At 39.8% G+C, this 121,896-nt stretch overlaps 2 protein-coding genes and 1 long non-coding RNA gene across 4 annotated transcripts; 1 reads left to right on the plus strand and 2 right to left on the minus strand.

The window, feature by feature from the left end:
• Nucleotides 1–35,168: 35,168 nt before the first annotated feature.
• On the minus strand, nt 35,169–57,313 carry COQ2 (coenzyme Q2, polyprenyltransferase). Of its 2 annotated transcripts, XR_009052616.1 has the most exons (9): nt 57,014–57,280; nt 52,191–52,357; nt 46,655–46,776; nt 45,244–45,329; nt 43,450–43,583; nt 38,500–38,583; nt 37,720–37,908; nt 36,931–37,103; nt 35,725–35,859 (listed from the first exon to the last, which is right to left on the minus strand). XR_009052616.1 is itself a non-coding variant. In XM_057726894.1 (7 exons), the coding sequence occupies exons 1-7, from the start codon at nt 57,267–57,269 to the stop codon at nt 35,704–35,706; spliced, it is 1,110 nt and encodes a 369-aa protein (XP_057582877.1). In that variant the 5' UTR covers nt 57,270–57,313; the 3' UTR covers nt 35,169–35,703. The 2 variants fall into 2 exon arrangements, 1 of the variants encoding a protein (XP_057582877.1); XM_057726894.1 differs by lacking the exons at nt 36,931–37,103; nt 38,500–38,583 and having other exon boundaries at nt 35,169–35,859; nt 57,014–57,313.
• Nucleotides 57,314–57,357: 44 nt separating this feature from the next.
• LOC130848397 (uncharacterized) lies at nt 57,358–103,843 on the plus strand. The gene is made up of 4 exons (XR_009052617.1): nt 57,358–57,463; nt 71,270–71,506; nt 72,246–72,416; nt 103,548–103,843. It is a non-coding gene; the product is annotated as an uncharacterized LOC130848397 (long non-coding RNA).
• HPSE (heparanase) lies at nt 71,499–104,730 on the minus strand. The gene is made up of 12 exons (XM_057726896.1): nt 104,381–104,730; nt 92,151–92,296; nt 90,238–90,363; nt 86,434–86,607; nt 84,560–84,728; nt 84,194–84,241; nt 83,591–83,684; nt 82,933–83,039; nt 81,743–81,857; nt 78,425–78,543; nt 77,175–77,321; nt 71,499–72,401 (listed from the first exon to the last, which is right to left on the minus strand). The coding sequence occupies exons 1-12, from the start codon at nt 104,608–104,610 to the stop codon at nt 72,242–72,244; spliced, it is 1,635 nt and encodes a 544-aa protein (XP_057582879.1). The 5' UTR covers nt 104,611–104,730; the 3' UTR covers nt 71,499–72,241.
• Nucleotides 104,731–121,896: the final 17,166 nt, after the last annotated feature.

The raw sequence follows: 121,896 nt of genomic DNA on the forward strand, positions 1-121,896 counted from the left end.
CCTGAATAAGAACATTAGAAAGTTGGACAATGGGACTTCCCTGGTTAAGAATCTGCCTGCCAATGCAGGGGACATGGGTTCGAGCCCTGGTCTGGGATGATCCCACATGCCACGGAGCAACTAAGCCCGAGTGCCACAACTGCTGAGCCTATGCTCTAAAGCCTGTGAGCCACAACTAGTGAGTCCATATGCCACAACTACTGAAGCCTGTGCACCTAGAGCTTCTCTCCACAGCAAGAGAAGCCACAGCAATGAGAAGCCCCCACACCACAATGAAGAGTAGTCCCTGTTCGTGGCCACTAGAGAAAGCCCACGCACAGCAACAAAGACCCAACGCAGCCAAAAAAAAAATTAAAAATAAATAAATAAATAAAATAATAAATAAATCTTAAAAACAAAAAAACAAAAAAACCCAAACCACCCAAAAAACAAAAGAGGTAACATTTCATACCCATGAGGGTGGCTTATCATTAAAAAAAAAAAAGTTGGACAAACCTTGACAAGTGTAATAACCACATTGTCTAGTTTTGTATTTGATGCTTTGACATCTGAGGTCTTGCTGACCCTGGAGCGGCTGCCCCTCTCAGGGCTACCCAGTTCCTAGAGATGGTATGTGACATGCCTTTCATACGTGAACCAATCTGTCCCGAGTTCATACCCTCTGTCCAGCTCTCATACTCTGGGCCACTGTCCACCTGCTCTAATCACCCCAGGGCCAGGTACCAGCCTATGCCTCACAGCCCACTGAATTTACTCACACTAACCAATCCTAAGCCTGTTCATCCTGCCTCACCTCTTCCTTCCCATGGAAACCACAAAAGGTTCCTGTCCATGTTTTCCCCTCGCTTGCTCTGCCTCCTGATGGACTTCAGTGCTTCCCTTTTGACCCTAGCTCCCACCCCATGGTGTGACATTCCCCTTATATTGGGATCTGTGAGTATAACTGTTATGGACCGAATGTTTATGTCCCCCCAAATTCATATGTTGACATCCTAACCCCCAGTGTGTCTGTATTTGAAGATGAAGCCTCTAAGGAAGTAAGTAAGGTTAAATGAAGTCATAAGGGACTTCCCTGGTGGTCCAGTGGTTAAGATTCCATGCTTCCACTGCAGGTTTGATCCCTGGTCAGGGAACTAAGATCCCATATGCCATGCAGCACTGCCAAAAAATTAAAAAAAAAAAAAAGAAAAAGGGGGTCATAAGAGTGGGGCCCTGATCTGATAGGATTAGTATCCTTATAAGAGGAGGCACTGGAGAACTCTTTCTCTCTCTCTCTTTCTCTCTCCCACCCCCCACCCCCCACCCCACCCCACGTGCACATATCATGGAAAGGCCATGTGAGCCCACAGTGAGAAGGTGATTGTTCTATACCCCAAGGGGAGAACTCTCATCGGGGACTAACCCTGCTGTCACCTTGATCATGGACTTTCAGCCCTACAGAACTGTGAGAAATATATTTTCTGTTGCTTAAGCTGCCCAGTCTGTGGTGTTTTGTTACAGCAGCTGAGCAGCTGGATACAATAATCAACTATCTTGTCAATGGCAATCTTCTCCTGATCCATTGGCCTTTCAATACCTGAATAATAATAAAACACACATTTTGAAACAAGGCAATATGCATGTCATAATAGACATTCAGTCCATTTTGATATTTTGTTTTGATAATTACAAGGATTAAAAAGACTCACAAAAATACATTGTTGCAAATGAAATGATAGCTTCCAGGTCTCATTTTGCAAAGCAAAACACAGGAGCCTTCTTGCAAGAAACACCAGAATTACCCGACTTTTTAAAGTACAACTCTATTTGGTTTTTTGTTTTTTGGGGTTTTTTTGTGGGGCGCACCATGTGGCATGTGGGATCCTCCCTGACTAGGGATCCAATCTGTGCCTCCTGCACTGGAAGCACGGAGTCTTAACCACTGGACAGCCAGGGAAGCCCCAAAGTACAACTCTACTTGAAATAAGTATTTTGTCCAAGATCAATAGAGCAACACCTTCAATATAACTTAAAAGAAAAGGATCATAAATTCATGGTCAACTCTGATGCCATTATGATAAAAATAAGTTTTGAAAGAGTTCTAAATGTTTCCAGATGTTCTCAGCTTTCTCTTTTCAAAGAAATGGACAGAAAATTTTGATATGAAGATGCTGAAAAGCAATGGCTATCTATGGACAATCAATGTAGAATATGGAACGTCTAGGCTCATAGTTGCTCAAGAGCAGCTATACACAAGAAGGCTGTAACCACAGGTGATCTAGTCGGAAGCCAAAAGCCTTAGTAATTTTGAAGTAGTGATGAGTGAAGTAATATTTCAAGATATTTCAAACAACTGAATTGGCTATGAAAATGTCTGTGATTTCTCCTGGTGGAAATGCCATGGGTTCTTTTAAAACTAGTCAGGTTTGTTGCCTACGTTCATTTTCTTTCTTTCTTTCTTTTTTTTCTTTTTTTGCCACACTGCACAGCTTGCAGGATCTTAGTTCCCAGACCAGGGATTGAAACTGGGCCCTCAGCAGTGAAAGCTTGGCGTCCTAACCACTGGACCACCAGGGAGTTCCCATGCCTACATTCATAATTGAAAGAAATGCTAAATTTTATTTTAAGGTTAGTGAAAACAATATGTGTTTTTTCCTCATCCAAATTCCTGGATCCCAGTTTAGAACCTTGCCCTGAGCTGTGCCCTCAGCCGCTACCCATACTCCCTTTCCCATGGGTAGGAACTAAGGTGACAGTGAACCGCCATCTTAGTTCTCAGAGTTGGAAGTACCTAACCATTGTAGCTTCAAAGGTAATAGACCACAGTATATTTCCAACAAAGAATTACAATGAAGGGGAATGTAGCTATGACCCCAAATTGGTGATTCTTCTAACAGTTCCAGAGAACACAGGAGATTGATCACACCAGAGTTAACCTGAGCTGTGGCCAGCAGGGGAAGGATGCTTGGTGTGTTATAGGGCATGAACAACCAGAAACCTAGTAAGACTAGCAGGGACCTTGAACATGGAAGAGATGATTTCTCCCTTCTTCCCCTTCTATGTAATAAAAATTAGAAACTATACCAAATCATAAAATAAGTACTAGGTGGTCAAACATAGTTTTGATTTTTCCTACAGTGACAAACTTGATGCTTTGGGGGAAATATCTAATTATCTTACCCAAACTATTTTTTGGATGCCTCTGCTTTAGTAGTAGTCAATATGCATCCTTTGTCTATTGGGTAACTCAGCACCGATTAGGACACTGCAAGGGAGGGGAATCCATCTTCATCTGGAACCCAATCATGCTCCCCGCCCAAAGGAGCAGACGGTCCCAGGGATAGCACTTGGCTGTAGTGTGTCCTCTCCCTGGAGCTGTGGTCTGCTGCGTTGCCAGGACAGGGAGGGCTGATCCAGGAAGAGCACACGTTACGATGAGGTACCATTCCTGGCATCACAAGGACAACAGGACCTGCATTTTCCAGACATTATTGAAGAGCACCAGCTTTGCAGACGTCAACAGATAAATGGTACTTAAGTGAAACATTGAATAATCACATTGAAAAAAGACCAAGAAAATCCCCAAATAGTTATAAGAACTATGAACCAAGGAAGCCCTCCCCAGTGCATGTGACATGAACCTAGAACAGCTTGACCAACTCCCCCCTCAAAACTGGGGGGTGGTGGTCAGCAGAATGGGAATAGCTTACATGAGAACATGACTGATTCCTTCAGACACTCTAGAACAGTAGAAGAAAGGTTCCCACGAGCACTTCATGGACGAAATACAGATATGTGCTCTAAAGTCAGCACTGCCCAGACTTTTGCATTGGTGTACCATTAAGGGCAGAGGAGTAGAAAGGCACCTCTGGAGTTTAAAGGAAAAAAGTCAAAGCAGCCTATTTTGAACTTCCTGAGTTCAAGCTTTCTTTGAAGTCGCATGCTTGATTTAAAAAATACGTGTGGATTTTCCATTTTACTCCACGAATACATCCATAGTTGCTTCAGTATAAAAACGTTTTCGTATTGCAGACCACCATGTGAAGTCATGCCTATAAGATCTGACCTTTCCTGTGTAGTCCACCTACCTTAGCCTTCTACTGTATGTCCCTGGGAAAATAGTTACCCTAATCTTTATTTACAAAATAAAGAAAATAAGTAAATACATTAATGTTTTTGGGATCATGATTTTCAGTGAAGGGAAAACAAATATAAACATGAAATAAAATCAGTTATGAAAAAATTCTTGAAATTTGAATTGAAAATATCACTACATACTGGTAAGTAAAAAATATATTCCCTAGCTCTGACCACTGAAAGAGTCTAGAAACAATGACACACCAGCAACAAAATGTTTAGCTAGCACCCAGATCGTGGTTTCCAAGAAACACTCCTCGGTAAAAAGAAGCAGCATTTCTTTGAGGAATGGCTGATTCCATGTCTGCGATAAGGAAAGACCAAAGTGAACCTGGAACATTTTGTGCACCAGAAAGTAAGAAAGTGTTAAAAACAGAATATGAAAACTTCAAAAGGACACAAAAGTCAGCTTAAAGGGGCTTCTGTTGGCCAAATTTTGGACAATTTAAGCATTAGAAAAAAATAGTGAATAAATGAATTATAACACACTGAACAAGTAACAACCCATGAATCTGCAGAGCCACTTTAAAAAAAAAAAAAGAGGAAAAAAAAAAGAAAAAAAAAAAAGAAAAAGGACAGTAAGAAGAAAAGTAAAAAGAGAAAAAGAAGAGGGTGGTAAGAATGCCAGTTAATAATGTAGAAGAATTATAGAATTGAAAAACTGTTTCATACTCCACCATAGTAAGAGATTTAGGTCTTGGCCATCAATGAATTAGATGCAGGTTTCCTAGGGAATATTCCCATGGTGCCAAAGAATCACCCCACAGATTGCTTACTGATTGCAAAGGGGGAAATTACTGTTGCCACAGAAAGACCTGACCCTCACCACCTTAACCGGGTGACCAAACTTAGCATCATTAATAATGGGGCATTTTGACCTTAAGCTCCCTGCTGAGTACCAAGCACAAGGCTTCACTGATGGAGTATTTCCTCCCAAATGTTTAACCTGGATCAAATTAAATTACGCCTTAAGACCTAACCTCTAGTTTGAAGTTTATAGGAAATGCAGGGATAGAGAAACAAGTTGAGTGACCATGAGGAAATAATCAGAGAACCCCAGAATTTGAGACAGTTTATAAGATCACTGACATGAATTCTTTAGGAAATCAATATGGGGGAGGAGCTAGGAAGACATAGTAACCAAATGCAAGTGCAAGAAAGGATGCTGGTTTGAAAAAAAAGCAGTAATGAAAGACAGTCTTGGGACCCGTGAAGTTCAAGTATGAACAGTATATTAGATTAGATTGTGCAGTTATTAATAATTTTCTTGGGCATGATAATAGTATTGTGTTTATGTAGGAGACAGTCCTCATTTCTTCACTCATTTTCAAAATCTCAGCCAAACACACACATGCAGAGACAGAAAGAGGGAGAGGAAAAAAAGCAAATATGGCAAAAACGTGGAGGATGTATGGTTTTTATCATATTGTTTCAAATTTTCTGGGTGTTTGAAAACTAACACAATAAAATGTTTGAAGGAAATAATTTTAATATCTGAAAGAGTTTTGTGATCACACCAGAAAAGAAGAATATGGAAAGACTGCAAGATTCTGACCTAGTTCACAGTCTTTGGAGCTAAATAGGAGGGACTATAGTTGACCCTTCAGCAACACAGGTTTGAACTGTGAAGGTCCACCTACACATCGATAATTTTCAATAGTAAATACTACAGCACTACACGATCCGAGATTGGTTGAATTGCAGATGCGGAGGAACCGCGGATAGGGAGAGCCAACTACAAATTATATTCAGATTTCCAACTTCGTGGCACCTCTAACCCCCGTGTTGTTCAAGGGTCAACTGTCTGTTAATCTTAAGAGCTAAAGAAATACAAACTCTGACCAAGCAGTCTGGGTGGGGTGCAGGCTTCCAGAGGGAGGTAAAGATAGAGCTAGTCAGGGATGTGGAGCATGCGCACTTAAGGGCTACAGGATCACCTCATTCCAGTCGTCATCCTGGCAAGGCACTGTTTTGAAAAGACACCCCCACCCCAAATTGCTTGGGTTGGCACAATTGTTTCTGGTGGATGTTATGGGCTGAATTGTACCTCCCACCACGAATTTCATATGTTTAAGCCCCAACCCCCAGCACCGCAGAATGTGTGTTTGGAGAAAGGTCCTTTAAAGAGGTAAGTAAGTTGAAATGAGACCATTAGGGTGGACTCTAATCCAATATGACTGGTGTCCTTATAAGAGGAAATTTGGACAAACAAGAAACACCAGTGATGCACACTAACAGAGGAAAGAGCACGTGAAGACACAGAGAGAAGGTGGCAGTCTCCCAGCCTAGGAGGGAGGCCTTAGAAGACACCAATGATGCAGACACCTTGATCTTGGTCTTCTAGCCTCTAGAACTGTGAGAAAATCAATTTTTGTTGTTTAAGCCACCTAGTCTGTGGTATTTTGTTATAGCAGCCTGAGCAAACTAATACAATACAAATCATCTTTCAACGCTGGGCAGATTTAGATTTAAAAATAGAGATGTGTAACAGGATGACACCTATGGTATTAATATTTTTGTGTTAATGTAGAACTTAGTGTTTTAAGTACTTTAATTTACTTTAATGTAGAACTTAGTGTTTTAAGTAGTTGTAATGTTTAAGATAATTTGTCCTCTTGGAACAAGAGATCAATCTTATGATTTCATTTTAAAATGTCAAAAGGGAGTAATTGATTTAACACTGTTGATTTTAAGTCAAGTTCTTACTAAATCTCTTAAATTAAAAATCACAATTTTTATAAGTTTGATTTATTAGGTTTGTATGCATCATGTAGATTCCCAGGGAAGTTTTGATATTAAATCAAATAATTATATATTTATGAAGAAGAAATAAATTTAAAAATGTAATTTAAAAGATTTTAGGGAGCTTATTTAATAACATTTGTAAATGGCACCAAATAATATTTAAGGCCTTGCAAAGTGGTTTTTAAAACTTGCTATATTTGTAAAAGAACAAGAATTGTAAGTTGTATTAAAATCTTAAGGTAAACTAAGTTTTCAGATGGCAACTTTAATAAATTAAATATTAATTTTAAAAACAAAAGTAACCTCTGAATAATCTTTTTTATGCACAAACCAACCTCAAGGGCATCTGAAGACTCACACTGACAATTTATTTCTCAACTCTGTGACTCCTGGATATTGTGCACAGCATGCCCTCTGAAATCAGAAGGACCCTTGTAATGGGGTTGAATTGCACTCAGAGGTCAAAAAAATGCAGCTTTCTTCTTTTCTGTAACTATTGTCTCTTGTTCTGAAAATTCCATTTCCTCTGAGGGAGAGATGGGGTGGTGGAATGAGGGTCGATCACCAAAAACATCAACTTTCCAATTAAAGGTAATCACAGACAACTTTTGGGTTAATCCAATCTCTTTTGTGTAAGTTCTCAGTCTTTCAGGTGTTTTCCTCTTTCCCTCTTCCCCTACCCAAGACAGCAGCTGGGAGGGGGAAAGTATATGTATCCACATAGCATTGAGTGGAGCGTTGACTGGTCCACAGTGGTTTCAGTTTTCCTCAGTGGGCCCTTACTGGGCTCTGGTTGCAGTGTCTTATCCCACTTAGCCTGGGACATTAGCGTATGCTCTCACTGAATCCTCTTGGCCTCCAATGGCATTTTTGCATTGACTCTACAGGTCCATTAGGCCTTTAGTACTTTTCCTGGCCCATCCAAGGCACAAGGAGGCACCCAAGACAATGATACCTTCCACTGCCTCAGGGAGCCTTTCCAGGCTCTGTCTCTGAACTGCTCTTTCTGTACTGCTTGTCTCCTACTCAGATCTTTTCCTTAGGATTAAGTTCTGGTCTCCTTGGACTAGGTCCTTTCTGTCAGACTGAAAGCTGCCTTATGTGGTGGGGAACTTCAGTCTTCCTTTGCTCGCATCCTGTAGTTCTGGGCCAGCCCTTCTTATTCCCAGCTGGCTTGGACCCTGAGACCCTGGATGGGATCTGCAGCTGGGTCCCCATTTCCCAAGGAGTTGAAGTAAAAGACATCAAATCTGGGAATGTCCTGGATTGCTTAAGAATTCACAAAACAGCATTTGAAGAAGATGTGATGAGAATTGTCAGGAATATAAAAGTTATAGGGTACTAATTCTTTTAAAGTAAAAATTCAAAATTTCTTCCTAATGAAAAATTTCCTAATAAACGTTTAAATTTGAAATAATTTGGAAGAAAATTTAATTATAGATCAGAGCTACTATTAGCTAAATGATACTTTTATGAAAATTAGAGAGAGGCCCTTTCTTCTGAGGAGGGGTACAGCCCTAAACAGGACTCACAGCTTGGCAAAGGAAGCAGAGCACAGACTAAATTCAGTCTGCCCTCAGCCCTCAGCTGGTCGCCCTTGGGAAATAAACATCCTGCCCAATAGTACACAGAGGCCTGAGAGAGATGCTGTTTCAGTGCAGAGTTTTATTAACTGCCTGACTTTGGGCAAACACCTCAGTCCTTAAAACCTCAGCTATCTCATGCAACAAGTGAACGGGTCATTACTCACATATAAGGTCTGTTTTATCTAAAAACACCATGCTCCAGGGGCCAACAATTTTTAAACTGGGAGTTTTCTCAAAAAGTAGAGGAAGTAAGTACCACATGCTGGCCTTAAGAAGGAACTGGTCAGAGAAGTGGAAGTGAAATGAACTTATAAGAAGAGAATGATTAAGTTACTCTAGAGTTCATGATAGTCAGGGAAAGTTGGACGTGATCAAATATATATCCTAGACTTTGGTAAGATAGAGCTAAAGTTTTTTGATAAACGGTAGGACTCCCTGGATAGAGACCCCCAAAGGGAAGATGTTTGGGAGAAGTACTTTGAAATGAAATTCTAAATCTTGCAAACATGGATGATCTTGGATAGGAAGAAAAGGGAGAATTATCCAAAGAGACAAACTTGACAGCCTACTAAATTCTCTAGTAAACTCAGATATCAAACGACATGCACAAAAGATGGAAGAGTATTACCTTTCAAGCGTGGCCTTGAATTGAAAGGCACTTTTCAGGAACTTCAATCTGCGGAATGCTATTATACTTGTGAAAATTTTCAAAGGCAATAAAAAGGACTTAAAAATCAAATTTATTGAGGTATTATTTACATACAATAAAACACCTCTGTTTAATTGGACAGTTTGATGATCTTTGACAAATGTATACACCTGTCAAGATATAGAACGTTTTCAACAACCTCAGAAGCTCCCTTGTGTGCCATTCAGTCAGTCATCCTCCTAATCAACCTGCCCTACGTGTCCACTGATCTGATTTCTAGCGCTATAGATTGGTTTTGCTGATTCTAGAACTTCATATACATAGAATCAAAGTCTGCATGCATCCTTGTGTTTTCTTAGAATAGCGTAAAAAGAACTAAAAGCAAAGAAAGAGTAGAGTTTGTCCCTTGGAGTCAAGGATCCTGAGTTAATCAGTAATGAGTGAATGCGGAATTCCTCTATGCTGGGCTAGAATGCTCTGAGATGAAGGTAGACTTTGGGACCATGTGTGTAAAGCCCACAGACCTTAAAATTGGTGAAGCCTCATAAAACTTCATCAGTCTATGACCTCTACCCCATAAACTTCACAATAAGGGGGTAAAGGAGGTAGTAAGAGATTATTTAAAAAAAAAACAGTGTCTAGCTACTAAAACTGTCATTTGAGGTTTGGTTTGGGAGCTTTGACTATAGACATGTAAGGAAGATGGCTGCTTCAAATCCACCAGATTTCAAGAAGACCTGACTTGTTCTGTTTTCATTAATTAACTATTTGACCAAATCAATTGCAATGTGAAGTGGATACATTTTGCTGTGAGTGGGTCCTAAGACATTGGAAAAAAACCTCATATCATGTCCCCTGCTCTGAGTGCAAGGACACTTAGAGTTGAGAAATGCAAGGTGTAATCTGCACTTGAGATGATGGCTGAGGTAGCAGATGTCCTTGGACCTCCCTTAATGGATTTCAAAGATTGTCGATGTGAGATTCAGCAAAAAACAACCATTATTGCCCTGTGTGGCTGAGCAGGGGCCCCTTTGCGACACGTGGCTCTGATCTCTGGACCACAAGCCTCATAAAGGATTTGTCATTGAAAAAGTCAAAGAAATCTTCAAGGAAGAGGTCCAGGAAATTTCAAATATTCTATCCAAGGCATTAGAATGTCACAGCAGAGGACTTTCTTTGGAGTAGAAAAATAAACAGGCACCAAGCAGGCATTCACAGAGGTGTCACTGCTGTTTTCTTAACTTTCTCAAACCTGTTTTGAGATCAGGAGACATGGATTCCTATCTCACTGTATCCTCTGATTTGAAGAGTGAAGTTAATTAAGGTATCAGTGAGGACATGGTGAACCATCTTGAGTGATCTGAATATCCTACCATCATAGGGACCCAGACCTACCTCGGGACTAATTATTGAGAGAAGATTGTGAGAGAATAATGACTGAGAAATAAGAATCTCTAAGGTGTCCTTGGGTAGAAAGAATTTCTCCTCCAATAAGTACTTATATATGTGTAAGTGTGTTTAGCATAGATAATACTATTTTTCTGTCATCCCAATTCTTTAGTATTAAAGTTTTTCTTAGAAACAAGGTTGGCAGGGGGGACTTCCCTGGTGCTCCAGTAGTTAAGATTCCATGCTCCCAATGCAGGGGGCCTGGGTTCAATCCCTGGTCAGGGAACTAGATCCCACATGCTGCAACTAAAGATCCCACGTGCCTCAACTCTGACCTGGCTCAGCCAAATAAATAAATACATATTAAAAAAAAATAAAGTGGAGATTTTACCAGATTATGATTTGAGGACTATTTTATGAGACTACAAAAGATTGTCCCCTAGTTTGTCTGTTAATTTTGCCATTAAGACCTCTATGTCCTATGTCCTTTCTTTGCTCTCCAATAAACGTGGAATTTTTGTACTGTTAGTTATCTTCCAAGCAAAGAAAAAAAGCTTCCTCTTAACCTCCTCAGGAAAAAAAAAAAACAAACAGAAGAAAATCTAGACTATTAGGTACAATGACAGGTAAAATACAAAATAAAAACATAGCTGTTGTCCCCAGGGAGCTTATAATGAGAAACGTAATGCATACTGAAACAGTTTACCAGGCTAAAGACCATATTAATTGGCAAAAACAGAATATTACTTACTTTCTTGCAAAATTATAAGTAGTGAAAATATTAACCAACCCCTAAATTCTATTTTACTACTCCTAAGAAAGCACTGCCAATCTTACATTAATTTATTCTAATACCAATGTTGAGTATTGGATAAGCTGATTTGGTAATGATCAGAAGAGACTGACATTAAGCATTTAAATGAGCACCTACACTATTGGAAATGAGGTGAATATAAAGATCCAATAAGATGAAGAGACTATTTTTTAAATGTACATGCACCTGACACAGACAGATTAATATATGTAACCTAAATATCTGTCATCTTTATCCTCCCTCTACTCCCATCTTGGAGAGGGGTGATCACCTAACATTAAGCTATTCACATACAATCTTTCTTGGGAATGTAATACTAATGGAGGTAATTCTTTTTCTTTAAGTTTTAGAAGAACAAAATCTGAAGAAGTATAATAAGATAAATCTAATGCAAACTACTAAATCTTAGAAAATGTAGGCTTTTGTCTTAGGTAGCTTGAGAGTCGAAACAGTCATTTTTAGAGCCTATTCTTGAAGTGTGTACTAAAATGCTTACACTCATAGGTAGAACTGTTTCAAAAGCGATACATCCACAGAAACTTTATTATTGACTTACTTTAAACGTTATGAGCACTTTTCTAGAATTTCATATTTGTTTTCATTTTCTTGAGTATTAAAGGCATTCCACAACTATTAAACAGTCAACTAGTTTAAGTTTAATGAATACCTGCTTAAAGTTAAATATTCACTAAAATAAAAACAATTATGATGTTTGGTGTCCACATAGCATCCCTCCAGGGACTATCTTCAGAATGAGACACCCAGCAGACAAACTCTACGAGGTAATTTAAAACCAGCTCTCAGAACCTGGGTTCAGAGGCAGGTACCAAGTGGGGGTCTCCTGTTGCAAATAACAATGGCAGTCTCAGAAAGAAATGAATTTTGGACTCGTTTCCTTAGCTGTTACTCAGGATGTGGAAGCCGGATAAGTGGCAGCAATGGGCATAGTTTGTGAAGAGCTGGTAAACCGGGACAACAGCAGGAGACAGCTTTACAGTTTCCAAAGCCTCTTAACATTCTGTTTCAACGTCACCATTATCATGAAGGTGAATGATCTGTCTCCAGGTCAAATTATTACACAAGCCAGTCTGCAGTGGAATACTCTGGAGAAGATTTGAATTCAGGAAGACGTTCTCTAGAGAAGTGTGGCAAGTTTGTTTAGAAGAAATACTTTGAAAAGCTAATGAGGGTGAAGGGTAAGATCCAAGGCCAGACTCAAGCAACAGAAGATGGCTGTCAAATTATTACCCATCAATGAGGAGAAGAAGGTACGTTGCTCCTAAAAAGGAGGAAAAGGGGGGAGGAGGAAGAGTAGGATAAGAAAAAGAGAGGTTAGCAAGATGGCATAATGCAGGTCAGTCCAGCCCCGAATATTTGAGGATTTGGGCAGGGATGTGGCTTGTCACGACGGGTCCAGGAAAGCCAGTTGTGCAACTCTGGCAGTGATGTCATGGATTGCTAGGTTGAAACAGCCCGTGGTAGGAGTGTTTATACCAGAGGAATTGGTGAGTGCTACAAATCAGGGTCACCAACCCCACCCTTCCTCCGAGAGCCTATTTCACAGAACACCTCTGCGTCCAGGCACACCTTCAGGGATATTGTGGGTTTAGTTGCAGGCTGCCACCGTAAAGCAAATATGGCAATAAAGTGAGTTACACAAATTGTTTGGTTTCCCAGTGCATATGAAAGACATGTTTACACTATACTATAGTCTGTTAAGTATGCAATAATATTATGTCTAAAGATATGTACATACCTCAGTTTAAAAATACTTTATTGCTAAACAAGGCTAACCATCACCTGACAACCCACATGCCTTCAGTTGGTTAAAAAAAAATGCAGTATCCGCGAAGTGCTGTAAAGTGAAGCACAGTAAAAGGAGGTATGCCTGTAAATAGAAGCTAACATAACATATGTCTAATATTTAAAAGGTATAAATCAGGGTAACAAACCATTAAATAAAATACGTTTGACCCTCCTACGTTGACAAGTATACATTTCGAGTTACCTAAAATGTTAGGTTCAAATTTAGCTTTCTCAGACTCCTCGGGGTTCTACAAACAGAATATAGAGGCAGCTGGCTCCCTGGCTGCCCCTCCCCCACCCATAACCAGTTCCTCTTCTGTTTCTACCCATTCCCCCTTGGGTAAGACCTGCAAAGGCTTTGTGCATACATGTGGCCAACCTAAACTGCATATCTAGACAGATCTACACCCTCTCCATAAAACATGTGTCTCTTTGGCACCCTTGGGGACTATGGGTGTGTCCTCCAGCTGGGCAGTCTGCCCTTGACTGAATCAGGAAACAGGTTGCACAGCTCCTGAAGGGCTGGTTCAGAGCTGTTTGAGTACAGGATTCTGGGTTGTCAGGCACTCTAAACATCGTATAGGAGGGAGTGGTGCTGGATCTAAGTGAGCATGTCTTCCGGGCCCAACAGATTCCTTGTCCTGTAGGGAGCATGTAGTCAGAGGAGGTCAGAGTAAGGCTCTCTAAAGCATCGAGCCCAGCACAGGTGATCTTCCTGTAGGTCTAAGGATGCTATTATGCTGGCATTGCACAATGAGCCTCTCTATGGATCTTCCAAATTCTAAGTAAATTCTAGAAAAATTATGAAATGTCTGGGTTACTAGATTTTTTCCCCTGAAAACCGAAGAGGAAGTGAGTGCTGAGTCCTTAGTGGATGCAGAATGAAACAGAGGCCATACATTTGGACACGATGAGCATGAGGGGCTAGAGTGGCCAGCTGACATCTGGCTTCTGGATATTGATTTCTGAGTAAAAGATTATTTCCTCTACCTGTTCCTCCGTTCCTACACTCTCAGGGACCCTAGTCCACCAACTATCTTCTCCTCCACATTTTGCTACCTAATTCTCTGATGGGCCCTTCCCATCAGTACTTACATACGCTCAAATTTCTCTCATGTGAACTCAGCACAAAATAAAAACTTCCTTAGACTGGTCCTCTATCAACTCTTGTCTTATTTCTTTCCTCATACTCAGAACCAAAATTCTTAAAAAGTTGCCTCTACTTCTTTTTTTTTTTCTTTAACTCTCACCTTAAATCCACGGCAGTCTGGCTCTTGCTCTCACCACACCATCCAAATTCATCCCTTACTTTGCCTATCCTCTCTCTGGCACCTGGAACTCTTAACTGCTCTCTCATTCCTGATAGGTCCCCTCTTTGGCTTTCAGGAAATCAATGTTCTGCTTAATTTATAATACCCCACTACCTCACCATTTCCTCTGCAGGCTCCGCTTCTTCCCCTGTTCATTAAATGCCTGCTCTCTTTAAGGCTCTGTCCTAGTCCTTCTGATTTTCTCACTTCATACCCTCTCCTAAGATCATCTCCATATGTAGATGATTTCCAAACCTTTACCCCCAAACCAGATCTCTCTCTTCTGATTTCTAGGCCTGAATATTTCTCTCTGGATCCACCTGGAAATCTTACAGTCACCTCAAACTCAACATATCCCAAACTAAACTCATCCTCTTTCTCCTTCACTTAGAAAATGCCATTCTATCCCCCAGCTGCCCAAGCCAGACGCCTGAGTTATTCTTGATATCTCCCTCTCTCTCACTGAGCTCAGACTGGGCATGTTGCAAATTGACTTATAACTGGCTGTTAACAACTGTTAGATTCTTACTGGGAGATGTTGAAGGCCTCCAGTGGTTAAAGGTAGATGAAGATTTATGTTGTTAAACTCAAAAGTCACCAAAAGTTGGCATGTTACTCTAGTATCAAGCCTCAGACTAAATTCTGCTCTGCCTATCATTATTAGCAAGCAGATACCCTGTTCCTATAAGCTCAGCTCAATCCATTAGGTACTAGTTGCAGTATTAGTTGAGGCAGGGCAAAGCTGATACAGCAGAGATCCAACAGTAGTACAGTAGTTTAGTAGTTTAAAGTACAGTAGTACAGCAGTTTAAAGCAAGAGTCCAAAGGGAACATTTCAAGTCAGTTGGTGGCCTCTATTCCATGCAGTTACCCAGGGATTCAAGTTCTTTCTAACGTGAAGTTCCACCATCTCCAGGGCCTTGTTGCCTGCATGGCTGAGGTCCTAGCTACCCACATGGCAAGAAGGGCAAGAGAACATGGAGGAGGCATTCTCATGGTCTTAAGGTTTAGGCCCCCAAATCTAGGTTCACATTCTCTTACATTCCATCAGACAAAACATAGCCATGTGACCATACCTATTCATTAGGTGGGCTGTAAGTATGGTATCGCCATGCACCTAGGAAGAAAGGCTGAATGGATTTTTTTCGTAGATGACCCGTTGTCACCACCATGGCATATCACCACATATCTTGCACGGAAGGGTTAATCAAGGCAGCTGCAATAATATTCTAGAGGCAAGCTCAGCCCGCTCACTGGTCAGAACAGGTAGCAGAATCTGGTCTAGACCAGAGCCAAAGCCAAAGAGACGACTTGGAAAAATACAGTCTACTTGGCTCGTAAATTCATATGTTCCCGTACATATGAGGGCAGAGGTGCTTCTACAGTATTGATAGTTAACATATACAACCTAAACACTGCTCATTTTTCTAATTAAAATTATTTCTATTGTTTCTTAAGCTTATTAACAATTAGCATATTGCGACAGAAGTAGTTGAACCACTTGTAATAAGTCCTCTGGAATGTGGAGACATGATAAAAGCATTTCAAATACGTTCTGTAGAGTAAATTCCTGATGAGGGGATTTCACATGCTTAATTGCTATCTCTAGGACTTTGTTGGTGGCACAGTGATTAAGAATCTGCCTGCCAGTGCAGGGGACACGGGTTCGATCCCTGAGCCGGGAAGATCCCACGTGCCGCGCAGCAACTAAGCCTGTGCGCCACAACTACTAAGCCCGTGTGCTGCAACTACTGAAGCCTGAGCGTCTAGAGCCTGTGCTCCACAAAAAGAGAAGCCATCGTAATGAGAAGCCCATACACCACAACAGAGTAGCCCCTGCTTGCCACAACTAGAGAAAGACTGCATGTAGCAACAAAGACCCAACACAGCCAAAAATAAATAAATAAATAAATCTTTTAAAAAATATATACTACCTCTAGATTAAAACTAACAAACACATGTATATCACATTGTTCATGTTCTTGATACATACTGAAAACATTACACACACACACACGCACATATATTCACACTATAGAAGACTAGGTATCAGAATAAAGGTGATAATTATCAGGTAGGATTCATTCTGTCCAGTTATTAAACATACAAATATTCCCAGAGAGATTCTGTAATTCAGGATCTTATGAAGAAGAGGAAGGGATTTAAGAATGACTGAATCCATTCTGTACTTTACACAATTCTAAAGGTGCTGATGTCAATTTCTGCTTCCTCCCCTGTAAGAAACTGACCATAACAGCTCACCTGTGTGGTCCGGGGAATATTTTCAGGGTGGCCTGGATCCCCTTTTTGGGGTTCCACACTGCTCTCATCTCACACCATTTGGGGATGTCCCCTTCCTATTTCTAGGTCTTTATTATAAATTAAAGTGGTTCTTATTTGCTTCAGTCCTGGCTCAAAATACAGGACCATGATAACAGTCCTTCTCAATTGCTTTGCATGTGACTGTGTTATTGCCTGTGAAAGGGCAATATGACGGACGATGAAAGCAAGGACTCTGGACTGAGCACGGGTGGCTGAATCCCAGCACCACCAGTTACCACCTGTGTGACCTTGTACTCATCACTCAACCTCTCTCCTCCTCTTTTTCCTGTCTATAAAATGAGTTAATTGGTGCAGAGTGCTTAGAACAATACCTGGAGCACAGTAGCACCAGCTAGGTGTTGGTTACTCTCATTAGTTTCTCACAACAGAGCTGTAGATTGGGAGACTTTGAATCTTTTCCACTTTATTATTATTTTTTATTTTAAGAAGTAAACCAGGGCTTCCCTGGTGGCACAGTGGTTAAGAGTCTGCCTGCCAATGCAGGGGACATGGGTTTGAGCCCTGGTCTAGGAAGATCCCACATGCCGCGGAGCAACTAAGCCCATGCACCACAACTATTGGGCCTGCGCTTTAGAGCCCATGCGCCACAACTACTGAGCCCACGTGTCGCAACTACTGAAGGCTGCGCACCTAGAGCCTGTGCTCTGCAACAAGAGAAGCCGCCGCAATGCGATGCCTGCGCGTTGCAATGAAGAGTAGCTCCTGTCCTCTGTAACTACAGAAAGCCCGTGCGCAGCAATGAAGACCCAATGCAGCCAATAAATAAAATAAATAAATAAAATTCAAACATTTCTGTATTGTCTGAATTTCATTTTTAAAAAAAGAAGTAAACCGGTAACAAATACTTTTATACTTTAACATGTAAGATGCACTCTCTCTCCGTTAGGTAATTGCAGGTACAGGGTCAGACAGCTGCTGGGGTTGTTTTGAAATTTAAGATGCTTAAGACTGTGACTCTGGGATAGAAAAAAATTACTTTTCTCATATCCTTTATCAGTTGTTTGCCTTTTAGACATTTAACTGATTATCAGCCTTTCTATATGAAGGCACAAAGGGGAAAAAAAGAGAACTGAAATAATTTTTTTTAAGAAAAAAAGGTCTGTAGGCAGCTGTTGAAAGAAAGACTAAAAGAGTTTCCACATCACGCATGCATTGAATTTACTTACATACTATTTGTTAATCTCAATAGCTGTAGACTTTCACTGGTGTTAAGATATTCTGGGATTTCCCTGGTGGTCCAATGTGTAAGACTTCCCTCTCCCAGTGCAAGGGGCCTGAGTTTGATCCCTGGTCAGGGAACTAGACCCCGAATGCATGCTGCAACTAAGAGTTTGCGTGCCAAAACTGAGTCTGCATGCCGCAACGAAGATCCTGAGTGCCGCAGCTAAGACCCGGTGTAGCCTAAATAAATAAATATATATGTATATATGTATATATATGGTATTAGTGAGACAGAACCCAATTGATAAAAATATTTTTTAAATAAAAGATATTCTGAAAATCCTGAGGAAATTGTTTTGAAGTCATTTGCCCATGACAAATTGTGTAATTTTGGGCTGTGAGGCTGCTTCACATTTATTATTCATCCATTGAGTTTATAGTAAATATTTTACCATCTTCTGATTGGAATCAATACTAATGGTTAAAAGATATAGAAAGTTTAGAGGATACTTTATCAAAAAATTACACACAAACTAACACACTTGATTCTATCATGAAATGGAGCCAAAATTAGATAAGATCTGAACAGTTCATCTTTCTGTCTTCCTGTATTCCTAGGCAATACAGCTGCCAGAGCGGTGGCTGGATTACTGGAATATGGGGGTTCTGGTTTGCCTGGAACTTTCCTAGTTGTAGCATGGGAAGTCCCAAGTCACAGGAAACACCTCAGTTTGGGCAAACCAGGACATTTGGTCACCTTAGCTGGGGGGTGAGGAGGTCTTATATGTCCGCCTAGAAAGGTCTGAGTTTATTAGTATAGCAGCACCATGAACAAACAGGCACCAGGTACTGTCCTCCATCTATGAGTTCCTAGGAGCCTCTTTTCCCAAAGAAGAAAAGCGGAGAGGCAGCCATAATCCTCCTCCCACAACGGCAGGTTTGCTGCTTAGGGTCTAGAGGGCCACGTGCGCTTCGCAGCACCCACAGCACCCGTGAGCTTCAGCTGGACTTTCATGTTGTTCAGACCAAGGTTGAAGGTTTTATTATCTTGTATGGAGATAGAAGATAATAATGGTTAGGAGTGGCGGCTGGAACTCAGATCCCTGTTCTGTCTCTTCCTAGGTGTAGTGGTCCAGAATTCCTTTCCCTGTGAGGCTCTGGTTAGCATGGGTCATAAGCGACACTCTTCATTCAAAGACTTCTGAGTCTATAAATTCACTGAGGTTGAGAAATCCAAAGTGAAAGGCAGTGACTTGCCACTAGAACAATTCGAAACACGTTTTGGCCACCAGTCCTAGAGTTTTCCCTGTAATAGAAATCGAACCATATGGTAGGCTGCCCATCCATTTTGATCAGTTGGCCACTGCCAAAGATCTTTGTGAGCCAAAGCATTCTGATTTCTGATAGGTCACTGCCGTCCTTTATGGTAGATGTGCCCATGCACCTTGTCTTTGATGCTCAAATGCTGCCACTATTCTGGGATCCCATCATCCCCACTGAAATCAGTGGGGCCCTCTTGATGGTGACATGCTCTACAGTCATGCCTAGCCTATAAAAGAGAGCAATGACAGGGCTTTCCAAGGATGTAGGTGCCTTGGTGAAGGGACTTGTCTTCAGGACCTTTTCCTGGAACATAGATGGGAGGTGGATGTGCAGATTGCACATAATAAATCGGGTCCAAGATTCCTGTCCCTCCAAGCCTTTGCCTTCCCTCCTCCCCAGTATGCCAGTAAGTGCAGTCACATCAGTACATTTGTCCCGCCCTAGTGTTATATTCCACTCTTCTTGTTTTAACATCTTTAGAAGAAACTCCCACATGAGTTCCTCAGGTTTCTGATGAGATATATTAGAAGAGTGTGGCAGTTCTATTTCCTCCTGGGTCATAATGTGTATCTGTCCTGTGGGAACATGCTGAGGTGTCACCTTAGTTATGCATCTAGTCACAAAGCTGGGCTGGGTCTTGAGGAGCATGAAAGACCCCTTTCAAGACATTTGCCTCAGATGAGGTTTTCACAGGTATTTAAGTAAAGGAAGGCTAGTTTGCTTGGACATATTTTGCAAGCTTCCGCTGTAGGAAAGAGAGGCTCAGAAACTGCAAATTCTACCATTGTTTTAATTCGGCAATCCAAACAATTAGATTTTGTTTAATTTCCAGTAGTACCAGCCCCCTGGGTAAAAGGAAAAGATTCTTTTAAGGGCTGTCACATAAGCTTTCTAGTTCTCCAACTGTGACTCGAGCTGCGAGTTAAAAGATCTGAGTTCGTCATCTCCTTTCTGTAAGTCCTCAAGTGCATTCGGAAGAACTGATTTCACACCACATTCCTTTTTGTCATCACTGACCGCTGTAACGGTGCGGCAACCGCTTGAGACGCTAAGACATTTGCTTCAGTTTGTACTTCGTTACAATCAGCCACAGGTGACAGTTTGACTGTGATATCTCAGCATGCCAGAAATTACTAGCCTCCCATATCCCATTGGCAAGGAGCTCAACACTGTGTTCAAATGCAAGGGCCTCGCCCAGCTCCCCGCTCCCATCTTTACAGGTCTACCTCTTAGGGCTGCTCCCAGTCCTGATTCTGTGAAAGACTGTAGCAGTGAGAGTCTAAGCATAATATGAACAGGGAAAGTTTACTTTAAAGACTTATTCACTGTAACAGGGTAATAACTATGAGAGGTAAAGGGAACTCTAAAGAATACTCTAAGTCTGATAAAAGTACCCAAGGAAGAAACAAACTTGGAATGTGTCCCTGTCCTCAAGCTGGGACTCCACCCTGTGGGAGAATGAGTGGTTGCTGCCCACTGGGTGACGGCCAGGCTGCTGGGTGGCCTTCCGCCCGCGGGTCTACAGACACCAGACAAGCAGGGAACACCCTTCTGCGGGGAGGAGGGCTGAACCTGGCCAGGAAGCCACGGTCAGGACTGGCAAGAGGAAACATCCTCTGGGGTACATATGGGCAAGGATGGCAAACGCTCCGGAGAGCAGGAGGACAGAGGCTGGCGCGTGGGCCTGTGCAGGGGGTTAGGGCACAAGAGCCCACTTTCCAGCTGGGGGTCATGAGGCCTGATGTCAGGAGGGCTGCAGCAAGGTGGTCGCCTAGCTGTGTTGGGACTGAGAGCTTACATTTGTGGGCACGGCTGGTATGTCAGTTTAGTAGGGCTGCCATAACAAAGTACCACACACTGGGGGGCTTAAGCAACAGAAATTTATTTCCTCATAGTTATGGAGGCTAGAAGCCCAAGAAAAAATTATCAGCATTGATTTCCTCTGAGACCTATCTTTCTCGCTTGTAGCTGGTCTTCACACGGTTTTCCCTCTGCGTGATCTCTGCTTATACAGACACCCGTGATGTCAGATTAGGGCACCTCCTAATGACCTCATTTAACCTTAACTACCTTTTTCAAGACCTCATCTCCAAATACAGTCACATTCTAAGGTACTGGGGATTTAGGACTTCAACATATGAATTTTGGGGGAACACCATTCAACTCACAGTAGCTGGGGAGAAGTATTACTGAAATCCTGACCACGGGATGCGGACAGCCTCATGAAGAAGCAAGAAGCAAAAAGAAAGACACCCGAATCAGGAAAGGGAGCCCCCTCCTCGGGCAACGTCCCTCCAACACCCTCTGCTGACAAAGCTCAATAATTTCATGCTCACTGCCAAGGAGAAACGCTTACAGGGTCCAGCCCCAATACTGTAGAGCAGATAAGGCAGGTTGCATTTAGACCTGAGAGGCAATAACTTGATAACTAGCACACTGGTTCTTCATTTCTGTGAGATTTCTGATGTTCTCTCGATAAACTATCTGCTGAGATGGACCAGTGTGCAACTAAGAACTGACACACTTCTTTTGCTTCTCACTTTTTGACAGTAGTTGTGCATGATTGTATCTTCCAGCTATCATTTTGGGATAAGTAGACCAAATTTTCCCCAGTATATTATAATTTTGATAAGTATAAATTAAAATGATCCGAATTCATAATGTGGCATGATGATGGACTATGGAAACAAGACCAGAAACCTGGCAGTCCTGTTGCTCCTTGTACCTGCTTGATTCATCTCTGTTTCAAGCTGATATTCACGCTGTTCCCTCTTCCTGGAACAGTCTTGCCGCAGCTATTACATAGTCCCTCCATCATATTGTTTAAGCCTCTGTTCAGCTGCCACTCAGAATTTCTTCCCTGGCAGTCTATCAGAAATAGTCTCCTTTCTGGGAACTTCCTTGGCGGTCTAGTGGTTAAGACTCCGTGCTTCCAGTGCAGGGGGTGCAGGATCGATCCCTGGTCAGGGAACTGAGGTGCCACAGAAGGTGTGACCAAAAAGAAAAAAAAATAGTCTCTTTTCCCCATAACTCTCTTTCCCTTTACCATGCTTTATTTTTCTTTACAACTTACCACTACGTCAAATTACATTATTTTAAATAGCATATGTATTTATTTATCTATGTGTTTATTCACTTATTTGTTATTAAAATGCAAGCTCTAGGAAGGTAGAGACATCTTATTCATTGAGGCATCCTCAGAACGTAGAACAGTGCATAGCATTTAGTAGGTATTTGATAAATATTGATTAAATGAACGACTCCAGGTGTTGGGAAAAGGGTGGTTCTGGAATGTAAATCCATATGCAGACAGATAAAAATTTAACTTTTAGCTTAATTAGCATGACAACAATGTGATTGCATTTTGATTGCTTTCAGCTCAACTTGATGAAGACTTCCATTCACTTTGTGTGTGTGTGTGTGTGTGTGTGTGTGGTATAATTAACACACAGTAAACTTCACCTTTGTGTATGTGTACTTTTCTATGAGTTTTGACAACTGTGTAAAATTACTGCAATCAAGATATAGAATAGTTCCAGCAACGCTTCAAACTTCCTCATGCCTTTTTAGTCAACCTCTCCCTTGACCTCCAGTTTTTAGCAACCATTGATCTGTTTTATATCCCCATAGTTTTATCTTTACCAGCATATCATGGAATCCTACAGTACACTGCTTTTGGAGTCTGGGTTCTTTCACTTGGTATAATGCATTTGAGACCCACGCATGTGTCTGCCTGGATCAGTTATTTGCTCCTTTTCATTGCTGAGTAGTGTCCAACCATTGTTTATGTGCCACAGATTGTTTACCCTTTACCAGTTGAAGGACATTTGAGTTTTTTCCAGTTTGGGGTGATTCTAAATTGAGCTACTGTAAACATTCACGCACAGGTTTTTGTGTGAACTTGTTTCCTTTTCTCTTGGCTAATATCTAGGCATGGGATTGCTGGGTCAAGTGGTAAAGTCAGAGTTAACTGTAAGAAACTGCCATACCGTTTTCCAAAGTGGTAACACCATTTGCATTTCTGCGGGCAGCTTCACCACCATGTGTAATAATGCAGCGTGGCTCTGGAAATAAATAAGAAATCTGACCTTCTTGTTCCTTGAATCTGCTTGGTTTGTCCCTATTTCCAGGATTTGCACTTGCTGTTTCTTCCGCCTGGAGCACATCCACACCTGTTACTGGAACTTCGTTCATGTTTGGCTTTGCAGGAGGGCCTACCTGCACACACAATAAACACCAGCCAGAAACAAAATGAAGACACTCAGAAACTTGAATGCAGGGATGGGGAAAAATTATGAAACAGCATACCTTTTTCCTACGTTCTTCTGCATATCATGAGATCACAACAATTTTCAATTAGTGATTAATTAATTTGTGCTAAAAACTTTCTTTTCCAGAATTCCCTGGCGGTTCAATGGTTAGGACTCCCCGCTTTCACTGCGAGGGCCCTGGTAGGGGGACTAAGATCCCACAAGCTGTGCAGCCAAAAAAACCAAAAAAAAACAAAAAAAAAATTTCTTGTTTCCAAGTGAATTTATTTAAAATATTCATTGGGTATTTATTATGTTATGTCAGAGACTAACTCATTCTTGATGCTAACGTGTTAAAGTTGCCCTTATCTCTCTTCAAGGAAGTAATGTAAAGTGAAAGCAGTTAGCATTTATGGGGCATTCCCGAAACAAGAACTGAACTTGGATCCCAGTAACTGCCACTGATCTAGTGCAAGTATTTCTATTGCCTAAGCATAAAGGAAGTAAGAATCATGATAATTTATTTTTGGTACAATGCTCAGTACTGCCCCAAGCAAAATTAAACAATAACTAATTTTAATTTTGTATTTTATTTTATTTAAAAATTTTTACATACAATTTTAAAGGTTACCTTCCATTTACAGTTATATAACCAATATTTTATAATAACCAACAACTTTAATTTTTAAAAGAAGATTCTTAGAGTTTTAAACTGGTAAGTAAACAGATAGAAATCTAATTAGTATTTGCATAATTACTTTTCATTTCTTTACGTTGAACTTATACTTTATTAGTGGGTAAGATATTTCCTTTAAAATTCATCCATAACTTTACCAAGTTCTCTATTTTCTGTTCCACATTCTCTCCCCCTCTGATAAATAGAAACCATTCAAGCAACTCAGGCTTAGGAACTGAATGTTAAAATTATTCTCCAAAAATAGAACCTTAAAATTAGTTATCTCTTAAGTGAATGTTCCTCCTAGATGGCTTCTAGAAAGAGAGAGAGTTTGGAGAGGAAAAAGAAAGCTGAAAATGCCTGCAAACAATCACAATATTTAATAAGTATGTTCTGTGCTATAAAAAGCTTTACATACATGATTCATTCAACAAATATTTATTAAGTGCTTACTCTGTGTTAGGCACTCTTCCAGGCATTGGAGATAAGGACTGCTCAAAACAAGAAGCATCCTTGACCTCATGGAACTTTAATTCTAGATGATGAGCACAGACAATAAAAGAAATAAGTAAATCAAATTATATCATGTTTTACTATGGAGAAAAATAAAGCAGAAAAAGAGAACAGGAAGTTTGTTTATTGTGAGCGTGCAGTTTCAGACAGGGAAGACAAAGATTTAGGTTTCACCAACTGAGATGGTTATGTTTGGGCAAAGGCTGAAGGAAGCGAGGGAGCAGCCTTGATAGAACCTGGGGGAAGCATTCCAGCACCTCAGGGAGGCCTGTAGCGCTGGAGCAATGTAGCAAGGTGGAGAGCGTTAGAAGAGTCAGGAGGTAGCGGGCAGCCACATCACACAGGACCCGAGGGCCTTGCTTAGGACATCGGCTTTATCATCCTGAGATAACTCAGGAGGCCCTGGGAGGTTCTGAGGAGAGGTGTGACAGGTGCCCGCCTGTGTTTTACTAGGATCACCCAGGCTCTTGCGGTGAGAACAGAATGAGAGGGGGCAAGGGAAAAGAAAGGAGACCTGTTAGGAAGGACTACTCCGGGGGGGGGGGGGGGGGAATGGTGACTTGGGCCAGGGTGGTAGCAGTGGGATTCTGCACGTATTTTGAAGGTAGACCCGAGAGGCGCTTCTAATGCCTGGGATACGGAACGTGAGAGAAAGAGAGGAATCAAGGACAATCCCAGGGTTTTGGCCAGAGCAACAGGAAGAGTGGATGCCATTACTGAGATGGTACAGAGCATGGGAGGAGAAGGTTTGAGGGGGAAGTTTGAGAACTCAGTTTTGAACATGCTAAGTTGGAGGTGCCTATTTGGCTTTCAAGGAGAAATGTCAAGCAGGCAGTTCAGTCGTCAATTCTGCCCAGTTCAAGTTCAAGGGGAAGGTTGAGGCTGCAGGTACACATTTAGGGGTAGTCAATACACAGATGACATTTAAAGTCACAAGACTGGATGAGAACATTTTCGTATGCAGTCCTTACACCACCACCATGAGGTAACTATTATTTTAATTCCCATTTGAGACATAAACTGAAGCTGGAAAGGTTTACTTGGCTCTTAGTCAGACTTCACTGTAACCACATGGACTTCAGTGTTCATCATCTCAATGCTCATCTGGCAATAACTTGTTCTGATTATAGGCAAGTTATTTCTCTAGGCCTTAGTTTCCTTTTATGTAGAATTAGAACATAAACGGTTTCCAAGCTGGATTGTGTGAGAATCCCAAGGCTCCCCAGAAGTCCAGAAGGGGCTCCATTGAACAAGAAAGGGAGGCTCAGAAGGGAGGATTCAGGCACCTACACACGTCAAAGGGCTAAGTCTCTGTTTTAATCTAGTTTATATATTAGGGCTTTATGTAAGGTTTTCTTTGAAGAATGTCTTTCTGTTGCCTACTTAACAAAAGCTAGAGAGATTCACTGGACTAGGTGGTCTCTATAGCCCCTGCCTATTCCAGGAGTTCCATTTATTCATCCAACAGGCAGTTAGGGAGTGCTCACACTGTCCTAGGCACTGTGCACTGCTCTCGTGATTCTAGCTCAAACATCGAGAAGGGAAGGAAAACTAGGAAGTTTTTCCCATTTTCTGATTAAAATGTCAGTAGATGAGGAGGCATAATTGAATATCTATGTATCTATTGGCCTGTTTATCTGTCCGTCCATCCATCTTCCATCCATCCACCCACCCACCCATCCATCCACCCACCCATCCATCCATCCATCCATCCATCTGTCCAACCATCCATTATTCATCATTCATTTATCATCATCTCTCTCAACTTATTCATGAGAGACCATCCAGACAGATAGAAAGATAATCCTGTTGGCAGCATGAACTTTAAAGTGCTGACATATTGGTTTGTTTCAATGTTCTTCTTTTTCCATAGCTGCTTACCTTTCAAAGCAAGGGAATAGGGGGAGAAAAGAACTAACATTCTTTGAGTTTTCATCGTGTGCCAGGAAGTTTATCAGTTTTGCCTCACACCAACCAAATGAAGTTAAATGTTATTCCCTATATTTAGCAGATCAGGAAACTAAAGCTCTGAGTTTATGTAATTTTTATAGGTCAAACATTTTGAATGTGGATACTCCCATATAGTGTTCTATACATCAGAAATATAATGCTAGCCACTGATGTAATCAATTTTTTTAGTAGCCACATGAAAAAAATAAAAATAGGTAAAATTAATTGTAATTATATATTGCATTTGACTAAATATACAAAAATATGATTTCAGCTTGAAATCAATAAATTACTAATGAGATATTTTGCATTTCTTCATACTAGGTCTTTGGAATCTGGTATGTATTTTACCCTTACAGGAGATCTCAATTCAGACAAGCCACATTTCAAGTGCCTAATCATCTTATGTGGCCGGAGGCTACAATATTGGACAGCACAGCTCTGTATAGCAGATTGTGAGCTTTTTGACCATAGGAACTATCAACGTAATCCATCTGTGTGTCTGCAGCAACTAGCCTGTGCCTGGGATATAGGAGATGCTCAATAAATGTCTGATGACTGACTGAATAGTACACAATAATGAGAACAACTACAAACATGTTAAAATTGTTACCTTCTCCATAGAAAAGTCTGCCTAAAGCATGAAATAAAAAATCCCATAACTGTTAACATAATAATGATCTTGTAAAATAAGAACACAGCCTAAGTATGTCAAATATCACATTTTGGGGATATGATCAACAAGGCAGCATGCATTTCTTTTTTTTTTTTAATTTAAGTATAGTTGATTTACAATGTTGTGCTAATCTCAGCAAAGTGACTCAGTTATACACATATATACATTCTTTTTTCATATTCTTTTCCATTCTGGTTTATCCCAGGATAGTGAATATAGTTCCCTGTGCTCTACAGTAGGACCTTGTTGTTTATCCATTCTAAATCTAATCGTTTGCATTTACCAACCCCAAACTCGCAACTGTTTCTCTCCTCACCCCCACCCCCACCCCACCCCCAGTCCCATGGCAACCACAAGTCTGTTCATTTCTGCCATATTTTAGATTTCACATATAAGTGATATCATGTGGGATTTGTCTTACTCTTTCTGACTTACTTCACTTAGTATGATAATCTCTAGTTACATCCATATTGCTGCAAATGGAATTATTTCATTCTTTTTTATGGCTGAGTAATATTCCATTGTATACATATACCATATCTTCTTTATCCATTCATCTGTCAATGGGCATTTAGGTTATTCCCATGTTTTGGCTATTGTGAACAGTGCTGCTATGAACATAGAGATACATGTATCTTTTTGAATTGTAGTTTTGTCCAGGTATATTCCCAGGAGTGGGATTGCTGGATCATATGGTAATTCTTAGTTTTCTGAGGAACCTCCATACTGTTCTCCATAGTGGCTATACCAAGTTACATTTCCACCAACAGTGTAGGAGGGTTCCCTTTTCTCCACACCCTCTCCAGCATTTGTTATTTGTAGACTTTTTAATGATGGCCATTCTGACCAGTGTGAGGTGGTACCTCATTGTAGTTTTGATTTGCATTTAACAGTTAGTGGTGTTGGGCATCTTTTCATGTGCCTACTGGCCATCTGTATGACTTCTTTGCCTATTAAGATCTTCTGCCTATTTTTCAGTTGGGTTGTTTATTTTTTTATTGTTGAGTCATATGAGCTGTTTGTATATTTGGAGATTAAGCCCTTGTCTGTCACATTTTTGCAAATATTTTCTCCCATTATGTAGGTTGTCTTCCCTTTCTTCTTTCTTTCCTTCTTTCTTCCTTCCTTTCTTTCTTTTTCTTTCTTTCTCTTTTTCTTCCTTCCTTCCTTCCTTCCTTCCTTCCTTCCTTCCTTCCTTCCTTCCTTTTTCTTTCTTTCTTTCCTTTATGGCTTCCTTTGCTGTGCAAAATGTAAGTTTGATTAGGTCCCATTTGTTTGTTTTTGTTTTTATTTCTATTGCCTTGGGAGACTGACCTATGAAAACACTGCCAAAATTTATGTCAGAGAATGTTTTGCCTATGCTTTCCTCTAGGAGTTTTATGGTGTTGTGCCTTATGTTTAAGTCTTTAAGAACAAGGTGGCATGTATTAACAACAGCAATAACCAAATGGGCAAGACATGCAGGCAATTCACAAAGAAGAAATATAAGTGTCTTATAAACATTTTGAAAAATATTCAACTACATTAGTAATCACAGAAATATAAGTGGAACAACATTATTCTTGTCTATGAAATTTGCAAGGGTGAAAAAAACTGTCTCAGTATTGGTTACAATCTTAGGAAAGAGGCCCTCAATGCACTGTGGGTAAAAATGTAGACCTTTCTGGAGGTAACTTGAGAAGATGTATCCAAAACCTTAACATTGTGCATACTACCACGTCCAGCCCTCTACCCTCACCTTATAATCCCTGGAGATGTGCACACAGAGACATTCTGCCTTGAGGAATTTATCCAGTGGAAATAATCAGAGATGTGCCCAAAGATAGGAATCTACTCACAGCACTGATGTTTGTGAGGGAGGGAAAAAAGTAAAAAATGTATGAATTCAATAAGATTAATAGTAAACTATGATTTTAAAAAACCTATGCAACCAATAAACACTCCTATTTTGAAGGAAGATTTAATGATATGGGAAAACATTAAGCAAAAGTAGATTCTGAAGAAGTACAGTGTGGCTCCAATTTTATTAAAAATATGCATATATGCCTATTAAAAGTCTAGAAGATTATCACTCTGCTCATAGTGCCTATCTTTAAATAATGTTAAAAATGAAATAAAATTTTATTTTCCTCTTTGTGCTTTTTTTTGTATTTCTACACTTCCTACAACGTACATATGCTACTTTTACATTAGAAAAAGAATGCAGGGACTTCCCTGGCAATCCAGTGGCTAAGACTCCATGCTTCCAATGCAGGTGGCGCGGGTTTGATCCCTGGTCAGGGAACTAAGATCCCACATGCCACGCCGTGTGGCCAAAAAGAAAAAGAAAAAAATATAATGTTGTATGGCAATTGTACCTCAAAAAAAAAATCTTAAAAAAAAAAAAAAGAAAAAGAATGAAGTAAAAATTATTTTAAAATGACAGAAGAAAGCTAAGGGTAACTTTTAATTTCCTGCCCCTTATCAATCATTCTTGAGGACAAGCAAGGTGGCATTACTTTTCCCAGTCTTCTGTTTCTAATAGTGACCCCAGGGTGGCAGTTCACTGCCCGTTACAAGGCCTTTGGACATCATTGGTTAAGAAACTGTGTTGGCTCCACAGTGACATGGGGATATGCCTGCTTTACAGTGTAGCCAAAGGGTTGTCTCCACTTTGGTGCTCTGTTGGGGTTTACTTTCTTTCTCAGAACTGTAATTCTTTTTCAGATTATTCCTTAAAAGAAGACATGGATACAGATGGCCAACAAACACATGAAAAGATGCTCAACATCACTCATCATCAGAGAAATGCAAGTCAAAGCCACAATGAGGTATCACCTCACACCAATCAGAATGGCCATCATCACAAAGTCTGGAAACCACAAATGTTGGAGAGGGTGTGGAGAAAAGGGAACTCTCCTGCACTGTTGGTGGGACTGTAAGTTGGTACAGCCACTATGGAAAACAATTTGGAGGTTCCTTCAAAAACTACAAATAGAACTACCATATGATCCAGTCATCCCACTCCTGGGCATATACCCAAAGAAAACCATAATCCCAAAAGAAACTTGTACCATAATGTTTATTGCAGCACTATTTACAATAGCCAGGACATGGAAGCAACCGAAATGCCCATCAACAAATGAATGGATACAGAAGATGTGGCATATATACACAATGGAATATTCCTCAGCTCTAAAAAGGGATGAGATGGAGCTATATGTAATGAGGTGGATAGAACTACAATCTGTCATACAGAGTGAAGTAAGTCAGAAAGAGAAGGACAAATATTGTATGCTAACTCACATATACGGAATCTAAAACTGGTACTGATGAACTCAGTGACAAGAACAAGGATGCAGATACAGAGAATGGACTGGAGAACTCGAGGTATGGGAGGGGGCGGGGGGTGAAGGGGAAACTGAGACAAAGCGAGAGAGCAGCACAGACATATATATACTACCAACTGTAAAACAGTCAGTGGGAAGTTGTTGTATAACAAAGGGAGCCCAACTCGAGGATGGAAGATGCCTTAGAGGACTGGGGCGGGGAGGGTGGGGGGGACTCGAGGGGGGGAGTCAAGGAAGGGAGGGAATACGGGGATATGTGTATAAAAACAGATGATTGAACCTGGTGTACCCCCCCAAAAAAAAATAAAAAATAAAAAAATAATAAAAAAAATAAAAAAAAGAAGACATGGAAGCCTGAGGCTGCAGATACACGCAGGCCTTCCTTTAGTACTTAATCCTATGCTTTACTTTGGGAAGAACTTATTAAGATAATAATAACATTCCTTCTTTTGTTTTAGTAGGGGTGAAATATGTTGGACTGGACAAAAAGTTCATTCAGGTTTTTCCATAACCCAATAGGCTATCTTGAGGTCTATCTTTTAAATGCAAATATTAAAGAGCAAAAATAACATGGGAAGAACTAAAGGTTACATTCATATATTAGTTTAAAACATGAAGTTTAGGACCAGTGCCTGTCTAGTGTTATTATAAAGCAATATTATAATAAACTATTACCCATGACATTTTTATTTCTTCAATCTTCATTATATATATACACACACATATATATGTTTACATATATTTTAATCATGTGTACATGAAAATCTGTATTTTTATTATGGTGCCTCACATTAGTGAATTTAAAAAATTTTTTTAAGCTCTATATTGGAATATAATTGCTTTACACTGTTGTGTCAGTTTTTTCTGTACAGCAAAGTGAATCAGCTGTATTTATACATATATCCCTCTATCCCCTCCCACCTGCGACTCCCTCCCACCCTCCCTATCCCAAATGTTGACCACCATTCATTTCTAATGGTGGCATCTAACCCCGGGTCTGGCAAGTACTCAAATGTTAGCCCACTGATGTGTGATAAATTACAAATATTTATTGAATACCTACAGCATGCTGTATTGGGGCTGTTTTAGTGAGTAAGACAAAGTCCCAGTTATTATGGAATCTGCTTTCTAGTAGATGGAGACAGATGATTTTTAAATCCACGAGAAGGGTACTATTATCAGCCCCACTTGAGAAACTGAACCACAGGGAGATCAGGTAACTGGCAGGTGTTAAAAGAGAGCTTCAAACCCAGGTAAGCTGTCACCTGGACTTGCATTCTTAGCCACAGCTCTATAGGTGCCAGCCAAGAGCTCTGGCAGTTCAGAGGACAGATCAATAGAGTTCAAATAGTTGCTGTAACTGTTTAGTTATTGATACTGCAACAAATTACCACAAATTTAGTGGCTTAAAACAATACAAATTTATGATTTTGCAATTCTGGAGGTCAGAAGTCCAAAAAGTCTCACTGCGCTAAAGTCAAGGTGTCAGAAGGGATGGTTCCCTCTAGGGGCTCAAAGGAGAGAATCTCTGTCCTTGTCTTTTTCAGCTTCTAAAGGCCACCTGCATTTCTTGGCTTGCAAACCCTTTCTTGCCTCACTCTAACCTCTTACTTCTGTCATCACATCTCCTACTACTGACTTACTGTCTTGCCTCCCTCTTGTAAAGATCCTTGTGATAATGCTGCACCCACTCAGATAAGCCAGGATAATCCCCCCATCTCAAGATCCTCTCAATTACATCTGCACAGCCCATTTACTGAATAAGGAAATACGTTTGCAGGCTCTGCCATCAGGACACGGACATCTTTGGAAGCCTGTATTCGGCCTACCACTGTCATGGTCACTATATGGACTAAAACTTGTGCTTTGAGACAAAAAAGGCAGGGCTGGGGTGGAAAAGGGAGAACTTTCTAGTAAACCACATTTGTAGAGTATCTTTTCTGTGCAGTTCAGTACTACAGTACAGCTTTATATTAAGTTTGCTTGGGCTGCCATAACAATACCACACACTGAGTGGTTAAAAAACATTCATTTTCTCAGTTCTGGAGGCCAGAAGTCTGAGATCAAGGTGTTGGAATGGTTGGTTTCTTCTGAAGCCTCTCTCCTTGGCTTGCAGATGGCAGTCTTCTCCCTGTGCATTCACACAGTCATCTCTTCGTGTACAAGTGTCACATTGTGTGTCCATATTTCCTCATAAGGACACCAGTGATAATGGTTTAGGGCCCACCTTAATGACCTCATTTTAACTTAATAATCTCTTTAAATACCTTATCACCAAATATGGTTACATTCTTAGTTACTGGGGGTTAGGACTTCACTATATGAATTTTAGGGCAATACAATTCAGCCCATAATGGGCTTTAAAATATACCAACTCTGTTTAATGCTCCCAGCAGTTTAGGTTTGGAAGATGAGGTGGTGGCTGAGGGAGGTTCATCACTGGTCTGAGGTCTCCCAGCTGGCAGGTCTTACAGGGAGAATTCACACACAGGCCTATTTGCCCCAAAGGCCAGGCCGTCATATAAATAAATAAATAAATAAATAAATAAATAAATTAATTAATTCATTCATTTAAAAAAATAAATAAAATACAAGGTGATGTGCAAATTGTGTAGCCAGTCCTGAATAGATTATAAAGATTTTGGCAAATTATGGAGCCAGTCCTCAACGAATCATTGCCCTTTCTGACCCTGGAGCTTTTTCCCAACTGGAAAAGCAATTCTGCCTTAAGGTTTCCCCCAGGGTAAAATATAGGGGATGCCACACCAGGCCTCTTTGTGCTAACCAGATTCCTTTTGGCTCTGCTCCTTGGCCACTTATCCTGGCCAACATTCTTCCAGAGTTTACACCTGCAAAAAAGGCACTGAGATATCAACACTTTTCTGCTATGAGAAGTGGTATATTTTTAAGAGGCATGACCCTTTCCTAAGTTCAATTTTTTTCCTGGTTTGCACTTTGTTCATTGTTGTAGATATCCCCCATCCATTTAAACTCTTTTTTAAAAAAATTATTACTATATTTCCTAGAAAAATTGTGAAATTTTGCCAAGTAAATCTTTTCAAGTGGTGGGGTTGGATATTTGTAAGAAAACAGAAATCAACAAAGATTTAAATTTTAAAATGGTACAGACCAACCATTTTAGGTTTGCAAGGCATAAATTGAGACACAGATGTAGAGAGCAAACATATGGACACCAAGGGGGGAAAGCGGGGGTGGGGATGGGGTGGGGGGGATGAATTGGGAGATTGAGATTGCCATATATACATTACTAATATGAAAAAAATATCAAATTGTACGCTTGAAATATATGCAGTTTATTGTATGTGAATTATATCTCAGTAAAAGTTCTAAAAAAAATAAAAAAAAAAATAAAGGCATGTGCCCTCAGTCTCACTGCTCTTCCCGTCTGCACCCTGCCTTGGCCTCCTCTTCTGGGCCCTCAATGTATGCTGTGTACCTCCTCCAGGACTTGTGAGTAATAAACTTCCTTATTTCAACTCAAAAAAAATGTCTTTTATCTATCTTGGTACCATGTCAGGATTAGATAAAACAGTAACCAACCATATTTCCTAAAAATAGGGTACGTTTCTATTTCTTTTCTTCAACTCATTGCTACTATAGCAGAGTACAATTACAGCTGCTACTACTGTCTGAAGTCTAAACACTCACTCTCAGTGGTTTACTATTTGCTGAATAACAGGTAAATACACTTTCCTAGGCTTATTTACCCGTGCCTGGCATGTGTAAGTGCTCTGTGTCAGCTGCATCCTCCTCCTCTCTATCATCATCACCATTAAGCAATTTTGCGTTTACTGCTGCCCACATCCCATCTACACAAATGACTGCATCCCCTACACCCCACTGTTCATGATGGCCACTTAAATCAAGTAAAATATATTTTAGGTTGATAGTGATAAGTTGTGACGAGAAAAAACCAATAATATAGGAAGTGTAGGTAGTATCTGTATATGAAATTTCAGAAACAATGGCTATGAAAAGCCTCTTTGAGAAGGTGACATTTAGGAAAAGACCTACAGTGAAGGACGAAGACATAATTCAAGGAGAGCACTGTAGGTAAAGGAAATTTTACATGTAAAGGCCGTGGGCTGAGTCTGTCCAGCCCGTCGAGGAGCAGTGCGGAGGCCAGCGGGGCTGGCGAGGGGTGTGAGAAGAGGAGTCACAGACAAGGCCAGATCGTGGCGGGCCTAGCAGGTGACAGGACTTTCAGTTTCTACTGAGTGACCTGGGAAGATCCTGGAGGGTTCTGAGAAGAGGAATGACATGACCTTATAGAGGTTTTAAGGAAATCATTCTGGCTGCTGTGTTGGGAATATTGTGAAGGGGGCAAGGAAAGAAATCGTTACTACACTTAACTAATATACCACTATCCTATCAACTACAATCAGCTGAGATAAAAAATAAATAAGTATCAGTTAAAATTGTCCCTGGTGACCGCCTGCCCATTCTGGTCACTCTGGCTATATACAGAGACCTCTCAAATAAATGTCAGGGTTGGTAACAACAGCAGTATGTATGGGTATAACAGGTAAAAATTTTTATTTACTGATTTAAATTCTCCTAAAATATAAAAAACAGAATGGTTTCTCGAATTACAACTTTTGACAGTAAGTAAAGGTCAATGCAAAGAACAATAAGCCCCAACTTTCTGGAGCAGCTTTTATTTTCCCCTAAAAAGAGAGTCTACTTTCCTACAGAGACATTCATTTAGATAAGACACACATCAGGTTTTTTCTAAAGTGCCAAAACTCATATAATTCCTATAAGTGCAGAAGAGAATTATAACGAGAAGAATGCATTAAGTTAAATACTCCAGGTGATCGCAAATCCTGAAGAGTTCCTGGTTTCTGTGGCAGCGGAAGAATTTGACTAGTATATACTTTCACTAAAATCCAGGCAAAAATGCTCTAAAATGTCATCTACTGGTTTGTAATTCATTAACATACTGTGAGACTATTATTCAAATCTAGTTGTGTGGTAATAAGACCTGAGAGTGTTTTGTAAAAGTTTGTTTTAAAAATACCTAGATAAACTTAATTTGCTAATTTTCTATGCTATTTCTGTATTTTTCTTTGTTTCATCTGTCTCCTTTTCTTTCCACAAATTCCCAAGGACAATCCCTAAAAAAAGTATTAGTCCTATTGTACGGTTGGAGGTGAATTTATTCCAACAATCCTCGGGTCTGTGGATGTCCAGAGTGTAAATCTATAAGAAACGAATACATGCTGTGTTAGAACTCAGTACGGACTTTTTGGCATCACAAATAAACACATCAATATGAAGACGATTACAGCACTTTGTTATAGAATTTTAAGCATTAGGAAGCCTTTAATGTACCCCAGATTGTTTCCCAACATAGAAAAAAAATCTACCAGATCTCTCAATGGGTATCATCCAAGCTGTGTCCTAAACACTTGCCCTTGACGGGTGCAGGAACACTCTGAGAGGCAACACATGCTATTTTTAATTCTATTCAGAAAGTTCTTCCTTAAACTGATTGATTTAAAATCTGCTTTCTACAACTTCTACCCTCCAGGTTAGCTTTATTCTTCGGAGCAATATTTCTCAACAAAAGAACAAGTTACATTTGGGCAGGATGACAACTCTCTACTGTGCAAGGCTGTCTAGTGCATCAAGAGGTATTTAATATATCTGGCCCTCACCCACTAAATGCCTGCAGTGGCCCCTCCCCAGTTTATTTATGATACCCCAAAATACCCCCATACATGTTAAAATCTCCCTCCCATCCCCACATAGAGAAGGGCATCTAAAATCCTACATCTGCAGCTAGTGACCCAGAACAAACATGCTCTTTTTTTTCTCCATAGTTGTCCTGCAAATACATTGAGAAAGTCTCATGTCCCTGTTTCATGCTTCCCTGGACTTAAGCATTGGCAGCCTTCATTTTTAACTATTCTTCACTATGTGGCCTGCACACTTTAAATCATCATGATTTCCTTTCTCTTCAAATACTAGAAGATTATCTCCATCTTAAAGTATTGTGTCAAAGACTGAACAAAGGATCACAAATGCAATTTAGAATATAAAGTGCATTCCAAATATTTCCTATAATATTTGTGATGATCCTCATAATTCTCGCCTTCCTCTGCTAGTATCCAGGTGCTTAAATATTGCTAAACATCCATTATCCTGACCAGACAAACAACTGATTAACAACTCCCATGGAGCTGAGTAATGACCAAAAGGGGATGCTGAGAAATTCTGAACAGGGAAACGGTGAAATGTGGAGAACCCTGGAGAATCACTAATTCATACCTTTTAGCTTTCCTAGTGAGGAAAACAATGAAGGTGACAAAGCATGTGGTTTACTATATCACCAGGACGTCAGATTTTAGTTTGCTTCATACTACGTTATCCAAGTCCTGCTTGCACATGCACCGATCTATATAAAGTAGATCATCTAAATACAGCCTAACATCTTTTTGATTCTGTTCAAAGAAAATAACAGTAAAACTGATGCAAAAACACAGTCCATTTACAAGCAATCTATTTAATTAAATTCTATTTAGTTCCGTCATTTTACAAAAGGCAGTAATGTAAATTTGCCATATAAACATGTGGGGGCTGGGGTGGTGGGGTAAATATCCTGACAGTTTCCTACTGTGTAGGCAGAACTCTGATATCTTAGCATTTTGTGTCTCATCTTGCCTTGGTCTCTATGTCAGTGGGACCCAAACATGTGTATGATTAGTTTGCTAACCATCAACAGATGCCCACATTTAAAAAACAGTTGTATTGATCAATTTGTTTTCAGAGTAATTAAACTCAACCCACAACCTTAAGATATTGCTCAAATTTTTCCAGACAAACATCAGAATTATTTCCAGGAAAATTAGAAGGGGAAAAAAAAAAATCTAGGTTTAGGTTTATATTATTTCTCTAAAATAATACAGCTAGCTTTCTTATATGGCATATCGGGGCAGGGAAGGGGCGGTTCAAGGAAGTACAAGCCAAGTAGGAGTTTAAGGAAGCACCTTGCTTGGTAAACAATTTTTATAATTTACGCCAAGGAAAGAAAAGGGAACGATAAGAAAGAGATCAAACCTGGTGAGCCAGATGGGCTCCCACAGCGGCCAGAGCAGTGTAGTAGGGCGCAGTCTGACCGCTGTTCACTCCCACCAGGCTCAACGCCCCCAGCATCGCCACACTGAAGCCACTGAGCCACTGCTTGGTATCTTCACGGAACAGCAGCGCTGTGGACTTAAGCCCGATCAGAGCATCATCTCTCTTGTCCTAACATTAGAAAGTAATAAGAAATTGTCTGGATTTTACTGAGATTTAATTCACATACCATAAAGTTCAACATTTTGAACTCTGTAATTCAGTGATTTTAGTACATTCACAAGCTTGTGCAACCATCACTACCATCTAATTCCAGAAGAAAATGTCTTTTAAAGAATACACAGATATACCATTAACATAAGTTGTGAAAAATGACAGTAACTCAGAAACAGTTGATCAAAAATGAATGTTCAGGCCAAATTAAAGTTAAATGTTACTGCTAAAATTATCTTCTAGGTCTATTTCTACATACCATTGCACTTTTATAATCCTATACTGACTTTCAACTATACTTTTACTAATAAATTAGAAGTCAAACAACTCTAATTCTTTATGTAGCTCTTCTTTACTTCAGAGTTCTCAAATTTCAATAATTTCCTATACATTTTAGTTTCAATCTTGCTAAAATCACACATGTAGAAAAATGCTCACTTGCCACCTAACCATATCCATTCAGATTTCACTTCTGGCTCAATTTATTCCTTGCCTCTCCCATCAAATCCTTTCTATTTAAGCAGAGTTAGGTCTTGATAATACACTTACATCTGGCTGACTGGTTTCCTCCAGAAACTTTATTTGTAAGTATTTCCATATATTGTTGTAATCACGGTCATGTGACATCAGAAGCTGCATGCAAAGTGGGTACAGAGCGAATGTACCTCAACATAATAAAGGTTATATATGACAAACACAAAGCAAACATACTCAATGATGAAAAACTGAAAGCTGTCCTTCTAAGATCAGAAACGAGATGAGGATGCTCACTCTTGCCACTTCTATTCAACATAGTATTGGAATTTCTAGCTAGAGCAATTAGGCAAGAAGAAGAAATAAAAGACACCTAAATTGGAAAGGAAGAAGTAAAACAATCACTATTTGCAGGTGACATGGTTTTATATCTAGAAACCCCTAAAGATGCCATCAAAAAACTATTACAAATTATAAACGCATACAGTAAAGTTGTAGGGTACAAAATCAATACACAAAAATCTGTTGTGTTTCTATACACTAACAATGAGCTCAAAGAAAGAGAAATTAAGAAAATAATCTCATTTACAATACAACAACAACAACAAAATACCTAGGGACAAATTTAACCATGTAGGTGAAAGACCTGTACTCTGAAAACTATAAGACATTGTTAAAAGAAATGAAGAAGACACAAAGAAATGGAAAGCTATTCTGTAATCATGGATTTGAAGAATTAAAATTATTAAAATATCCATACTGTCTAAAGCAATCTACAGATTCAATGCAATCCCTATCAAAATACCAACAACATTTTTTCACAGAAATAGAACAAAAAATCCTAAAACTTGTATGGAACTATAAAAGACCCTGAAAAGCCAAAGCAACCTTGAGAAAAAAGAACAAAGCTGGAGGTATCAAATTATACTACAAAGCTATCATTATCAAAACAGCATGGTACTGGCAGGAAAACATACACACACAGATCACTGGAAACAGAACTGAGAGCCCAGAAATAAGCCCACCCATATATGAACAATTAATTTATGACAAAAGAGCAAAGAACATAAATGGAAAAAGGACAGTCTCTTCAACAAATGGCACTGGGAAAACTGGACAGCCACATGCAAAAGAATGAAACTAGACCATTTTCTTATGTTACACATAAAAATGAACTCAAAATGGATTAAAGACTTGAATGTAAGACTTGAAACCATAAAATTCCTATTAGGAAACATAGGCAGTACATTCCCTGATGTCAGTCTTAGCAATATCTTTCTGGATATGTCTCCTCAGGTAAGGGAAACAAAAGCAGAAATAAATAAATGGGTCTACATCAAACTAAAAAGTTTCTGTACGGCAAAGAAAACCATCAACAAAATGAAAAGACAAACTACCAAATGGGAGAAGATATTTGCAAATCATATATCTTATAAGGTGTTCATATCCAAGATATACAAAGAACTCAACAACAAAAAAACAAATAACCCAATTAAAAAACGGGAAAAAGACCTGAATAGACATTGCCCTGAATAAATTTTCTAAAGAAGACAGATGGCCAATAGGCATGTGAAAAGACGTTCAGCATCACTAATTAATAGGGAAATGCAAACCAAAACCACAATGAGATATCACCTCATGCTTGTTAGAATGGCTAGCAAAAAGACAGGAAGTAACAAGTGTTGACAAGAATGTGGAGAAAGAGGAGCACTTGTGCACTGTTGGTGGGAATACAAACATGGAAAAACAGTATAGAGATTCCTCAAAAAGTTAAAAATAGAACCATCATATAATCCAGCTATTCAACTTCTGGGTATTTATCTGAAGAAAACAAAAACACTAATTCAAAAAGATATATATGTACCCCAATGTTCACTGCAGAGCTATTTACAAGCCAAGATATGGAAGCAATCTGAGTGCCCATCCACAGATGAATGGATAAAGATGTGGTATATACACAAACAACGGAAGAGCAGAAAGAGAAATTAAGGAAACTCTCCCATTCACCATTGCAACAAAAAGAATCAAATACCTAGGAATAAACCTGCCTAAGGAGGCAAAAGATCTGTATGCAGAAAACTTTAAGACATTGATGGAAGAAATCAAAGACGACACAAACAGATGGAGAGCCATACCATGTTCCTGGATTGGAAGAATCAACATCGTGAAAATGACTGTACTACCCAAAGCAATTTACAGATTCAATGCAATCCCAATCAAATTACCAATGGCATTTTTCACAGAACTAGAGCAAGAAATCTTACGATTTGTATGGAAACGCAAAAGACCCCGAATAGCCAAAGCAACCTTGAGAAGGAAAAATGGAGTTGGTGGAATCAGGCTTCCTGACTTCAAACTATACTACAAGGCCATAGTGATCAAGACAGTATGGTACTGGCACAAAAATAGAAAGGAAGATCAATGGAATAGAACAGAGAACTCAGAAGTAAGCCCAAACACATATGGGCACCTTATCTTTGACAAAGGAGGCACGAGTATACAATGGAAAAAAGACAGCCTCTTCAAGAAGTGGTGCTGGTCTTTACAATAGCCAGGACGTGGAAGCAACCTAAATGCCCATCAACAAATGAATGGATACAGAAGATGTGGCATATATATACAATGGAATATTACTCAGCTATAAAAAGGGATGAGATGGAGCTATATGTAATGAGGTGGATAGAACTACAATCTGTCATACAGAGTGAAGTAAGTCAGAAAGAGAAAGACAAATATTGTATGCTAACTCACATATACGGAATCTAAAAATGGTACTGATGAACTCAGTGACAAGAACAGGGAAGCAGATACAGGGAATGGACTGGAGAACTCGAGGTATGGGAGGGGGCGGGGGGTGAAGGGGAAGCTGAGAAGAAGCGGGAGAGTAGTACAGACATATATATACTACCAACTGTAAAATAGTCAGTGGGAAGTTGTTGTATAACAAAGGGAGTCCAACTCGAGGATGGAAGATGCCTTAGAGGACTGGGGCAGGGAGGGTGGGGGGGAATCGAGGGGGGGGCGTCAAGGAAGGGAGGGAATATGGGGATATGTGTATAAAAACAGTTGATTGAACCTGGTGTACCCCCCAAAAATATAAAATAAAATAAAAAAAAAAAAAAAAAAAAAAAAAAGAAGTGGTGCTGGGAAAATTGGACAGCAACATGTAAAAGAATGAAATTAGAACACTTCCTAACACCATACACAAAAATCAACTCCAAATGGATTAAAGACCTACATGTAAGGCCAGACACTATCAAACTCCTAGAGGAAAATATAGGCAGAACACTCTATGACATCCATCAAAGCAAGATCCTTTTGGACCCACCTCCTAGAATCATGGAAATAAAATCAAGAATAAACAAATGGGACCTCATGAAACTTAAAAGCTTTTGCACAGCAAAAGAAACCATAAACAAGACTAAAAGGCAACCCTCAGAATGGGAAAAAATAATTGCCTATGAAATAACGGACAAAGGATTAACCTCCAAAATATACAAGCAGCCCATGAAGCTTAATGCCAAAAAAGCAAAGAACCCAATCCACAAATGGGCAGAAGACCTAAATAGACATTTCTCCAAAGAAGACATACAGATGGCCAACAAACACATGAAAAGATGCTCAACATCACTCATCATCAGAGAAATGCAAGTCAAAGCCACAATGAGGTATCACCTCACACCAATCAGAATGGCCATCATCACAAAGTCTGGAAACCACAAATGTTGGAGAGGGTGTGGAGAAAAGGGAACTCTCCTGCACTGTTGGTGGGACTGTAAGTTGGTACAGCCACTATGGAAAACAATTTGGAGGTTCCTTCAAAAACTACAAATAGAACTACCATATGATTCAGTCATCCCACTCCTGGGCATATACCCAAAGAAAACCATAATCCCAAAAGAAACTTGTACCATAATGTTTATTGCAGCACTATTTACAATAGCCAGGACATGGAAGCAACCGAAATGCCCATCAACAAATGAATGGATACAGAAGATGTGGCATATATACACAATGGAATATTCCTCAGCTCTAAAAAGGGATGAGATGGAGCTATATGTAATGAGGTGGATAGAACTACAATCTGTCATACAGAGTGAAGTAAGTCAGAAAGAGAAGGACAAATATTGTATGCTAACTCACATATACGGAATCTAAAACTGGTACTGATGAACTCAGTGACAAGAACAAGGATGCAGATACAGAGAATGGACTGGAGAACTCGAGGTATGGGAGGGGGCGGGGGTTGAAGGGGAAACTGAGACAAAGCGAGAGAGCAGCACAGACATATATATACTACCAACTGTAAAATAGTCAGTGGGAAGTTGTTGTATAACAAAGGGAGCCCAACTCGAGGATGGAAGATGCCTTAGAGGACTGGGGCGGGGAGGGTGGGGGGGACTCGAGGGGGGGTGAGTCAATGAAGGGAGGGAATACGGGGATATGTGTATAAAAGCAGATGATTGAACCTGGTGTACCCCCCCCCCCCAAAAAAAATAAATAAATAAAAATAAAAAAAAGATGTGGTATATACATACAATGGAACACTATCAGCCATAAAAAGATAAAATCTTGCCATTTGCAACAACACAGATGGATCTTGAGGGTATTATGCTAAGTAAAATAAATCAGGCAGAAAAAAACAAATACCAGTATGATTTCACTCATGTGTGGAATATTAAAATAAACAAACAACCAAAACTAAACTAAACACATAGATACAGAGAACAGATTAGTGGTAACCAGAGGGGAAGGGGGAGCGGGGAGGGAAAAATGGGGCAAGGGTGTCTATGGTATGGTGATGGATGGAAACTAAACTTTTGGTGGTGAATACACTGTGGTGTATACAGAAGTTGAAATATAACGTTGTACACAAGACACGTATAATGTTACAAACCACAGTTACCTCAATTTTTCAAAAAAGCCTAAAGAAAAAAACCTTTCCCTTTAACTTGGTTCTTATTTTAAAGTTCTTAAAAAACAATAACAGTTAAACCAAAGTTACAAAAAAGGATATTTCTTTACCTGATGAGCATAAATAGTATCGTATATTAGAGTCCACATAATTCCAGAAAAATAAAGAGGAAGGCAAACCGATGGATCACAGGAGCCCTTGACAGCAGACCATCCAAGTAATGCTCCCCAATTAAAAGTCAACCCTACGATTAGGGAAACAGAGAGAAGAAACGTCTAAATGTAGAATTCCAAAGGGAAGGAGAGAGGTGTCAGCATGCATCAATATTAAGTCCTTCTATGTATTAGGCTCTGTGTATGCTGTTTTCTCATGCGTTTCTTCCTTAAATTCTCCCGAGTCTCTGTGGTAGTTATTAGCTACATTTCACAAAAGACGGAAAACAGAACCAGAGAGGTTAATTAACAATTAAAATAACATACCTAACAGAAAGAATAATAGCTCCTTGAAAAATAGGTTTCATGAGAACAACATTTATCGTACCTAGTATGATGCCTGGCATAGCCGATAAACAGTATTAGATGCTAGGGTTTGAACTTAGACCTAAGTCAAACTCCTGTGTTCTTTCCATTATTGTTCTACTTCCCCTTTAAGTTACAGAAACAAGAGTGCAGACAGGAGCACTTTTTCTTCAAGCCCACCCTCTCTGAGAACTGTAAACAAACATCCACATTGTGACAACTCCTAAATATCTATGTGTAAGCCTAAGGACTTCCCTCAGCTGCAGACTAGATACTGAACTGCTGGCTAGACATCTCCACCTGCAAGTCCCTCAGGTACAGACATGCAAGGTCTGTGGGACCACAGAGGAGAGGCACTTCATTAGCTAAGGAGGAGCGATTCTGAGTGGAAACAGACAATATAGGAGGAGAAAAAGGGTTTCTGACAAAAGATGTTTGGGACCCACTGACTCTGAGATACCTGAGGGACTTGCTCCTTCAAGACGATGAGTGTGTTTCAGTCATTTTTATTATCCTAGTACCTGGTATGATTCCTGGCACAAAGTAAAAGTCAGGGTTTCAATAAATATTTAAAGTAAATATACTAGCTTTCTTAATACTCTACATTTTTCCAAGAATAGAATAGAAAAGTCTAGGAGTAGATATTTTTGCAACAGATTTTGACTTCCCTACCTATCTTCCTCTTTCTACCAACAAGTATTTATTGAATACCTGTGATGTGCCAAGCGCTATGTTAGATGCTGTGCCATCCAGATATAAAGAGTGCTTTATCTTTTAGGCGTTTACAATTTATTAATGGGGAGAGAGGGTAGGCTCTCAATGTCTTCCTGTTGAATTACTGCTGTTGAAATGAGTAAGTGCCACATTACAGTGCCATGGGAGCCCAGGAGAGTCTGGCTAACTTTCTTCTGGTAAGTCTAAGAAAGGCCTCCCAGAAAGGGAGCTAAGCTATCACACACTTCAACTCCTGTTCTCCTGCCTCCAAGTGCTTTCTATTCCAATCCTCAAAATTGTCAGGGCATCTAGATCAACTACCTAAAGGAAGCGGTAAAGTCAAGGCCCCTAATATTTTTCTTCTTGACATACCTAGATTTTTAAGAGCATTTCAGAAAAAAATAATGATGATGATCCTAGTAAAAGTCCAAGATTTTTTAACCAATAAAAAATGGCTAATTGCCCTCCTTTAAAACATGAAAATCTATTCTTGGTTTAGAAAATTTCATGACTGACAACATTTTATTTCTGCCACATTACACACACACACACACATACACACACACACACACACACACACACACACACACACACACACACGTATGATATTATATATAAGCGTATACAGCTTGAGGGTATTGAAGGAAATACTTATAGTTATTTCAAGCTCACCCAAGGCTAATTGAGGCCAGTATGTAATTCTCTTCATTAGCGGGTAGGTGATGACAAGGAGTAGGGATGCTGCTCCAAGAGCTATACTGAAATCAAGAAAAAACATTAAAAATATTAGTATCATCATCTCTTAAAAATCACTAAATGAGACAACAATAGTAACACTAATGAAGAAATGATTTATCTTAAATTGTATTTTTTGTTATGTCAAATTCTCTTCCTAGAGCTCGATTCCTGGACTTTAATTAGTATAAAGATGATTAGAAAATATCTTCAGTGTTATAACCAAACAAAGTAAGAACAGCTAACACACACACAGCTCACGTGTATTAGGACTGTCCCAACTGCTCTGCACATGTTAACTCGTTATGATCCTCGCCACAACCTTCTGAGGCAGGTAGTTTTATTCTACTAATTTTTCTGCAGATGGAAAAACTAACACACAAAGAGATAAAGTAATTTGCCAACTGTCATACAGCTAGTCAGTAGCAGGGCCAGGATGCAAACCTAAAGCATCTGGCCCCAGCATCCAACATGATACTCCCCATATACTACTGCCTAAATTTTGTTTTCAAACATTAAGATAGCTAGTAAACTGAGATGTCCTAACAGAGAATTAGAGTCAAGATACCCCTCCCTATGTGCATGACAAAGGGTTACGTCTCTAGACGAGGATAAGGTCACCAAGCACCTATGAAAGGCTAACAGTCATATAAGATATTCTCAGGAACCTCGCAGGTCACTTAACACTACCACTCCAGGAACAACCTTTCAAAGTGTTTTCACTCGACTGAAGCTATCAGAACAAGGTACGCAATTAAGTCATCTCTACAGAGTATGCTTATCTGCTGAACTCCTCCTCTTTTTCATCCTATTGAAGCACTATGTAAGCAGCCATCTGATGCACAAAAGTTTAATTTTGTCTCTGTTTAAGAGGTATAAGAATGAGTCCTTTTTTCTTCTGTCATTGATTAGGATAAGTCAAAGTCAAAGGGCTTTCCCACTGACTCTGGGAAAGACCCAGTTCCTTTTTTTTTTGCAAAGTGAGCATAATCACTTCTGCCCCTACCACTTCAGAGATACTAGGATAAATAAAATTATACAAATGGGTATATACACACACTCTCATGCATGTACCTAGAAAACCTAGGAAAGTGCTTTGAGTCCTTTAGGGAGCACATAGTGCAAGTACTGGAGGTGGTGCAGAAAAAATGAAATGCTGATCTCTTCATTTCTTTGAAAACATTCTTGACTTTACAATGTGTAGTGACTTACTTACATTGCTAACTTCACAGATCCTTGATTAGGTAATAAACAACTTTGTGATACAGATATTTCAATTTTATTTTATGTGTCTTCTATGTCAAAGGAAAGATTTTATACATGATTATGAAAAACATATATACTGTACCTGTAGTAATTCAGACACAGAAGAACACCCAGTGCCAAGGTCAGCTGTCCCCCGAGAAAAACAAAGGATTGAAAAGTTGAAATGTCTCCAGCAGCTATTGGGCGACTTGCTGTCCTTGTAACCTTAACAACATAAAAACAGATACCTTAGCATCGGGGAACAGCTCAATCATTTACTTAAACATTTATTCAAGAGACTGGCCCATGGTACGCACTAAGGCAGAAATATGAATAAAAGGTGAAGGCTGGAAGTACTACCAAGAATCAAAACTTCCTATTTAAAACAGCTTTGAAAAGAACTAAAAATTCCCACCATTCATTCCTCTTTCTATCTCCCATCCCCATCTCCAAACAAATAAAACAAAGCAACTTTTTAATCTAAGTATTCACCTACCCAGCTTAGCAAAGTATATGTTCAATTTCCAATGAGCAAAGAGAGACAAAAGTAATGAGAATTCTCGGGAAAGAGGAAATTGCAGAGCATGTTAGATAAGGCTCATATCATGTGAATGCTTTGTATATGGGAAGCACTATGATCAGATATCAGACATGAAGAAAGAAGACAGATTATCTGAGTTTTGAAAGTGGGAGTGCTTTTGCCAGTCTAGTAGGAATGGGCTGTAATCTTATATTAACTGCACTCAAATATAAAGGGCAAACTCACTCTAAGAATATGAACAGATAGAGCAATTATGTGAACAAATAATATATATTGTTCTTTTCCTTCCGAGAGATCATGAAATGCAATTATTCTAAATTCAGTCACACAAATAAAGAGCATAATCAAAACTTTCAGCATTGATGGAAGTTACGAACTCAGGATCTGGGATGAGAGAGCCTAGCATTTGAATCCAATTCCATCATTTATTGGCTGTGTGAATTCTGGCAAGTTACTTGACCTTCTTCAGGCTTAGGTTACTTACCTATTAAGGGAAAGACAGGAAGAGAAGGAGAAGTAATAAAAGCACCTACCTCACAGAGTGAATGCAGTGTCTGATGCAATAAATATTAACTATAACTATTATAATATTTTTGTATGATTTATATCAAGGGTTTAGCAAACTATGGCCTGTGAGCCAAATTCGGCCTTCTGTCTGTTTTTGTACGGAACCATGAGCTAAGAATGGTTTTTACTTTTTTTGGTGGTTGAAAATAAATCAAAGAAAGAGTAATGTATTGTGCCACATGAAAATATGAAATTCAAATTTCAGTAACTACAAATAAAATTTTATTGAAACAGAGACAAACCCATTTTTTTACATATTGCATGTGGCTGCTTTCATGCTACAACAGAATGCAGTAGTTGCAACAAAGACTGTATGGCCTAAAAAGCCTAAAATATTTACTATCTGGTCCTTTACAGAAAAAATTTGCTGACCCAATTTATAGCATGCTCTACTGTGCAACAGAAGTTTGTAAAAAACTGTAATGACTCATCTTGGTTAATATGAGAACTGGATATCTTATCCTTGATTTGGTCCCTGTAGTTTCAAGTGGAAATAATATTTATGTTCTTGTACTTGATTTAGGATACTTGGATTATTCCTGCCAGTATTTGAGTGTTGCTAATCTAAGAGCTATATATGCATCACATCACTGAATCCTTATAACAACTGCCTTTTAGCCACTCACAAGTTCTTGCTATTTCTAAGTTTTAGGAAACTGAGGCAGAGAGGCTCAGTAACTTTCCAAGGTCACAGATACTAAGGTAGCACAGTCAGTCCAGTCCCACCAACCACAGTACTAACCACAAGATTACACTGCCCCTTCAGTACAACGAAAACTGCCTGGCTAAACTTGAGAGCTGAAAATAAACAAGCACTCCATCAAAAGTCTAAAAATGATGTACCGTGATGATCAAAAAACACATTCTATGTCGTTTTTATGAAACTAGAACAGTTTAAAAAACCAAATCATTAACACTTGCGCATTGAGATTATTTCAATGTTTATTGGACCTAATGTTTATTGCATGACTAGCAGAATACATACATTATAAAACAAAACACATTTAAGCCATATAACCTAATAGCAATTCATTTGCCATTTAATGTATTAGCAATTTACTTAGTCATCTAACATATCAAGCAAAACCCTCAACCATAAACATACACTTAATGATATACAGTGTTTAAGAAACTGTAAGATAAGCATTACAATTTGACCAAGCTTTTTAACCCATTCCCTAAAAGAGATGCTCATAACATTTTAAAATTCATGTTAGCAAAACCATAGCTATAAAACACTCATTTTAGTATTTTGTTTTTGTCAACACAGACTCTGGGGACTTCCCTGGTGGTGCAGTAGTTAAGAATCTGCCTGCCAATGCAAGGGACACAGGTTCGATCCCTGGTCTGGGAGGATCTCACATGCCGTGAAGCAACTAAGCCCACGCACCACAACTACTGAGCCTGTGCTCTAGAGCCTGAGAGCCACAACTACTGAGCCCATGTGCCACAACTACTGAAGCTCGAGTGCCTAGAGCCCATGCTCTGAAACAAGAGAAGCCACCACAGTGAGAAGCCTGTGCACTGCAACGAAGAGTAGCCCCCGCTCACCGTAAAGTAATGAAAGCCCACGCACAGTAATGAAGACTCAACATAGTCAACAAATAAATAAATTTATAAAAAACAAAAAACAAAACAAAACAAAAAACAGACTCTGGATTCTTCTAATCAGAGAAAAACGGAAGGGGGGACATGTAAGATATCTAATCAGTTCCCTTTTATGTCGGGAGAAAAAAAATCTCTTAAGAGAAAACTAAAATGGCTCTATTTTGTTAATTAAAAAACTAGTGACATATATACACCACCAAATGTAAAACAGATAGCTTGTGGGAAGTTCCTGCATAACATAAGGAGACAAACTCAATGATGGGTGATGACTTAGAGGGCCAGGATAGGGAGGGTGGGAGGGAGTCACGGGAGGTGGGGATATGTGTATAAATACAGTGACTCATTTTGGTGTACCTTAAAAATTGGCACAGCATTGTAAAGCAATTATATTCCAATAAAGAGCTTAAATAAAAAAAAATAAAATAAAATACGAAAAAAATAAAATAAAATAAAATATTGACAGATGTGCTAAAAAAATAGAGCATGTCTTTAAAAAAAGGTAGAAAAAGTTGGTTGGTTTGATTGTTTTTTTTTAATTAATTAATTTATTTTATTGGCTATGTTGGGTCTTTTTTGCTGTGCATGGGCTTTCTTTTTAGTTGCAGTGAGTGGGGGCTACTCTTCGCTGCGGTGTGCGGGCTCCTCGTTGCTGTGGCTTCTCTTGTTGCGGAGCACGGGCTCTAGGCTCGTGGGCTTCAGTAGTGCAGCACGTGGGCTCAATAGTGGTGGCTCACGGGCTCTAAAGCACAGGCTCAGTAGTTGTGGCACACGGGCTTAGTTGCTCTGCGGCATGTGGGATCTTCCTGGAGCAGGGATCAAACCCATGTTCCCTGCATTGACAGGCAGATTCTCAACCACTGTGCCATCTAGGAAGCCCTGATTGTTATTTTTAATTAAACTTTTTCTTTTGAGATAATTGTGGATTCACATGCAATTTTTAAAAAAAATCTCTGTATTTTAAGAAATTTAGAGATCCTATGTATCCTTTATCCAGTTTCCCGCAAGAGTGATATCTTACAAAACTTTATAGTACAATATCACAACCAGGATTTTGACATTAGGCTGCTCTAAATGTGTTCAATAATTATTTTGAAGTGATGTAGGTCAGAAGCCTCATTCATATGGTTATGCAGAATGAAAAACTGACTAGGATGTGCAAACCCCCAAATCAAGAAAGTATGCATCTCCTGGCATGGACCAAGGCATCCCAATTGGGTCAGCAGGACATACAAATGTCTTTACCATGCATCACCTGCCACTGTGCCACTATCCTACCCTCCAGCCACACACAAACCCCATAGTTGTATTTGTCAAGCATAATACACTTTATCTCACAGCCATGCCTCTGTGTCTGTTGTTCCCACTGCCTAGAGGACCTTCACCCTCCAGCCCAGCCTTTTATTGCCATCCTTAGTCTGTCATAGTTCCAGAGTCACCTTACCCCACCTCACCCCATCAAGAGTTCTCTCTAACCCCCTCCACTATGCTAAGGTAAGTTAGGTGGTCTTCAGTAAGTGCCCTTGTGGACACCATCTCTTGATAGCTACTAAACTGAGGTCAGCAATGTTGTCTTTTTTAAAATTAATTAATTAATTAATTGGCTGCATTGGGTCTGTTGCTGCACATGGGCTTTCTCTAGTTGTGGTGAGCGGGGGCTACTCTTCATTGTGGTGTGCAAGCTTCTCATTGCTGTGTCTTCTCTTGTTGTGGAACACAGGCTCTAGGTGCACTGGCTTCAGTAGTTGCAGCACATGGGCTCAATAGTTGTGATGCACGGCTTAGTTGCTCTGTGGCATGTGGGATCTCCCTGGAGCAGGGATTGAACTCATGTCCCCTGCACTGGCAGGCGGATTCTTAACCACTGTGCCACCTAGGAAGTTCCAGCAATGTTGTCTTTCATCCACATAATCTTAGAACCTGTCACTGTGTCTCATACACAGTAGGTATTCAATAAATGTTTTTGAATTTAAAAGTTATTACTGTGATACTATTCTATCAACTAAAAATGTATGGGAAAAAATGTATAAACTAGGTGTGTTTGCTTAAGGAAAACTCAGACTTATACAAAAGGCAAACCAGGGAAGATTATTCATTTTATGTAAATGTTACATGATTATTTACTCTACATAATTCACCCTGGATTTCTTATAAATTGAAAGTTTACTGGATTATTTATTCAAGCATTTAATGATCTTATACTTGTTATAGCATGGCTGCTGGAATAAAAGGCAAACAAGACGGACCTTTCCCTTGAGAAAATAGCTATTGAAGAACAAAGAAATAATTATACACATGCATTAGAAAATGTATAGAAAATAATCTAGAGAAATGTAATGCATCAACCTTTAAATGCGTTTTCTATGGGGACTTGGGGGAGGGGATAAGGAAGACCTGCATTTTCTATCATTTCTACTTTTGTACTGTCTAAATTTTTCAGAATAAACATGTATTATTTTTCTAAGGTGAAAAAAAGAATAAAATTATGTTTTTTAAAGAAATAATTATAGCAAACGCTAATAGGACTGCCTTGATTCATTTAAATTAAGGTTTGATTTACACATGGATAGTCACGGCTCCAACATATATCTCAAAGGAAGGGAAGGCAGTTCTTTTAGACACCCAAAGGTTCAGGATGGAATTTTCACTTTCACTTCTAACATCCTTACTCTGGCCTTCCAAGTTCTAATTCATTTTGTAAAAATGAAATACACACCTTGCCCCTATGGCCACTCCTGTGTTGAGAAAGGAAGCACACTGCACTTTGCAATACCAGCTATTTAACCAATACTGGCACTTCTTATGCTGGATTTCAGTGAGGACACTAAATGATCCTGTTGCTTTATGTGCCATTCAAAAGTGATGCCACCATCTTACTCTGCAGAATTGACAGGAGCCTCTCTGTTCCTTTCCAGGACGAATCTACCTTTTTATCGTAGTCCTGGTCCCACATGTCATTAATAGTACAGCCTGCTCCACGCATCAGAACAGCTCCAGTTCCAAAGAGGGATAACATGTACCAATCCGGAAAACAACCTGGTTCAGCTGCCAAACCAATGCTCCAAGTACATGGCAGATACAGCAGCCAGGTTCCTAAGAAAAAGACAAAAAGGATACAAATTCAAGTTAGTTAACTGTTTTCATCTGTTTGAACCCTGCATCCAAAAGAAGTAAGGAACACAAAGTCAAAAACACATGACAAAACTGGGAAAATAAACTTGCAACTAATATAACAAAGGACTATTCTCCCTAATATGTAAGATCCCCAGAAACTGAAGAGAGACTGATAGCCCAATCGAAAAATGGACAAAAACGTAATAGGAAATATGCCCAGAAACTAGATGAAATTAAGCTAAAACCAAATAAACTACAGGGATAGGAGACTTCACACATGAACTTTAGTAGATATCCTATTTCGAAAGAAAATCTTTCAACAAATGTTTGGATATTGTGCCTGTTAGATAAATTCTGAGCTTCCCTTTCCTATTTAGCAATATAAGAGTGCCACTCTCCAAATGTGTCCCTTTGGCATGAGGATTAATTTAGGCTGATTATTTTTAAGAAACAGAAGATTCAGGAAGTTTTCCTGTTACCAGAGTAGAGCTATCATCAGATATTTGCAAAAAATATGGGCTAGGTGTGGTACAGGGAACTTGACAGGGCCTAGAGACCAGAGATGACTGTTTACCAAACATTTACTTTTCTATCTCCAGTGAATTACCTTCCTCCCCTTTGAAGTCCCAAACCACTACCCCCAATATCCTGCTGTGTCTTTAGCTAAAGATGATACTTAAGGTGAGGGTATTTTGGTGAGTTACTCAGTCTTCCTGGGTCTCTCTCATCCATATGTGCTATTAAACTTTTGTTTGATTTTCTGTCTCATGTCAACTTAATTCTTAGACTTAACTTAGAAGGTTAGAGGATAATTTCTTCCTCCTCAAAAAGTTAAATAAATAGGACATGTGGCTAAAGAAAAATCAGATCCTGTACAAAAAAGGTCAAATGACAAAGTCCTTATCATCATGTTTAAGCTGCATTAAATTTAAGCTTTATTCACTTGCAATACTTATAAAGCACATACTTTGTACCAGAGCTGTTCAAGAACTGGGAATACAATGGTGACTAAGAGAGAGCTGATTTCTGCCTTCACACAGCTTATAAAGCAAAAGGAAGAAACACAGTTAAACAAATAACACTAAAATAGATCAATTCAACAACAGATAAAGTACAGGATCCTACAAAGGCATAAAATGGTGCCACCCAAGTTAACTGGGGATGGAGTAGGAACAACTCAGAAAGGCTTTTCCAAAAGGGGCTTAAATACACACCACAGAAAAGGCAAAGCAAGGAGAGGCTAAAAATCAGAAATGACCAGTCTAGACCTGAATTCAGGTTGTCCTGGACAGACTCATATTCAGTGTGTCCCATCTAAAACAATAACATTTACTATTTGTGAAATGTCAAGCAGTGTTCTAAATGCTTTATATATACAAACCCATTTAATCCTCAAAGATGCCCTTATAAAGTAGGCACTATTATTATTCCTATTTTACAGATGAGGAAACAGATGCACAAAGAGGTTAAGTAAAACATAGTGGGTTTAACCACTTCCTTTTCCCTGGACCTATCAGTATAGCTCAGAGGGACAGAGGAGTAGCTAGCTGATCCTGCCCTGATAGAAAAAAAATGAACACTACTTCACAGGCATTTTCCTGGTACAATTAGAATTGAAGGTTCCATTTAAAAAAGAATTCTAAGGAGTAAGATGTGTAACCACCTATAGCATTTTGTGATAGTGTCAAAATTTCCTTGGTTGTAAGTCTGCATTTTAGGTACTGTATTCAGCAACAGGAATCTGTAGGGCACCCCTACAGACGGGGAGGACGCCTGAAGTGAAAGTTCGATGTCTGCTCTTAGTAAGTGACCCTAGACACTAAAGTATATTAAACTTGAAGTCTCAGTCTTCCTCATCTACCAAAGAGGGGAAAGAACACCCACCTCTTAGAGCTGTTATAAGACAACAGCATTTAATGATGGTGGTAATGAAAACAATAACAAATTGTGCTCTGTGCCAGGTGCTGTCACACAACACTTTCGATTCTCACAACAAGCCTATGAGACAGGCACAACTTCTATTATATCCCTTTAACAAACATAGAAACTGAAGCACAGAGAAAGTAATTTGCCCAAGGCCACAACAGGCAAAAAAAAAACGGCAGAGCTGGCATTCAAACCCAAGCAGTTTGGCTCCAGGCTATCACTCTGGATACCTAAATCTCTACATCCCATGAGTTCTTATTATTCTTTTGCCCTCCTGATTCTGAGAAACATTTTTTGGTCTTCCCTATGACAGTTTCATTCTGTTCTCTCCCATGAAGAAAGATACAGAGGTGGTAAGGCTACAAAAGGTTTCAGAAAGATTAAATTTATTACAGAAAAAGTAAAAACTCTATAGGAGATTATACATAAAGTGAATAAGCATTTTGAGAGGTGATGGACAGACTAAAGAGCTTATGTAAACTGAGTCTAAGATTCATTCACTAATTACACATTATCTTCAAGACAGCATACTCAGCCATAAATGCAGTAAAACCAGTTACACCACCAATTTAGTGGAAAGAGTGCCACCTGCTGACACTTCCTGAAATAATGCAGTTTGTGACATGGCTGTAGGAAGTTGTAATCCTTTCTGAAAAATAATGAAACCTACTTTTTAACAAGATCAAAATTCAACAAAACAAAACAATAAACATAAAATTACCCCATGAAAGAAGAATTTAAGTAAAGAAGTATCAAACCTGGAATTCCACTACTGTCAATTTATTGTTCTTGGCATATAGTAGGGGCTCAAAAAATGTTTGCTGAATGAATTCAAATAGTACTATTAATAGGTTGTCTGAAATCCTACAGTCATCTTATTTAGAACCAAAGCAAGCAGGCTGGTATCTTCTTACATAATACTATTAACCCAATCTTCTCCAACTCCTACTTCTCAAGTAATGGGTAACATTCTTGAGCATTTGTTATGTCAGGCACTGTTCTAGGGACTTGAAGTATATTAACGAATTCTCATGACAACTTTATAAGTCAGTATTCTTAGTATCTTTGTTTTACATTTGAGAAATGAAGGCCCAGAGAGGTAAATTAACTTACCAGAGGTCCCTCAAATCTTCACCAGAGTGAAGATTCAAACCCAAGAGGTCTGGCTCCAGAGCTTTACTCATACATAACCTCTTTAGTCTTTTATTATGTGGTCTAGCCACTAAGGGAGAAGCCAGAGATTTATGGGAATGGGACGAACAGCAGCTGCTGATCTTTGATGCCCATAAGCCTACACTAAGGCTCTATAACACAGATCCCAAGAATAGAATAATAACAGTTAGGCTTCAGATTAGAATTGGGCTTGAAATGCTATGCCTATCAATTTGCACCTGGCCCCAAAATGCAAGGGGTCATGATGGCAGGGCTGTGCCTATCATTTAATTGCCTTTTATACTTTACTTTTTTTTATACTTTAATTGCTGATTGCGATAAATTCTTAGTGCTCTTATCTCAAATTGGTAGTGCATAAACCTAGAATACCAAAAAAGCAAGGCCAAATTTGGGGTCTTGGCTGGACAAAGGTGGGAGGACTATATCTAGGCATTTGAATGTATTTCCATTCACTGCAATGGTAAATGCCATCATCCAGATTACCTTCAGTTCCGCTTCCACCCGCCCCCACTCCCATCCTTCTTCAGTCCAGCACTTATTCAGCCTTGACTCCCACTATTTTCTACGTCTATCTGGGGTTCCAGATGAGCTTCTATCCTTAGTGTTCCAATACTCCACCCTTGGGTCTTTGCACAAATATTTGCCCCACCAATCAAGAGCTCTTTCCTCATCTGCAAAATCTACCTGTTCTTTGAGGTACACTCTCTTCTTGACTTTTTCCAACAATGCAGATCCACAATAATTACTCTTTTCCCTGCTGTACCTACTATTTGTATCACTCATATTTGATACCATACGTTCCCAGCTCACCCAACACTTTGTCTTTTTTAACTAGACTGGGAGTTCTTTGAACGTACAAAGTTTCCACAGCTCTTTCTATCCCTAAGGCTAGGCGATGCTGTAAGACTTCATTCATTCAATACTACTGCTAGGCTGTTTTAGACACTAGATACAAAAGTCCCATATAAGTGCAGCTTATACTATATTGGAAAAGTATCAACAAATAAATGCATACGGCTAGTGGCGAATGCTATGAAGGAAAATGCGGGGTAAAGAAACTGAGGTGAAAGGTGAATATTTTAAATAGGAAGGTCAGCGAAAACCTCCCTTAGGAGGCGACTACGAGCTGGTAAACAGTCCATAAGTGCTGTACCTGCAGCATTCAAATGAATTAAATCTTTGTGTTATGGGTGGTGCTGGGCAAAGAGCTAAAAAATTCAGTATCATCAGGTCTGGTTCTGCCAAAGAGCCTCAGTCTCCTCAGCGTCTTTATCGTCTCAACTATGTGCTCTGGGGTTATGAGAAGAATGAAACATAATGAATGTGAAAGTGCTTTCGTACTTGTGGGATGAGAGAATTTTCTGCCGGCTCAGGTGCTCAGGATCCAGAGAGGCGCGACAGCCGGCCAGTCACTTCGGAGATCGCCCTGTTCGGGTGTCTTGAGAGTATTCGGCTCCTGGCGGCCGAGCCCCGGCTTTCGGGCTTCATTTCCGCTCTGCCCGCAGCCCCCCGACCGCCGCGTCGGTCCGCACTCACCTATGGGCTTGTCCAACCGCATGAGGCGCAGGTAGGGCTGCAGAGGGCGGGGCGCCGAGCTCACGATCGCCGCCGCCGACAGGCTCAGCGGACGCCCGCGCGGCCCCCGCCCCGCTGAGGGCCGCCGGTCTCCCGCGTGGAGCCCGCCGCGGGCCGCGGGCGCCAAGGCTAGGGAGCGGCCGCGCGAGGCCCACAGCCACGCCCGCGTCCCGGCCCGCAGGCCCCGCACGAGCCCCGCGCCTCCAGCGCCCAGCATGGCGCTCCGGAGGCGTGGCCCCGCAGGGCCCTGACGTCATCCCCGAGCGTCAGGTCACAGGCAGGCATGCGCCGTGACGTCGGCGGGATGACCGTCCGCGCCTGTCCAGTCCCGCGGCGGAGTGGCCGGAGCATTTCTAGTAAAGCGAAGTAGGGAGTATCGCGGTCACCTTGCCCTGTAAAGGAGTTCTTCAGGTAAAGGCATTGCTGTTATCAAAATACATAGCAGTTGTAACGGGAAAAAAAAAAAAAAAAGAAAAACCACAGAGAAAAACCTACTGAACCCCAGATACTGATTTGCGGTAAGGTGTTTCCTTTTTAAAGCTAAAAGGGCACCACGCGGCCAAATCCAAGACTGTACATTAAAACCGTACTCAGAGTTAAGGGACATGGATTACGCAAGTGAAAACCTTAAACTTGATAGTCACTTCAGAGGAGTTCCTATAATCCAGAGGCAGCGAATGTGTGGGATGCTATGAGTCTGCAGCTAGAGTATCTGGTGTGAGGGGTTAAGACACCTCCTGGGTAGCGCTGTGTCCCAGGCACGGTTACAGGCACTTCACATTTATTATCCCATTTAATCACTGAGTGACTGTGGGCAAGTCTCTCATTTGAATGTTAGTGTTCTAGGGAATTGGGTTAGTCTTTAAGCGCATTTCTTTAAAACCTGAACAGTGACTCTGTGATACCTTGAGTCTCCAGTGGTAGTGGCAAGGGGGTGGTCCTTAATAAATTTAAAAAACAAGCTCACAACGTGTTCAGTTATAGGCAGGGGGATCAAGGCACTGGGAAATTTTGTTCTCTGTTTGTAAAGGAAAAAACACTTCCTGTTTGCTCTCGGTACCCTGCTGCAACGCTGCTTGGCTTGTGACACCAGATGCGTGAATTTTCCACACACCAAGCAATTCTGCAACCCCTGAGTGTCCTATCATTTTACTCAGTTACGGCACTGGCTGTCTGGAGTTTGCATCAGAGCCCACAGGTTGCAGACGCAGTCCTATAAGATCGCAGACCCCCACTTCAGAAGCCCATTGAAAGTCCAGGTTGTTACCTGTGCTTCTGACCTACCCTTGTTGGGGAAGAAAAAAGTTTTCCTCTTCCTTTGTAGGTTCTTCCAGCTGGTGTCAGAATTAATTGACATGAGGCAGATTAACAGGAGAAAGTCAAACTTAATTACATATATATGGGGAATCCTAACATGAGAGCCTCCAAAGACAGTCAGGTACAATGAGGTATATATGGTCTCCTGGACTAAGGAGAAGGGGTAAGGGGCCTGGGACTTCGAAGGGAAAGAAAGAAAGAAAGATGAAGAGAGCAAATGTTTGGTAAAGAGATGTTTGGTGGGCCATGCAGAAATAATAGGACTCAGAGAGAATTGTAACAAATAGATTTTGCTAGGTTCCTCTCTGTCTGCCACACCTAGCTCACATTACACTGTAGTAATCTGTAGTGATAGCTCCCTTCCTGGAATAGATCCTCTCTTTAAAGTCTTTTAGACAGTTGGAGAGGGAAGAATGTAAAAGTTCTGCCTGAGCCATTTGTTTTTCAAAAACAACCAGCCTAAAATAATCCCCATGTCAAAGAGACATTTTGGGGTGATAGATTTTTGCTTCCCTACACTGGCTATAGATCAGAGGTTCCCAGGACCCCTTCCTTGGGTTTGATTAACTTGCCACTGTGACTCACAGAACTTAGGAAAACATTTCACTTAGCGAATTATCAGTTTTTTTATAAAAGGACATAACTCAGAAACAGCCAGATGGAGGAGATGAATAATAGGATGAGGTATGCGGGAAAGGGCACAGAGCTTCCATGCCGTTTCTATGCATGCACCACTCTCCCCTCCCTTCCACTTGTTCCCCAACCCTGAAGTTCTCTGAACTCTGTCCTCTCCGGGTTTTATGGAGGCCTCATTACATAGGCACGGTTGATGAAATCATTGGTCATTGGTGATGGAACTCAATCTCTAGCCCTTCTCCTCTCACTGGAGGTCTGTGTGGGGCTAAAAGTTCTAACCCACTAATTAGGTGGTTGGTTCCTCTGGCAACCAGCCCCTATCCTTCTGGACTTTCCAAAAGTCTCAGTATAAACTCTGGTGCGCTCAAAGGGGGCTCCTTATGAATGAGAAAAGACAGTTACCACTCAGGAAATGCCAAGGGTTTTAGGAACTTTGTGCCAGGAACTGGACACAAAGACCAAATATTTTTCTTATATGACAATATTATATGAATATATAAATATTCATAAATATATATTCCATATGTAAATGTTATATATACATATATGTGTATATAGGAGTCAGAAGGGAACTTAAAGGTATAGCAATTCTAGTCGTAATAGAAACTTTACCTGCATAAACTTCTTCCTTCCTTAAAGTATCAGACAGACTAACAGACAGATGTTTGCAATCAGGTCACTAGACTCAGCTTAGGATATTTTATGTGAAAATAAAAGACATGCTCCAAGAAGAAGACAGAGCAGTAGCGCCCTGAAGCTTACTTGTTCCAGCTGGCTTTGCAGCTTACACTTTCAGAAGTTGGAAACAGATGAGCTCACTTTTAGGGAAACATAACTGGAGAACAATGATAAACAGTAACCCAGAGACACCACCCTCCTGCAACCAAAACAAATAGACTCACATCAGTTAAGTACGTCAATTGAAGATTTGTATGCCTGCCTCTGGGGATGAGCAGAGTTCTGAAGCTCTGCCCCTTGCTGATCCAGCCATCTGGAGTGGACTTTTCCTACCTCTCCTCCCCCAGTTATAAATGTCACAATATTTTTTCTGGTTGGGATCTGCTACAGCGGAGCAGGAGTTCTCGCAACCCTAATTTAAGGGAGGAGGATAGAGAGCTTCTGAGGCTTCTCTGGCTCTAGATAAGAGTACTCTTTGGGGATATGTGTCTTCATAGGGTGTCTTGTGTGGTTGGGGGACAAGTAAGATGTTTAGGCCAAGGGTCAGCATTGCTGGAGGGGGCCCCCTGACCACACAGCCATTCTCCTCCATACGTTTGTTAAATTAATTAAATGATGAGGCCATTAGACTGATGTGATCCTATGCTGTGGCAGCCTAAATAAGCAAACCCAAATCTAAGCTTATAACTGCCTCAGGGTTAGGAGATCAAAATGCTAAGATTAACGAGTCACAAATAACCAACTAGGCTTTAAGCTAGAGCCAATCAAATAATTTCTTTTTCTTTGCTTCCACACTTTCTTCTATGTCCTTCACCTGGCTCCTGTCCGAGGTGTGTTCCTAACCACTTCCAGTTTGATTCTGCCCTGTTTGAATAGATAAATGTTCAAATAAATCCTTAAAAACGTTAATGCGCCTCTGTTTACCTTTCAACGGTTTCATTGTCTTTTCATCTGGAATCTCAAACTCAACAAAGACATCTCAGACTCAAATTCAGTAGACATTGCCTTGGCCTTTAGAACAATGGGTTTCTGTAGGCATATCAAACACTTAAATTGTCCCCAAATAGAAATTATCTATGTGATGTGATTCTTAGTTATACTTCTTAGAAGCCTCTCAGTGTGTATTTCTATAGATTTGAGCGGAAGATCCCATCTTTTCCTTAGCTTTTCATCATTTTAAGGAGATTTAAATGTGGAGTAAGAATACTGTATGCTGTCCTACCCTGATAAAAGGAACTCAGGGGAGACACAGAAAAAATGTGAACTTCCAGAGCAGTCAGACCTTGTCCTGCAGCTTGATGATGAAGTGCTAGTCTCAGACCTGGTCCTGCAGTTGTCACCGTCAATGGGAGTGCCCTGATCTGGAGCTGGGTCTCTTCTAGCTCCCTTGGTGGGCTCATTACTTTAGAGCAATCATTAGACTTGCCGTGAGAGTGTTTTTTGTGTGTTTGGTGGGGAAAAGAGCCTTGGAGCTGGATTTTGTGGGGAGACGAAGATGAAAGCTGAGTTTCTGAGTTTGTTATTTTGTTTGAACATACTCTCTACCACTGAAACTTACATGAGAACAGCATCTGTGCATCTGTCCATGACCACTGCCATGACTTTCAGAATTGTAGACATAGTCCTTCTGAAACCAATAGCTGTTGTTTTTTATGGGGGGGAGGGGGGCTCCAAAGAGACTCGTCCTTTATGTCTCAGCTCAGAAAGAATTCAGTGAGAGGCAAAGTGATAGATAAGAAGTGATTTATTAGAATAGGACTCTTGTGAGGCTTACAAGTGGACAGGCGAAAGGGTGCCGTGCCCCGAGAACCTAGTGAGCTGGAGTTTTATAATCAAAGGAAAAGTGGGGAAGGGGAAAAGACCACCTTCTTCATTTCTGAGTAGGTGTCATGCTTCCATCGTCATCTCCTTCTCCAGGTTGGGCCGGGGAGTTTTTTTGTCCCTATGTGTCCAAGCCAGGACTGTAAAAATTATTTCAAGTCTCTGTACAATGAGCACCTGTCCATAAATTATTGTTTCTTATGTGTGCAGAGAGCAGGTCCTAGGGATCATTAACTTACTGAGCTCACTGGGCAGGATGTGGGTCTCATGCCACCATTGTTTTATCGTTTTGGGGCATGTCTTGTGCTTCTTTCATATGGTTTTGTTGCTGAGCAAGCTTGCTTGGTTTTGTGGTTAAGCAAACCTACTTTCTTGAGTAATTATTAATTTACAGGGGTCTCCCATATTTTTTCTACTTACAATCCTCTAGTAGGATTAACTATTTAATCACCTACTTTGTCCCTTTACTCTGTCCCTGTCACTTCAACTATGTAGGATTTTTCTCTCTCCTTAAACAGAAATAGAGCTTTATCTCTTTTACAGAATTTAAGTAATTATCCTTTGTATTATACTAATTTGTATAGTTTTCTCATTTCAGTTGTAAACTCCTTAAAGTCAGAGACTAAATAATTTAAGAGAATATTTATTGAATTCTTCTTTTATGAAGCACTCTGCTTAGCACAGGATATATTAAGGAGAAAATCTCCTATTCTCCAGGAGTACCCACACTAGATGGGACAACAGACAGCGTTTGCTACTGTATGACAGTGCTGTGCTATATAGGTCCAGGGAGCACTCAGGAGGAGCATTCTTCTCAAACTTGGAATGGAAAGGTCAAGAAAGCTTTCCAGAAGTGATGTGTAGTGTGAGATCTGAAATTTGGGCTCAAATTAACCAAGTCAAGACAGGATAGGAGGAGAAGGGATGGAGGCAGGATGTACTCATCTAAGAACACATACAAAGTCCTGAGGTATAGGGAAATAAATTTTCCTGGATTTCTCAGTGCTCCTGTAAAAAGCCCTGGCCTCCTGAGATACAGAGATATATGTGGTATAAAGACAGAGAATGTTGGCCTTTGCTTTCCCTAGAAACACTTTGCTTTTCATATACTATGAGGATCAGATCTGTAACCATTTGTCCAATGAACTGCTCTGACCAAAAAGGACAATAAAATTTCTCTTATCTTCCTGTGGAGGACAAATGGTATTAGTCCAAGCTAGACCCCTAGGTTAAGCTCTTTGTTGTTTTCCCAACAATTCCCAGTTCTCCAATCCTCTGATACCAACTGGGTGTCCTACAATTCAATTCAATTCAGACTAACTGGCCAGAGCTAACACAGACCCTGTAAGTTAAGTATTCAGTCCCATTAGACTGTCCCTACCTCACATGCCAGCCATAAATGGGGTCTCCAGGTTAACTGCACTTTGCCTGACTGATCAAAGATTCAGGGGTTCCCATGACCCTCCCTCAGGTTTGATAATTCTCTAGAATGATTCACAGAACTCAAGAAGGAACTGCGCTTATGTTTGCAACTTATTATAAAAGATAAAATGAACCATCAGATGCAGAGGTACATAGGGCAAGGTTCAGAAGTGTCCCAAACACAGGTACTCTTGTCCCCATGGAGTCAAAGTACACCACCCTCCTGACACATCAATATGTTCAACAACCCAGAAGTGCTGTGAGTCTTGTTCAAGAGTTTATCAAGGCTTCACTGAACAGGCATGATTGATCAAATCATTGGCCATTGGTATTTGAACTCTGTCTCCAGCCTCCCTCTTCTCTCCTGAGATTAGGTGGTGGGACTGAAAGTTTTAATGGGTGCTCAGTGCCTTCCTTGAAACTATCTGAGGATCCACCTGAGTCAATTTATTAGCATAAACTCAGATATGGTAGAAAAGGACTCCTTATACATACCAAAAGACACTCCTGTCACTCAGAACTTTCCAAGGACTTCTGAGGTTCTGTGCCAGGAACCAGGGGCAAAGATTTTATATATATATATGTATATATCATATATGATATATGTATGTATGTATAAAATCTATATATATATCTCTCTCACAAGTTCCCAAGGTGTCAGAAAGACTGGAGCACTATCTCCCTAGGTGTTGACTTTTTAAAGAAAATAAGACTTGGAAGCATGGAAACATCAATACATCATAAAAGCTGGACACACATGGGGCCTCTCTGGCACTGGAACTATTTTATTTACATTCCAAAAAGTTAGTATGAGAGCCCACAATCCTTCCCATCCTGTCTCCAGTGAGCAAATGTTTTTTCCCCCTCTTTTCATGAAGTGGCGGGGGGAGGTGCCTGCCTCTTTTCCCTGTATGTAAGCGGAGAAAATCCATTTTCCCCCATTCCTCACTTGTGATACAGACTTTGAGGCTTTTGTGCATAGGGCATTTGACCTGGCTTTTATTGCGTCATTCGAGTAACAGTTGGGATGTGGGGAACCACACTATCAGTATTTGCTTTTTATGTGAATAATGATAATCTGTCTTTGATCTAAACACCCTGTATTTACATTCAGGATAAAATTAATAAAGATAAATATTAAAAATTCAACAGAGAGAAAAAGAGACCATGCCCCATTCCTGTAACTGTAGGGGGATAGTACTTGATTTCACCCAGGAAGAATGTGTTGTGAAAGAAGACAAGAGGACTGCGATTGACTTATCCATCTATCATATAAGAAACTCTATCATATGAGATAGGCAGACAAACAGAAACCCAAGAAAGGTACAGAGAAGGGGTAGCCAGAGACATAAGTGTAGACTGGAGAGATGGTGTCATGGGAGCCATGAGAGATTATTTCAAGAGGAAGTGGTCAATAGTATCAAATGCATCTGGTAAAATAACTGAAGAGAATGCACAGGGTATTATATTCACATTTGAATCTTTGGCAGCATCTGAACAGTGTTGTTCATATGGTAGGAAATGATATATTTGTTGAACTGAAGTATAGAGAACAAGACTGAAAGTATGAACATCTGAACTTTGTTACTGACACTATTGTTAAGCAGATACTATATTCCATATTGTAGGAATTTAAATCTTCCCTGTGACTTCTGAGTGTAGCTTCTATATAGAAAGTTTTTATAGTTTTCCTCACTTAAAGTATTGTGAGCATCTTCCCTATCGTTGTATATTGTTCCAAAAATGATTATTAATGACTGCAAAATAATCCCTTATTTGGATGTACAATGATTTATTTGGCCATTCTCTTAGGCATTTAGACAGTTTTTAGTTTTTCAGTACTATAATAACTTTTCCCCCTAACTATGCTTTTAGGTAACTTTTTAGCCACACAATTTCCTTGGGCTAGGTTCCTAAAATAGCATTGTATATTTCTGGTTTTTACTCAGTTATATAGCTGATTTTCATAAAAGTTGAAGAATGCTTGTAAACTGTAGTACCTTGGCGGAAAAATTCAAAGTGGCATAAAAAAGGCACAAAAATAAGTGTTTTAAAAATTGTTAGAGAATGAGATGAGAAGTAAATCTAGCAGAGAATATAGTTGCTGGGAGGACCAGATAGATATGAGCTTCAGATTCGAAGCATCAGTGACTCATTCTTTACCCAGTATCCAGAGACTAGACTAGCTACATAACTGGTGGGGCCCCAGTGCAAAATGAAAATGCAGAGTGCCTTGTTCAAAAATTATTAAGACTTTTAAAATGGCAATAGCAGGTCATTAAACCAAGTGCGAGGTCCTTCTGAGCAGAGGATCTTGAGGGACTGCATACATCACACCTGTGATGCTGCCCCTGCCCAGAAGTGATGGGTTCCCCAAAAAAGGTGGGGCAATTAAAATGTCCAGAAGACTGAGGGAAGTACCCAAATGTCACTGTTTTAATTTATAGGATAATAGAGCAGTCACATGGAGTGGAGCCCCAACTTTCAGGGTCCCTTCTAGACTTTATTGCCTAGGTACTATATGCTAGGCATACCTACAGTGCCTCTTGGGCAAGGCACTCAACTGCTGTAAACTCTTTAGAAATAGCAGAGACTAGACTATCTCTAAAAAACCTGCAATGCTCTGATCCCTCAATCTGGATTGTGAGTATCTGGGGGAAGGGACTCGGTTTATTTTTTTAAACTTACTACCCATAGGAACCAGGATGGTAAATTTTATGTGTCAACCTGGCTGAGCTATGGTGCCTAGATATTTAGTCAAACATTTTTCTGTATGTTTTCATGAGGATGTTTTTGGATGAGAATAACATTTAAAACAGTGAACTTTGAGGAAAGCAAATTGCCCTCCATAATGTGGGTGGGCCTTGACCAGTCATTTGAATGCCTAATAGAACAAAAAACTGACCTCCTCCAAGTGAGAAGGAATCCTGCCAGCAAATGACTTCAGACTTGAACTGCAGTGGCTCTTTCCTGGGTCACCAGCCTGCTGGCCTGCCGTGCAGATTGTGGACTTGCCAGCCTCTGTAATCCCATGAGCCAATTCTTTAAAATAAATCATAAATATCTGGATTTATTCAGCATCCACTAGGCGTTATGTTCCTGCAGGAACATATTTATTCCACAAATATTTGTTTAAATGATGAATCAACCAGACATTTCACTCTATATGCAGTGTTCATTTTACAGATTTACATCTTTTAAAGTAATTCTACATTCATCTTACTATTTGATCTTTAGAACAATTTTTATCTCTCTACTATATTTCATCTGATTTTGGAGCTGAGTCCTAGAGCAGTCTTAGATTTTTAAAAACTATTATTTGACTCCCAAAATGGATGTTAAATTTGTGAAAGTGAAACACAAAAGACCCTGAATAGCCAAAGCAATCTTGAGAAAGAAAAATGGAGCTGGAGGAATCAGGCTCCCCAAACTTAAAACTATACTACAGAGTTCTAGTAATCAAGACAGTATGGTACTGGCACAAAAACAGAGATATAGATCAATGGTTCAGGATAGAAAGCCCAGAGATAAACCCATGCACCTATGGTCACCTAATCTATGACAAAGGAGGCAAGAATATACAATGGAGAAAAGAGAGCCTCTTCAATAAGTGGTGCTGGGAAAACTGGACAGCTACATGTAACAATGAAATTAGGACACTACCTAACACCATACACAAACATAAACTCAAAATGGTTTAAAGACTTAAATGTAAGACCAGACACTATAAAACTCTTATAGGAAAACATAGGAAAAATACTCTTTGACATAAACCACAGCAAGATCTTTTTTGACCCACCTCCTAGAGTAATAAAAATAAAAACAAAGTAAACAAATGGGACCTAATTAAATTTAAAAGCTTTTGCACAGCAAAGGAAACCATAAAGAAGAAGAAAAGACAATCCTCAGAATGGGAGAAAAATATTTGCAAATGAAGCAATGGATAAAGGATTAATCTCTAAAATATACAAATGGCTCACAGAGTTTAATATCAGAAAAACAAACAACCCAATCAAAAAATGGGCAGAAGACCTAAATAGCCCTCTCTCCAAAGAAGACATGCAAATGGCCAAGAGAGGCAAGAGGAGGCACATTATTAGAGAAATGCAAATCAAAACTGGCATGAGGTATCCCCTCACACCAGTCAGAATGGCCATCATCGAAAAAAAATCTGTGAATAATAAATGCTGGAGAGGGTGTGGAGAAAAAGGAAACCTCTTACACTGTTGATGGGAATGTAAATTGATACAGCCACTATGGAGAACAGTATGGAGGTTCCTTAAAAAAACTAAAAATAGAACTACCATGTGACCCAGCAATCCCACTACTGGGCATATACCCTGAGAAAACCATAATTCAAAAAGACACATGCACCCCAATGTTCATTGCAGCACTATTTACAATAGCCAGGTCATGGAAACAACCTAAATGTCCAATGACAGATGAATGTGGATAAAGAAGATGGTATGTATATGCATGGAAAATTAGCCATAAAAAGGAACAAAATTGAGTCATTTGTAGAGATGTGGATGGACCTAGAGACTGTCATACAGAGTGAAGTGAGTCAAAGAGAAAAACAAATGTCATATATTAATGCATATATGTGGAATCTAGAAAAATGGTACAGATAAACCTATTTCCAGGGCAGGAATAGAGACGCAGATGTAGAGAAAGGACATGTGGACACAGTGGGTGTGGGGGGGGGGGAGATGAACTGGGAGATTAGGATTGACATATGTACACTACCATATGTGAAATAGATAGCTAGTAGGAACCTGCTATAAAGCACAGAAAGCTCAGCTTGGCGCTTTGTGAGGACCCAGATGGGTGGAATGCAGGGGAAGGGAGGGGATGGGAGGAAGTTGCAAGAAGGAGGGGATATAGGTATACATATAGCTGATTCACTTCATTGTACAGCAGAAACTAACACAACATTGTAAAGCAATTGTACTTCAATAAAATTTTTTTAATAAAATAAAAATAATTAAAAAAATAAAAATAAAATTGTATAAGTGACTTTGGAGCTTAAATAGTAAAATCAATAACTGTAATGCTTCAGGCCTTGAAACTATTTTATGTGAAGTTGGTGTTCTTTATGAAAGTTATAATTGACAATAAAGTGATTATAAAATGATAGCTGCTAAGAAATATGAGAATAAGAAAAATTATGAAAGACTTCCGTGTTTCTCAGCCGTACTGGTGGAACTGCGTTCTCATTGCCTACTGCAGCAAATTCAACAAAAAACTTCAACATTGGCTTTTCCTTCTCCTCCATCTCACTCTCCCTGATCTCTTATACCTGCTTCCTGTGATCACCTCCCAAATAAACTGCTGGACCCCAAGTTATTGTCTCAGGCTTTGCTCTAGATGACCCCAACATCTCATACTTAAGCATAGGAAGGGGTTGAACGCAACACACTAGTGGTTCTATATCCTGTTTCTAGACTTTCTAATCAAAAGCTAATTGTTACCGTACTTGGTATAGAGGACCTGAATTGGTAATTCTCTTAACTCTGGCTGGGGGAGTAAATTTGTAAATTTGGCTTGAGAAAATGACATTTTTGTACAAATTGTATTTACATAGGTTTAGCTATCAATGTTTGTCCTTTAAGATGTTTGAATTCTTAGGGAGCTTGATCTACTAAATTTGTGTGTGATTTATTAGATGTATAAGAATTTTTTTTAAGTGTGTTCAGGAAGAATATATTAAATATGCAAATTTGCCTTATTAATTTTGGAATGCTGCAGAATCATTATCTGATTCTAAACTAGCCTTGTTATTGTCCTTTGAAAGGTCTGTGGGAATTGAAATAAATATGTAACTTGGATTTAATAAAGTAACCTAAGAACCAATTAAAAAACTAGTGGACTATCATCAAATATATAAAAATAAGGAACAAATTTAACTTAAAGGTGTTATAAAAACTTACAGCATTTAATGACAATAATAGGGAAGATTTTTTAAAAATACTGTTAAATATTTAAGTATCTAAATTGCTCTAGGGCTTTCTAACCCATAAATCTATAGAATTGAGAATGATATAAAATTAGAAAAGGAGAAGCCAGGAGTACCTTATCCTTGAAAAAAAAAAAACAACACAAATCTCTGATCCAGAAATGGAGTGAGTACGGGAATATTCACACTATGTTTTTCTAAGGCATACAGTACATAAGTTGGTCTACACATCATTGGTAACATTTTCTTCTACAGCTGAAATTATTTATTCTGTTACCATTTAATTTTGAATACTATTGCTTTGATTTTGCATTGCATTATCAGATAAAATGGGTATTTATGTTAGTTTTGTTGGTCATCAAAATTCTGGTTAGAAGGATAACTAAAAGACTTATAAACATGAGGTGTTTCAGTAGGTTGATGAGACACATCAGAAGTTTTAAAAAGCAAAATGGGTACAATTACAGAATTGACAAGCCCCGAACATACAAGTTTCACAGCAGGACTTGGTAATTCCATTATCATGGAGATGAGGTGAATCACAAGGGCCAAACTAAAAGACAGAAGTAATTTTGAGCCAATATAATTGTAAGTTGCAGAAAATAAATATATTTGATTGATTAAGTAAATTAAATGAAAGCATGTGGGCCCAAAAAGTCTCACTGACGTGACAGGCAAGCAGTTCCTCTAAATAAGCTTAAGAAAACCTATTTATTAATATTGCATTTAACATTCATTAATATACAACTGAGAGCATTCCTTTCTTCACATAACTATGCCCCTGTTCTTCACACAAGCACCCACCACAGTAAAAGCTTTCTAGTGATAATTTTTAAAAAAACTTTTTGAAGATAGCATGCAATACTTTTTGAGGTTTGAAACATCACTCAGTTTTCATGTATATTCAAAATCAAACTACTTAAGCTAGTTTCAAATTTGAACATTCTTCTCAGTCATTAAGGAAACATCTGAACGGCTGCTGTGTACCAGACCTTTTGCTAAGCATAGGGAATACAAAGATGATTGAAATATTGAACTTCTTTCTTATAAGCTTAGAGTCAAGTTACAAAGACATATGGACACAATGTAGATGTATCATAAGTGCCACAGTAAATGTCCAAACTGCTATAGGAGCAAAGAAATATGACTAAAGCTACTTGAATGATAGGGGAGGTATTGAAACTGCCGTTTGAGCTGGGTCTTAATAAACATAAAAGTTTGCCACATAGAGAGAGGAGAGTTAGAAGAGTCCAGTTGGAGAGCAGAAGGAGCAGCACCAAAGTTATCAGAGCAAAAGGTAAAGGAGGTTGTCCAGACTGCTCAAACAACGCGTGGGTGGGAGAACAGAATTCATGGGGAAAGTAACAAGAACTGAGGCTGAAGAACACAGCAGGTGCCAGGTTATGGAGGACTTTATATGCTATAGGAAATGGAGAGCCATTTTAATTTTTAAGCAAATTTGAGCAAAATTTAAAATTTAAGGATTTTAAGCAAAGTCGGGGAGAACAATTAGGAAATTATTACAATAATACAAGTAAAAAATTGGGCCTTGAATTTATTAAGTGGCAGAAGGGGCCAGGAAAAGAAAAATAGGACCAAACATTGATCATGATTGAATCTACATGATGAGGGAGGAAATCATGTTTGTGCCTGATGATCTCTTTTCTTCGATGTCAGCTCTTGGTGTGGGGGAGGCTGAAAGGACAAACAAAGGTAGGAGGTGTCAACAAAGTGGCGAAGGAAACAAGGGATCTGTAGGCTTAAGCTTTATTGAAAGAATAATCATGCAATATTGAGGTTATAAAAATTACTTTATTTCAATGTGAAAATATAAAAATCACTTACATATAAAATTTAAGGATATTAAAGCATCCAAACTTTAAGTTCCAGCTTTAGCTCCTTATAAATGTACTTAATTGAGACAATATTCCTAGCAGGCATAAATATAAGAATTATATTCCTAAGAATTAAGACATAGGAGAAAATAATAGATTCTGTTACTGATAGAAGCACAGAACTGTAGTGGTCAGTGTCATAGACTTCCCAACACCCTCTCCATTCCAAAAGATTATTAGGAGACAAGTGGAGGAATCTCACTGATGTTGGCAGAGATTGGGGAGAATGGCCATGAGACGCATTCCTGACCAATATGACAGGAGGAGACGTGAGGAGAGCTTTGCTGAGGGAACCTCTGGGAAAGTGTCCTTCAGAAGTCTATGAAGGGGAATTCCCTGGCGGTCCAGTAGGAACTGCACTTTCACAGCCTGGGCCCAAGTTCGATCCCTGGTCGGGGAACTAAGATCCTGCAAGCTGCATGGCACAGCCAAAAGAAAAGTCTGTGAAGGAGACAAAAAATCGCTCATCTTCTTTTCTTTGGCTGCTGCCAGGTCTGAATGGGCCCATGGAATTGCGACAGCCATTGTGCCACCAGACTGAGAGTGAAGCCGGTACTAAAGGTGACAGAGCAGACAGATGGAAGGAACCTCGTTCCTCGGTGACACACTGAGCGGTGGAGCTCACCCTACTTGAACTTCTCGTTATGTGGGATTATAAATGTCTGGTGGTTTAAACCCCTGGAATCAGGGTTTTCTATTACTTGCAGCCAACTGAAACAAGAATTTAAGGTAGGTTAAAGATAAACAGTAACAGATGGTTATAATGTATTGAATTAAATTTTCTCCTCTTGGGAAATCAATTTCACTTACAGTCATTTTTTAAAATTTCATTTGAAGTTTACATAATTCCTTCCCTCTGAATTGCCATTAATCATTTTTTATGTTTTTTATACTACCACATCTAACCCTCTGTCCCCTCACACGGTATTGCTGACAAAGACAGACAGAACAGACGGAAAAGAAAGCAGCAGTTTAATTGAGCTCTCTGTTAAGCTGCAAAGAGATTGTCTCTCTTTTATATACGATTTGAAGGTTGTGGTAGTAAACTTTTTCTGACGGCAGCTCATAGAGACAACATATGCAGGAAAGAATCTGACAATCTTCTAATAACTTTTTTTTTTTAAAATAAAAACAAACACTTTCTTAAAACTAATAATATATCCTTCACTTACTTGCCTCCTGGCTGTATTTGGGAGTATTTATATACATTTTTAATAATCTTAAATAAAAATAGTACATGCAAAATACAAACATAGTGTCTGGCACTAGGTATTACTTTTAGCAGTGGTCTACTTAGAACAAAATACCGTGCTAATCTAGCACTGAGAGTGTCCTAGTGGCCCTAAAGCAGTCACCAGTTGATCTGTAATGCATCTGCTTGCCTTCCTATAGCTTGAGTTTTATTTTCGTCTTATCAATACACTTGAAAAATTCAATCTCCGGCCTGGTGTATGTCTTTCGTTTTCAGATGCAAGCAGTAACCTTGGCATTTCTTATCACAAAAAATCCATATGAGAAAGCTGGCAGGCCCAGGGAACTTCCTGGGCGGAGAGGTTTTTCTGTCAAAGCTGGCAGGGTTTGGTCATCTGCCATCTTCAGAGTTTGACCATTGAGCCGGACAGATCTGCAAAGGGGAAAGGTACGTACAAGTTAGCCAAGTTGTGTGTCTTCCACCTACTCTATAAAAGTGGTGAGATCTTTTTAAGACCAAAAAATTTTTCTGTGGCAGTCTATATTATACAGCTTGTATTTGAACACTATGTCAGATATTTGACCTAGATGATCTTTAAGCTACACTGGTAGAGTTGAGCAGTTGACAGAAACCATATGGCCTGCAAAGCCCCCAAAATTTACTATCTGGCCCTTTACAGAAAATGGAACACACATAATCCATACTAGGCAAGATGATGGAGTTGTAAAAAGGATGATGACACACTTCTGGATTTGTGGCTTTTTTTTTTTTTTTTTTGGATGGTGAGCAATTGAAAACATTTTTATGTAAAGCAAATGTATAGAATGGAATATGAATTTTATGAATTTAACATACAAAATGACAGTCAATTTCCGACTTGTAACTATGTCCATAAACCCACTTACTCCCCTTCGCCCAGGAGGTATGTGTTCATTTTCTTACATTTTTAAGCTGTTTTGGTAGAATGTAGATTGCTGTGGTGAAGCAAAAATGATTTCCTTTAGCTTAACCACAGATTCTAAAAAAAATTATGTTTTCTTTGCATCTCACTGTTGGAATTTAAGATCAAAACTTGAGTCAAAAAATAGAAAAAAAATTAAGGACAAGTGTTATTTCTTATGCATATTATTATTTACATCAAATTAATACATGCTTACAGCAATAAATCTCATATAAACAAGGGCTTATGAAGAAAAGCTTTAGTCTGCTTTTAGTTCTGCTGATGGTTACTTCCATAATTCTAAATATGCTTTTATCTCTTTTATCTTTTTCTTAAATGCTTTTTTATTATTAAACTTTTATATATGAGAAAAGTTTTTTATTGTTGAAAATTTAGATTAATGTCAGAATTTATGTCATGTATATAATACACGTAAAAGTATTATCTATCATCAGCATTATCAGTCAGATAAATATGACAGAAGCAACCTGTTAACTCATCATAACCATTAAGATTTCGATGTATATTTTTTCATCTCTTTTCTATGTATGTTTCTACATACATGTTTTCATTTAGACAAAAATAAGCATGCAGTATATAGTCTCTTAAAACTTGATTCTTTTTCCCTTAACACATTCTAACATTTGCTCACACCTTTAAACATGCATCCACTACATCATTTTAATGGCTGCACAAGATTCTGTTGTATGAGCATATTAGTTTATTTACTTAATTGTCTAATGTTAGACATATGATTGTTTCCAATTTAGCATTATTATGAAGTTTTCATTTTTAAAGCTCTCTCACACTCCATCCTCAGGAAGTATCAGTCAGAAGAAAAACTGGTTTCCTTTTAACCTTGGTTAAATGCCCAGCTCTGGGCTTTGTACCTAAGGATGTAATAAGATAACCATGAAAGTGCTAGAGGCTAATAAGCCCACCTAGCAGTTACACTCAGCCCACATGCACCCAAGCTTTGTCTTAGCGCCTATATCACAGCAGTTCCTGGATGGGGTGGGGAGGAAACACCATGACCATTGTCAGGAAACCACAAACAAAAATAGGCCTTGAAAACATCTCTAAATGGTGGTACTAAGAGCTCGTCTGCATGAAATTGAGGACCATTACAAGGGTACACAAAAAAGTTTCAGAAATGCTTTAAAGAGAGGCCACAGAGCTTAAAAGTAAGTCTGATCATTGTAAATTAATATTGCTTTGGGTTAGGATGATGAAACATGGGCAAGACAATACCTAATCCATTTGGCTGTACTGTTTAATCAACTATAAATATAGCTAAAAGATGCTATCCACATACTGAGTGTAAGCTTAAAGCATGCAGAATATTTCCTCATCAGGCTGGGCAGTGAGGGTAGGATTTTGAGGGTAGTATCTTATTTCATGTTTTTAAGTCAGTAATATGATGCCAAGAAATAGAAGACATGGGCTTCCCTGGTGGTGCAGTGGTTAAGAATCTGCCTGTCAATGCAGCAGACATGAGTTTGATCCCTGGGCAGGGAAGATTCCACATGCCTCGGAGCAACTAAGCCCCTGTGCCACAACTACTGAGCCTGTGCTCTAGAGCCTGCAAGCCACAACTACTGAGCCCATGTGCTGCAACTACTGAAGCCCGAGAGCCTAGAGCCCATGCTCCACAACCAGAGAAGCCACCACAATGAAAAGCCTGTGCAACACAATGAAGAGTAGCCCTGTTCGCCACAACTAGAGAAAGCCTGTGCACAGCAGTGAAGACCCAATGCAGCCAAAATAAATAAATACTAAAATGAATATGTAAAAAAATAAAAAAATTTTTTTAATTTAAAAATTAAAAGAAACAAAAAGAAATAGAAGAGATGCTTGTCAAGTTTCAGATGAAATAGAGCTATAAGGAATTAGCAAGCAACAGATTTGGCAGAATTGGAGATGCTGAGCAAAATTTATCTGAGATAACCATAAAATACTGCTTTTATGTTAACATATATTCACTTCAAATATTTATTAAATACTTACTATGCAGGACCTTCTATGGGCACTATACAAGTTATTCAAATAAGAATAATTTGTTTAAAGGTGATTATTATTTTACCCCCTGAGGTCAGTAGCATGAGCAAGTGTGCAGACTGCACGCACCAAACTTATCTGGGATACTTGTGCAGCATTTTAAAGAGAGAAAAATATACGTAATATATACTCATCAAAGAGAACTTAGGATAATAAAACATTATCCACAATTTCACCAATTTTCCAAGTATAAAGCATGAAATGTGTGATCAAAATGCAACAGGGTCTGATAAACAGCAAAGAGAAGAATCATTGAAGAAATTGGGCATATTTAGCCTGGAAAGGAGACAGTCCAAATGTCCTTCAAATATCTGAGAGTTATTCTGGAGGAAAGGAGGCATTCGGCATTGTTGCAGATTAAGAGTAGCAGACTCAAATGTCCTCAAGGGCCAAGGAAGTTACGTGTGCCGGTGCAGTAGGACAGGCCAAAGACAGCAGGGTCACATAGGGACTAAGGAGAATGGAAGGCTGAATGACAACCCCAGTTCAATTCCATCGAATTGGGAAAACATCCCTGAGTTGCCAGAGCACCCATTTTCAAAGAAAAGCTAGAATTCCATATATTTTAGTAGTTGTCAATTTTTCCAACGTTGACAACGAATTAAAAATAAAAATTAACACACAGTATATGCCAACCTCCCCTACCAGAAAAAGAGAAAAAAACAAATCCTTTAAACCCACTTGTCCACAGGCATGAGGTGTAGTTTCCATCCTCTGCTCTAGAGAACAGAACTAAGAGCAGCAGCTAAAAGGCTTAGAGGCTTACTTTATCCTTGCCACAGAGAGCAGTCGCCAGCAGAGGCTGCGAAATCCAACAGAGCAGGAATCAAACAGAGCTGAAAAGCCTTAGATACCCATCTAGAGTGATCTCTTAAGACACTTCTAACTCTAAAACTATTATTCAATTACTTCAGAAAAGCGTTTCCCTTATCGGCCTCAGACACAAATATGCTAAAAATATCCACTTCGAAAAAGGTCAAAACCCAAATAGAGAAAAGTATCTGTTATCCAAATATGCATTATTTAAAATAGAAAAAAATAAGGTTTAAACGGTAGGAAAATAAGTAAACCATGGCATTTTATAAAACATGCAGTCCATTTAGAAGTCTATGAAGGCTATATATGGAAAGATAGTTGGGAAAACTTGTGGGTTCCCCTTCGCTTTTTCCCATTAGAGGTTGTATGATTACAGTTATAGTAAAATAAAGGATAAGGAAAAAATAAAGGAATGGTACCCAGGGTTAATAATGCTTGTCTGTAGGGGATAGGACTTTAGAGAAAGCATGTTTACGGTACTTTTTCAGGTTCTGATCCTGTGACTGAAAACATCACTCACAGAGCATTTGCAAAGATGGGAGGAGGTGGTAAGATTTTGTAATCTCTTAATTTTTTATGTTCTAATGTGGGAATAGTCATGATGAAAAGAGCTCCTTCCAACACACATTGAATTTTTATTTTTATTTGTTTTTTTGGCCATGTGGCACGGCTTGTGGGATTTTTAGTTCCCCGACCAGGGATTGAACCCATGCCCCCTGCATTGGGAGCACGGAGTCTTAACCACTGGACCATCAGGGAAGTCTTCTTCCAATACATACTGGACAGAAATCTTACAATGTTTGTGCCTAACTCTTCAAGGCTTATAGTCATTCTTGGGGATTCTGTTGAATTATGGGCTTTTATAAGACACATTCAATGACAGGCTTTTAAAATGTATTAGAACGAACCTTAAATAATTCACCTAAAAGGCATATTTCTGACCACTTTTTTTCTTATTCAACCAAAAAAAAAACTACTCTGATACTGTAACATAATCACACCCAGCTCACGCTGTATAATATTTCCACTAACTCCTATGCCTTTATATAGCAATTATATATAGGTATTTTTGTTTTAGTGACTGTGTTTCCAAGAATTATGTCTTTTGGAGCAAATAATCTAAATGCGAAGCAACTATATAAAGTTGCTTTAAAATGAAAATATTTCCCTAAGATAACTGCTAGTTTATGTTCTCATCCTTCTGCTTTGGACTCTCCAAATAAATTACATCTGTATTAGTATATATTCATATATAACTTCCTGAATATTGAGTTGTCACAACTTGAAATAGTTGACTTTTTTTTTCTCCCTATCAACACATGGTATTCTGACACACACCAATAAAATTCACTTTTGGTGAAAGTTTGAAATGAACCAAGAAAATTACTCACTTGGAAAGTAAGCCATCAGGTCCTGAAGGTTTTACGAGGTATTTGTCCACTTGCTTGTCAAATAAGTAATGTGGTAACTGCAAGCGCTTGGTGACGTTATGGAGGTTTAAGGCAAACAGAGTTAAATCTCCTTCTTTATACCTTGGGCTAAAAGCAAATAGATTAACTCAATAAAAATATTTATCTAATTTAAGCAATTAAATAGTTCATTACAAGTACAATCATGGATAATACTGAGTATTAGTATCTATAGTGATGATGGGCCCTCTTTGTATCCTTTCATTTGTGATAACATTAGACTACTGATGTGGTCCTATTTTGAAACCACGATAAAAATATTGCTCTCCACACTACCATTTTCTGGGCTTTAGCACTTTGAGATCTTTGATGCTTTGCCAGGCTGAGTTGTGAGGAGGTCACTCAGCCCATACATGTTCAAACACAGGAAAGTTAAATGGTAAAGAGGAAGTTTTGTGGGTTCATGTGAATTCATGTTATAAACCACATAAACCTGGGCTTTTTCTAAGCTTATGAAAAGACTGAAGCAAATAAGAAGATTAAATCTGCTGACACTTTTTAGAATTTATCCACATAAACCCTTCCCCCACCTATTCCTAATGGCACCCACTCAGCAGAAACAGAATCCCCACTCACTGAAACTGGAAAGTGTGTCGCTTTCGTAGCTAGAATTAGTATTTCAATATTATTCTATTAGGAACATTTTTTTACCCCTAAGGCCAGAGTACTGGACTACAAAAATCTCTATGGCCTCTCAACTCAAGAAACTGGGTTGAAACTTTTGAAAACATGAGTGTTATTGCTGTCATTGGTCTCCTCTTAATTCTTCCTTATTAGATTAATCAGATATGATGCAAAGGGATAAGTATATTCATCTAATTATTCCTTCACGAGTTCATATTCATATTCACCATAGTCATTCACCACTCATAAAATTAGTTTCATGTGCTGACATTTGTACTGTTCTTTAAATTCAGGATATATCTTCATTATGGATTATGATAATTAAATCATTGTACAAATCTTTGCTGGACTGCAAATGCCTACATTTAACCTATTTTTTTTTAAGCTAGACTCTGGTGCCATATCACTATGAGGATGAAAAGAAATAAAGAACAATGACACATCTTAGACCCACTGTATAGATAGACGTTAATAGGGTGTTATAGTCGGAAGCTGTGTGCTTACTAATTAAAACCTGTTGACTGGTAAAAGGTGTGTTACACACTTACTGGTTGATGTTTGTGCAATGAAGATATACTCGAAGTTTGCTTCTGTCTGGACCTTTCACACGTGCCATTAACACACTGGTGCCCACCAGTTTCTTGAACAGAAGAGAGAGCCAGTAATCCTAGTTGTAGTGATTGCAGAGGGGAGGGACAAAAATAGATCTTTACTTACTCTTTAACAAAAACAGTGTCAAGCAAATAGTTATCCTACAAAGAGTGTGACTGTTATCCTAGAGGTATTTTAAAAGGATTCATGTTTTGGTCTGTGTTACCACCATGAATCTGAGGGCCATATCTTGTTTGATGCTTTTTATCACTGGAGGACTACATTTCTACAATTCAGAGGGCTATGCCTGCTAGGAGATAAATCTCAAGAATACAACTTATTGCTCAGAGACAGTATAAATATTCTTTGTTGTCTATCATCCAAGAATTCAAAGCTCAAAGCAAAACTTTTAGATATACACATGTACACACACACACACAAAAGCAAGTTTTAAAAATAAAACTTCTATCTGTGTAAGAGACTAAAACAATTTCCTCTGAAACTTTATATACCCCACTTCCTGCCCAGTAAAGCAATGCCTTAGGCAATGACCATCACTAGCTATCAAAGTCAAAAAAAGAGAGACAACCAGACATTATGTGTCTCTTGATGGAAGCACACATCACCTATGAAGAATTCTTGCAAAACAAAAAAACCCCACAAATCAAGCCTCTGGGTCTAACTACCAGTTTACAGGAAATACGGGGGACAAAGGAACATGCTAAGTGATACCATAGAAATAAATTTAGCAAAATCCAGAATGTGGGAAACACTATATAACAAATTACCTGGTTTCTTTAATTAATCAATTTCAAGGGACGAAAAAAAGAGAGAGAGGGAGAATTTAAAGATTAGCGGACTTCCGAGATGTAATAAATGCAATATATAGACCTTGTTTGGATTCTGATGTGAATAGACCAACTATTAAAAACATTTGAGGGGATTTCCCTGGTGGTGCAATAGTTAAGAATCCGCCTGCCAATGCAGGGGGCACGGGTTTGAGCCCTGGTCCGGAAAGATTCCCACATGCCACAGAGCAACTAAGCCTGTGCGCCAAAACTACTGAGCCCACATGCCACAACTACTGAGCCCATGTGCCACAGCTACTGAAGCCCGCACACCCAGAGGCCATACTGCACAACAAGAGAAGCCACTGCAATGAGAAGCCTGCACAGGCCGAGCGCCGCAACGAAGACTAGCATCTCATCTCCGCAACTAGAGAAAGCCCGTGTGCAGCAACAAAGACTCAACACGGCCAAAAATAAATAAATAAGTAAATAATAAATTTAAAAAAAAATTGAGACAATAAGGAAGATATGAAACACTGACTAAATATTTAATGATATTGAGAAATTATTATTAATATTTTAAAGTATGATAATTATATTTTGTTATGTTTTTACAAAGGCGATACACACTGAAATACTTATGCATAAAATTATATACCTGAGATTTGCTTAGAAGTAATCCAGTAGGTGGGAGGTGAAGAGCGGGTAGGATTATGGATTAAACAAGATTAGGGCTCCATATACTTTTCTCTCTACTTTGAAATTTTTCATAATAAAAAAGTTTTTTTTAAAATCCTATCTATTATCTATCTATTTATCTATGTATATCTATCTATCAATCATCTGTCTATATATCTATCATCTATCTATCTATCTATCTATCTATCTATCTATCTATCTATCTATCATCAAGTCCTTCCTTCTTGAGCTGAGGTAAGGTAGACTCAACAGGCAAGCAGCTTTTGTTTCTCTGCCTAACTACTTCAAAATTTTCACTGGAGACAAGAAGAGAATCAATTAAATGTTTTCAAAGGAGACGTACCATGGTTCCGTGACTGGGGGGTAGAAAGCAAATGGGCTCAGAGCCAGGGTTTGTACAAGATTCCTTAGAGTAGCAATGAGACAGCTGTGTGACCTCCAGCAATTCACACAAGCTCATCTCAATTTGAACTTCATTTGAAAAATGGGTCTAAGATAACCTGCCTTGCCACCTTCCAGGACTGTTATGCAAATTCCCTTGGATCTTGCAGATGTCAAGGGTATCATTTACTCTTGCAAGTTTTTCTAGCTGACTTGTGAACTTTGAGGAGAAAGTATATTTAGCACTTATATGAAGAATTCTTAGGCCAAAAGCTTACATTTGGCTAAGAAACTTTAGATAACATAAATAGCTGGTACTGTTTACAAAGAGTGACAGAATAAGCTGGCTAATTTCTAGACATTGGACTCAAGGCAAATTGTGCAGAAACTACGTATTTCTCTTCCTTGTTTAAGGTCCATTTAAGAAGGGATCAGTAGTAGATTTGGGGTATTTGTCTAATGAAATGATCACATTTGGCTTAACTCATTTTATAAATGACTCACGATATACTTGGGGAAGATAGATTCCATTTTGTGCAAAGACATTTTGCTAAAAATTTTTTTACAGTTATGAACAGTGTGCTCCATGAGCTTGGACCACTATAAATTAAAAGCAATTTTGGGGGGAAATTTATCTACAAACCAACAAAAGCCTAGCTTATATTTTGGCATGTGCTTTTTGCAGATTTTCTTAGCTTTCCCACAATGTTCAAGAAATTCTGTTAGGTATTATTCTTAGAAAATAGATATTCTCAAATGCTATTTTAGACTATAAAAAATCAAGGTCATACTTCTCAGGGCTATATCTATGCTATCCCAATTTTTAGATATACATATCTTCCAGGTGGCATTTTAGATAGAAAGGCTACATTTCCTGATTTAGCACCAGATGTAGTTGGAAATAGGGTGGAAATGAGACTTTATTCATAAATATCTTGAAGATTATTAACAAATTAGCCAATCTTAGGGTGATATTTTGGAACAAACACATGGTACTAGCTTATCTTAAAGTTAAATAAATTATGATTTCATGACAAAAAATTTTGAAAGTTTGGATACTATAGGCAATTTTAACTTTGATTTACTTTGCAAAAATTTGATTCAAGTTTGTCATCTTGGAAAATTGAAGTAATAAAATTTTAAATTACTCCTTTAAAAAAAAAATCCCACACCATTCCCCAAACAACCCACACTGAAAACACTATTTCTGGGTCTCAATTTCATGAGACACAAAAATGTTAGAATGGGTGATCTCTAAGGTTTCTTCCAATTCATCTTTCCATGGTTTGGCTACTTATTGAGCATTGAATTTATTGAAAGAATTGACTATTCATAAAAGGTTAATACATGGGGCCGTTCAGTATACCCTAATCTGCTCACAATAATAGGAAAATAATGGTCACTTACAGGCAAAGGTTCAAAATCCTTATCCACTAAGTGGTAGTTTCCGGCTCCGAAGAACACCTGCCTCATCACCACTTCTATGCCCATTCTGGCCGACAGGCCCAGTTTATCCAGCCACCTGGAACAGAGTGAGGCCAAGCTTTCTTCAGATTTGAAAAACAAAATAACTCAGTTTTAACTATATGCTATTTGATTTATTCCTCCATGTGGGAGGAATTGACAGGAAGCCAGAAAAGTAGTATTAATTATAAATAAGTCATTCAGATGAAATAGAGACTATCCTCCTCTTCACATGTTGTCACCCTTCTGCATGATAACAAATCCTAGAAGACAATGAATATGCCATAGGAGTCCCTATCAGGGTAGGACAACATCTACAAAGTGGAGTAGACAAATGCCCACCACTACAGACAATTATTCTCCATCCTGTGGGATTCACACCCACTCTTTCCACCCCCACCCACTGCCTCCCCACCCACATTCCCATGTGAGGTCTGAAGGAAAGGTTGCTGGTGGTGGGCAGTGCATTTATGGACACTTCCTCCCCACCGGGTTTAGTTAGTGGCAAAACAAACATCTCCATTCTTGTCTCTACTCCTCATGCCCCCTCAAGCATAAAGGATGTGTGCTTTGGTCAGGGCTTATAAGAATAAGAGTAGGAGAGGAACGGGAATAAAGCTCAATGTGGGCATGTAGAACTGTAGATGAAGAGCATTAACCACATTATGGAAGGTAAGTGAACCAGCTGGTTTTAAAGCAATCAGGTTTGTGGTGCTTGGATAAGGGGGTGATGTAGTAAATCTTTAAGTTCATTGGTAGCCCCTCAATGTGACCTCATACTTCCAGGCTCTAAACTTCTTGGGAATCTATGAATAGAGCTGTATGTACTCAGTATCCTTCTCAGAGTCAAGGCTCTTGATGCACTCTTTTACAATGTGCTTCTTTAGAGAAAGGAATCCTTGACATATTTTTGGGCCATAATTAAGGAGCAAAACTTCATTCATACAGTAATTAATTTGTTAAAGATGTCCAACCAACTTTAGTTGTCATTTTCTTGCAAAATCTGGCACAAATTTTGGAGCTCAGCCACAGAAACTGTCTTTGACCAGATTTTTGTCTGACAAGTTATTTCGACCGAACAGAACAACAGGAGAATGCTACCTGGTCCCTGAGACAAGTGCAAGTTCACTCACATAAAGCCAGCTGCAAAGGTGTTGGACAGCAAGGGCGCTCCACCTCCATACGCAGAGCTGGTCTCTCCTAACCAAACCTTCTTGTGGGGTCTGGTCTCCTCAACAGCCTATGAAACAGGAAAGTCTCCATGGTAATTGCGAAGAAGCTGACCAAACATGGTGTTGAAAATTATTCAACATTTAAAACCTTGCATTCCCAGGCCGATCCATTCAATATAGTTGCAAAATATCTTCACAATCATTTAGGTCTTGGGCAATTAACTTTTACTGAAATACTAGGTGTGGAAGGAATGTAAATAATGCCATTTGTATGGACTTTTTTTTTTTAAGCTCTTTATTGGAATATAATTGCTTTACACTCTTGTGCCAGTTTTTGAGGTACACCAAAGTGAATCAGCTGTATTTATACATATATCCCCTGTATGGACTTTGAGAGTTCATTCTACCGAAAGGCTATTGGAAGTATTTTTAATTTCTAATCAACATACATGGGTAAGACCCAATGCTAAGGGGAACCAAAGGTGAATAAGACCTAATGCCTGTTCTCTAAAATTGGAAAAACACGTAAATTTTATATATACCTATAGAATTTAGGGCTAGCTAGACTACAAAATAAGGACTCTGGTTTTACATTAAAAAGAAAAAAACAGACTATTACCTGGAAAATTTTTTGCACAGATAAGATAAAAGTGTCCAATACATCAGGGTTTAGAAAATCTTCTGTGGTAGCAATTCGCCCATTCAAGTAGTAGCTAAAGTATTCAAAAAATATTCAGGAAAAAGTAACAAACTTTACTTTCTGCTTTTAATTGGCGGCCCTTGCCCTCCTTTCTATTTCTTCCCACCCCTGTGCTATTAAAAACAAAACAAAACAAAACAAAACAAAACAAAACAAAACAGAAGTTCTACTAAGAAGAGAACAAGATGGAAGGGGACCAGTTATTCTGTCTTGAGAACAAGTGCAGGTATTTGTGGGTTGCCCATTCTTTGGTAAGCATATTAGTTTTAGCTACTTATCTGTTCCATGACTTAAATGATAGTGTGCCTTGATCTTGTAGAAACCACCACATTACTTAAAGTAAGTTTAAATTTTTGTTTTATTAATATTAAAATCCTAGTACAATGCTGCTTGAGATACCATTTGTTTCTTATCTGAACTATAAAGTCAATTAGCAGTTAAATGAAAACAATTTTTTGAAAACTAGGTAATAAGTAAAGCTAGCTTTACTTTCTCAGTATTAATAGTAGGAGACATACTTACTGATGCCATGTAACTGAATCAATCACTTCTCCCCCAGTCTTTAGGAAACTAGAAAAAAAAAATCTATTATGTTATCACTTAATCCTTATATGAACAATACATGCACAAGAGTTGTTTTCCGTAGAAATGGGCTGGTTACTACTTTAGGATAAGGCAACACAAACTCCCTAATTCTGATACAAATTTTATCACTGGTGCCATTTGCTCCAAGATCTTTGGTATTCTGAGCCAGTCAGTGTTTCCTCTTTTGGTAAACCTTCTAGACAGACAAAAAATTGTTTAATAACAGGTGGTTTATTGAGGACTCTCCACCAAAAAAAAAATATTATCTTTAAGAAAAGTGGTTCTGCTTCCTCTAGCTCTTACCTCTTCAGCATCTTAACAGTCTTTCCTCGAGGCTGGCCAACATCAGGACCATAGAGTTTTGCATTTTTGAAAGCAGACTTTACTAGAAGTTTATGCAACTCAATAAAATCTTCTCCTAACTGCAATCCATCGATGAAAATACCAGCCTTCTTCCGGAAACTGTTAGGTTCTGAAAGACAGCAATTCTCAAAATAATTGCTTACCTAAAAATTTTTTTATTTAAAAGCAAACATAAAAGCATCATATGAAAGCAACAGAGCATTTTTCATACTATAAAAACTTAGAATCCAAAGTCAAGGAAAGTAAAATCTCTAGTTCTAAAGAATATATTCCAGGAAAATAAAAATTTAAGTTATGTAACTGAAGTATGAGGGAATAATAAAACAGCTGGAAATTAATAATGGGGATCTTAAACCAGTGGATATTCAGGAAATAGTCTGTATTCAGTGTTTAATAACCTAATTTACTTTAAAAAAAAAAGTGTGGGGAGAAGACATTTAAAAACCTATTTCGACAATGTAATTAAAAGTCTTACTGCGAATTATAAGTGCAAATTATATGTGCATGTGAGTCTGGAAGTAGCAAAGCTGAAGAGAGGAGAGGGAGGCATGGAAAGTGTGCAATATACTTCCCAAATTACCTTACCCTCCTCCTTCACCCTGGAAACCAGACCTTCCCTTTGCAAAATGGGGCCCAAGGAAGAGAGGCACATGGTGACATCACTCTTTTATCTTACTCTGAAGAGCAGAAGGAGTGGGGGATGGGTAGGGTAGAAAAGTAGGGAGCAAGGGATGTACAGAGATGGGTAAGAATGGGTTCAGATGATCTATCCACATAGTTGCTGCAGTAAAGTTGTCCAACATCTAAGATATGGTTGCCTCGACCCTTCCTTCTATTCTGTTTTCAGTGCTTCAACTCGCCAGTTATGCTCAGCAACCCAATCCCAAAATCTGCTGCTAGACTTTATCATAATACAAACTGCTACAGACATGTATCACTTCTTTGCTTGCTTTCTTGTTAGTCTGGCTCCCTACCTCTAGAACAGAAGTCTCAAGAGAGCAGGGACCTCACTCCAGAGCCAGACTGCCTGGGTTCAAATCCTAACTCCTCCAAGATTCCTCTAAATAATAATTGCACAGCATCACACAGCTATTTAGCTAACCTGTTTGTGCCTCTTATGTCATCTATGAAATGAGGGTCATAAGTGTGTCCACCTCAGGGCGATTATAAAGATAAAATAAGCTAATACTTATTAAATGCTCAGAACAGTGCCTGCAATATGGTATGTGCTCATCATATTACTACATCTCACTTCCCATTTTATCTTCAGTTCCATCGGCTGATGTGTGAACAAAGCACTGTAAATATGTTTGAATGAATGTGGCTAATTACTAGCACTTTAGTTAGAATTTATAAGTTCCTTGCAAACAAAGTGAAGAAGGAGATACTCAGGTAGGATTCTATACCATAACTTCTAGCTTGAACCTATCATGAGGGTTGCGATGGGGTTGCAGAGACTAAGTGACAAGTTGAGAACAGAGGAAGGAATGGAAAGGTGAAAGCAAACTGCTAGAGTCCAACCTGCCAAGCATAAGAGGTCTAAGTGACCCTGAAAATCTCAAGGGAACCAGGGAGCTGTGCAAGTGCTCAAATGTAATGTGAACTGGGATTAGCGATAGGTTCTGGGATACATAAGGAGTTTTCTGCCACAAGTAATTCCAAACTTACACTGTTGAGCACTTACACAAATATTCCAGGGCAAAAGGTATACTTGCTATTGTTAAAAAGAAGGTCATAAGTAGGAACAAATAATGCCAAAGGGGAATCTCCTTATTTTTGCACTGTTCTTGGGGCAGGGGCAGGGGAGCACTTACCATTGCCTAGTTCCCAAGAAATGTTATAATTCTTGGAAGAGCAGTAGTCCAGGAGTAACTGAGCATTGGAACTGTTCCAGTGCAACTCTGCAGTTCGTAGTAATGCATTTAGACCAAAGATCAGGTCCAGTCCTGAGCAATTGGCAAAAGTATACAGCATATCCACTGAGCTTCCTAAAAGAAAAATGTTGCCATTTCATGGTTAGGTCAGCACCAGAGTGCCAAAGTGATCAAGGCCCCCAGATTTGCTCCTCATAATAAATTATTATTTCTGCTGTAAAATGGAAGGAATTCCAGTCCTAAAGAGTGCTTATAATTATGAATGTGTCAACAAAATTGGACTGGTAAATTAAAAAATATATACATATATGACTTTATTTGCTTCAGCTCTTGAACCAAGTCCTATGGAAGGTGCCAGAGGCTTTGGTCTGGCCCTTGGGTTTTGTTCAAGTGACCTCAGGTGAACTGGGGGAACTGCAGTGTACGGCTCAGTGCTCAACACGCACAGGCCAGACTTTTCATTAGTCAACACAAACCCCACTCTTCATAATCTAAATATCTCCACTCACAAACTCAGTCACAAAATAACTTGGTAACTTTGATTATATCTTTAAAAAGCTTTTGAAAAACTCATGTATGTAATTTATTAATTCAGAATAAGTGGAATTTTGCATTAAAAAACTGGCCCAGGGCTCTAGGGCTGTGGTTTCCAAACTCTGTGCCAAGGCACTCTGGGAAGTGAATTCACTGGTACAATTTAGCAAATAAAAATACAGGACATCTAGTTAAATTTGAACTTTAGATAAATAATGAGTAATTTTTAGTGTATGTCATATGCAATGACATACTTGAGAAATACTTACAGTAAAGAAATTATTGTTTATTTGACATTAAAATTTAACCAGGCAACTCACAGGGGCACTGCAGGATCTTTTACATTTGCAAGGGAACACATCAGCATCTGTTGGACATGATGAGAACTGTTACTATTAGGTTGTTTGGACCTAACAGTTTAATTGAAACTCTTAGGTATTTCTTTCAGGCTAGATGTGCTGTGAAAAAAATTACTGAGTCACTAAGGGGTTATTAAAACTTTGGAACTGTTGAACTTAGCTTTTTAACCATTAGCTAGCTAGTGGCAGCAATGTATTTTTGAGTGTTTAAATCAGTTATTATCTGCATAGATCTGGTGATCTTAATGTATATTTAGAGTTATCTATTAAACAGAAATTCACTCTCGAACGCCTGCAGTTAAAAAAAAAAAAACTCTATCTGGCAAAATTATACCCTTTCTCCGTAAAAGTGGCTTTGTTTTGGTTTTGTTTCCAAGTCCTCAGCCTGAACTACTTGGATTACTATAGCAGTGAAACCCTAGGTTTAATATTGCCCATAATGGCTGAGGGGCGGTAATGACACTAGCAAGCTATTTTAGGTGTTTTTGATATTTGCTGTGTCACCCACTTCCACAAAACTGCTGCCTATCATCAAGGAGGTACAGACATTGGGGTCTGAAAAGCTCTCTGAGTCCTAGCCTGTTCCTGGGATCTTAGGGCCACAGTGAAGGACAGCGTGGGCCTCTGGGATTATGGAGTTCTCCCCAAACCTCCACCTTCATTTTTCTATGAGGAAATGACACTCAAAGAAAAAAAGTGCTTTGCCCAATATCACATAGCTATTTGGTGACAGTGCCACATGAATAGAGCCTGTAATAAGGGCCCTGTGACTGTCTTAGTCACAGCTATAATTTAGACATATATTGCTGATCATGTTGTAGAAAGTGTCCTAAATCAGGAATCATAGACCTGAGCTCCAAGCCCCACTCTTCCACTTATAGACTGAATGATCAGGGGTGACCCGTTTACCTGCAGGAGCCCCGGCTACAGATCTACAATCCTGGAACTAGTACCATCATCCATCTACCTCACAAAACCAAGTTGAAATAGCACTTGTGAAAACCTTTCGCAAACCATAAAAAACTCTTACAGATATAAAGCACTATTATTGCCTAGACCCTCTACAAAGATTATGGCATTTTCAAAAAACCTAGAATGTTTGCATTTTTGAGTATTCAGCTCAAACCTTACTCTTCCTCTATTTCCTCATTTTTCCAAAAACACTTTGAATTTAAGTAGCTTGAAATTCTACTATATGCCCTCTATAACAGTAACATCTCCTAGAATAAGGCTGTTTATTGCTGAGTTCAAATCCACTTTTAAAAAAAATTTTATTTATTTATTTATTTATTTTATTGGCTGTGTTGGGTCTTTTCTTGCTGTGTGCAGGCTTTCTTTTAGTTGCGATGAATGGGGGCTACTCTTTGTTGTGGTGCGCAGGCTCCTCGTTGCCATGGTTTCTCTTGTTGCAGAGCACGGGCTCTAGGCGCGTGGGCTTCAGTAGTTGCAGCACATGGGCTCAGTAGTTGTGGCTCACGGGCTCTAAAGCGCAGGCTCAATAGTTGTGGCGCACGGGCTTAGTTGCTCCGTGGCATGTGGGATCTTCCTGAGGCAGAGATCAAACCCGTGTCCCCTGCATTGGCAGGTGGATTCTTAACCACTGAACCACCTAGGAAGCCCCAAATCCACTCTTAAAAATAAAACCCACCCAGCCCATTTCCTCCTCAAAATAAGAATAAGAAAATTCACAGCTAATTATCCAATTCCCAGTCATTATCCAGTCTTATCTCTGACTGTATGAGAGGGTGGATCCCTGGAACGTAGATAATCTAAATGACACATTGCACACTGGCACTATTTACATAAGTGTGTCCAGCGTCCAGTGTGGGAGTGGGATGATGAGGAAGAAAGGTGGAGAAGAAGAAAAGAAAAGAATTAGCTCATTAAATATGATTATTTTAATAAGGGAGTCCTTCTTTCTGCAGTCACACCCAAAATTACATCTGTAACACTGCTTCCTTTTCCTGTCCAGACAGGTTTACAGTGTGAATTTATATTCTCGTGATTTTACCTTATAAATAAAAAATATAAAAATAAAAAATCCATTGTATACACTGGAATCTAGATAGTATTTAGTAAATCTTACAAAGAAATAATATACTGTCAATAATGTACTCTTAGAAATGTTGACTAACCCAAATTAACTTCCAGATCATTTATTTTTCAAAAGCCAAAATAAGACAGTTGTAGAGTATCTAAGCAGGTTGTTTTCTTAGCTGAGATCTGGGGCAACATTATCCCTTAGTTGGTTATAAAACATCAACTTTCAGATATATATATTTCATAGTTAGATAAGGATTGCTTGTTTCAGTTGTTTTAAAGCCCTGCATGACAACCTTATCCCATTTAAACCCTGGAAAACTGTTTCCATGAATGGAAATAAATTCCTGGTTAGTTGAGTTAACCCTGTCTTTTTAAAGCCACAGGGGAAGGAAAATGAGAAACGTTCCTTGCCAGTGATACACAACTCATCACTGGCAGGGCAGTGGCTACTTCTGGGAGGGGAAACAGAATGGACAATGAGGTGTGAGTGGTTTCACATCTTACTCTTCACACTTTTATCTTTTACACAAGGAGTGTATCTGTGTCTTCCTTGACTTCCTAGTTCTTCAGAGTGGTAAAGGTCATTATTATTTCTATATTTCACTCCGTGGCTAGTAGGCAAAGTCGGGTGAAGAAGAGAAAAAAACAGAAGTTTGGAATTTAAGATTGCCCATTAAACTCTTGCTAACATTTAAAGATTATGCAGCTTTACACAACTGCTATAGAACTTATTAGATTCAAGCCCAAGTTCAAGTCATCCAAGTATTTCAGGGGCTCGGACACCTGCAGGGTACCTTTCATTTCTTACTTGAGTAGGTACTGTTCTTGAACTTTTTCTGATACTGTTCTCTGAGTAGCAGTTGCTCCTGGAAGGGCCATTCCAACTGCAACCTCTTCTCCACATCAGAAGGGATGGGTCCAGATTCACAAATATCTGCAAATGGAATAAATGATTGAGAGAATCTATTTTCACAACAATAAGGTTGAAATCCCATACATTTAGTTAGCTATTTATGTGGCTAAAGCAGGATAATTGAGTTTCTGGTTTTTGGGAGTAAAAATCAGAGAAAGATACACATGTCAAATTTGCTGGCTAACCAATTACTGCCCCCCCCCAAAAAAAAAACCCACAAGAAACCCCAAAAATACCAGCCAAAGGGCAGGTTTCCTAAGAAGCACTGGACATATACTGGGCAAAGATACATTGGACATAACTTCAAGTTATTTAACAATTCAGAAGGCTCCTCAGAAACTTGAAATTACTAAAGAAACTACCAGAAGAAAAACACAGTTCAGTTCTCTTAAGATTCACTTTCAACATACATAGAAATTTGTTTTACACGGACTATATTTGCTTTGTGATGATTTCCTCTTGTCAAAATAGTAGGACAGGGAATGTTGACTTTTATTCCTTCAAATTTGGTATCATCAAAGCTCCTGAGACCACAACATGTGTACTTGGACAAGTCTACCACAATCCCGTCAGGCAGACTGTACTTCTTTATCACCAGGCAGCAAGGCTGCCGGGCGCGGCTGCCAGGACTGGCTGATCCCCCCAGTGACTTCCTTTCTGGGAAGCTGCAGATTCTGGTTTTCTGACAGCGGATGTTTCATCCGTCCCTGTGCTCACAAAGGATGTTTCAGAAGCACTTGGATAATCCCAGTGATCCCCCCTCCCCCCAGGATGAAGAAAATTGATGAGGCCAGGACAGTTTCCTATCTAAACTTAGGAGACCTTTTGAACGCATGTGACTGGTGAGAAAGGGCCAGGTCCAAACATATTCCAATGTGTTATTCCAAGAAAACCCTCCTGCTTTTTTTCATTTTTTCTAATTACTATTCTATCAATTGGTGCATTTATTGACGAATAGTTCTAAACACTTCCTAACTGCAGAAAATAAGCAGAAGGAAATATGTAGTATATAAAATAATGAAATATTGTTCATTAATATATACATCATAATTCATTATTGTAATTCAGTGATGTACATGGTATTTTTAATAATTGTTAAGATAATGATTTAACTTCCATTTGGTGTCTGTATTGCACTTATGAAAGACACTGAGCAAATCCTCATGGCATCCCAGGGTGTTTCTCAGATAAAGCCCTCAGACTCCCAATATCAGAATCACCTGAGGAGCTTGCTAAACTTGTGACCTAAGGTTGGAGCCCAGGAATCCGAATATTCAGATTCATCACGGGTAACTATGTATAGTCAACAAAGTTTGAGAACCACTGCACAACAAATCAAGTCTTAAAATCCATTCTTAGAAGCAGAGCATATCTCCATGTCCCCTTATTACACCTCTCATCCACATTTTTCAGAATAAATGGGTTTCTATCCAGTGCTGTGTCTTCAGCAGGAAATACACTATTTGTTTCGATGCAGTTCTACCCACAGGCCCCTCTAGGCAGCTGTGTCCTTCAGCTACAATCATTGTTCTGTTTACAACACAATTAACTCTCAGTTGTGTCCAGCACACCTCCACCCCGCCCCCGCCCCCCCCCACACACACCTGGGGATTTCTCACATTCATGAAAACATCAGGTGGAGGAAACCTGCCCACTGCCTTCTCCTTTTGTGTAGGCACCTCCACAGGTCCACTGGGAACCCTTCATCTCTTATTAATTGCTAGATGTGAGCAATGGTTCTTCTCTGAGAATACTCATGGCTGACTCAAGTTAATTCAGATATATAGTTAATCTTTAAAAAGTTTCACCCTGGTTGACTCGAGATTGCCAGTAACTTCTCTCTTCAAAGGTTGGTTCCTTCTTGGGATCAAAAATGAGAAAGTCTGTCTTGGTGCCACCAAATCTCAGGTATGCGGGAGACAAACCTCTGGCCAAAGTACGAAGCTTTGGAGAACTGTTATGAAGACAAGCAAGAAATTAAAATTATTTTTTCCAAGACAATGCAGTCAAACACATTTGCTGCCTTCTCTCTTGGTGGAGCCATTTCCTAATATCTAGCTGTACAGGCCCTGGAGGGAGAAACATCACTCTAACAGGGACATTGTCTCAATTGGAATCTTCCCCATTGCAAGGCTGCTCTTCCAGGCACCTGAAGGCAACTTGGAGCTCTGACTCAGGCAAGGGCTCATATTTCAACATGACAAATAGGATAGTGTTCAGTACTTTCAAAACATTCATAACCTTCTGTGACTGATGGATGAAAAGAGGTAAGAGAGTGGAAACTACAGGAAAGATGACTCTTTCTTTGAAAAATAGATTGTCTTCAAAAATTTATGTTCCCAGAGAAGTTCATAAATGATTGGAAATCCTCCTCCTCTCCCTAACCAACCCCCTTTTAAAGGAAACCCCTCAAGGAAAACCATCCTTTTAAATTTAAGTCAGATGACTTAGAACGATGTTAGATTCTAATTCCTACCCACCTAGGACACTTCCAATTCAAGCAATTCTAAATGTCATCAAAGCCCAAAACGCTTCTGATAGTTGCCTATTATGTGCTCAGAATGGTACGAAATGCTACAGAATGGAATTAGAATGATTTATAATCCCTTCTCTCAGAGAAATGAAGATGTCATGAATATTTAAGTGAACAAAACTAAGAAAACAGAAGACCCAGATAACAGGGACACCTGCCATGTGTTTCTGAAGCCTCACACATGTGATCCTGGCCACAGTGCTCTCTGGAAAGCTCTTAAAACACATGGAACTAATGCTGTGTGTTCTCAAAATGGCCCAATTAATTAATTTAACCGTGGGTTTATTTCAAATTGGAAAACCATGCCAGGAGGACTAATTGCCAATATTTCTTGACATCCTGGGAACTGAAAATAGGACCCAAAATTTAAAATCTTAATGCGTGTTCCTTTTTGAACTATATATAGTGCTATGTAAAATTTTTGTAAGATTTCTTTATTTTTGCTTAGGAAAGAGAAATTAAAATGTGGAAATTGACCAAAGGGTAAGTGTCCTGCATTAAAAACTTCAGTGATTCCTCCTTATCATTTTTTTTGTTTGATTGTTTGTAACATGAAAGCATTTTACTGTACTAGCTAGGCACTTTTGTCTTCATGAGCCTCTTCCTCCATAAAAAAATTTTTAAAATTATATTTTATGATGATATTTATGTAAAGACAAATATGTTAACATTATATATTAAAACATTTCCTTTGACCTTAAAGTTCATTTTCTTTGGATCTTAAAAGAACTTGAAATGTTTTCGGGGGCCCCTGTACCTATTTTGGGTCCTGGCATGAGAAGATGTAGCACAAAGTGAGACTTCAGGGATGTTATCAACATGGAATTGACTGAAATACCCGACAGCACCAAAGAATTCTGGGAAGGATAGCATCTGCTAGGAAATCCTCAGAACCTCTTGAAAATCAGTGGGGATGTTAGCTTGGACTAAGTAAGGATTCCAAGAAGAAAGCCACTTCCACTATGCTCTGAACCCAAATAAAACTAAACTGTAGGGACTTCCATGGTGATCTGGTGGTTTAAGATTCCACACTTCCAATGCAGGAGGCGCGGGTTAGATCCTTGGTCAAGGAAACTAAGATCCCACATGCCTGGAGGTGCGGCCAAAAAAACCCAAGAAAAACAAAAAACAAAACAAATACAAAAGCAAACAAACAAACAAAAACTGTAGGAAGGGAGAATAGTGCATTATTGTTTAATGGGTACGGAGTTTCAATTTGGGAAGATAAAAAAGTTCTAAGATGGCTGGTGGTGATCGTTGCACAACAATGTGAATATACCTAATACCAGTGAACTCTGCACTTTAAATAATCACAACTTTTACTGTGGTTACCACACTTAAAGGAACAACCTGTAGACACAGTGTGATTTCAAAAATGAAAAGAATATATATATATATAAGGATATAACAGTAGTCATAATTATGTGGTGAGATGGATGGTAGACTCTTCTATTGCTTTTATGTATTTTTCACATTTTCTATAATAAGCACATAATATTTTAATTCATACAAGGTGATTTTCTGTGTATGTTTCTGTTTCTTTAAGAATAGGTGAAGAAACCAAGATTTACTTAAAGGAGACATAGCCATCCATTAATTTATTCCATAAATATTCATTGCAGGCCCACTCTGTGTCAGGCATTATGTTAGTTGCTGGGGATACAATGGCAAACAAGACAGGTAGCTGCTGTTCTCATATAACTTATAGTCTGTACAGTCATATATATATATAAAAGCAAGTAAATGGGCAATTCTATCAGAACATACAAAGGGACTCTTAATCCAGACTTTGCCCTAGAGGTAGGAGGTGGTTTGAGGTTTTCCAGGGGGAAGTGTCTTCACTGTTAGATGTTCAAAAGGGAAAAGTCTTATCCAGATCAAAGATAGTGAGGTGGGATTGAAGAAAGTGTTCCAGGTGCAGGGAAAAGTCTGTGCAAACAGTAGAGGTAGAAAAAGGGAATATGGCACCAGAAAAGAGCTGACAGGTGTGGCTGGAGCCTAGAGATTGGGGGCAGGGAGGTGCTGGGAGAAGACAGACTGGAGAAGCAGGCAGGACCATATCATGGAGGGCTTATAGGCCACCATGTCCAGGAGTTCCAATTTTATATGAAGGCAGCGGGGAGCTGTGGAAGGATTTAAAGCAATGGAGTGACCACACCAGATTTTTATTTTAGAAAAGAATCTCAGGCTGCAGTGTAAATAACCGAATAAAAGGACCAAGACTGTGGTCACATTAACACAGAGAGAAAGTGATGAGCTGAGGTAAGGTAACAACAGTGGGGATGAAGAGAGGGATAAAGTCAAGATACATGTGGAGATACGAATACTAAATTTGGTGTTTAACTGGATGTTGGAGAAAAGTCCAAGTTTACCCCGGAAAGCATCTTGGAAGATGGTAATATCATCTGCTGAGATGGAGAATAGGTGACAGATTGGAGATGGGGATGAAGGCGGGGGAGGGGCTCCGTGTTGTAGAATTTGAGATGCCAGTGGAACACCAAAAACTTTTCCATCAGGCCCTTGGCCACATGTGTCTGGAGCTCAGAAGCCACATAAAGGCAAGGTGTAAAATGGAGAGCCCTCAGTCTAAAAGTCAGCGACTAGTGAACCGCTAGCCCACAGGTGCAGAGATGTGGCCCTAAAACTGACACAAGGAACTTCCTCAGAGTCCCTCCGGGCTGGCCCTGTTCCACTGCTTTTGGCCAGGCACTGATTCTGGTCCTTGATTTTGATTTCGATTGTGTTTGATGATAGAGGAAGCTCATTTAGATTTGTATAGCTGGTATGTGTAAGCCATTGAGACGGGAGAAACTGGTGCTCTCTGGGAAAAGAAAGGAAAACCCGAGCAGCAGGAAGGAGCTGTAGTATCACAAGACGTGCGTCTGTGCATGGCCTGGCTCCGATGCCTGAGGATCAGAGCCTGGTTCCCAGAAGGGGTGCCTGTACCACCTTGAGTCACTCTCGACCACATTACTCTGCCTTTATTTTCTTCACAGTGTTCACCACTCTCTGCAATTAGCTTCCTTTTCTGGTTTACCATCTATCCCAGCCCCCATCCCGAGCTAGGCACCGTGAAAGCAGGGACTACATCTGTCCTCCAGACTCTAGCTGGCTCATCACAATCTCCTCAGCACCTAGATGAGCACCTCGCACACAGCTGGTGCTTAGTAAATATTCGTTAGGTGAATGAACAGTTGAGTCCAGCCTGACAGAAGGGCAGGTGGGGCCAGACAAAGGCTATTTCCTGAACAAAATGAAAATCCAACGCGACAGCTCCTGCCAAGTAAAGGAAATCACGTTTCAAAGTATTTGTATGGAGGACCTTTTTGCTTGTCTCCTTTGCAATGGAATATTTTCTTGTTTTGAGATACAATATTGATGTCCTCTGACCAAAAAAAAAAAACAGATTTAAAACAGCTGCACACTTGTCCTAAAAACAAAATGGATCCATGGTACCGTATTTCCATCACATACAGGAAAAAGGAAGGGGGAAAAATCCACCACCACAATGACATGGAAGCAACAAAAGAACATATAAAAGCAGCTGCAGAGATTTCATTTTTGGAGCAGTTTGTTAGGGGAAAGAAACGTCTGCAGGTATTTTTATTTTACCTTATGTGTAAAAATAAGTTGCTTATCTCCGACACACAAGCAGAGGTGTGTTGGAGCCGCCCTGCACTGGCTCATTCCAGCTTGTGAGAGCCAACTGTTACGTTTCACAGAACCAGCTGTTAAACTGTTGGCAGTTTGAAATCAGCCACGGTGGAGGTATTTATACTACAGAAATCAGAGAGAAACATAAATCAGTCTCCTCTCCTCCCAGAGAGCCCGTTGTGAAACATTCCCTGGCACACCACTGTGTGGACAGTAATTCAAGCCACGGACGTGGGTGAAACCACTCAGGAGACTATGTGAAGTGAAAAAGAAGGTCTAGGTCAGACGTCTGAGGCACATCCACATTGAAGATAAGCTAGAAGAAGAGAGGAAGAAGAACTCTTAGAGAGGCGGGAGAAACCCCAGAAATGGAAGTGACACAGCCCTGAAGGGATGGGAAAGTGTTTCAACTGTCAACCTTGCCAGGTGTTTCTGGGAGATTGTATTGGCTTGCTAGGGCTGTAGTAACAAAGTACCACAAACTGAGTGGCTTAAACAGTAAAAATGTATTGTCTTACAGTTCTGGAGGCTAGAAGTCTGAAAGGTGTTGGCCAGGCCACGCTCGCTCTGCAGGTGCTGGGGGAGGATGTGCTTCAGGCCTGTTCCCCAGGGTCAGGTAGTTCCGAGCAGCAGTAAACCCCAATGTGCACATGGTGTTCTCTGTGTGTACGTGTCTGTCTCCAGATTTCCCCTTTTTTATAAGGTCATCGGTCATATTGGATTGGGTCTGACTTCACTCCAGTGTGACCACTTCTTAATCAGTTATGTCTGCAATGACACTATTTCCAAATAAGGTCACAGACTGAGGTACCAGGGGTTGGGACTTCAACATATGAATTTGGGGGGGGGGACACCCAGTCTTTCCACCCATAATAGGAACAGATAAGATACGCATTGAAAGGTATTCATTGGGTTTTGCAATGAAAGAAGGTCACTGCTGATGTTGGAGAGATTGACTTTATGACACAATGATGGGGACATCATGAGGGTGGAATGAGGAAGAGGAAGGGATGGTTAGTAAGAAAGGCTGCAAAGGGGAGGAGAAAGAGGGCAGTGACTGCAGAGGCACACGTGCTGGGAGGTGTTAGAGATGCGAAAAACTTGAGGATGTTTCTGTGCTGAGAAGAAGGATCCAATAAAAAGGGAGAAGTTAAAGATGCAGGAGAGAGAAGAGATGATTGCTAGAGCAAAATCTGGTGTCTACTTTATACTCACAGCACATCTCACATCTGACTAGCCATATTTCAAGGGCTAGCCACATGTGCTCATGGTCTTGGCAGTGCAGCCACATTTCAATACACCAGAGCTAGAAAAGCTGGCCTGAGAAGAGAGAAAGGAAGAAAGCTAGAGGTAGCCAAGCTGTCTGCAGGTTCGACGGCAAGGAGAAAAGGAAGTTCCTATCTAGTGACTTTTTTTTCTTTGAGAAAAAGAAATGCGGTCATAGACTAAGAGTGATGAGGTGGAAGTGGGATCAGAGTTTTGAAGGAAGTGGAGAATGAGAGAGATGGGGAAATGGAGCGTTAAGGAGTAGCACCGAAGGCCAAGTAAGTCTGAAGGCCAGGAATTTACAGCACAACATCAATCCACGTGACTGAGAGATTCCTCTCTGCCCCCAAGAGCATAATAGTCCAGCTATGCAGTGTGGCCACTAAGACTGGAAGCAGAAGCAAATACCTGTAAGAGGTTTGTTAATATGCATGGTGACTCATGATTAGATAATATTTTCCATTTCCAGACTTTATGGCCACTTTATAGATTCCAAAGAGGGAAAATACAGTCAGACTGAGCTAGGTTTGGGTTTTAGCAAGAAGAAAAACGGGGCAGGAGTTTGGGGATATTATCATAAGAATGATTCAGGTGATAAATGAGGAAGCCCAAATCAGATATGGAAGCAGTAGGAAAAGGAAGAGGCTGTTCAGTGGAGGTACTTAAAAATAGTGGCAGTGGGATCCACAGAGTAAAAGAGCTAAGAGGGTAAGGAGTGCAGTCCCAGAACGGGAGATTGTAATTTAAGAGTTCAGATGGTGAAAGGTGCTTAGCGGTGGAAAGAGGCAAGGCATGGCCATGGCCTCAGGTGAAATGGAGTGAAGTGGTGTGTGCTAGGAAGCTGGCTCCCCCCAGAAAAGTGCCATGTTTCTTGCATTTGCCAATTTCCATGGTGTAACTATTCCCATCAAGGCTGATTTCAAGATAATGGTGGTGTTGTCACTGAATGTGGAGTTGGGAGGAAATGTCCACATGCACAAGCTGGTGGAAACTGGTTGCAGTAAAACTCTGAGAGAAGATTATTAGAGAATAATAATTGAAGAAACTGAGAGGCCGTATTCAAGTGGACTTGAAGTCATCTAGGATGATGGCGAGATGTGGGAGTGCAGAGGAAACAGATCAGTGCAGATCTTCAGTCATTAAGGAGGAGTAAGAGGGGAGCAGAGTGTGTGGCGGCAAGGAGCATAGGAGAAGAGCCAGACACGGAGACGGCGAACCTCACACTGCATCAGGACAGTCTTCTCGAGCAGGCTTCCAGTTATCCAAACTGGGTGTTTTAGACACTTTGCATAGATTACTTCACTTAATTCCCAAACAACCCAAAGAGGTAGTTGTCATTCTTACCCTCATTTTACAGATAAGGAACCTGAACCAAAGGAGGCTAGGTAATTTGCCCAAGGTAACAAGCCAATGGGGATTTGAACCACAGCAATCTGGAGTTCAAACCAATGGGCAATTATCTAGAAGCCACACTGGGGAACGGGGAAGGGCTGCAGTGTGGGAGAAGGCACAGCTTCGACTCCAAAGGGCTACTTCAGAGAAGTAGCCACATCTACTTCTCCACTTGGGTCTTGAAAAGAAAAGCCGAGTTTTAGCTAGGGCACAGAGGAGGCCAGAATATTCTCCGAGGAGGATGGAGCAGAGTTACCATGCAAAGGGCTCCAGGCTGCACAATGAAAGGTTTGGTGGGGCGAGTAAGGGAACAGTGAGCGCTGCTCAGCTGGGGTGGGAGGCGGTGCACAGAGTCTCAGGGGTCAGAAACTGTGAGCCTGTGGCCTGTGATTGTTCTCAATTCTCTGTTTCTCTGGCTGTGGTTCTCTCTCTCAGCAACAGGCAAAAGAGGGCCTAAGGTTATTTCCAACATCAGTTATCATCAAAACATGCATTTGACGTGGATAATAAGTGCTTTTCCCAAAATGGAAAGCAACTTTGTCAATGAAGATGCAGGAATCTGATTATTGAAAGTTATTAATAATAAATATCGGGCTTCCCTGGTGGCACAGTGGTCAAGAATCCTCCTGCCAATGCAGGGGACATGGGTTTGAGCCCTGGTCCGGGAATATCCCACATGCCACAGAGCAACTAAGCCCATGCACCACAACTACTGAGCCTGTGCTCTAGAGCCAGGGAGCAACACCTACTGAGCTCAAGACTACTGGAGCCCACGCACTAGAGCCAGTGTTCGGCAACAAAAGAAGCCTGTGCACTGCAATGAAGAGTAGCTCATGTTCGCCGCAACTAGAGAAAGCCTGCGCGCAGCAATGAAGACACAATGCAGCCAATAAAAATAAAAAAATAAATAAAATTAAAAAAAAAACAAACACTAGCAGTATTATTAAAAAAAAAATCAAATTGGCAAAAAGGGATGAACTTTGCTGAAATAAAATAAGCAAATCCTTATGAAAAGCAAGCACAGCTGCATTTTTACCACAATCACTGTGTAGCACCAATTTTTGCTCTGTAGGACTCATGACTTCTACCACCGACTCAGCGCTCTAACTTTTACCTCGAATTAGTGAACTGTGCTTGTATTGAAATGTGGCTGCACTGCCAAGACCGTGAGTACATGTGGCTAGCCCTTGAAATGTGGCTAGTCAGATGTGAGATGTGCTGTGAGTATAAAGTATACACCAGATTTTGAAGACTTGGTTTGAAAAAAGAATGTAAACTATCTCATTAATATTTTGTATTGATTATATGTTGAATGATAATAATTTGGATATTTTGTATTTACTAAAATATATTATTAAAATTAATTTTACCTGTTTCTTTTTACCTTTTTTAATATGGCTACTAGAAAACTTTAAATACCATTTTGTGGCTTGCACATGAGGCCATATTCTATCTCTGTTGAGCCATGCTGGTCTCTGTTTTCCCACCTTTGAGGGCCAGGGCCTCTTGGGAACTTCGCACATAGTCGAGCTAAGGAAGTTTTTGACTGGGTTATTGATGAGTTACCTCCAGGAAGAGGGAAAACTGAAAAGATGCGCCTTTCTGATTCTAGATTGTTCTATCATTGGCATTTAAGTTGTATATACTCTGTGTTCTTTAACTGCAAATGTGGGAGGGAAAAGAAAACACCAAAACACATCTGTTTGCCATCATGGGAAACCAGAACCATGCCATCTGATTGAATTTTCTTAGGCCTCTTTTGAAGTACCCTAGAGGTATGGGCCCTGATTCTCCTATTCTCAATTCAGTGCTCCTTTTCATTACATCAATCTTCTCAATTAGTTTCCGGACAATCTTTTTCTGCCATCCCTCCTGCTGTTTTTAAAAAATATAAACTGTGGGCTTCCCTGGTGGTGCAGTGGTTAAGAATCTGCCCACCAAGGCAGGGGACACAGTTTCGATCCCTGGTCGGAGAAGATCCCACATGCTGCAGAGGAAATAAGCCCATGTGACAAAACTACTGAGCCTGCGCTCTAGAGCCCGAGAGCCACAACTATTGAGACCATGTGCCACAACTACTGAAGCCCCGCGCCTAGAGCCTGAGCTCCACAACGAGAAGCCACAGCAATGAGAAGCCTGCACACTGAATCGAAGAGTAACCCCTGCCCACCACAACCAGTGAAAGCCCGTGCCAGCAACAAAGACCCAATGTAGCCAAGAAAAAAAAAAGTATATACATACATACTGCATTACTTTCTTTTTGTGTACTCGTGTGTCTACAATTAGCATCTGGCTTCAAATTCCACTCCTTCATGTCATAGCTGGCTAACCACTGGCAAGTTGTTGAATCTCCCTAGGCCTCAATCTCTTCATTTTAAAAATGGGGATAATAATAGTACTGACCTCACAGTTTTGCAGCAAAGGACTAAATGAATTAATGCCCAGGAGGTGCTTAGAACAGGGCCTGGCCTATGACGACGGCTCAATTAGTGTCAGCTATTTTTATAATCCTCTCCTTCCTAGTACTTCAGCTTTCATCTGCTGAGCTCTTGCCATCTCCACCCAAGCAGCTTCACTTTTGAGGAAGTGAAATGCAACAATGCCCATCTGACTCTCCGCTCTTGTGACAGATGATAAGCCCTGTGTTGTCTTTTGAGATGGAAGCTAAATATTCTGTCTTCTGAGATGGCCAGGTCACTTTGGGCACTGTGCCAACCATCCTGGGGAGATGGGCCCTCAGATCCTAATTCAGAAGCTTCGTCGTAGGTGAGAAGGGGAGGGAGCTCATGCCTCTTTGAGCTGCAGTCATTAAGGTCTCAGATGAGGATTGTGTGGATGTGCTTGCAGTTGCCTCTGGGGAGCAGGCACGGAAGACAGCTTCTGCTCGGGGAAAGGACGTGGAGTGGTCAGGAGCCAGCCCTGGAGAGAAGCCCATAGGAACAGGAATCCACTGTGTTTTGTAAACAAACAAACAAACACACACTGTTGTATTGACTGCACGCTATGCTTTTTTGGTTTTCATTATCCTCCAGCCTTTAACAAAAAGGTAGAGACTGGGAGGAAGAAAGAGTGCTATGGGAAATTGAGATGTGTTTAAGAAGAATGGAAGTTCTGTGTGTGTTTGGGGGTGGGGAGCATTGCTAATGAGTTGGTTACCTTGACTGCAGGGTGATCAGGCCTGGACCCCAAAAGTCGTACTGTAGGTTTTTTCTTTTGGACTTGTTTCTCCAGGAAGGGATCCCCAAGTGATCTTCCTTGGGGATGAGTAGGGTGTACGTTGGCTGCAGCAGCAGAAAAGGACTTACGTTCTCACATTTCAATAAATGGTCATTTACTCAATCTTTCTGTTTGCAGTAAGGCACACCTCACACCCTCTCTTCCCCTATCACCCCCCCCCGCCGCCCACCTCATCCCAAGCTAGGCCTGGGGTCCTCAGATACGGAGCCCTGTAGTTCAGTGTTTCTCCAGCGCAATCTTTCTGTCTCTCAGCCAGCTGCTGCCTGATATCACCTCACTACCGTAAGGGAAAGGGCAACAATTGGGAACCCCTTCCCACCAGCATCTTCTTCCTTTCCTGACACATGGGGAAAGATAGAGGTTAACTATGATTGAAAGAAACACACAGAGAACTGAAAAATGGTTAGCAAATACTCACCAATTTCCAGGAAGAAGCAATTAACAAATGTTGAGCACTGTCAAACACTAAGTACTTATGTATCATCTCATCAAATGCTACAAGAAGGTTTTAGAAGTTGTAGTCTACAGTTGAAGAAATCAAGGCTTGGAGTTGCCAAGCAACCTGTAAAAACCAAGCCACCCGGTTTTGGCAGAGCTGGGCATCAAGGCTGGTCTCACTGCCAAGCTCGAAACCATTAGGCTATCTGCTTTTATTTGCAAAGTAAGTGACTGAAATTAGCAATAGCAGCTGAAGGTGTGGGCACAGAAAGGCCAGACTGTAGGTGTCTGGCAATGGCAGGATTCCCAGTGGTTTGCATTGGCTGTGGTGTGGCCATCTCTGGAGGCGCTCATGACCTAGATGAGTGGCCTAGATGACCTGGGTGAGTCCCTGCAGCACTCTACCTTGTGATCAGCCTGTACTCATAGGCAGGGGCTCGTGAGTCTGCACTAGGCTCAGTCTTTCTCAAGTGAGAAAAAAATTACAGCTAATAAAAATGCCACAATTTGCAGCCTCATCTTGGAGAGAGAGCTTTTTATTAAGGGTCTATAAGTCACTGAAATAGTCTTCCAGGTCTCACGGATGTGATATTAAAATTTTAAAAAGAGTGTTGTATGGGAATCTCTGTATCTTGCATTCAATTTTGCTGTGAACCTAAAACCGCTCTTAAAAATTTTATTATAGGGGCTTCCCTGGTGAAGCAGTGGTTGAGAATCTGCCTGCCAATACAGGGGACATGGGTTTGAGCCCCGATCTGGGAAGATCCCACATGCCACGAAGCAACCAAGTTCATGTGCCACAACTCCTGAGCCTGTGCTCTAGAGTCTGGGAGCCACAACTACTGAGCCTGCGTGTTGCAACTACTGAAGCCTGTGCACGTAGAGCCCGTGCTCCGCTACAAGAGAAGCCACCAAGCCACCGCAATGAGAAAACCCACAAGGAAGGGTAGTCTTCCACTCTCCACAACTAGAGAAGGCACGTGCGCAGCAACAAATAAAAATAGAAAAAAAAATTTAAATAAATAAAAATAAAAATTTTATTATAGAATAAGTAAGCTTATTCTCCTTTGTGGCCTTTTCCATCTCCTCCACACCCCCTCCCCCCTTTTTTCCCTTTAACCTTCCTAACAGTTTAAGAGACTGAAGGCTGGTGCACAATGTTCCTTGTCCTGCACTGTGCAGCAAATTCAAGTGCTCAAAGCCCTCTAGGTGCACTTGCCCGGTCCCCTCCTCCGGCGAGTTTCTGGGGCAGATGCGAAGTTTCTTTCCGCAATTTCCCCTATACCTGGCCCTTAGCTGGCGCTCAGGCAACACTTGCTGAATGAATGAAGGCGGGAAAGAAGGGTTTGGGGGACCCTGCGGGGGGTGGGGGGCTGGGGAGGGAGAGAGAGAGAGAGAGAGAGAGAGAGGAGAGAGGTGTGAGAAGGTTCCGGAGTACAGAGAGGAGAGCGGCCGGCGGGCGGGCGTGGATGTCAGGAGGGCAGGAGAGAGGACAGGGACCCGAAGACCGGCACTTACCCCAGGAAGGTGAGGAACCGCGGGTCCGTGGCCAGATTGGCGTCGATGGTGAAGGACAGGAACGCGGGACTCACCAGGTGCACCGGCCGCTCAGTGGAGAAAACCAGCTCCACGACGTCCTCATCTGGCGCGGGTCCCGCCAGGGCGCCGGTGGGGCAGGGACACAGCGGCCCCAGGAGCAGCAGCAGCCGCAGCGGCAGCGGCAGCCCGGGCTTCCAGCGCAGCAGCATCTCGGGCTCACCTGGCTGCCCTACCCGCCAGCTGGGCGCAAAGACTGTGGAGACCTCGCGCACTTCCTCCCGCCCCGCCACGGCGTCCTTTTCTCCTTTTCTCCACCCTCTCACTCCTCCTCACCCCTCCCACTGCGCCTTGCATCCCTCCCACTCCTGCCCGGCATCCCTCCCACTGCTCCCTCTCACCCCGCTCCGCCTCCCCGCTCACTCCCACTTCCTTGCACGCTTTACTCTCGGCGGCGGTCATGTCCACTTACGAAACCACCCACACCCATTTGAAGGGCGAGGACATGGCCCGGATCCAAGCGCCCAGGAGGCAGGAGAGAGCCCCAGGGGAGGAGCGCTGGGCATCCAGGACCCGGCTTCCTGAAGCATAATGTCCAGTGCGCGCTGGTGAGAACGCCCGCGGTTCCCTCTTCCAGGTCCTGGCCTGTCGCGCCGAATCTTCTGACCTCCACTAAAGCCTCCAGTGAGCATTCATCGCTTCCCGCTTCGTCTGGCTTCTGAACACTTGCCTGTCACTTGAGCTCGCCAAAATCTGATTAACTATGTGTCCTCTGGCCGGAGTGCTGTTTCCCAGGCATCTTACTTTTGCTGGAAAAAATCCGACCTGGGCATTGGCTAACCTACACCTAGGAAGAGATTAACTCCAAAAATTTCTTATCAATTTCTCATGAAAACAGTATTTAGGAGAGCCTTAAAGTATTAGGTGCTCCAGTATCTGAAACTCAGGACATAAGGCCTCCATACAAGCGTGGGGTAAGGACTCTCCCTTGAATTTGGAGACTTCACCAAGTTTCCCCTCTGTACATTTATCTTTAGCTGTTGTCCAAACTTTTCTTGTTTCCCTTTGATGGCTACATTGATATGTAATTATAACAAGTGCCATGCACTTAGGGCTTACTACATGCCTGGAATCACAAGAGGTGTTTTACCTGTATTTTCTCTCACTCCCACAACACTGACAAGTGGGTATTATCCTCATTTTACATGTGAGGACCCGAGCTCTGAGATATTAACATGTCCAAGTGTCGGAATGGGGATGGGAAGGCAGTTTACACAACCCGGAGCAGATGGCAGCCTGTCTCAGCTGAAATGTAACTTCCTCAAAGACTCTGCTGAATCTCCAGGCAGCTGAACTCCCCCATGGCACACTCTTGCAGCATCCTGAACTTGCTAGAACTTACCACATTTGTTAGTATTGTATTGCTCCACGCTGGCCTCACCTGCTGGATGATAAACTCCCTAAAAGCAGAGGTGGGGTTTGTCTACTGCATTCATCGAAGCTCATAGCACCATGCTTGGCAGTTAGTAGGCATTCAGTCAATGGTGAGTAAGCACAAGATACCAAAACCCTTAGAATTTTCTGCTTAGATTGTACCACCAATAAAGCAATAAATAAACATGGATTGTTTTGAAATTTATATCTAATTTTCATAGATCTGTCTATTCTTAACCAATTTCAAAGTTTTTTCCCCACTCTCGTGGCTTGTGGGATTTTAGGTCCCCCCAAGGTCCCTTGACCAGGGATCGAACCCAGGTCCAGGCAGTGAAATCACCAAGTCCTAACCACTGGACCTCCAGAGAATTCCCATTAAGAGTTAAATGTATAGTTAATTGAGGAGGGTTACAGTTTGGAGATTTTATGTGTATATTTATCCGTTAGTAATTCTGCAATCTGAGTCAGGTTTATATCCTACAATTATACATAAGAAAGAAATTCATATATAAACACTAAGCTATCAGGAGATCATATGGCCACAGACATGGAGGTGGAAAAGTAGATGCCTGGGCTGTTTTTCTGCCTTTGTTCCTACAACCCACCCCAACCCACCCATGCCCCTGTTGTCATGGAGCAAAAGTCACACCAATTTCTTTGGAATATTTGGGCGATTTGAAAAATTGATCATTGCAGTTTTGTAAACAGTAAATCCTCATGACATCCTGAAATGTGTGTCAGTGCAGTTACTAATATGAAAACTGGGAAAACATAAATGGGGAAGCGAAGAAAAGCAACTTGCATAAATGATGGCTGAGATCAGATGAGTTCCCAGCTCCTGGATTTAAGTTGGTTTGATCCACTATGCCAGATAAGAATATACATGTAAGATTGTACAGGCACATAGGAGGGAGGCCATGTGGTAATATTAATAGGACTTGTCATTTCAGAGACACTTTATAATTAGACACCTTATATTTTTATGGCAAGGTCCAGCTTACACGCATCCTAGCTAAAAGCCCTTGTACATGCATCCTAGGCCTGCAGCTTGGAAGAGTGTGGAGGCTTGAGCCAGTTTTTCAGCTTCCCAGAGCCTCAACTTCCTCATTTGGAAACTGGGTGTAATAATGTATATTTCACAGTTCTTTTGAGACCCAGTTACCCTAATATATGTAACAGACCTAGCTCCATATGCAATATGAAGTACGTGTTCAACAGATGAGTAGTTATTATTATTACTCATTTAATCTTCATAATAATCTTGTAAAGTAGATTTGGACCCAGTTTTCTGATTCTATGTCCAAAGGTTTTCCACTGTTATTTCCCAGATTGAGTGACTCACAAATTATGTGATGATAATGGTTTAGAAATAAAAACCCTCAAATGAACTAGGACCAATGCATGTGAATCATTTAATAATTATGAAGTGGCATCATTTCCATGTGGCCTTGGATTGACTTTCAGTAGTGGCATTGGGTTTTTAGGGACTCAAAGAAGGTTTACCTGGTTAACAACTACAAACATTTGTAGGACAACAGCTGATTTCAGGGTGTCTTCAGAAAGTAATAACCTTTTCACTTTTCTGTCTAGAAAATTAAGATTTTCCTAATGTAGAAATTCCTTAGTGAGGGCAATCTGTCAGGCATTTGTGGCTCTCTCCAGACTGTATAAATAGTACACAGATACTATGTTGTTTTCAGTTATTGGATTAAGACTTACTAAAGTTTTAATTTTTTGATGATCAAACTGTACTCTAAAACAAGGAGAAAGTAAAAGCAAATATATGCTAGAGGCTGGAATAAAGGAAGTTAACATGTATTGAGCGTATGTTATTCTTCAAGCTACTTTCACGTTTGTTTATTCATCTAATTGTTCAAAAATGTACTGGGTGCCTATCACATGTCAAGCACTGGGCTGAGCAACAGGAAGCAGCGAGCAGGAGAGGTCCCTGCACTCACTGTAGCTCTCAGTCTCCCTGGGGAGGCAGATGGTATTAACACACAAAAATCACACAGAAGTGAAATTGCAAGTGTGGCAGATGCTTCAAAGATGGTCATGGTACTTTACACAGATATGTTGGAAGATGTGAATTTGGGCAAGTGGAGGAGTTCCAGTGGAGGTAAAACTTAAGCTGAGAGCTGAAAAATGAGTAAACAACTTGGCAAAGTTGGGGGCTGGGAAGCACTCAAGGCCAAGGAGATGGCATGTTGCAAGGGTGAGGAAACTGGGAAGGAAGAGGCTAAGAGAAGGCTGGGGGGGGGGGGGGGCTGGACAGAGAGAGCCGGGGGACTGGCATTGCAGGGTCTTTCAATATCCTGGCAGCGATGTGGTGGTGGTGATGGGGGGGGCACTGGAAGGACTTCAAGCTTTCGGTAGGCAGAGAGGGGATGTAATAAGATCAGATTTATATTTTAAAAAGCAAACCGTAGATGTTCTGTTTCCTCTCTTGTGTGGATGTCTGTTTGTAGAACACGGATGTGCATTTCTTTACACTCTAGCCTGGGTTCCCAGTTTTTTTCTATTAAGTTTATGTCTATGTATACCCTATAAATATGTATTTCACTCTGTGTCTGTAGGAAAGTAGGTATTTGGAGCCAGGAATTGAGCTTGGGGGTGTCAGAGAAAACAGGAAGTGTCCCTAGAATAAGGACTTAAGAATCCCAGTGGTCACACAAAGTAATTAGGTAGGTTATTATGGTGTAGGCTGAAGGTTTATTCAAAGATCCCCAGAGCGAAGCTGACTGCCCAGTTTTGGTCACCTGTCTCTGGGGTGATGAAGGCCCTAGAACACCTTGTTAATTATACTCATGCCAAAAATCACAATAAAGTGAATTAAGTGGACATTATTTATTGTTACCTCCAGGTTCTATAAACAGTGTAAACAATACAAACATGGGCAAAGAGGAAATTTCCAGCAAATTCATTGGAAATAGGGATGTGGTTGGGGAGATGGAGAGGAGTTAATAATAAGGAAGGTGGCCTGTGTAGGAAACGCTCCTTGTGGTGGAACTGATCTAGCGCTGGCGACTTAGGCCTTGTCATGGCCAATGTTTGCATCCAGATTGTGGTCAAAGTGCATGTTGGAATGCTCAATGAGCTGGGCAGGCAATGGCTTCTACAACTTTCATACAATTGGTTCGGGCATGACTGTGCAATTATTTGAATATTGCATTAAACTTTGTCATTATTTCATAAAATGAAAAGAAAATGGAAAATACAATTGCTGAGAAACATGGGTCTCATTAACTTACTTCATTTGCAACCAGGTGGGAAATGGTTAGGCATGCTGACAGAGACAAATCTTTTTCTTTTTCCTGCATTTTTTAATTGAAGTATAGTTGATTTACAATGTTGTGTTAATTACTGCTGTACAGCAAAATGATTCAGTAATACCTATATATATGTGTATATATATGTTCTTTTTTTAATATATTCTTTTCCATTATGGTTTACCATAGGATATTGAATATAGTTCCCTGTGCTGTACGGTAGGACCTTGTTGTTTATCTGTTGTGTATATAAAAGCTTACATCTCCTAACTCCAACCTCCCACTCCATCCCTCCCCCCAACCCCTTCCTCTCTGGCAACCACTGGTCTGTTCTCTATGTCTGTGATTCTGTTTCTGTTTCATATATAGGTTCCTTTGTGTCATATTTTAGATTTCACATATATATTATGTGGTATTTTTCTCTTTCTGACTTACTTCACTTAGTATGATAATCTCTAGGTCCATCCATGTTGCTGCAAATGGCATTATTTTGTTCTTTTTTATGGCTGAGTAGTATTCCATGATAGATATGCACCACATCTTCTTTATCCATTCATCTGTTGATGGACACTTAAGTTGTTTCCATGTCTCAGCTATTGTGAATAGTGCTGCTGTGGACATAGGGGTGCATGTATTTTTTTGAATTATAGTTTTGTCTGGGTATATGCCCCGGAGTGGGATTGCTGGATCATATGGTAATTCTATTTTTAGTTTTCTGAGGAACCACCATACTGTGTTCCACAGTGGCTACACCTAGAGACAAATCTTTATGCTCAATCTGAAGCTCTTCAGACATACTCAGGCCAAACGTGCATTCACTTCTTAAGGAAAAATTAGTATTAAATAATCCATTCAAAAGTGTTAGAAATAACCTTATTCCAATCTCAACTCAAAAAAATAAATTTTTTGTTTTAAAACATTTATGAGGCAATTAGGGAAACAGGCTGGATATTTAATGATATGAGACAAGTTATTGCTAATTTTTTTAAGGTGGGATAATGGCATTGTGGCTATTTTTCAAGAATCCTTATCTTTTAGAAATATATGCTGAAGTGTTTATGGGTACAGTGATATGATGTTTGGGATTTGCTTCAGAGTACACTCAGCAGGAGGAGGGAAGTGGGTTTGGGTATGGATGAAACAAGATTGACCGTGAGTGAACAATTATTGAAGCCAGGTGATGGGTATGTGATTTTATTTTCTAAATATCGAAGTAACAGTATTTCCCAAACCACATATCCTTCTATAATTTGAACTTTCCAACCTCCCATAGAATGGTGGGGATCTATGTTTCTTCCCCTTGAAAATTAGGCAGTCTTATAGCGACTTTGATCAATATGGCATAAGAGAAATGACACAAGGTGACTTCTAAGGCTAGGTCATAAAAGCCACACTGCTCCCACCTGATTCCCTTAGTACACTTGCTCCCCAGACACTCCCTCTCAGGATGCTCCCTCCGGGAACCCAGCTGCCATCTTTTGAGGAGCCCAAGTCAAATGGAGAGGCCATGAACAGATGCGCCAGTCGACAACCTCGTTTAAGTTCAGCCTTGAAGTCACTCCAGCACAGGGACAGATCTGTGAGTGGAGAAACCTCCAGATGATTTCAGCCCTGGTGATTCAAAGCACGCCAACCATTCTGCTCTTTTCAGTTGCGGCCCCAGACATTGTGAAGTAGAAACAAGCCATCTCTGCTGTGTGCTGTCCAAATTCCTGAGCATTAGAAACAATAAACATAGTAAAATGGTTCTTTTTATTTAAATAAATTTTTTATTACTTACCTATTTTATACATATTAGTGTATATATGTCAACCCCAAGTAAAATGGTTCTTGATTTATGTCATAAAATTTGGGGTTACACAGCAACAGAGAAATGAAATAGAGGGGCATTTTGCTCTTCATATACTTTCTTTTTTAAAATAAATTTATTTCTTTATTTATTGCCTGCATTGGGTCTTCATTGCTGCGCGCAGGCTTTCTCAAGCTGTGGCTAGCGGGGGCCACTCTTCCTTGTGGTGTATGGGCTTCTCATTATGGTGGCTTCTCTTTTGTTGCAGAGCACAGGCTCTAGGCACAAGGGCTTCAGTAGTTGTGGCACATGGGCTCAATAGTTGTGGCTCGTGGGCTCTAGAGCACAGATTCAGTAGTTGTGGCACATGGGCTTAGTTGCTCTGTGGAATCTTCCTGGCCCAGGGCTCGAACCCGTGTCCCCTGCATTGACAGGCAGATTCTTAACCACTGAGCCACCAGGGAAGTCCTATATACTTTTGTATATATTTGAAATTGTTCATAATAAAAAGTTTTGAAAAGGTTTGTATGGACATTAAAAAAGAATGCTAGAAATACACCATCATGTTGTCTAAAAGGTGAGATGCAATGAAGGATTTTACAATGATTTTAGTTCTCTGGGGACAGAATCCCTCTTATAGTATGGTGAATTTTCAGACTCCTTGATCATACACATGCAGCCTGTGAGAAAGTCAGAGACTCTCTAGATGAGATTTCTTGTATTAAATTGGAGAGGAGAGTATGGGGAGATAGCAGGAAGGGGAGACCCCAGTACTCAGAGACTCAGAGTGAAAGGTCAAATTAGAGTAAACTGCAGCTCCTAGGTAGATTTCTATATTTTATGTGTAGAGAAGCTGTCTACACCCTTATTTCTTCTTCATGAATATTGAGATTGTGAAGTAAAATTCATATTTTATGTCAAGACAAGAAAAATTTAAACATAAAAAATTTTCTCTGCACTTTGGCCTCCTCTCTCACCACACTGTGCACTGTGTATCTGCGTTATGCATTGACCAGACCTCCCCTGTCGGCAGAAATAGCTCCTCACCCATAGAAATCAACATGCTCCTAGCATCAATAAGACGACTTAAAAGATAACATTCCTTCTTGATTTTGTAAGGGGCCACAATGATGCTTAGATCTGGACTATGTAAACTGTCAATAATATGTCATTTGATGTACAGCCCTTGGTCTCAAAAAACTGATGTAACTCTGCCTTGACTTCTAATGGGTGGAACAGTTCTCAGAGCTGTCTGAGATGCTCCTCCCGAGTTATAATCCTCAAAGTTGTCTCAAATAAATTTTTCCATTTCTTTCTTCGATCGACTGATTAATTTTTCATTGGCAGGATTATGGCCAATCTTTTCTTTTCCTTCATAGTTGAATAAATTCCTAGGAGTCCTGCCCAACAGGCTGATCAACTAAGTTAAAGACCTTTGTACCTCCCTTTCCTTCTCTTTGTTACCTGTACTTTGCAAGGAAGAATGTGTTGTCTTTTTCCAAATTGAAAATAGCTTTATTTTATTTCTGTTTACAAAGTGAATTCATGTGCTTTAAAAAATTAGTACGTTTAGAAGCAACTCAAATGTCTATTGGTGAATAAATATGTAAACAAATGTGGTGTATACATGCAATGAAATGTTATTGTCTTAAAAAGGAAGGAAATCTTGTCATATACTATAACAGGTGAATCTAAGGGGTATTATGCTATGTTAAATAAGCCAATCACACACACAAAAACCAAATACGCTATAATTCCACTTATATGAGGTTCCTAGATTAGATTCATAGTGACAGGAAGTAGAAGGGTGGTTGCCAGTGGCTGGGGGCTGGGAGGAATGGGGAATTGTTGTTTAACAGGTACAGAGTTTCAGATTTGCAAGCTGTAAAGGATCTGAAATTCTGGTTCACAACAACGTGAATATACTTGGCACTACTGCATTGTACCCTTGAAGACATTGAGATGCTGAATCGTATGTTATGTGTTTTTTACCGCAATAAAATGTTTTAAATTAGTATATAAAGAAAAAGAATAAAGAAAATTGATATCTTCATAATCTTATAGCCTAGAAATAATTAGCATTAATAGACATGTATCCTCCATACATTTTTCCTATAGGTACACACACACGTTTATTTTAATTAAATATGGATCACACCATACCCACTCCACAATAAAGAGGATACCTTTTCATTCAATTGATGTGTTTCCATGCTCCATTTCAGTGGCTGCAGAGTTTTCTGCCATACTAGATGTGTGGCAGAATAAGACTTTGGCAGTAGTTCTCAAAGTTTTTGGTCTTATGAACTCTTTACACAATTAACAATTATTGGAATCCCAAATAATTTTTTGTGAGTTATATCTGTGATATTTGGTATACTAGATACTAAAACTGAGAAAGTTAAAATACCTATTCATTTAAAAATAACTATAATAAACATTTAAAATTAGTATAAACATTATTGTGAAAAATAACTATATTTTTTAAAACAAGACAATTAGTGAGAAAGGTGGCATTGTTTCACATTTCTGCAAGTTCCTTTCCTGTCTGGCTTAATAGAAGACTGCTGCATTCTCATATCAACTTCTGCAGTCAATCAGGATACTACACATGTAGCTTCTGGAAAACAGCACTGTTCTCTCATGAGAGAATGAAAATGAAAAAAGCAAATAATGTTTTAGTGTTATTATGAAAAGTGCTTTGATATCACAGATCCCCTGCAAGGGTGTCTGGGACCCTCTATGAATTGTGGACTACATTTCAAGAACAGTTGTTTTCATAGATATTACTTTATGTCCTTTTCAAAAAAATTATTTTTTATTTATTATTTTTGGGGGATACACCAAGTTCAATCATCTGTTTTTGATTTTGTTTTTTTTTAAATTTTATTTATTTATTTATTATTTTTGGGGGGTACACCAAGTTCAATCATCTGTTTTTGATTTTGTTTTTTTTTAAATTTTATTTATTTATTTATTATTTTTGGGGGGTACACCAAGTTCAATCATCTGTTTTTATACACATATCCCCGTATTCCCTCCCTCCCTCGACTCCCCCCCACCCTCCCTCGAGTCCCCCCACCCTCCCCATCCCACTCCTCTAAGGCATCTTCCATCCTCGAGTTGGACTCCCTTTGTTATACAACAACTTCCCACTGGCTATCTATTTTACAGTTGGTAGTATATATATGTCTGTGCTACTCTCTCTTTTCAAAAAAATTTTTTTTGATTTCAGCTTTATTGAAGTATAATTGACAAAATTTTAAGATATTTAAAGTGTACATCATAGGAATTCCCTAGTGGTCTAGTGCTTAGGATTCCGCGCTTTTACTGCTGAGGGTGAGGGTTCAATCCCTCGTCTGGGAACTGAGATCCCACAAGCCCTGCAGCATGGCCAAAAATAAATAAATAAACATCATAGTGACTTGATATAAGTATTCATTGTGAAAGGATTCTCCACTCTAGTTAATTAACATATCTGTCACCTCACATATTTATTTTGTGTGTGTGTGTGAGAGAGAGAACATTTAAGTTCTACTCTCTAAGCAAATTTCAAGTATCCAATATAGTGTTATCAACTATAGGCACCGTGTCTTACATTAGATCCTCAGACCTGATTCATCTTATGTTTGAAAGTCTGTACCCTTTTACCACTCTCTGTATGTTTTGTTTTGCTTTCTCTTTCTAGTCTTCCCTTTAGAACAAGTAGCCAGCCAGGCTCATTGCCCCACGGGAGGGATGTGACAAGGCAAAAAAAAAAAGAAAGAAAGAAAAAAAGCTTTCAATTCCTAAAGCCTACGCCTAAATCTTCTAAGGAGATTATGTGAGGTGCATCAGAGGTAACATGTCACCATAGTGCAGCTGCCCAACTAGTACTTATTTTGACATACACAGAAAACGACAGCATTTGTAGGGCACTCTAGGGAAAGTGCTTTGGAGGGAATCTATATATGCTTGGTGAAAAATCATTCCATTTTGTATATTATATAATTATAGTAAGAAAAATAAAATACAGAGCATATGCTTGTTAAATATTTGATTTGTACACAACATCCAAATACTGTCTCTTCCACTTTCTTAAGAAAAGACTTGAGCTTGATTCCACAAACAAAACTTTTTAATATCCAGTGTTGTGCTTGAAATGGCTGGCCACCATCTTGATCAAAAGCTTTAAATGCTGAGCTCTTCAAATTCCTGAGAAAAACTTTGCTCACACAAGTATATAATAAAAAAATTTTAATAGTTATAATTCTATTACAAGAATCTTACAGCAATTCCTTTTTTTCATGACAAAGATAATGTTGAAATTTCCTATAATAAAGTGAATCAATTTTTAGGTATAATTGAACATTTCATAGTAAGTATTTCAAAATACTGATGAAGCTGTAATTGGCAGAAAGAGCTTGCTGATGAGCAAGAGACAGATGGGCCAATAGGTGTTCCAGCTGACACCAGGGTGGACAGACCCGCAGAAGCACAGTCCCATCCATCACCTGCCTGCTCTTTACAAACACCACACCTGGACACTGTGCAAGCTACCCAGACTCAGAACAACCCCACAGAAGAGGGGAAATTCCTTTTTTTAAAACTTTTTTTATTTTTGAAATTTATTTATTTATTTTTCTTTTCCATTATAGTTTATTACAAGATATTGAATATAGTTCCCTTTGCTATATAATAACATCTCGTTGTTTATCCAGTCAATATATAATAGTTTGCATCTGCTAACCCCAAACTCCCAATCGATCTCTCCCCTCTCTGTGCCCATCCCACGCAGCAACCACAAGTCTGTTTCCTGTGTCTGTGGGTCTGTTTCCGTTTTGTAGGTATGTTCATTTGTGTCATATTTTAGATTTCACATATAAGTGATATCAAATGGTATTTGTCTTTCTCTTTCTGACTTACTTCACTTAGTATGATAATCTCTAGGTCCATCCATGTAGCTGCAAGTGGCATTATTTCATTCTTTTTTATGGCTGAGTGATATTCCATTGTGTATATATACCACATCTTCTTTATCCATTCCTCTGTTGGTGGACATTTAGATTGTTTCTATGTCTTGGCTATTGTAAATAGTGCTGCTGTGAACATAGGGGAGCATGTATCCTTTCAAATGATAGTTTTGTCTGGATATATGCCCAAGAGTGGGATTGCTGGATCATATGGTAGTTCTTTTTTCAGTTTTTAGAGGAATCTCTATACTGTTCTCCATAGTGGCAACATTAATTTACATTCCCACCAACAGTGCAGGCGGGTTCCTTTTTCTCCACACCTAAAGAGGGAAAATTCTTAATTGACTGAGATTGTGTCTACCCCTCATATGAAATGGGCTCAAAATAAAAATTGAGTTGTCATAGAAGATATGTTTAAAGTTTTATACTTAAAGCACACCTCAATTTGTGCTCTGAGATTCATTTCTGTCACAGTATTTATTTAATGTGTTTCCAAATGTTTTGTTATGATAAACAACATTTTGGGGGGACTTCCCTGGTGGTGCAGTGGTTAAGAATCCACCTGCCAATGCAGGGGACAGGGGTTCAATCCCTGCTCCCGGAAGATCCCACACGCCTCAGAGCAACGAAGCCTGTGTGCCACAACTACTGAGCCCGTGTGCCCCAACTACTGAAGCCCTTGTGCCTAGAGTCCGTGCTCTGCAACAAGAGAAGCCACCAAAATGAGGAGCCCGTGCACCACAATGTAGAGTAGCCCCCGCTTGATGCAACTAGAGAAAGCCCGTGTGTAGCAACAGAGACCCAACACAGCCAATAAATAAATAAATAAATAAATTTATTAAAAAAAAATTTTGGGAAACTTCTTCCCACAAACTTTTTTTTCAGCTAACATATGATTATTTCCTTAGATTAAGTTGCTGAAGCAGTCTTGCTGGGTCTAAGGTTTGTGGTATCTATCACCTATCATCTATATATACTTTGGTTTTTTATTTCTTAAAAAGGTCGTTGATATATTTTGGTAGAATAATCTTAAAAGTTGTGTAAATTGATCATTGTTTTTTTCCATCATTTTGTTATAAAAGCTACAAATATACAGAAAAGTTGAAAGAATTATATAGTGAACACTCATATAGCTACCACCTAAATTCTACAATTAACATTTTGTTATGTTTGTTCTATCATGTGTCTATCCATCTAACCATCACTCTATCCCACCCATCGATCCATCTTTTTTTTTTTCATTGAGGTGCCATTCTCATATCATACATTCACCCTTTTAAAGTGTACAATTCATGGTTTTTAATATATTCACAGTATTGTGCAACCATCATCACTGTCTAATTCCAGAACATTTTCATTACCCCTAAAAGAAATCTTTCACCCATGAAGCAGTCGCTCTACATTACCATCTACTTCCTTTCTCTCTGGATTTGCCTATTCTGGGCATTTCATACAAAAGTATTCATACAATCTGTGGCCTTCTGAGACTGTCCCCTTTCACTTAACACAAGGTTTTCAAGGTTCTTCCACGTTTTTGCATGACTCAGTACATTGTCCCTTTTTATGGATGAATAATATTCCATTGTATAGATATATACAACCTGTATTTGTCTGTTTATCAGTTGACAGACATTTATGTTTTTTCCATTTTTTGGCTATTACGTATAATGCTCCTGTGAACATTCATGCACAAGTTTTTGTGTGGACATATGTTCTCAATTTTCTTGAGTACGTATCTTAGGAGTGGAATTGCTAAGTCATATGATAACTCTATGTTTAATATTTTGAAGGATGTTTTTCTACGATGATTGTACCGTATTGCATTCCCACCAGCAATACATGAGGGTTCTAATTTTTCCACATACTTGCAAACACTTGTTATTGTCTGTCATTTTTTTTATTATACTTATCCTAGGAGGTGTGAAGTGATATTTTATTTTGATTTTGATTTGCATTTCCCTAATAAGGAATGCTGCGTTCTTATTAGTCATTTGTATATTTTCTTTGAAGAAATGTCTATTTAAATTTTTTGCCCATCATCTTATTTTTTTACTGCAGTGTAAGCTGCAGACTACTTTACTCTTAAAGACTTCAATATGTGTATTATTACCTATAGTTCAATATTTGTTTATGGCTCTTTTCTTAGGTAAAATTTATATACCGTGTGTTAAAAACAAGACAACAGGCTCCAAAAGGAGTCACTTAGGCTAAGCCTTATGTCACTAAACTAAGATAGGTGCAGTTTCAGCATATCCCAGAAATGGAATCTTCAACCAGTCAATCAGGAATCACTTGATCAGCACTAGTTAGGTAATTGTCCTGTTAGACCCTTGCCATCCTCCCCTAAAGGAAAGTGATCTTGCAGTAACCAACCTGCTTTTTTGCCTAATATAACTTCCTTGTTCCCGCTCCCTTCTGCCCATAAAAGTCTTTCATTTTGTACAGCTCCTTGGAGCTCCTTTCTATCTGCTGGATTGGATGCTGCCTGATTCATGAATCATTAAATAAAGCCAATAAGGTCTTTAAAATTCACTCAGTGGAGTTTTGCTTTTTAACAAGCGAAATGCATGAATCCTAAGTGTAACATTGGATGAGTGTTGACAATGTGTGAACCCAAATCTCTATCACTCCAGAAAGTCCCTTCAAACCCTTCCTCAGTAAATTCCTTCTCCCATCCCCAAAGGCAAGCACTGTTCGGACTTTATTCATCAAATATTAGTTTAGCCTGCTCTAGAAAAAAAAATCCCTAGAATTATACATACATTATATACTCTTGTGTAACACGCCTTTCACTCAGTATAATGTTTTTTAAGTCAATTCAAGCTGTTGTGTGTATCAGAATTCATTCATTTTTTTCTAAGCAGTTTCTATTGTATGACTATATCACAGATTGTTTATCTTTTTTTCTATTGATGGGCATTTTAGGTTGTTGACAGTTTGGGGCTATTCTGAATGAAGCTGCTTAGAACATTCTTATGTTAGTCTTTTTGTGGACATATATTTGCATTTCTCTAGGGTAAACAGCCAGGAGTGGAACTGTAGGGTCATAGGGTCATTATGAAACTGCCAAAACTTTTTTCCCAAGTGACTGTGCCATTTCACACTCCTGTAAACAATGTTTGGGAGTCCTGCTTGTTCCACACCCTCACCAAGTGTTGTCACTTTAAAAAACTGTACCCATTATATGCCCATACAGGGCGTGTAATCCTATCTCATTGTGGTTTCAATTTTCATTTCTCTGATGACTAATGGGGTTTTTTACGCACTTATTTATCATTTGAATAGCTTCCTTTATGAAACGACTTCCAAAAGTTTGTTAATTGTATAGCATTTTAATATGTGTAGGGGTTGTATACCCTTCAAGATAGTACAATTTTAAAAAGAACACAGAATTCAGAAAATTCAGACACTTACATATCTGAAGAGCCAAGGAAACGCAAAATGCATTTGGCATGACGGGCCCATCTAGGTGGGGTGTCAGAATTCTGTAGATTCAGAATTAGGGCCTGATAGAACTCACACCCAGGGAAGTGGGCTAATAGAGTGCCATTATGACTTCCATAGGCTCTGGGCACTTTTGTCTTTATGGGGAAAAAGATATTAAAATTTGTATTTTACCACTGCATTGGAATAAAGATGAATGGAACCCAAGCTTGATTTTGTATTATATAGTCATTATTATTATATTAATGTTTTTCTTCTGATTGCTAGGAGGGCAGTGAGGAACCTGCTCCTCTTACCCAAACCTCAGATTTGCCATTTTGGGGGCTTAGCTCAAGCTCAAAAATGTCTCTATGAAGGCATATGTGCTAGATTCTGAGACTGCAGTCCTAAAGCCTGGTGTCAATCAATTTGCTATGGTCATCTTCCATAAAACACACTTTAAATCTTTCCATCAGTACCTGAGCTCTCAAATAAGACTTCTACCTTGGCCCAGACTCTTTGCTTTTGCATTATTCATCTGGCTATTTATTCCACCAAGATTCTTCTTTGTACTCCCTGGGTGCAAATTAGAGCTTTTGGAAGCAGCCTCAAGGTTTTCAGTCATTTAGGGTCCTATTTACCCTCACTTCCCAGAATAATAATTCCTCAAAGGGTGCCCTGGTGGTCTGAATAAAGGGATGCCCCTTCCAAATGGCCTAATTTGCATCCCAAGCATGATTTAGCCACCCAGCAACATCTAAGATTCTGTTTTTATTCATCTCCTTAGTTAACGTTCTAGTTACTTTGATAACTATTCTCGGAGTAGCCATACCCTACTGCTTGGATAAGGGAAATACTAAAGCCACAGAGCTAATGTGGGTTATTTTAAGTTGCCATTTGCGAATACACATTCATATGCAAAGAGTATCAATTTTTAAATGTGAAGCATGATAGTCCTATATGCGGGCAGTTTAAGTTATATTAATTCCACATTAAAGCTACAAAGTCCTTATTTCCTGGGACATTGTCATGTACATACCACGGTGTGTTTACCATTGGCTCCAAAAACTGCTCCTCCCACCCGCCCATAGGGTTGATTCTGTGCAGTAAATTTGTACTATGGGATGGCCACTGTTTCCCGCCACAGTTGATTGACTGAAGATGGGAATGCACACTAAACGTGGTCATTCCTTTCTGGGAAACTGAGACTTAGAGATCCGGGAGAGTGTCTGCTGGTCTGCAAATGGGAGGCCCTGTGGAAGGGGTTCTGAAGCTACTGTTGTGGGGCATCCATCCTGCACCACACATCTGTAGAGACCCAGGAGCCTGTCTGCAGAGACAGAGAGAGAGGGAGAGAGAGACAGAGAGAGAGAGATGCAGAAGTGCTGAGCAAAGCAAAGGTAGATACACACTAGGCAGCATGGGAGAGACACAGAGCAGCTGTCTGATAGCTTTCTGACGCCTGGTTCCATCCCTTGTGAACTTCAGGGCACATCCTGTCCTTGGAGTCTGTGAAGTAACCCTGCATTTTATAATAAATCCCTCCATTCACCCTGTATTACTCTGCTTGGGTTTCTCTTACTTGTAACCCAAAGGACTTGGACTGAGAAATAAAGGCCATTTACTAAATAGTAGTCACAGAATCTGAATATTTTTTTAAAAATTAACTTATTTAGTTAACACAATCATAAATGAAAGACGTGTCACAGTTTCAACGATTTTATTAGGTTCTACTGTGTTAGGATTTCCAGTCTCAGCTTAAAGCCAATAAAGTGCACAGTAAGTTAAACCTAAAATACCAACGTGAACATGCATGGAAATAAGCACATTGTCATTTTCCCTTGACATCCTCAGAAACTTTTACTTTCCAGTGGAGATGTGTGAATTGTACCCTGTTTAACAGCTCAGTTCAGATCTTTAACAGACATATGATAAGCATATAATAGATTGTGCCAATCCTGGGGATTCATGATGAATGAGACTGGTCTCTTGCCTCTAGAGGAGTGTCCAACACATAGGAAATGTCAATAAATGTAAGTTCCCTTCCTCTCCCTTCTCTGCTGTCAGCTTCATGGGGAGGTAGGGTGTGATCAGCAGGATTAGCTGGCTGGTCTAGACAGGCCACCCTCCGTGGAGTCTGATCTAACTGAAAAGCACTGAGCAGGACACTTGTGTCCTAGGCTGGGCTTTGCCAAAACTAACACAGCTTTGTGACGCCTTCTCCTACGGCAGTTTTCCTGTTCATTTTCACAACTGTAAATGGGCAAAAGGAGACTGAGAAAGGGGCTCACATGGGTAGATCACTCAGGATTCAGTTGAGGGAAACAGACACCACTCCATGCATACTATGCAGAAAGGGATATCTAAAAAGGTGATTAAGCACTTACAAAATTGCTGCAGGGACCGGAAGAAAGGACTCCAGGCTGGGCCTCTGCTATGAGTCTCAAAAGCATGTTGCAGAATTGGCCCAGCAGGGAATCAGAGGCTGAAGCAGGACCTCCTGACTTCAAAGACACACTTCCACAGCCTTGATTCACGACCAGCTGCCTCGGGACACCTAGGAAGCTAATGATGGACACCAGGCCCAGGCTGTAGAGAACCTCAGGGCAGTACTCGGCAGAGGAAGACAGC

Source organism: Hippopotamus amphibius, chromosome 3 (assembly GCF_030028045.1).
Source record: "Hippopotamus amphibius kiboko isolate mHipAmp2 chromosome 3, mHipAmp2.hap2, whole genome shotgun sequence".
NCBI classification, from domain to species: Eukaryota; Metazoa; Chordata; class Mammalia; order Artiodactyla; family Hippopotamidae; genus Hippopotamus; species Hippopotamus amphibius.

Excerpts from the sequence above, each read along its gene's own strand:
- HPSE (XM_057726896.1), bottom strand. The coding sequence starts at position 104,610 with ATGCTGCTGCGCTGGAAGCCCGGGCTGCCGCTGCCGCTGCGGCTGCTG. Across the intron at positions 84,242-84,559 it reads ACTGTTAAGATGCTGAAGAG|TTTCCTAAAGACTGGGGGAG; the intron begins GTAAGAGCTAGA and ends TTTTTTTTCTAG. Across the intron at positions 72,402-77,174 it reads CCTGATGGCTTACTTTCCAA|ATCTGTCCGGCTCAATGGTC; the intron begins GTGAGTAATTTT and ends TCCCCTTTGCAG.
- COQ2 (XM_057726894.1), bottom strand. The coding sequence starts at position 57,269 with ATGCTGGGCGCTGGAGGCGCGGGGCTCGTGCGGGGCCTGCGGGCCGGG. Across the intron at positions 46,777-52,190 it reads ACCAGGACTACGATAAAAAG|GTTACAAGGACAGCAAGTCG; the intron begins GTAGATTCGTCC and ends TATGTTGTTAAG. Across the intron at positions 37,909-43,449 it reads ATACTATTTATGCTCATCAG|GACAAGAGAGATGATGCTCT; the intron begins GTAAAGAAATAT and ends TTCTAATGTTAG.